Consider the following 137,508-nt stretch of genomic DNA (forward strand, 5'->3'; position numbering starts at 1 on the left):
GTTCCCATGTGCTCTCCATCCAGCTTCTCCTGTTGTCGACCTCTTGCATAACCGTAGTAGGATTGCCAGGTTTAATTACCCTCAGTACAGCAATACAAAGTCAACCCCTGACTTTATTTGGGGTTTACTTTGCCCACGAGTGATCTGGTCTGTTCCAGGGTCCACTCCAGAATATCACCTTGACCTAGTTGTCTGGTCTTCCGAGCCATGGCACTTTGGGGTGTACTGGTCATTGATTTGCTTACGGTGCTCTTAAAGTTTTTGGTTAGATCTTAAAATTTACTTATTTCCATTTTATTTGAAGGGCAGAGAGACAGAGATAGATAGAGATCTTCCTTTTACTGGTTTATTCCTTAATTGCCTGCACCAGGGGCTGGCACTGTGGCACAGCGGGTTAAAGCCCTGGCCTGAAGCACCAGCATCCCATATGGGTGCCGGTTCTAGTCCCGGCTGCTCCTCTTCTGATCCGCTCTCTGCTATGGCCTGGGAGAGCAGTGGAAGATGACCCAGGTCCTTGGGCCCCTGCACCCATGTGGGAGACCTGGAGGAAGCTCCTGACCCCCACCTTCAGATCGGTGCAGCTGTGGCTGTTGCGGCCACCTGGGGAGTGAACCAGAATAGAAGACCTCTCTCTCTGTAACTCTTTCAAATAAATAAATCTTTAAAAAAAAAAAATGCCAGCACCAGCCAGGGATGGGCCCCACTGAAGCCCAAAGCCTGGAATTCAATCCGGGTCTCACACATGGGTGGCAGGAACCAATGTGCTTGAGCCACCGCCACTGTCTCCTGGAGTGAGCATTAGTAGGAAGCTGGAATTGGGGACAGAGCTGGAATTTGAACCCAGGCACTCTTTTGGAAAAAAAATTGTTTATTTTATTTGAAAGGCAGAGTTACAGAGAGGCAGAGGCAGAGAGAGAGAAAGTCTTCCATCTGCTGGTTCACTCCCCAGATGGCCGCAATGGCCGGAGCTGCGCCGATCCGAAGCCAGCAGCCAAGAGCTTCTTCCAGGTCTCCCACGTGGGTGCAGGGGCCCAAGGACTTGGGCCATCTTCTACTGCTTTCCCAGGCCACAGCAGAGAGCTGGATCGGAAGTGGAGCAGACAGGATTCGAACCGGTGCCCATATGGGATGCCGGCACTGCAGGTGGCGACTTTACCTGCTACATTACATCGCCCACCCCCTCCCCCGGCACTCTTGAAACTGTGGAAATCCCAAACAGCTCAATCACTGCACCAAACGCCTGCCCAAATTTGGCCTTGTTTGATGTGTTCTTTAACCTTAGATGGAGGTTACGGGGGCCAGCACTGTGGCGTGGCAAGTTGAGCTGCTGCTTGCAACACTGGCATCCCATTTCGGGGGGCCAATTCAATTCCCAGCTGCTTTGCTTCTAATTCAGCTTCTTGCTTTGCTCCTGGAAAGGGAGCAAATGGTGACCCAAGTGCTTGGGCCCCTGCCGCCCAAGTGAGAGACTAGTTCCTGGCTCCTGGCTTCAGCCTGGGTCAGATCTGCCTGTTGTGGATATCTAGAGGGGCTGAACTAGCCTGGGTGCAAGGTCTCTCTCTCTCTCTTCTGTCCCTCTGTGTGTGTGTGTGTGTGTCCCCCTCTACCACTCTGCCTTTCAAATAAATGAATCAATAAAAAAACGTTTTCGAAGAGGGAGGGCATACATTTTCGACACACTTTGATGCCTTTAGCCAAGAAAGCACCTTCTCAGCACATTGTGTCAGGCGCACACATCAGCATCTGCCACTGGTAACATTGACCTTCAGGACTTGGCCAAAGGGATGTGCCGGTGGCTAAGCTTCCTTCTGTAAAGTCATGGTATTCAGCTCCGTAACCAACACACGGCTTGAGGGTGCCACTCTGAGTCTGTGCAGCCATCTCATTTCTCCTCCAACCTTTGCCATGTGATGTGGCCAGGCATTGCTGGGTCCTGCTGCACCAGCGACACAGCCGTGCCAACAGTGGTTTCTGATCCCTCACCCCGTAGTAGTTGCAGTTCTTCTGTAAGAAAGAGTCATTCTGGCCGGCGCCGTGGCTCACTTGGCTGGTCCTCCGCCTGTGGCGCCAGCACCCCAGGTTCTAGTCCAAGTCGGGCCACTGGATTCTGTCCCGGTTGCTCCTCTTCCAGTCCAGCTCTCTGCTGTGGCCTGGGAAGGCAGTGGAGGATGGCCCAGGTGCTTGGGCCCTGCACCCGCATGGGAGACCAGGAAGAAGCACTTGGCTCCTGGCTTTGGATCAGCACAGCGCGCCAGCCGTGGCGGCCATTTGGGGGGTGGACCAACGGAGGGAAGACCTTTCTCTCTGTCTGTCTCACTGTCTATAACTCTCTCTCTGTCTCTCTCTCTCTCTCGCTGTCTAACTCTGCCTACCTGTAAAAAAAAAAAAAAGAAAAGAAAGAAAAAGAAAAAGAAAAAAAAAGAAAGAGCCATTCTTCCTCCCCTGTTTGTATGCTTACTTTTATTCGCTTTATTATTTTTTAAAATATTTATTTGAAAAGGAGAGAGAGAGAGAGAGAGACCTTCCATCCGCTGGTTCACACCCCAAAAGGCTACAACAGCCATGCTCCAGAACTCCATCCGGGTCACCCACGTGGGTGCAGGGGCCCAAGCACTCGGGCCATCTTCCGCTGCTTTCCCAGGCCATAGCAGAGAGCTGGATCTCACGCAGAGCAGCTGGGACTGGAACTGGAACTGGCACCCATATGGAATTCTGGCACTGCAGGCTCAGCTTTAACCCGCTGCGTCACAGCACCAGCCCATCTAATAAATAAATCTTTAAAAGAAAAAAAGGCACAGGTGAAGGTGTGGGCACCCCACATTGGAGGGCCTGGGTTCGATGCTAGTCCCCTGGCTCCTGACTCCAGCCGCCTGCTAATGCAGACCCTGGGAGACAGTGATGGTGGCTGGCGTGATCAGGCTCCTCCCACCCACATGAGCGACCTGGACTGAACTCCTGGCTGTCAGCTTTGGTGCCCAGGGCCGTTGTGGGCATTTAAGGGGCGAATGCGGGGATGGTACCGCCCTCTGTCTCTCTGCCACTCAAATAAATTAACTGATTGCTTTAAAAAAAAAAAAAAAAGTGGGACCAATTTCGTGGTATGACTCACACTGCAGAGGTCCCAGGGGTGAGGCTGCCGAGGCTCTCACAGAGACCACGTGCCTGCTTAGCCGTCTTCCCCTGCCAGGGCTGCTTCCTTCACCCCTTGAGAGGTTCCCAAGAACCTCCCTGGAGCTCGGGCTCAGGGAAGCTGACCCAGCACAGTTACGGCCCTCTGAGACTCCTTCTGATTTATCAGTGTGTACGCGGGTGAGGACAGGCGTGGGCCGGCCACGGACGGCGGGGGCCATTTCTCCTTCTCTCAGCCTCAGGGAGGAAGAAATTTGGGGCTGGCCTTAAACTTGATTGCAAAGAGCAACCACAACCTTAAAAATCAGCTTCTAAATTTACTCTGGTCAAATGGTGTCACTTCCCTTCTTACTGTGTGCTGCAACTAGAAGTTCCCAAGCTTTGCTTTAGAACTTCAGAGTTTGGCCAGCACCACAGCTCACTAGGCTAATCCTCTGCCTACGGCACCGGCACTCTAGGTTCTAGTCCCGGTTGGGGGGCCGGGTACTTGTCCCAGTTGCTCTTCTTCCCATCCAGCTCTCTGCTGCGGCCTGGGAGTGCAGTGGAGGATGCCCCAAGTCCTTGGGCCCTGCACCCGCATGGGAGACCAGGAGGCTCCTGGCTCCTGGCTTTGGATCAGCGCAGTGCACCGGCCGTAGCGGCCATTTGGGGAGTGAACCAACGGAAGGAAGACCTTTCTCTCTGTCTCTCTCCCTCACTGTCTAACTCTGCCTGCCTGTAAAAAAAAAAAAAAAAAAAAAAAAACTTCAGAGTTTGAGGTTTGGAAACTCAAACTAAACTCGAGTTGAAAACCTACAAAATTAGACCTTGAAGCCTTCCTGGCAAGAGCCAGCCTTGTGGCATGGTGGATCAAGCCTCTGCCAGCAGCACAGGCATTGCATATGGTGTTAGCTTGAGTCCCGGCTGCTCCACTTCTAATTCAGGTCCCTGCTAATGCACCTAGGAAAGCAGCAGAGAATGGCCCAAGTAATTGGGCCCCTGACACCCACCTGCGATGGAGTTCCAGGCTCCTGGCTTCGTCTTGGCCCAGTCCTGGCCATTGCACCCATTTGGGGAGTGAACCAGCAGATGGAAGACCTCTCTCTTCTCTCTGTCTCTCCTTCTCTTTCTCTCTATAACTCTGCCTTTCAAATGAATAAATTATCTTAAAAAAAAAAAAAAAAAGAAGAAGAAGAGAGAGAGAGGGGCCAGCGCTGTGGCGTAGTGGGTAAAGCTGCTGCCTGCAGTGCCGGCATCCCATATGGGTGCCGGTTTGAGTCCCTGCTGCTCCACTTCCTATCCAGCTCTCTGCTATGGCCTGAGAAAGCAGTGGAAGATGGCCCAAGTCCTTGGGACCCTGCAGCCATGTGGGAGACCCGGAAGAAGCTCCTGGCTCCTGGCTTCAGATTGGTGTAACTCCGGCCATTGCAGCCAACTGGGGAGTGAACCAGCAGATGGAAGACCTCTCTCTCTCTCTGCCTCTCCTTCTCTCTCTCTCTGTGTAACTCTTTCAAGTAAAAATAAATAAATCTTAAGAGAGAGAGAGAGAGAGAGAGAAATTGGATTTCCACCACCCACGTGGACGGAGTTCCTAACTCCCAGCAGCAACTTGGCCCAGCCTTGGCTGTGGGGAATTCCCTGCCTGTTTCTGTCTGTGTGTCTTTCTGCCTCAAAATTAAATAAATACTTAAAATATCATAACTAATATATAAAAATACTCATTTTGGAAGGCAAATAATCACCCTCTCATGTACCTGGTTTAGAAGTCCTGCTTGTCTGTATTTACAGGTGATGCATGCTCATTATCTTCAAGGCAAGGAGGTTTCAGGAGTGAATATGTATATAACTATATGCCCAAATTTACCAAATTGTACATTTAAATAGGCATAGTTTAACGTGTGTCAGTTAGAGCTGCATAACAAAAAATACGGCTAGTATTTAAACCGTTCTCCGAACAAAGAAGTTCATATATCAAATGTGTTTAACAGTCTGGAAACATTGAAAGCATACCATGGAGGACTGATACAAATCAGGTAGCTAGCTAGCAGGCAGCCATGCGTGTGAATTCTTACGCTGACAAAGAGCTCAAACGCTAGGATCTCTCTTTTCTACTTATATGATCTTGTGAGAATTATTTGTAAAAAATTATTTATTCAAAGAGTAACACAAACACACAGAGACAGAGACAGAGAGAGGGAGGGGAAGAGAGGGAGAGAGATCTCCCATCCACCCTCCAAATACTTGCAACAGCCAGGGCTGGGCCAAACCGAAGCCAGGAGCTCCACCTGGGTCTCCTGGGAGAATGATTTAACTCGCCTTGCCTCAGCGTCCTCACCTGAAAAGCGGGAATGATAATGGTGCCTACCGTGTAGTCGTTAATGAAGTTTAAATGCGACACAAATTCCTACAAAATGTCATCCCGTAAGTACTCAGTAATGTACCCCGCTGCAGCCGTTTCCCGGGGGGTGAATGCGAGCCGGGTGCGGTACACCTGTGAGTTGGAAGGTTGCATAGACCGCGCGGAAGGTTACACAGGACATCTGGGGCGGGGCGGCCCAGGGACCCCACAGCAAGCCATGAGGGCTGCGGGGCGGGGTGCGGGTGGGGGGGCGCTCACGCTGCTGGGCTACCGCTCCTGGGGAAGCCTGCGCCATCTGTGAGGTTGCAAATGGAGGTCAAGGGCATGTCAAAATGGGTAGGGGAGGTTCTCTTCCTCTGAAGCCCCCCAAGCCTCTCTGGTCTCCTAAAGGAGAGAGGAAGGAAGCCAAGTAAGAGCAGAGCGGGTGGGGCCTCAGGAGTCACCTTGCCCCTGCTCCTGTGTGGCAAATCCCACTCCACCCGGAGGTCATTACAGACCCAGTCTAATTCCTCGTTATCACGAAGCTCTAGGATCACCTGGCACGGAGACGTGGCCCGTCCCTGCCTTCACTCACCCCACACTCACCAGGTCTCAGGTCTCGGTCCCCACGCCTCCCTGAAGTGGTTGTTGTGGCAACAGGAGGGTGGGGGTCCCAGGCACGTGGGTTCAGAGAGGGCTCTTCTGAAGGCACACACACACACACACCCTCCCACACACACACACACGTCACCCCTACATACACACACACATCATATACATACACACCCTCCCACACACACACATCACCCCATACATACACACCATACATAGGCATACACATACACGCCCTCACACACACACTCCCATACACACACATCACCCCATACATACACACACACGTCACCCCATACATACACACACACCTACACACACACGTCACCCCATACATACACACACACCCTCCCACACACACACACACGTCACCCCTACATACACACACACATCATATACATACACACCCTCCCACACACACGTCACCCCATACATACACGCCTTCACACACACACTCCCATACACACACATCACCCCATACATACACACCATACATAGGCACACACATACACGCCCTCACACACACACTCCCATACACACACATCACCCCATACATACACACACACCTACACACACATCACCCCATACGTACACATACCATACATACACACACACATACACACCCTCCCCCCCACACCACCCCATATACACACACGTCACCCCATACATACACACACACCCTCCCACACACACGTCACCCCATACACACCATACATAGGCATACACATACACGCCTTCACACACACACTCCCATACACACACATCACCCCATACATACACACACACCTACACACACATCACCCCATACGTACACACACCACACATACACACACATACACACCCTCCCCCCACCACCCCATACACACACACGTCACCCCATACATACACACACACCTACACACACACGTCACCCCATACATACACACCATACATAGGCATACACATACACGCCTTCACACACACACACACACACTCCCATACACACACATCACCCCATACATACACACACACCTACACACACATCACCCCATACGTACACACACATACACACCCTCCCACACACACGTCACCCCATACATACACACATACCTACCCCCACACACACCCACCCACACACACCATACATACACATACCCTCCCCCCCCCACAGTCACCCCATACATACACACACACCATACACACACATACACACACAAACATCACCCCATACACACACACACACACACACCCTCCCACACACTCGCCATTCCCTCTGCACACTTCAGCAAGAGGTGGCTGAACCTGCTCAACCCTCCCTTGGCCCCCACCAGAGGCAGCAGAAAGAAAAGGCTGCGGTTAAATTCTCAGAATGAGACAAAACCCCAGAGGGCAACACACTGGCAGGTGTAGGTCCCAGAATCCCAGGCAGGTGTGGCTCAGGGGGCGGAGCCGCTGCTTGCACTGCTGGCATCTAGTGTTAGGGGGTCAGTTCAAGCCCGGCTGCTCTGCTTCTCATCCATCATCCAGGCACATCATTCTAGTGTGCCTGGGAAGGCAATGGAAAATGGCCCACGTACTTGAGCCCCTGCCACCCATTCTCTCTCTTTCTCTCTCTCTTTCTCTTTGTCTGATGCTCTGCCGTTTTTTCTTTTCTTTTTTTTTTTTTAAGATTTTATTTATTTTATTTGAGAGGTAGAATTACAGACAGGGAGAGGTAGAGACAGAGAGAAAGGTCTTCCTTCCATTGGTTCACTCCCCAGATGGCTGCAACAGCCGGCGCTGCGCTGATCCGAAGCCAGGAGCCAGGAGCTCTTTCCCGGTCTCCCACGCAGGTGCAGGGCCCAAGCACTTGGGCCATCCTCCACTGCTTTCCCAGGCCACAGCAGAGAGCTGGATTGGAAGTGGAGCAACCTGGACCAGAACCAGTGCCCATATGGGATGCTGGTGCCACAGGCGCAGGATTAACCTACTGCGCCATGCCACCAGCCCCCTGCCTTTCAAATAAATAAATAAATCCCTTTAAAAAAAAAAAGTTCCAGAATTCACTTGAAATCCACACAAGCAGCAGAAAAACATCTGCCATCAACTTGAGGCGGGTCATCCTCTACTGCTTTCCCAGGCCATAGCAGAGAGCTGAATTGGAAGAGAAGCAGCCGGGACTCAAACCGGCGCCCATATGGGATGCCAGCACTGCAGGCAGCAGCTTTACCCACTGTGCCACAGCGCTGGCCTCTGAACACATTTCACTGAACAAATGCAATTCTCAATACATGATCCTTGATATGATCCTAGATTTTAAAAAATAAATCTTAAAGGGTATTTTTAGGGAAAACTCGATATGACTATATATTAAAAATAATACTGTCGGGGCTGGTGCCGTGGCTCACTTGGTTGGTCCTCCGCCTGCGGTGCTCTTCCAGTCCAGCTCTCTGCTGTGGCCTGGGAGGGCAGTGGAGGATGGCCCGGGTACTTGGGCCCCTGCACCCGCAGGGGAGACCGGGAGGGGGCTCCTGGCTCCTGGCTTCAGATCAGCGCAGCGCGCTGGCCATAGCAGCCATTTGGGGAGTGAACCAACAGAGGGAAGACCTTTCTCTCTGTCTTTCTCTCTCACTGTCTATAACTCTACCTGTCAATAAATTTTTAAAAAATTACTGTCAAAAAAAAGGAAAGAAAATAGTGTTATATCGAAGTGACACTTCCTGGGTGCAGTAACATCACTGCTGGAGTGTACAAGGGTGGAATATCAGGATGTACCACGGACTCTCAAACAGGTTCAAAACATAGCATCTAGGGGCAGGCATTGTGTAGCCAGCTAAGCCACCACCTGTGACACCAGCATACCATGCGGGCGCCAGTCGGAGTCCTGGCTGCTCCAGTTCCGATTCGGCTCCCTACTGGTGTGCCTGAGAAAGCAGTGGAAGATGGCCCAAGTCCTGCATCTATGTGGGAGCCCCAGAAGAAGCTCCTAGCTCCTGGCTTCTGTGTAGTCCAGCCCGAGCTGTTGTGGCCATTTGGGGAGTGAACCAGCAGATGGAAGGTCTCTCTCTTACTCTCTCTCTTTCTGTCTCTCTAACTCTGTCTTTTAAATAAAAAATAAATCTTTTAAAAAGTATATGAATGTGAGTTAATATACAGATATCAATTTATACAGAAAGACAGACAAGTAAATTAGTAAATCTGGGTGAGAGGCATACAGGCGTTCATTGAACCACCCTTTCAACTTTGGGCTTGAGGATTTTTCAAAATAAAAGCTTGTGTGGGGAGGAATTCACTGAGCATCTGCCAAGTCCCAGGTAACGTCCTTGGCTCCACTCTCTGGCAGTTTCCAGCCCTGCCGCCATTTCCGGCCGAAGCGCTTTTCTTGCCACACCGTGGAAGCCACTCGGCCACCCCGAGGTGTGTCCTTGTCCTCCACGTGCTCAGGGTCCGGCGAGGGGACGCGGTGCGGAGGGCGCGGGCGCAGCGTCAGCGGGGCTCACAGCAGGAGCTTGCCGGCGGCTGGGTACCCGCTCTGTCTGCAAGGCTGACTGCTGGGCACCTTCGTTATCTGAAAGACAGCAGCCCGGGCGGTAGCTGTCCCCAGACACCCACGGCCACCTGGCCTGGGGGAGGACGCGTGCGCATTCGCGGTCTCCCAAAGCCGCCTTCCACGGCCAGGCCAGAAGCCACTCTGCCTTCTCCTTACCCAGGGGTGTCAGCTGGACTGCAGTAGGGAAGCCGGGGAGCCCTGGAGAAGCCTGGCGCGGGCTGTGTCCGTGTCCGGGCCAGAGTGGCGCCAGGCTCTGAGGAGGCCAGGTCGGGAGCACCCCCTCCGTGTGGGCGGACAGGGTTGCCTCTCTGCGAGCTGCGCCAGACCCCGTCCTGCTGCCTCGCGGGGTGGAACTCCAGCGCTTCGCCCCAGCGGCCCCCACGTGCTCCACGTCATCAACTTCCGGGTTCTGAGGCCTTCAGAGTTGAACAGAGACACACTGGCGGCATCCTGGGGTCTCCCACCTGCAGATGACCTGACACGGGCGTCCCAGCCACGGTAATCCCGCGAGCCGATTCCCCTAATAAACCACCTCTTACACATCCACACCCGTAACCTATTGCTCTGTCTGGAGAACCCAAACACCTCGGCTTTCTCTCTCTCTCTCTCTCTCTCTCTCTCTCTCTCTCTCTTTAAGGTTTATTTATTTGTTTGAAAGGCAGAGAGAGAGAGAGCACGAAAGAGAGAGAGAATCTTCCATCCGCTCACTGGTTCCCTCTCCAAGTGGCTGCAACGGCCAGGGCTGTACCAGGCCAAAGCCAAGAGCCAGGAGCTTCATCTGGGCCTTCCATGAGGGTGCAGGGGCCCAAGCACTTGGGCCATCCTCTGCTGCTTTCCCAGGCACAATTAGCAGGGAGCTGGATCAGAAGTAAAACAGCCAGCACTCAAACCAGCACTCGTGGGATGTTGGTGTCCCACGCAGTGGTTTAACCCACTGCCCCACAACGCCACCCCTAAATCCCCTGCTTTCTGTCAGTCAGCTGGGGCCCCACCTCCTCCTGCACTGCCCCTCATGGTGAGGTGGTGGTGGGGGGGACCACTGGGGAGGAGTCACAGCAAATCAGTCAAGCTGTTCGTTCTTCAGAGCCTGATGCTGACAGACCAACAAGCCATGCTGTTGCCCACAGACACGGCCCCCCAGAGCTAGGGACCACGTACTCTTGTGCTACAGAGCACGTGGCTAACCTGACAAGGAAGTAGCGGGCACCAGGAACGGGAGTCTTGCTGCCGAACTTAGGCTGTGCCTGCCACCCATGTGTCTTTTCATGGTAGCCCCATCCATACTGTTACTCTCATAGATCCTACATCCCATTCCTTCCATCTCCTTGAGAACCAACACCACTTCTTGTCATTGTATCTCCCACAGTGACTCTCACAGCACTTCACACAAATACGTGCTCAAAAGTGATGCTAGCCGGCGCCACGGCTCACTAGGCTAATCCTCCGCCTTGCGGCACCGGCACCCCAGGTTCTAGTCCCGGCCGGGGTGCCGAATTCTGTCCCGGTTGCCCCGCTTCCAGGCCAGCTCTCTGCTGTGGCCAGGAAGTGCAGTGGAGGATGGCCCAAGTGCTTGGGCCCTGCACCCCATGGAAGACCAGGATAAGTACCTGGCTCCTGGCTTCGGATCAGTGCGGTGCACTGGCCGCAGCACGCCGGCCATGGCGGCCATTGGAGGGTGAACCAACGGCAAAGGAAGACCTTTCTCTCTGTCTCTCTCTCTCACTGTCCACTCTGCCTGTCAAAAAAAAAATCTTTTTTTAAAAATGAGGCTAAATATACCAATTAATGAACAAGTAACACAGTGGATGGGGTAGAGGCTAGAGGAGGGTCAGCATCTAAGTGGGCAGAGTGAGGCTGAAGACATTTCTCCTTTGAAGCCAAAAAGGCTGTCTTGGGGGTACCTGGACAGTGACTGCTGAAGATATATTCCTTGTGGAGGCAGCTGAGTCTGAGAAACAAGCACACCCACACTGGATATTGTTAGGAAACTGGGGCAGTTGTAGCCAGGTGGCCGCATGGCCCAGCTACCTGAGCCAGGCTCCACCCCCATCCTAATGGGATTCGCTGCTCCTGCTTCCCTGCCCGCCCTTGGGCAAAGTTTTAAAAGGGCCTGTTCCTGAACAGGTGCTCTCTTGGTTCTTCTCTCCTATGCTCTCTCCTCTCTCTTGTCCCTTCTCTCCTGCTCTCTCTCGGTTCCTCTCTCTAGCCTCCTCCTCTGGGCTCTTGGCCCTTCTCCCCTGCTCTCTCTCGGCCCTTCTCTCCTGCTCTCTCTCTCTCAGTTCCTCTCTCTAGCCTCCTCCTCTGGGCTCTTGGCCCTTCTCCCCTGCTCTCTCTCAGCCCTTCTCTCCTGCTCTCTCTCGGTTCCTCTCTCTAGCCTCCTCCTCTGGGCTCTTGGCTCTGCTCTCCTCTCTCTGCTCTCTCTTCTCTCCTTGCTAGCTCCTCTCTGTCTCTCTCTCTTATAGTCTCCCCCTTTTTCCTTCGCCGCCCCTTCACTCTGGTCTGTAGGGTGTTCCCCAATAAACCCTTTCCCTTACTCCGGTGTCTGGTGTGCTTTGCGACGGCTAACATTAAGATATAACAGATATCTTTCCAGTTCTGGAGAAACTGCTGTAGAAAGCAATGGAGGATGGGCCGGTGCTGTGGTGCAGTGGGTTAATGCCCTGGCCAGAAGCGCCGGCATACCATATGGGCGCTGGTTCGAGACCCAGCTGTTCCACTTCCAATCTGGCTCTCTGCTATGGCCTGGGATAGCAGTAGAAGATGGCCCAAGTTCTTGGGACCCTGCACTCACGTGGGAGACCCGGAGGAAGCTCCTGGCTCCTGGCTTTGGATCGGCGAAGCTCCGGCCATTGCGGCCAACTGGGGAGTGAACCATTGGATGGAAGATCTCTCTCTCTCTCTCTCTGCCTCTCCTCTCTGTGTAACTGACTTTCAAAAAAAATAAGTAAATCTTTAAAAAAAAAGCAAGCAAGCAAGCAATGGAGGAAGAGCAAGGAGGATCCCTCCGGTCTGCAGACATTTCCTCCACACCTGCTGGGTGCTCAGTCCTGCTGCAGGCCTCTGGAGGAACGCACACTGGAGAAGGAGGACCTGGTCATTAGGCGCATTTTGCATGCCTGAAACAATGAGAACAGGAAACTGTGGTGCTGCAAAAGGTGTACTAGGGGCTGACACTGTAGCACAGTGGGTTAACGCCCTGGCCTGAAGCGCCAGCATCCCATATGGGCGCCGGTTCAAGACCCGGCAGCTCCTCTTCCGATACAGCTCTCTGCTATGGCCTGGGAAAGCAGTAGAAGATGGCCCAAGTCCTTGGGCTCCAGCACCCGTATGGGAGACCCAGAAGAAGCTCCTGGCTCCTGGCTTCGGATCGGCGCAGCTCTGGCCACTGCGGCTATCTGGGGAGTGAACTAGCGGATGGAAGACCTTTCTCTCTTTTTGTCTACCTCTCTATCTAACTCTGTGTTTCAAATAAATAAAATAAATCTTTTTTTTTTAAAGGTGTATCAAAGGCAAGGAAAGTCTCTAGAGGGGACAGGGCTGGAACAGGGGTGAAATGGATGGGTTGGATTACGATGTGGAGAAAGAGGCAGTGGGCTTTTCACAGGCGCCACACGAGGAGGGCTGATGCAGCAGATAGGGGATGGGACATAGAGAAGTGGCTGTTTTTCACCCAGGGAGTCCTTCCTGTCCACTTAGCCATGACCTCAAGCAGTAGAAAACCAACACCCCGCCCTCCAGGGGCTGTAGCCGGGGAGATGGGGAGTGGGAGAACAGACACTAAAACAAATACAGGTGATGGGTATTACTCCACAAGAACAGAAAGCCCTGGGGCCGGCACTGTGGTGTAGCAGGGTAAAGCCGCCGCCCCCAGTGCCGCCGGCATCCCTTGTGGGCACCAGTTCAAGTCCTAGCTGCTCCAATTTCAATCAAGTTCTCTGCTATGGCCTGAGAAAGCAGTAGAAGATGGCCCAAGTTCTGGGGACCCTGCACCCACGTGGAAGACCTTGGAAGAAGCTCCTGGCTCCCGGCTTTGGATCGGCACAGCTCCAGCCATTGCAGCCAGCTGGGGAATGAACAATTGGATGGAAGACCTCTCTCTCTCTCTCTCTGCCTCTCTTTCTCTTTCTTTGTGTAACTCTTTCAAACAAACAAAGAAATCTTAAAAAAAAAAAAAAAAAAAAAAAAAAAAAAAAAAAGAACATAAAGCCCCAGAACGCAGACACTGTGTTTGTCTTGGTCATCACTGTATCCTCATTACCTAGAACAGTGTCAGGCACGAAGTTGCTGCTCAGTAGATGCATACTAAGTGCACGAACGCTACAGTGGAGGTACAGTATAAGAGTATTATTGACATCATCACTTATCGAGACATGCATATGCCAGGTACTGTACCAAGAATTTTACATATGTGATATCTGATCCTCCAGCTTTAAAAAAAGATTTATGTATTTGAAAGGCAGAGTGACAGAGAAGAAAGGAGAGAGGGAGAGAGGGAGAGAGGGAGGGAGAGAGAGAGAGACTGATTCCATCTGCTGGTTCACTCCCCAAATGGCTGCAACAGCCTGGTCTGGTCCAGGCCAAAACACCAGGAGCCAGAAACTCCATCGCTGTCTCCCACGTGGGTGACAGGAACCCAAGTACTTGAGCCAATGCCTGCTGCCGACCAGGATGCATTAGCAGGAAGCTAAATAGGAAGTTGAAGTTCAGAGATAATATGGGATGTGGGTGTCCCAAGCCTGGGCTTAACCTGCTGTGCCACAACGCCCATCCCAAGATGCTCCAACCTTCTGAGAGTTCTATACTTACCTTGTGGTACAGATCTGGGAACCAAGGCATTATGTAACAGTCGCTTGAGGGTTACCTAACCAGCAAGTGCATGGCTGTGCCCACCCAGGGTCTACTCTTCAAAATGCGGTTTGGGGAAGTGTGTCTGGTAGCTGGTTTAAAAATGCAGGTTAATGCCCTGGCCTGAAGCATTGGCATCCCATATGGGTGCCGGTTCGAGACCCGACTGCTCTACTTCCAATCCAGCTCTCTGCTATGGCCTGGGAAAGCAGTAAAAGATGCCCCAAGTGCTTGGGCCCCTGCACCCATGTGGGAGATGCGGAAGAATCTCCTGGCTCTAGATTGGCACAGCTCTGGCCGCTGTGGCCAACTGGGGAGTGAACCAGCGGATGGAAGACTTCTCTCTCTCTGCCTTTCCTTCTCTCTGTGTGTAACTCTTACAAACAAATAAATAAACCTTTAAAAAAAATGCAGGGAGACCTAAGATCGGAAGACTACTAGAGGGAAATCAATGTCGAGTTCATGAGTTGCAGCAGTTACGATGGCAATGGAGAAGGGGTCGCCTTTTTAGCTCTTCCAAGTCTTTCTAAAACGCAGGGCCTGCTTACTTGCTGATGTAGGGGCTAAGCTTCTCACTGGGGAACGGAAGGAATGCTGGTGGGAGCAGCCTTTCCCTAATCCCTAGTTCGACAGCACACCTGACATTCTGGATAGATGATCTCCATCTCTAGGGCTGCGAGCTTTCCAAAGCCCCTAATCCTGCGATGGCCACGTGCAGCTGTGACACGCCCGCCTGCAAAGCCACCGAAGAGGCCAGAGCAGGAAAAGCGTCGAGGGTGCACACACAGCCCGGCCTGGCGGGCCCCACAAAGAGGAAGGAGGGGCTTGTCCGAGAACTACAACTCCCACAAGGCACTGGGCGGAGTACCGGGGTTTCCGGCCAGAGCTTATATCCGGTCTTTCGGGTGCTGACGCTCTCTTCCGGTCTAGGTGGCCCCCCGACTGGCATTTGGGATGCGCATGGTGAGTCCCGAGACCTACGGGGTCGGGGCGGGAGAGACGAGTGTAGTGTCCGCAGCTCACGCGGTGGCTGCGGGTTAGCTCGGGGAGGGCCAGACGGTGCGCCGACGGAAGGACGTGTCACCTTGACAAGACGGGGGAGAGGACAGAGCGGAGTGGGACGCCGGGGGATGGGCTGGGGGCTGGGATGCAGGGGCGTGGGGAGGACCCGAGCGAGCGTTGGCATCCCCGTAGCGCTGGGCCGAGGAGACGAGCGGCAGTAGGGGGTTGCAGCCTGGGGACACCTGTGTGAGGGGACGCTAGAGGCTGCTGCCGGCCCGAGAGCAGCCGGGATCAGGCACACCTGGGAAGCCGTATCCTGGCCACGTACTGGCCTCTCAGAGACCCTGGGTCCCCTGACCGGAAGGGCGCAGTGGATAAGCAGGTGTTTGTATCGGTTTCCCCAGGGCCGCAGACAGAGATGCTAGGAGAGCCAGGAGAATGGGGCAGTGCCGGGGCTGCGGACTGCTGCTTTGACTCTGGGGCTTGCTACTTTGCTAGGCACCTGGGACCCTAGGCGTTTTGCTAGTCTTGCAGGGTGGAGGTAGGGGGCAGCCATCAGGATTTTGATGTCTTCTGTCTTTGAATGGACTGCTCACTCTGCTGTATTCTCCCAAGATGAGGCTGCTGGCGCTGGTGGTGTTGGCTCTCCTTGCTGTCACTCAAGCAGAGGAGGGAGCCAGGCTCCTGGCCTCCAAGTCGCTGCTGAACAGATACGCGGTGGAGGGACGAGACCTGACCTTACAGTACAACATCTACAACGTGGGCTCAAGGTGAGGCCGCCCTGGGGTTGCTGCCCTTTTCTAGGCTCTTTGTTCATGTGGGAACAGGGATCATCCTGGTGGGTAGCGGTTTCCTCTGGGAGACTGCCAGCCTTGGATTTCCTGAGTGAGTGAATTTACTGCGGGGCCCTACTTTTTGGTTCACTCCCCAAATGGCCGCCATGGCCGGCATGCGCCGATCTGAAGCAGGAGCCAGGTGCTTTTCCTGGTCTCCCACATGGGTGCAGGGCCCAAGCACCTGGGCCATCCTCCACTGCACTCCCGGGCCACAGCAGAGAGCTGGACTGGAAGAGGAGCAACCGGGACTAGAACCCGGTGCCCATATGGGATGCTGGCACCGCAGGCAGAGGATTAACCAAGTGAGCCACGGCGCCGGCCCCAGGAAGACATTCTTTTCTGAGCGTAGGAGGCTGCCCTCCACTTTGTAGGTTAGAAGACAGGGAGGTTGCAAGAATCGTGAAAGGAGGAGGGAAAGACCAAGATGCAGAAGACACCATCCTTTGCTACCTTGAGCTGCTTCTGGTCTAAGAGCCTTCCTTTCATTGTATTCTGTTTAATCTTCTCCTCGCCCTCCCAGTGCATACAGAGGTAAAGAGACTTTGAGGCCAGAATGGATGGGGCCCACTGCCTCTCGGGTACTGGAGCATGTTGGTGCATCTGAGCAATAGAATCCAGTCCTTGGCCTGGAGTCCTCGATGTGGTACACCCGCGTCACTGGGCAGCTCCTGTCTCTGTCTTGGGCACTTCTCACCTTGTAGATCAGGCAGGCCCGGGCGCTTGGCGATTGCTCTGATTGCCTCCCCGTGACTGCTAACCCCTTTGTTTGTTTCACCCTCTAGTGCTGCATTAGAGGTGGAATTATCCGATGACTCCTTCCCTCCAGAAGATTTCGGCATCGTCTCTGGGATGCTCAGTGTCAAATGGGACCGGATTGCCCCGTATCCTCTTGGCCCGGGGCGGTGGTGGGCGGAGCAGCAGGGATACTCGCAGTAGGCTGGGTGTGCGTGGCTGCTCGCCTGTCCTCTCTGGAGGAGATGCAGCAGGAGGTTAATGGTGTGAACATGATTTAGAGAGGACCTGATCCTCAGTAGCACCTAAAGTTCAGCTTATAAGGTCTTGAACCGTGGTGGCTGGAAGATGTAGGCACTTATAAAGATGTTTGTGACCAGGCAAGACTCTTTAAGGTGCTTTTTAAAGAATTCAAAGGGATGTTCGCATAGAGGGCCTGAGTAACCTTTTTTTTTTTTTTTTAAGATTTATTTGTTTGAAAGAATTAGAAAGGGAGAAGGAGAGACGGAGAGAAATCTTCCATCTGCTGGTTCACTGCTTAAACGGCCGCAATGGCCAGAACTGGGCCAGTCTGAAGCCAGAATCATCTTTGTGGGTGCAGAGGCCTGAGGACTTGGGCAATCTTCTGTTTCCCTAGGTGCGTTAGCAGGGACATAGTGGCTGGGACTCAAACCAGAGTTCATATGGGATGCCGGTGCTGCAAGTGGTGGCTTTACCCACTATGCCAGAGCGCCAACCACCCAAGTAAAGTCTCTTCTCCTTCTGTTGGTTCACCCCCCAAATGACCGCTACGGCTGGAGCTACGCCGATCTGAAGCCAGGAGCCAGGTGCCTCCTCCTGGTCTCCCATGCGGATGCAGGGGTCCAAGCACTTGGACCATCCTCCACTGCCTTCCCAGACCGCAGCAGAGAGCTGGACTGGAAGAGGAGCAGCCAGGACTAGAACCAGTGCCCACGTGGGATGCCGGCATCTCAGGTGGAGGATTAACCAAGTGAGCCACGGTGCCGGCCCCTCTTTTTTTTTTTTTTTTTTTTATTTGAAAGGCGGAGTTACAGTGAGAGATCTTTCATCTACTGGTTCATTCCCCAAATGGCTGCAGCAGCCAGGGCTGGGCTAGGCTGAAGCTAGGAGCTTCATTTGGGGCTCCCACATGGTTGCAGGAACCCAAAGACTTTCTGATGCTTTCTCAGGCACATTAGCAGGGAGCTGGATCAGAAGTGGAGCAGCCGAGACTTGAACTGGTGCCCTTGAACTGGGATGCTGGCATTGCAGGCAGCAGTGTAACCAATTATGCCACAGCGCCGGCCCCTTGAAGTCTCTTCTTAGACAATGAGTCTTACTGTGATCTACCAGTCATTTCCTGAGTAGTGAATTAGGTCCTTTCATTTCCCCTTGTGCATTAAAGTATATTTAGATTTTCTGGTGAGGGTAAATGTTCTCTTTGTATTTTTTGTTTTCTTTCCTTTTTTTTCTACCCCCCAAAAGCACTTCCTTCATTGACAGTCAATGAAAGGTTTTCTGTGAGCTTAAGTGACTATAGCATATGTGGCTTTGAAAGTATACTTCAAAAACCCTGAGTGCATCACGGACCGCTTAAAATTTAGCTAGAAAGACATCTCGCCCCACACACTTTAGACCTCAGAAAATCTATATTTTTCATGCCTGCAGAGTATTGCAGACACGAAATCACCACACGTGTTGGCAGATGTTTTGTGAATGATCCATTTAGTCCTCAAGTTGAAAGGTTTTGACAGCCTTAGCTGCTCTTTGCCTTCCTTAACCCTTGGGCCAGGGCTAGCAACGTCTCCCACACCGTGGTCCTGCGGCCTCTCAAGGCTGGGTATTTCAACTTCACCTCCGCGACCATCACCTACCTGGCCCAGGAGGATGGGCCTGTTGTGGTGAGTTGTCCAAACCGGCTTCTCAGCTGGATCGGGCTGGGATCTACCTTCTAATGCGCAGAAAGCTTGCACAGAAGCCACTGAATTCTGAGGGCGCTGTGGCTGACAGTAGCACTTGCTATTGTCCCAGAGAAGGAGTGGTGGGGAGGTCCCGGAACAGAGCGGCTGAAGTGCACGGGAGGGGAGTCCGCAGCGTTCCCTCCGTGCCTGTGCTCCCCTTCCAGTCTGCCCGGCGGTTGCTGGCCCTGCCTTTCCAGGCCGGCTCCTGCGCCACCGCCAGAGGCTCCTTTTCTGCTGGTTCTTTTCACCAAATCTTCCCTGAGCACATCCACACTTCGGTAGCGCTTACGCTCTGTGCCCCTTGATCATTTGGTTACTTACTGTCTGGTAGTTCTCTTGTGTGTAGGTTTTCCCTCCCTCCTCCCAATTTAATTAGAAATGAAGCCAAGGATTTTGGATTACGTTTCTCTCTGTTTCCCCTATATAACACACACTCAGAACTAAATAATTTTTGATTGATTGATAGAAAAACCAGCAGACCTTCATGGATCCCCTGAGATGTGCTAGATTCTGGAGAATACCAAGAAGATTAAGGTATTTTCCTTAAAAAGCTTAGGTCGTAAATGTGTGGAGCACAGATGTGTGGCCCTGTGACAGGACCATGCACATGGGCTGCAGGCTGCTCAGAACACGGGAAGGGACTTCGCAGTCACCCATGGCACCGAGAGGAACCTAAGGTTCCCTGACACTCGGGAGTGCACTTTTGGTAACTTGTTTTCTCATCAACCACAAGGAACCCTGCCCTTAGACTCCTAGCTGCCCTTTCACAGCGTCTGTCATTTCTGCTGTCAGAACCGACCTCATGACTGTTGGTTCCGCCTGGTGCGTGATGGGTTAATAGACGAGCTCAAAGGCCCTGCTGCCACCAGAGCACAAAACTGTTTGCAGTGTGCTCCAGGCTCTTGGCCTCCTCTCTTCAGACAAAGGAATGTGGGCCAGACTCAGCCGCTCCTCTTCTAGGGTACAGTTAGGATTCCTGGCTAGGTCACTTAGCCTGTGTCAACCGTGCGAGGCAGAGAAGAGCGTTTTCACTTGAGGAATAAGTAAATGATTGGCAAGGGCCAGTCATTCCCGTGCACTCCCAGCAGCCTCGAGGGGCCAGTGGTGGTGAGCAGCTTTCCCCTTCGCCAAGTCTGAAGTGAAGGTGGAAGGATTTGGCTTTAATCTCAGTTGCACACCCGACCTGCCCTGTTCAGTAAGTGCTCAGGACCAGGTGTTTCTGAGGCCTCCTGACTCCTAATTTAGCTGCCTTTGCATACAACACTCTTTTTTATCTTTTTTTTTTATTTATTTGAAATGCAGAGTTACAGAGGCAGAGCGAGAGAGAGCGAGCGAGCTCTTCCATCTGCTGGTTCACTCCCCAAATGGCCACAAGGGCTGGAGCTGAGCCTTTCTGAAGCCAGGAGCTTCATCAGGGTCTCCCATGCAGGCGCAGGGGCCCAAGCACTTGGGCCATCTTCTACTGCTTTCCCAGGCCACAGCAGAGAGCTGGATCAGAAGTGGAGCAGCTGGGACTCGAACCGGCCGCCATACGGGATGCTGGCACTGCAGGCGGTGGCTTTACCCGCTGCACTGCAGCGCTGGCTCCTGCGTACGACACTCGAGACTTATCCAACTGTCTGTAGTTAAAAGCTTTTCCTCATCTTGAAGCTCTTGGGGCTCTTTGAGAACTACGAAGCCGATCCTTAGGACTGGGTTGGTTGGGACTGCCCACTTTCAGGTGGGGTGTGTTAGAGACTTTCCTTAATTCCTACTTTTCTTCTTTTCAGATTGGTTCTACCAGTGCACCTGGACAGGGAGGCATCCTGGCTCAGCGGGAGTTTGATAGGAGATTCTCCCCCCATTTTGTAAGCTATTCCCTCGTCATTCCCCCAGTTTGGGAACACTGCTTTGGTTCTGGGACCTCTTAGGATCCTTAGGAGATTTTTAAAAAAATATTTTATTTATTTTTATTTATTTGAGAGGTAGAGTTACAGACAGTGACAAGGAGAGACAGAGAGACAGGTCTTCCTTCCGCTGGTTCACTTCCCAGATGGCCACAACGGCCGGAGCAGCACCTATCTGAAGCCCGGAGCCAGGAGCTTCCTCCAGGTCTCCCACGTGGGTGCAGGGGCCCAAGCACTTGGACCATCCTCCACTGCCCTCCCGGGCCACAGCAGAGAGCTGGACTGGAAGAGGAGCAGCTGGGACTAGAACCGGGACCCATATGGGATGCCGGCCCTACAGGTGGAGGATTAACCTACTGCACCACAGTGCCGGCCCCAGAAGATTTGTTTTATGAATTGATTCTTGCCCTACCTGAGTTTTATTTTTATATATATATTTTTTCCTTTTTGGTGTCGAATATCCCAATTTTACCACTCCCGGAAGTTTTTGACAATGAAAACACAATCGCCAGGACCGTAAAGCTGGCCTTTTCCTCTGTGAGCTTTGAGTAGAGCCCCATTTTACAGTCTTGGGTCTACTTTGAGGTTTAAAAGATTCCTGAAGGAAAGTCAGGTGGGAACTTGGAAGTGGTGTCGTCCAGGCGAGAGAAGGCTTTGAGGAGCTGCTGAAGACACTGACTGAGGGAATCCAGGCAGTAAGCGGTTACTGAGTCCTTAATGCTGTGCTCATCCGCACTTCACCTGGGGAAGCCGGTGATGAGCGAGACGCAGGCCCTTCCACTAGCGCCCCTGGGGCTCACAGAGTGAACGGGGGGGAGGGGCATGCAGTGGGGACCTCGAACCCGCTTCCCGGCCCAGAGAGGGTTTCTACAGTGGGTGGAGGTTAGTCAGGCGTTGAAGGAAAAGGGAGCAGCTCAGACACCAGAGAGAGCGGCTTGCACTGTATGGGGGCTGGGGCAGCGTGTGCAGGGGGGAGCGGGAGCGGGGTGTCCACGCTGGGAGTGGGATCGGGTCACAGGGAACTTGACTGAGCATCCCCGTCTCCACATTTGCCTGGCAGCCCATCTGGGCCGACTCCGGCAGGGCCTTTGACTTTGCACCTGGAAAACAGGGGTCCTCAGAGCTGCTGTGGGCCAAGCACGGCCAGAGTTTAAACAGCTGCGGGGCTCCTTCCTCCCTGGGCTGCTCCTTCTCTAACCTGCATTTCTAAGCGCGACCTTTGTTCTTCACAGCTGGACTGGGCAGCCTTCGGGGTCATGACCCTTCCCTCCATCGGCATCCCCCTGCTGCTCTGGTACTCCAGCAAGAGGAAATACGACACCCCCAAAACCAAGAAGAACTGATGGGGCTCCCACGGGCCTCTTCGAAGAAATCCAGGTGCTTTCCAGACTCCAAAGGGGATCTCAGACGCAGTCTCCTCTCCCTTAGCCACTGGCCACCTCCTCTTGGATCCCACCCTGCTCGCAGCCAGAGCGAAGGGCTGGGCCGAGGAGTCTGGGGGGGCATCCTTGGGTCCGTCGTGAAGCCATACAAACGGGAATGCCTTGGCAACAGCCTGGAGCCCAGCGGCGCTCTGGGACCCTCCCGAGGTGCTGTCGGTGTATTGCTGGCAATGCGAACTCTCGGGTCCAGCAGGGGCACCTCAGAGACCACCTGACACCACTCCCGTCACCTACTCTCCCCCCTCAGAAGAGGGTAGGAGAGGAAATGGAAGCTGTGGGACTCTGGGAGGCGACCCAGTGTCTGTCCTGGGTCAGGCAAGCGCTTACCAAGTGGGGTTTTCTAATAAAAGCAAGTGCCACACTGCCTTGTCTGTTGCCGTCACTCGGGTGAGTGAGCACAGGTGAGCTGCTGGTGCTCAGGATCCAGGCACCCAGCCTTGTGAGCAGTGAGTCAAGGCCCAGCCTCCCGGCCTTGGGGCGGTGGGTCCTGCTGCCACAGAGCTGTCTGCCCCCTTGGGAGTCCCTGCTTCCCAAGATCATCCTGTCTGCCACCACTTTTTTTTTTTTTTTTGACAGGCAGAGTGGACAGTGAGAGAGACAAAGAGAAAGGTCTTCCTTTGCCGTTGGTTCACCCTCTAATGGCTGCCACGGCCGGTGCTCTGCGGCCGGCGCACTGCGCTGATCCGAAGCCAGGAGCCAGGTGCTTCCTCCTGGTCTCCCATGTGGGTGCAGGGCCCAAGCACTTGGGCCATCCTCCACTGCACTCCTGGGCCACAGCGGAGAGCTGGCCTGGAAGAGGGGCAACCGGGACAGAATCCGGCACCCTGACTGGGACTAGAACCTGGTGTGCCGGCGCCGCAGGCAGAGGATTAGCCTAGTGAGCCGCGGCTCCGGCCTGCCACCACATATTCTACTACCCCGCCTTGTCCATCAGCTGCCCCGAACAGCTAGAAAAGATCGGGTGGAGCAGGGCGGCCCGCAGGGGAGCAGCTGCTCTCAGGCCCTGCGAGCCATTCTACTCTATTGATTGATTTTTTTTTTTTTTTTTTGAAAGGCAGACAGGGATCCTCCATCAGCTGGTTCACTTCCCAAATGCCCACAGGAACTCAATTTGGGTCTCCCACACCGCAGGGACCTAAGTACTTTGTCCATCACCACTGCTTTCCAGGGAAGCAGGAAGCCAGAATGGGAGGTGGAGCCGGGACCTGAACCAGGGACGCAAGCATCCCGTGCCAGCGGCCTGCTCGTACAGACTTCCCTTGACAAGCTAGCGCTCAGGCGTGACGCTGGCCCTGTCGCTGTTTGAGAACTCACTTTCCTCCTCTCAGGCTTGAGTTTATTCTCGGTCCCCGTGGCTCGAGCTCAGCCCAGGCAGAGGGGCCTGGGCGTCCAGGTTGGGCCCTAGAAAGACAGAGGCTTTTGCTGCAGCAGCAGTGGGGAGAAGCCGCTGTGAGCCGGCCCTGTCCGACCCAGGAATGCCGTGGTCCGGCCACAGCCTCCCGGCGGGAGGGAGACCCAACAAATGCCCGCTTTGTTCCTGCCACCGGGTTTCCCAGTTCAGACTCTGCTCCCCCAGCTCCCCTGCCCAACCGGTTTAACCTTTCCTTAGCCCAGCAGCGGGAGCCTCTGGGCCCCGAGACGATGAAAAGGACATGGAGACAACGGGAGGCTCCCGATGGAGTCGCCCTCCGCCAACTCACATCCCTCTTCCAGGGGCTGCAGCTTGGACGCCTCGGGACTGGCCAGGTCAGAGGGTGAGGAGGCGCATGTGCCCAGGAGAGTGGGGGCGGAAGGGTAGCGGGTGGAGAACAGGTGCAGGGAAGAGAAGAGAAGCCCGTAGGACCCGTTCACCTTGCCTCGGACTGTGGGATGTTAGTCTCGGGGCAGGAACACACCACGGTGCATCCGTGCAGGCTCCCCCGGAAATGTGACTCAGTGAACCCGAGGGAGTGGGGGTTCTGGCGTGGACAACAGGCTCCAAGTCCCAGTTCTGGAAGCTGACTGGTTTCTTCCTCCGTCTGAACCTGGGAGGGGCTCCTCCCCCGGAGGCCGGGGGGTCTTTACTGCACCCTTCTCTGCGGGACTCCGCTCCCTGCATCCTGGCCCCTGTTGAGGGGGAAGGATACCAGGAGGGGAGCCCAAGTGAGAAGAGCAGCATTGTGGAGGCAGTTCAAGAGAAAACCAGTTACTTCATCTCTCTGATCGGCATCCTTGGAGGCCGGGGTGGAATTCGAACCCCCCTTAAGTGCTGGTGGTGGAGAATATAAGAGCCTCTAAAATCTATAGACAGACAGGCTGCGCTGGAATCATTGGCTTCAGGATTGCACCCTGTTGACTTCTTGTAATTTAATAGGAGGAGTGGCACAGTCTCCCTGCGCATTTAAGTAGAAAGGCCCCTGGGGAGGCAGGGACCCTGGTCGCTGCTTGTGTGCAGATCTGTGAGGGGACAGGGAACGTCAGCCTGAGCCTGCTTCCTTTCCGGAGATTAAGGGCCCAAAGCCCAAACAGACTCCGCCCTGAAAGGCAACACAGATAGGAACCCAGCTGCCAGCAGGTGCCAGATGCCCTCCCACACCCTGGAGACCAGCCCTTGGGCCCTTCAGCTGGAATCGGCTCACACACGTGGGTGCACACGCACACACACACGCACACCCCATTACCACCACCACCACCACCACCCCCAGTACCAGGAGGAACCTGGTGCCTGGTTTCTGATCCCTTTACATACTAGGTTTTGGAACTCCACCTGAAGAAAGTAAACAGGACTCCACTAAAGGGAGCCGGGGGCAAGTCAGTGAAATTCAGCAAGGCTAAAACTCATGAGAGAGCAGCTCAGGGTGGCACTGGCCATGGGGGCCGGGGGGCCGGGTACAGCCCCAAGTCAACCAGTTGCACGGGCTGGGACCGCAGATAAATGACTCCCACTTGGAGAGCCTGGCCCGTGGTGAGCTTGTTTCACTGGAGGATTTCAGAGTCCCCGGCCCCCGGCCCCCGCCCCCGCCCTGCCCCACTTGCCCCGCCCCAGCAGGGTGGGCAGGCGTCTCCCTGTGTTCTTAGGAAGTGAGAAGCATGGGCCCGGCCAGCTAGGAAAGGCTACGCACGGTGGTCGCGCACCTGGCGGCAGCTGCCCTCTTCCTCTCACCTGGAATGCGAATTGGAGAGCAATGATCCACCGAGGATCACCTAGTTTAATCTCGTGTAACCGAGCCGAGGGACAGGGCAGAATGGTTTCTTCGAGCTAACCCCACAAGCTGCAGCCTGTGTATTCAATGCCGGCTACCATGGGCTGGCATTCCTGCGCCACCATCTACATGAGCTTACATGAGACCCGGGCTCTAACAGAGGTGGGAAGGAGACTAACTCTTCCAAGGCCCCGTAACCCGTGAGTCGGCAGAGCCAGCCAGGACCTGCCAGCTCCAGCGCGCACCTTCCACTACATCACTGGCCGGCAGAGGAGGGCTCCTGTTACCAGTTACCTCGCCCCGCTGGCTGTCCTCTGCCTGGGGGGAGCAGGGAGGGTGAGTCAGCGCCCCCACCCTGGGGAGCTGCTATCAGGGAAGTGGGGGGAGGCAGTTGGTCAAATACCCTGCAGGCCGACCGACCGTATCCACAACAAGCCGTGCGGAGTTGCTTGGTCACTCCAGTTCCTGTAGGCGAGGCCAGGCCTGGTCAGCTGTAGCTGCCCTCAGTGGCTCCTCCCTGAACTTTCATCACACGGAAAAAAAAAAAAAATCTTTCCTCCTGTCCTGCTGGAACCTGCCTCTTAAAGGGACCAACAAGCAGCTTTGAAGCTGAATTTGAGAGCGGGTAAAGGACTTTGCTGACCCCACGAGGACCTGGCCAGTTAGCCTTCCATCCCCGGACTCTCCCCAAGAGGCCTCCTCCCTGCCCCAGCTTCTCCCTGGTCCCTGCTGCAGGGAAGGGGCAAGTGCCCTGGGATGTCAGCTTCCCACATTCCCTGCCCTCAGGATGACCCCACTTTGGCTTCCTGCACCTGTTTCCCTGGGACGAGCCTCCCAGAGCCTGTGGCCATCCTTTGTTCGGGGCCTGCTGAGGCTGGAGCGCTGGCACTGAAGGGGTTAAAGGCCCGTGCACAGCACTGTCCAGGGTGTTTGAAGTAGGGCGGGGAAGGGAAGGGCTAGCGGAGCTGAAGAGGCCACTGGTCTGCGCTGGAATGAGTGCCCTGTCTCCCATGCAAACTCCTGGACCATGAGCAGCTCCCTTCACAGGACCAAGAAAGAGGCCCCCCCATCAAGGTGCTGGACTGGAATCTTAAAGGGACCACTGGAAACAGGACTTGTCCCTGTAGTGAGGTCCCCACCTGAGGGCAGGAACAGGTGCCCCATCTTCGGGACTTCTCCCGGGTCCGGTGAGTTGCCTTCCTCTCTGTGCCGGGTCTTCCCCGGGAGCAGGTGTCTTCAGGAGCCCCTCTTCTCCACTCAGCCTGCTGCTCCCAGCTGCCTTGTTTGCTTAGGGTGTGTGTGTGTGTGTGTACACACTGTGTAAATAGGGAACCACAGCCATGGCCAGTGGTTAATTAACACAGCTTGTTTGGCAAATGATGCTAAACCCTTTATACACATTCATTCTTTATCCTCATAATCCTATGGGGTTGACATACCAGAATCCTTATAGTAAATGTATGGCTTAGAGAAGTTAAATAACTAACTGTGTCAGTTAAAAGTTGTAGGCCTGGGGTTCAGATTCAAGTTCATGGCATAGCAAAGTCCATTATGTTCTTTTTGGTCTTGTTTTCCCACACAGGAGGTGTAGACACTAAGGATGTCTCTGGAATCTTGAAAGCCTGACATCCTAATTCTCCCAGGGCTTCCTTCCTCTTATCCTGTCGTGGGTTCCTTTGATCCCTGGGGGCTAACTGGGGAATATAAAGAGCCACCAGCTCACACCTGAGAGCTAGGGCCTTCCAGATTGTCATCCACCAGACTGGGGGTTCTCTGCTCCGCCCACTGCCTTGCTATTTTCTGGGAGCTAACAGGTTAATGCTTGGGCTAAGGTGGCCAAAGTCTTCTCAGGTGTGTCCCTTGAACCTCAGGCCCTCTTGCCCCACCCTCTGGCACAGCAGCCAGAACTCATGCCAAGAAACCGGCAGGAGGTTCGAGAGGAGTGGTTGGCCCGGCCCTCCTTCTTCCCTGTCCCCCATGTAGTACGGGCTGGGCTGGTCCCGAGCCCCGGTACAATCGGCAGACAGCTACAGGTCCTGCTGAAAGGAACAGGACAGAGTCCCTGGGTTTAGTTTAATAACCAAAACAAAGCAAAACAAAACAAAAAGCAGGTAATCAGACTTGGAAGCCCAAGGCAACAAAAATTCCTGGCTGACGTGTGAGGCCGGTTGATTTTATCATCGAGGTGGGGGTGATTTAGGGTGGATGTTTGAGATGCCTGATTGCTGACTTCCTAGACAGGGTGTGGTTGGGTTAGGGGGCTGGAGATGCTGACTGCCTGTCCCATGTGGAACACCCAGAATTGAGAACTGATAGTAAACTTGGTAGCTGCCCTGGGAGCAGGTGGATGGCTTTCAACCCAGAAGCTGATGTGGGAAGCGGCTTTCGCCTGCACTGGCCCCTGCCTGGATTTGCATGTAGAACCTCTGGTTCCTCTTTCTTCTGCCTCATACTTGGGAGATGCTGAAGTGATGTTTGCTGAATGAATGGGTCCCAGAGGGGAGCCTTTGCCTTCTTGTCATAGACCTGCATGTCAGAGAAGAGAATGGGTTCCAGGACCCCGGCGTTCCAGCTGGCGGGGGTGGGGGTGGGGGTGGCGGGAGGTGGCAGAAGCTCAGGCGCTGCTGCCGTGCACGGAGCTGTCCTGTGAGCAGGAGCGTGCAGGCACGGGGCCCCCAAGGGCCTTCTTTGCTGAGGCCAAGAGAAGCTCAGTGTTAGCTCTCTTCGGATTAATGGTTCACTTCCCAGGGGAGAAGCTACGGGAGGTTAAACGTTGAACCATCAAAGGCTTTCCTGTGACCCTGTGCTACCAGGGCCAGGAGCCCCGGAGGAGAAGCCAGCACACACGTCAGCTGGCCTCGGCCTTGCGGCCCGGGCTTATGGGTCTTCTCCATTGTTGCCCACCCTCAGGAGGTTTAGGATCCAGCACAGGACACGGGACACGGGGTGGACACGAGACACAGTTGCAGGAAGCCCCTCAGGCTGCTAAGGAGCCGGCAGTGTTGCCGCGGGGCCAGCCCGCTGTTTGGTTGCTATCTGCAGTTCCTAGCCTCAGTAGTTGCTGGCAGCAAACATAACCGAGGGCCCTGCCTGCCCCATACCTCCTTCAGATTTCTAAGACAACAGAGGGAGTAGAATGGACAAATTTAACTTCTTTGGAACCTCCATCTAATTTCTTTTGGAAGCTGCTTCCTTTTTTTTTTTTTTTTTTTTTTAAGATTTACTTATTTGAAAGAGTTACACAGAGAGAGATGGAGAGGAGAGACACACAGAGAGTTTCCATCTTCTGGTTTATTCACCAGATGTCCACTATGGCCAGGGCTAGGCCAGGGCAAAGCTGGGAGCCAGGAACTCAATCCAGGTCTCCTGCGGGTGGCAGGGACTCAATCACTTGAGCCATTGTGTGCCGCCTTCCAAGACGTGCAGAAGTGGGAGCCAGGGATCGGGAGCGGAGCTGGCACTCTGACAGGGGCTATGGACAGCCTGAGCACTAGGCCACATGCCCACTCCTGCTGGGGCTTCCATGTGCCCGCCTCCCCGACACTGGCTGCAGAATGCTGTTGGGAACGCAAGGCTTGATGTCTCTCTCCTCCCCACTGAGATTTGGAGACCCAGTGGCTCTAGACCAGGAGCCTGCCAACTTTTTTGGTAAAGACCCAGATAATAAATATCTTGGGCTTTGCAGGCCATACGGTCCCTGTCGCGACTACCAGCTTTGCTGCTAAGGCAAAAACAGCCCAAGACAATATGTAAATGAATGAGTAAGGCTTTGTTCCAAAAAAACCCTTTATTTATAGACACAAAGTTTTTTAATTTTTTAAAAAAGATTTTATTTATTTGAGAAACAGAGTTATAGACAGAGAGAGGGAGAGAGAGAGAGGTCTTCTATCTGCTGGCTCCCTCCCCAAAAGGCCACAATAGCCAGAGTTGCATCAATCCAAGGCCAGGAGCCTGGAGCTTCTTCTGGGTCTCCCACATTGGTCCAGAGGCTCGAGCACTTGGGCTATCTTCCACTGCTTTCCCAGGCACATTAGCAGAGAGCTGGATCAGAAGTGGAACAGCCGGGACTTGAACCAGCGCCCATATAGAATGCCGGCACTGCAGGCGGCGGCTTAACCCACCACGCTGCAGCGCTGGCCCTAGACACAAAGTTTGATCTCATCTAATTTTCTGTGTTGTAAAGTATGATTTTTTTTCCCCAACCAGTTAAAAGAGATGGCAGGAAAGATGTGCCCCGCGGGTCATAGCGTCTGTGAACCCTGCTCTAAGTTACCAGAGACTGTTCTGTCCCCTCCTTTCTCTCCGCAGAGGACAGCTGCTTCTTGCTCTGGGTACTCACTCATGATGACCGGTCTCCACCACAGTTGTGTCTGTCTTGGCCTGTGGGTTACTTATTCTCACTCTCAAAATAAGGAGCCGGTGCTGGGGCACAGCAGGTTAAGCTGCTGCCTGCAGTGCCGGCATCCCACATAGGTGCCCATTTGAGTCCCAGCTGCTCCACGTCCAATCCAGCTCCCTGCTAATGCGCCTGGGAAAGCAGTAGACGATGAGCCTAGTGCTTGGGCCCCTGAACCCACGTGGGAGACTCAAACGAGCCTCCTGGCTCCTGGCTTCAGCCTAGCTCAGCCCACGCTGTTGTGGCCATTTGGGGAGTGAACCAGCAGATGGAGGATCGATCTCTCTCTCTCTCTCTCTCTCTCTCTCTCTCTCTCTCCCTCCCCTCCTCTCTCTGTAACTCTGCCTTTCAAACAAACAAACAAATCAATCTTTAAAAACAACAACAACAAAGAGATGAGATTTAGCAAGGTGGCCTCAACCCCCTGCCAGAGATCTTCCCTCCTCCATCTCCTGACATCCCAGCTGGGGCCCCCACGGAGCGGTCTCCCCCTCCTTCCCTCCCACCAGTCTCTCCCTTGCCTTCCTCCCATCTTCCCCTGGCTCCCAAGCCGCAGGAAACCCTGGGAGGGTGCGGCCCGGGCTGGGTCTCACAAGCAGCTTTATTTAGCTCCTGAATGAGATCACATTTAATGTCACATCACTGCTTCCGCTGCTGAGAGATAGGAGGTTCCGAAATAGGTGTGGGACCAGATGCTCCCTGGAGATGGGGCTGGGGGTGGGGAAGGGGCTCTAGGAAGTCCCTTACTTGTCTTCCTGCTCTGTGTCCCATGGTTTCCCACCGTTACCGAGACCAGCAGTGTCTCGGGTCCCCTCCTCCAAGAGCTTAACCTTCGCCAAATGCACTGGTCAGCGGTACTTTCTTAGGCCTTCTACTGAGTCTTAGGAGAGCAACACAGGCTGGAGCAGCGGCTCACTAGGCTAATCCTCCGCCTTGCGGTGCCGGCACACCGGGTTCTAGCCCTGGTCGGGGTGCCGGATTCTGTCCCGGTCGCTCCTCTTCCAGGCCAGCTCTCTGCTATGGCCTGGGAGTGCAGTGGAGGATGGCCCAGGTGCTTGGGCCCTGCACCCCATGGGAGACCAGGAGAAGTACCTGGCTCCTGGCTTCGGATCAGCGCGGTGCGCCGGCTGCAGCAGCCACTGGGGGGGTGAACCAACGGAAAAGGAAGACCTTTTTCTCTCTCTGTCTCTCACTGTCCACTCTGCCTGTCAAAAAAAAAAAAAAAAAAAAAAAAAAGGCCAGCGCCGCGGCTCACTAGGCTAATCCTCCGCCTTGCGGCGCCGGCACACCAGGTTCTAGTCCCGGTCGGGGTGCCGGATTCTGTCCTGGTTGCCCCTCTTCCAGGCCAGCTCTCTGCTGTGGCCAGGGAGTGCAGTGGAGGATGGCCCAGGTGCTTGGGCCCTGCACCCCAGGGGAGACCAGGAAAAGTACCTGGCTCCTGGCTCCTGCCATCAGATCAGCGCGGTGCGCCAGCCGCGGCGGCCATTGGAGGGTGAACCAACGGCAAAGGAAGACCTTTCTCTCTGCCTCTCTCTCTCACTGTCCACTCTGCCTGTCAAAAAAAAAAAAAAAAAAAAGAGCAACACAGGATTTTAACACCGGGAGACACCCATTATTCAAAACTCGGAGACTGTAATTCCTTTAAGGTGGTGCAGGGCTTTGAAGCGCGTCGTATCTGCGAGCTCCGCCACCTTCAAAAGCCACATGACCTTGGGATGTTGCCCAACCTTCTTAAGCCTCAGCTTTGCCTGTGAAATCACAGGAATGATAACGCCTCCCTGGTGAGGATGTGGATGGACTTGCTGATAACTGATAACGTGTGCAATGCAAGTAGCCTTGCACTTGGCGCTCAGCAAACACTATTAGTATTGTTATTGTGGGCACATCGAGAGAGAGAAAAGGGCCCCAGATAGAAGCAGAAATAGGCATTACATGCAGGGCCTTCAAAAAATTCATGGAAAATTCATATTATTAAAAAAGTGCATGCGTTTCAAAATGCACCAACTTATTTTTAATTCCATTTCCATGAACTTTTTATTTTAAAGATTTTACTTACTTATTTGAGAGGTGGAGTTACAGACAGTGAGAGGGAGAGACAGAGAGAAAGGTCTTCCTTCCGTTGGTTCACTCCCCAAATGGCCACAACTGCTGGAGCTATGCCGATCTGAAGCCAGGAGCCAGGAGCCTCTTCCGGTCTCCCACATGGGTGCAGGGGCCCAAGGACCTGGGCCATCTTCTACTGCTATCCCAGACCACAGCAGAGAGCTGGATTGGAAGAGAAGCAGACAGGGCTAGAACCGGCGCCCATGTGGGATGCCAGCGCCACAGGCGGAGGATTGTGCCACAGCACCAGCACCTCCATGAACTTTTTAAAAACATTTTTATTGGCCAGCGCCGTGGCTCACTAGGCTAATCCTCCGCCTAGTGGCGCCGGCACACTGGGTTCTAGTCCCGGTTGGGGCGCCAGATTCTGTCCCGGTTGCCCCTCTTCCAGGCCAGCCCTCTGCTGTGGCCCGGGAGTGCAGTGGAGGATGGCCCAGGTGCTTGGGCCCTGCACCCCATGGGAGACCAGGAAAAGCACCTGGCTCCTGGCTCCTGGCTCCTGCCATTGGATCAGCGCGGTGCGCCGGCCGCAGCGCGCCGGCCGCGGTGGCCATTGGAGGGTGAACCAACGGCAAAGGAAGACCTTTCTCTCTGTCTCTCTCTCTCACTGTCCACTCTGCCTGTCAAAAAAATTTTTTTATTTATTTATTTTTTTAAAAAGATGTATTTATTTGAATGACAGAGTTACAGAGAGAAAACAACAAAAACAAAAAAAGAGGAAAAAATAAAAGAAATTAAAAAAAAAAAAAGAGTTACAGATAGAGAAGGAGAGACAGAGAGAGATCTTCCTTCTGCTGGTTCACTCCCCAAATGGCCACAATGGCCAGGGCTCGACCAGCCTGAAGCCAGGAGCCAGGAGTTTTTTTCAGGTCTCCCATGTGGGTAGCAGGGGCCCAGGTACTTGGGCCATCCTCTGCTGCTTTCCCAGGCGCATTAGCAGGGAGCTGGATCGGAAGCAGAGCAGCCGGGACTAGAACTGGTGTCCATTTGGGATGCTGCATCACAGGCAATGGCTTAACCCGTGCTGGACCACCGCACCAGCCCCATAAGCCTTATCTTTTGAAGGAAAGAGTGTGAAGTGTTGGCATTACTGCATGTGGAACAGAGGTCAGAAAACAGGACGACGCTGAGTCGTCTTTACAGCGGGTGGAGCCGGTGAGTGGGATGACAGTGACGCAGGGAAAAGGCTGACCTTAGAGAGGAGCCCAGACTCCAGCTGGTCCTGCTGGATGGCCGAAGAGGGGCAGGAGACAGCACGGTGTGCAGGTCAGCGGTGGCGCTCGCCCTTCTTCCTGAGGCAGGGGCAGGAGGCACCGAGAAGCACCCGGCGTGCCCGAGTCCATCCTGCAGCACCGCAGGGGCCTTTCTGCTTCTCGGTGCTCCCAGGACACCAGAGCACGCGACACCCTGCCAGTGCCCCTGGGTCGCTGTCGTGTCCAGTGAGCATCTGCAGGTCCTGCTCTTCCCCTCCCCTGCCCCTCCCAGAGGATCTCCCCTGGGGGCTGGCCAAGGGGTTCCCTCTGCACCGCTCCCAGGAAGATGGGCATGGGTGGGCACAGGGCCTGGGCCAGTTTCCCAGGCCTCTCCTTTTGTCACCTCCGGTCCACCCCGAGGGCAGCGGCATGTGCCATCCTCAGGGGCCTGAGCGCCTCTCTCCCTTCCTCCCCACAGTCGCCCGAGGATGCCCAAGTACTCTCTCCCAGCAGCTCCAGATGGGGTGGGGCCAGGGGCCAGCGTGCGCTGAGAGGGGAAAGTAGGTGGAAGGGACAAGTCTCTGACAACCTGCACTTCCCGGCCGACGTGGGGAAAGCCTGGGAGGAGCAGACTGATTCATAGCTTCCTGGTCCTCCTGGGCACTCCTTACACTTTAGTAGCTGGGAGTGGTAGGGGAGACAGGGAGCCTGGTACCCTCATCCCGGCAGCCCCGGGCTGGAGAGCCTCGGCCCCCGGGGGTGGATGGGGGCCAGTGCCCAGAGGCGCACAGCAAATGCCACTTCCCTTCCTGCCTTTGCACCATCCAGGTGCTCCTGGCTCTTGCTGCTGCTTGCTGGAGTGGGCTTATCATTTGCAACTTCAACAGCCCCTGAGAGTTCTTAACGCTGAGATACACCGAGGTGAGCCCCGATGCCAACCAAACCGGGAGTGGAGTGCTGGCGGCAGTGAGGGCTGGGCCCCCCGGGGAGGGGGTGGGGCGATGGGGCTGATGCTTGGAGTCCTGCTCTCTGTGACATGGACATATGTCACACAGCTTTCCTGACTTCCCACAGGACCAGAGCTTACAAGGAAGAAATCATAACACCCTCTCCCTTCCTCCTCCCGAATCAGCCTAGAATCTTCCCCTTGGCCAAATCCGCGCCCTCCAGGCTGCTCTCCAAGACTGCCTGCCTCTTTCCACTTCCTTTCACAGTCTCTGCTGGCTCCGTGGGCAGCCCAGAGCCCTCTGTGGAGACTTCCACAGCACTCGGCATGCTGCAGCCAGGTCATCACTTTTCCCTGTGTACACACATAAGGATGCATATGGGTGTGTGCATGTGTGTGTGTGTTCACACCCATGTGCTCATACCCTAGACTGAACTCACTAAGGCCTGGAACAACACCTGCTGCCCTTGGCTTGCCTTGTTGCCACCAAGGTGCTTGTTCTGTTTGATCTAGGAAGGAGCCTGGACTGGGAGCCAGAAGACCCAGGGTCTAGATCTTTCTGGCCCTGAGCCAGCCCTGCTCCAATTCCGTGTCTCAGTGAAGTGAGGGGTGACGCAGGCGCTCCAGGGCCTGCCTGCCTGTGACATCCTGCTGGTTCCGAGCGCCCAGCGTTCCAGAACTCTGCTCACCATCACCTTTGTTCTCGGCACAGGCCGGCCTGAGCGTGCCTCCCATGAACAGAGCCGTCCCAGAAGTGTTCCTCGCAGATGGAGACGTGGGGCCCCAGGGCCACACTCGCCGCTCTCTGTCCGCAGTGGAATCCAGAGAGCAGCTGGAGGAAGAGGAGGAGGAAGAGGAAGAGGGCAAGGGAGGAAAGGAGCCGGAGACGAGGAATGTCTTCCATGAAGTGCCCCTCCGGCGGTCGGGGGCTTTCCGGGCCGATAGCCGTGGCTACGACCCCTTCAAAAGGCACAGCTGGGGGCCTGGCCAGGACCCACTGAGCAGGTAAGCCGCAGGGTCCCCTCTGTCCCTCCTTCCCTCAAGCCTAGGAAGTAATATTCCGGTGTCCTTGGCACCCCAACTATCTCCCTAGAGAGACGACCATCTTTTTAAGATCTATTTTATGTGTTTGAAAGAGAGAGTTAGTGAGAGGGGGAAAAAGGGGGAGAGAGAGATCCTCTATGCACTGGTTAACTCCCCAAATGGCCACAATGGCCGGGGCAGGGCGGGGCTGAAGCCAGGAGCCTGGAACTCTGTCTGGGTCTCCCACATGGGTGCAGGGGCCCAAGCACTCGGGCCTCTTCCGCTGCTTTCCCAGGCACCTTAGCTGGGAGCTGGATCTGCACCTGCTGCGCCACAATGCTGGGCCCCCAGACAACCATCTCTGAAGCATGACACTAGTTGAGGAGACCTGGAGTCCGTGTCCTTCCAGGCCTCTTGTAGGCCCTTGGGGAGGCTGAGCCCCGCCTTCCAGACAGGTGTCTCCCCGGTGACCCTGGCCCCTCCCTTCGTTCCCGGTCAGATCCCTGCCAGTGTGCTGGGTCCCAGGCTGAGGCAGCCTCCAGTGCTGCAGCCGGGGGGTGGGGAGGACAGCTCTTCCGATACAGAGCTCTGCGCAGGCCAGCACACTTGGGGAGAGGGGCCCATCTCTCCCCCCGCCCCCTGGAAAGTCCCTGACCACTTCCCCAAAGACAGAGGAAGTCAGAAACAACATCCGGGGGTCGGTGTGAAGCGTTGGGTGTGAGTGGTCCCCACAGAGGCCTGCTAGCCATGGAAGAGCCCTGTCTGCCCACCTTGACCGGGGTCCCCTGGAACAAGTGCCTTTAGCTCTGGTGAGTGGCCCAGGCTTCTAGCTCCTGGGCAGGGCTGGAGGAGGATGGCGGGGAGAGGGTACTCAGTGCCTGCAGAGATGCCCTGGGTACCCCTTATGTGGTGCCAGCTGAGCCTTGGGTTTTTAAGGTGCTATCCATCTAGCCTTGGGAAGAGGGCGACAGGGGCTCTGAATGCACTGTTCAGCTGGGTAGGGCAAAGGTGAGCATCAGAAACCAGGCAAGGAATGAAAACACAGCTTGTCCCTCACCTCCCCATCCACACCGGCTTTCTTCTGGACTGCTGTACTGTCATTTGACCAGCAGGGGGCACCCTTGTCTGCAGCCAGCTCTGCAGCTCTTGCCAAGGCCTCAGGCGCCAGTTTGGGTCTGGGCTGTGCCTCGCCTGCCGACAGGAAGGGCTGGGCTGGGGGCAAGCGGCAGGGCTGGGCCGAGGCGGTGTTCCTCCCTGGTGCCCGTCACTGGCTGCTGGATACACAGGGCAGCGGTGGCAATGTGTGTTTCAGGAGGCGACTGCAGGCGTCGGGATGCCCAGGCCCCCAGGAGACCCCCTTACTGCAGAGCCAAGAGGATCTGGACGTCTTTCAGGGACTGCAGCACCAGGGTGGCCAGCCCTCCCGCCCGGTATGGACAGACAGATCCCCACGGAGGCCACCGCCTCACTCCCCTTCTCCTGCCCCGCGCCTGTCCCGCCGCTCTGTGCCTCTTCTGTTCTGCCAGCTGCGGGGTCTCTGTGTGCCCAGGCGTCACTCCGACCCCATCTGACCAGCTCTGAATCTGCCCTGTATGCCCCTCTGTCTGCCCACCCTCCCCACCCCGCGCCCCGGTCTGTAATGTAAGCTCCGTCCCTGTCTCTTGGTATCCAGCCTCTGTCCTTTCTCTAAGACATTCTGTGTCCATGTGGATGTGGGTACCTCTGTTCCTCTCATTAAAAGGCCCCTGTTCCCCTGGTTGGTATAACTGCTTCTTTCTGTGGGGCCCACGCTTCCCAGCTGAACTTAGCATTTGTGGGGTGACACTGGGCATCTGGCACCCTAAAAGACAGCAGTCCTTATCGCTTCTCGACCTTTTGGCTAAGATCAAGTGAAGACAGCAGTCCTCTAACAGTGACCACAGGAGGGCTGCGTGAGAAAGGAGAGAGACTTCCCAGCCTCTGGCTTCCCGGAACAGAACCGGGGAGTGAGGGTCTCAACCCGGATCCAAGGACACGGCGGGCACATGGTGACCCGAGACGCCCCACGGGATCTGCTAGCTGAGGGCCCCTGAGCTCAGGGAGATGCCTCAAGCCCAGGGGCTGGGGGCTGCCTCCCCTCTGCCCATGCTGTAGCTGGCCTGAGCGTCCAACCCCAGCCCCACTGGTGGGGCACCTGTGGCTTGGGAGAGAGAGGCTGAGGAGGGGGCAGAGAGCCTGGGAGGGAAGCGGCAAGAACCCATCTTACCACCACTCCCCCATCCCCCCACCCCCACCCTCACCCCCCCACCCCACCCCCACCGCCTGCCCTCTCCCTCCGCAAATCCGCAGTTTCCCCGGCCCCATTCCAGTGCAGTGTGGAAGAAAGAACAGGACTTTGGAGTCAGGCTGACCCCTAGATCCTTCTTTTACCAGCTGAGCGATTCATGTCATCTTTCTGAACATCAGAATGGTCAAACTAGCTTTCAAAAGTGTGATTGTTAGACGAGGAAAGGGTTGCAGTGCCTGGCGTGGAGGCTGGTGAATCCAGCGAATGGTCCCCCTTCTCCCGGCTTCGCTGTGCCTCACTGCACCTGCGGCTGCCTCCCCCCACCCCGCTGCGATGACACCTCTTCTTCCTTCCCTTTCTTCCCTCCAGCTTTCCCCCTCTTGTTAAGTCTCCCTGCTCTGATCACTCTCCTCACCTATTTTTTAAATTTTTATATATTTATTTATTTGAAACTCAGAGGAGAGAGAGAGAGAGAATTTCCCAACCAAGGGTTCACTCCCCAGATGGAGCCTGAAACTCAGTCTGGGTCTCCCAGAGACCTAAGCACCTGCTGCCTTGGAAGGTGCATGGTTAGCAGGAAGCTGGAGTCAGAAGCAGAGCAGAGCCTCCAACCCAGACATCCTGCAATGGGATGCGGGCATCTCAACCGCTGTGACGAACTCTCGCCCTATCTCCCCCTGATCTCTGAGCCCTCTGCTTGATCTCCTCGCCTGTTTTGTTTTCTCCTTCTTGCTTTCGTAGCAAGCGTGAGTAAGCACTCCAGCAAGGTCCACAGGCCAACAAAACTGAGACTCGTGACGCTGGACCAGGCCCCACAGAGTGACCTGTCCGGAGCCACGTCTGGCGCTAAACTTCATTTTGTTTGGCCGCTTGGGTGCTTCATTTTAAAAGTCTCTGTTGTTCTTCTACGGGACCTGTGCGCTCCCGTTTGCAAGAGTCGCTAATCATCGGCTGTGTTTGCCCCTTGTCTTTTTCATATAATATCTTAACACGAATGCCCAGGGCCTTGCAAACCAAAACCCTAAGGACCACAGAGGACACAGGAGGATCTTAGAGACCCCACGGGGCCTGCTAGCACAGAGGGCGGGCAGCTGGACACCACGGACAGATTTGCATTTATTTATCCACTCCTCCCTTGTCTTATTCCCACTCCTGCCCACCAGCATCCACCGTGGTCTTGAATTTTACCATGCAACCGTTTTAACACAAATATGTCTTCCCGAATAATCTCTCTCTCTTATATTTTTTGTTTTTGAATTTTAAAACGATGATGCCACACTCTACAAAATTTTCTCTAACTTGTATGTTCTTCTGCCATGATTTTTAATTTAATGCGACAAATGGCTATGTTCCATTCATTTGCATTCCATCCTGCTGGTGGGGGATACTTGGAAGGTCTTCACTCTGCTATTCTGAAAGGCGCCCCTGTGAATCACCTGCACACTATCTCTCAGGGCGCATCTGCCAGAATGACCCCGAGGGGAATCTGTGCACTGTGCAAATGTGCAAACATCATTCTAAGGTATCGGCCACTTGTTTCTCAGCGCAGGAGAGCGGGGTCCCCACCCGCTTCCTCCTCTTGAGCAGCTAGCATCCTGGGACTTCTGCAGTTTGCCAGGAGACTGGTTATAAAACTCATTGTGCCCTTAATTTGAATTATCCTCATTACAAGCACAATTGAGCATCTTTTCATAGGTGTATTGGCCATTTGTGCTTCCTGGGCTGTGAAATTTCTGTTCATGTCTTTTGCCCACTTTTCATCAGGTTTTTAGGGTCTTTGTTTTCTTCTCTTTTTTACTATTATTCGTATGTTCTTTTATTTCAGAACTCATGATGTGACTTATTAATTTAATTTTTAAAAGGTTTATTTATTTATTTATTTATTTGAAAGGCAGGACAACAGAAAGAAATGGAGAGAGGGGAGAGAGACAGAGAGAGAGTTCTTCCATCTGCTGGTTCCTTGCCCAGATGGCTGCAACAGCTAGGGATGGACCAGGCCAAAGACAGGAACCAGTAGCTCTGGGTCTCCCAAATGGGTGGCAGGGGCCCAAGTATTTGTACTATTTTCCCCTATCTTTCCAGATGCTTTAGTAGGGAGCCGATCAAAAGTAGAGGTGCCAGGACTGGAAGATAGCTCTCTGTCTCTGACTCTCCCTCCCTTTCTGTAATCCTGCCTTTTTAAAAAACTAATTAATTAATTAATTAATTTTTTTAAGATTTATTTTTGAAAGTCGGAGTTATACAGAGAGAGAGACAGAGAGAGAGAGAGAGAGAGAGAGAGGTCTTCTATCCGCTAGTTCACTCCCCAGTTGGCCGCAACGGCCGGAGCTGTGCTGATCCGAAGCCAGGAACCAGGAGCTTCCTTCAGGTCTTCCCACGGGGGTACAGGGGCCCAAAAACTTGGGCTGTCTTCTGTGGCTTTCCCAGGCCATAGCAGAAAGCTGGATCGGAAGTGGAGCAGCTGGGACTTGAACTGGCGCCCATATGGGATTCCAACACTACAGGCAGTGGCTTTACCTGCTACGCCACAGCACCGGCCCCTAATTTTTTTCTTACTATATATATATATATATATATATATATATACTTATTTATTTATTATTTGAACAGCAGAGCTATAAAGAGGCAGAGTCAGAGAGAGAGAGAGAGAGAGGTCTTACATCTGCTGGTTCATTCCCCAGTTGGCCACAACAGCTGGAGCTAAGCCAATCCGAAGCCAGGAGCCAGGAGCCAGGAGCTTCTGGGACTCCCATGCGGGTGCAGGGGCCCAAGCACTTGGGCCATCTTCTACTGCTTTCCCAGGCCATAGCAGAGAGCTGGACCAGAAGTAGAACAGCCAGGACTTGAACTGGCACCCATATGCCAGCACTGCAGGCGGCGGCTTTACCTGCTATGCCACAGCGCCAGTCCCTGTAACTCTGACTTTTAAGATAGTTTCAGAGAGAGGGAGAGAGAGAGAGAGAGATCTGTCTTCTTGTTCCCCTCCCAAATGGCCACAACGGCCAAAGCTGGACCAGGCCAGAGCCAGGAGCCAGGAGCTTCATTTAGGTCTCCTACATGGGTACAGGACCCAAGCACTTGGGCCATCTTCCACTGCCTTCCCAAGTGCGCCAGCAGGGAGCTAGATTGGAAGTGGAGTAGCCAGGACATGAACTGCCACCCATGTGATATGAGGCAGTGGCTTAACTAGCTAACACACCACAGCACCGCTGCTCCCCGCCCCCGCCCCATGTGACTTTTTTTTTTTTTTAAGATTTATTTTATTTATTTGAAACACAGAGTTACAGAGAGAGAGGTAGAGACAGAGAAAGGTCTTCTGTCTGCTAGTTCACTCCCCAGATGGCCGCAACGGCTGGAGCTGCGCCGATCCAAAGCCAGGAACCAGGAGCTTCTTCCGGGTCTCCCATGTGGGTGCAGGGGCCCAAGGACTTGGGCCGTCTTCTACTGCTTTCCCAGGCCATAGCAGAGAGTGGATTGGAAGAGGAGCAGCCGGGACTAGAACCGGCACCCATATCGGATGCCGGTGCTTCAGGCCAGGGCATTAACCCACTGAGCCACAGCATGGGCACCTCCGTGTGACTTTTTAAAAAGAAGGTTTATTTATTTATTTTCTTGAAAGGCAGAGTGATGGAGAGACAAAGAAAGATATCTTCCATTCCATTTAACTCCTGAATGGCTGCAGCAGCCGAGGCTGGACCAGGCTGAAGCCGGGAGTCAGGAACTCCAGCTGGCTCTTCTGCACAGGTGGCAGTGACCAAGCACTTGAGCCATCATCTGCTGCCTCGCGGGTGCTTTAGCAGGGAGCTGGACCTCAAGCAGGGGTGGACCTCAATTCCAGGCAGTCCAGTATGGGGTGTGGGGTCCCATGTGTCACGACAATTGCTCCCCCCAAAATGTTTTACTTCTCCATTGAATGCTTTCAATAAAGTTTTTTTAAGACTTATTTATTTTTTGTTTGAAAGGCAAAGTTACAGAGAGAGAGATTCCATCTGCTGGCTCACACCCCAAATGGCCACAGTGACAGGAGCCAGGAGCTTCTTCTAAGTCTCCCACGTGGGTGCAGGGACCCAAGCACTGAGGCCATCTTCCACTGCTTTCCCAGACACATTAGCAGGGAGTTGCATCGGAAGTGGAGCAGCCAGGACTCGAACCGCTGCCCGCATGGGATGCTGGTGCCACAGGCAGCGGCTTTACCTGCTATGCCACGAGGCAGGCCTGTTAAGTGTGTGACTCCTCTCAATTTCTGTGCATGTCAGCGCGGAGAGTTAGCTTCTCCCCCACATAGCTGGTTACCCCGTTGTCTCACTGTAGAAGCAGCGTCTTCTCCGCTGATTGCTGTGGAACCTTTGTTGAGAGTCAGTGACTGGGTTTGTGTGATGTCTTTCTGGACTCTTCCACCGCAGTGATCTCTTGACTTGCTTTGATGCCAACATCACAGCGTCTTCCTTCATGTAGCTGTACTGTAAGTCCTTAGACTCTAATCGTGTGGGTCCCCCAGCTTTGGTCTTCAGTGTAAGATGGTCTCGTGGGACAGGCGACAAGCGATGCGGTGCAGTAGGTTAAGCTGCCGCATGTGACACCCACATCCCACCCGGGAGCGCTGGTGCAAGCCAGGCTGGGCTCCCTGTGCGCCAGCTTCCTGCTACTACACCCCGGGAGGAAGTGGATGATGGCTCAAGGACTCGGGCCCCTGCCACTCATGCAGGAGAACCGAATGGAATTCTGAGCTCCTAGCTTTGGCTGGGCATTTGGGGAATGAAGCAGTGGATGCAGGATAACTTTCTCTCTCTCTGCTGCTCTGCCTTTTAAATAAATAAATCTTAAAAAAAAAAAAAAAAAAAAAAAAGGTGGGTGGGAGGTAGGCTTGTGGAGCAGCATGTTAAGCTGCTGCTTGGGGCGCTCACGTCTTCTATCCTGATTCCAGGAGTCCTGAATGCTCTTCTGAGCCGAGCCCTTCCTGCTATTGGCCCAGGTCCTCGGGGGACCCACGTGGCAGAGCCGGATGAGGCTCCTGGCTTCTGGCTTTGGCCTGAGACAGCCCTGGGTGTTTGTGCAGCCGGATTCCCCTGGCAGATGGAAGATTTCTCTCTTCCTGTCACTCTGCTTTTCAAATAAAAATAAATAAATGTTAAAAAAAAAAAGAGAGATAATCTTGACTGTTCTAGCTCTTTGGCATTTTTATGTGACTTTTACTTTTATTCATTTTTAATTTTTATTTATTTGAAAGAGAGAAAGAGGCAGAACCTTCATCTGTTGATTCTCCCCCCAAAATGGCCTCAACGGAGCCTGGAGGAGCCTGGAACTCCATCCTGGTCTTCCACATGTGTGCAGGGGCCTAAGTATTTGGGCCATTTTCCGCTGGCTCCCCAGGCGCGTTAGCTTGGAGCTGGATGGGAAGTGGAGCAGCCAGTGCCCACTCTCCACGCAGCTCCCTATTAACGGCCTGCTAATGGCGCTTGGCTTCAGCCTGGCTCAGCCCTGACCCTTACAGCCACCTGGGGAGTGAGCCAGCAGATGGAAAATCTTTCTCTCTCTCTCTCTCTCTCTCTCTCTCTCTCTCTGTCTCTCTCTCTGTCTCTTCCTCCCTCTCTGTAACTCGGACTTTCAAATAAATAAATCTTAAAAAAAAAAAAAAAAAAAAAAGTGGAGCAGCCAGGACACACACTGACCAATCTTTATTAGATTCACTTCTAGGTTACTTAGAGTTTTGATTGCTAGTATAACTTTCTTATTTTTTAAGATGTGTGGCCGGCGCCGTGGCTCACTAGGCTAATTCTCCACCTAGCGGCGCTGGCACACCGGGTTCTAGTCCCGGTCGGGGCGCCGGATTCTGTCCCGGTTGCTCCTCTTCCAGGCCAGCTCTCTGCTGTGGCCAGGGAGTGCAGTGGAGGATGGCCCGAGTGCTTGGGCCCTGCACCCCATGGGAGACCAGGAGAAGCACCTGGCTCCTGCCATCGGATCAGCGCGGTGCACTGGCTGCAGCACGCCAGCCGCGGCGGCCATTGGAGGGTGAACCAACGGGAAAGGAAGACCTTTCTCTCTGTCTTTCTCTCTCACTGTCCACTCTGCTGGTCAAAAAAAAAAATGTAATTTTTTGGTTTATAAAAGTAGAATTTAATTAATACTGCCGCCGTGATCTTAATGTCATTCATCTTGCTGACCCCTACTGAAGCATCACAATTTACCCGTAGATTTGTTTGTTTTTTCTAAGGAGACAATCATGCTACCACTAAACAAGCTCCTTTTTCTTTTCCAGTCCGCATTCCTGCTATTTCTTTCTCGTGCCTTATTGTGCTGCGTTCGTTCGTGTAACACTCAACAGAGGCCGTGATAGTGGGCAGCCTGGTCTTGCTTCTGATTTTAGAGGGAGCACATCTTGGGTTGATTTTGGACTGTGCTTTTTGAAAGATAATCCTTCTTTAAAAATTTATTTTATTTACTTGAAAGAGTTACAGAGAGAGGTAGAGACAGACAGAGAGGTCTTCCATCTGATGGTTTATTCCCTAGATGGCTGCAATAGGCAGAGCTGTGCCGATCCAAAGCCAGGAGCCAGGAGCTTTTTCAGGGTCTCCCATGTGGGTGCAGGGGTCCAAGGACTTGGGCCATCTTCTACTGCTTTCCCAGGCCACAACAGAGAGCTGGATAGGCAGAAGAGCAGCTGGGACTCGAACCGGTGCCCATAAGGGATGCCAGCACTGCAGGTGGCGGCTTTACCCGCTCTGCCACAGTGCTGGCCCCCTGAAAGACATTCTTCATCAGGTTAAGGAAGATTCCCTCTGTTCCTAATTGCCAAGGCTTTGGTTTTACAACAAGCAACTGCTGAATTTTGTCCTATGTGTCTCTGCATTTACCGAGACCATTCTATTTTTTCTCCTTTACTGTGTTCCTGAGGTCAACCAGTGAAGCACTCTGTGGTCTTAGTAGAACTGCAGTTTTGCCATGCTGGATTTTTTTTTTTTTTGTACACTACATTGTTTCATTTGTGATATTAACTACCCATGGCTATAGAGTACACCACCCTCGATTCAACGCCTTAAAACGTTTTCTTCTCACAATTCCGTGAGTGGCAAGTTGGGATGGGCTCGACGGAAAGTTGTGCTGTTCTGCCAGTCTCACCTGGACCGGTGCATGGGCTGCAGCCGTCCAGCGGCTTGCACAGAGCTCACTGTCGAGGACAGTCCCCTGGCTGGTCAGCTGGCAGGCTGCCAGTTGCAATACCTTGGTGCCATCCACGCGGTGGCCTCTGCAGAATGCCCGCGGAGGCTCGTTCAGATGGAAGTCGCATTCCAGTGAGTGACGGTGGAAGCTTTAAGGCTGCTCGAGGCTTAGGCCCCAAAACATCATCCAATGCCTCTTCTGCCACATTTGATTCATCACAGTAAGTCACGGGCCAGCGCAGATTCACAAGTGAGCAAAGAGACTCCTCCTTAAGGGGAGGAGCTGTGGTTTGTGGCCATTTAAAATCTACTCTAGTTAGCTGGTGTTTTGCTGGAGAGTTTTACACTTATGTTCATGAGAGGTTGGCCCATAATTAATTTTCCGTGTCATACTGCCTGTGCATAGCTTTAGAATCGAGATCACATTTGGTTTATAGAAAGAGCTGGAGAGTTTTTGTTTTCTATTCTTTGGAGAAATTTGTGTAAGATTTCAGCTGTCTGTCCAGGAAAGAGCTGTCCCTTGCCTATAAAAGCTGTTTGGCCTGGTGTTTTCATTTTGTTTTGTTTATAGGATGATTAACTGCTGATTCCATTTCTTTAATAGGACCTTTCAGACTTTCAATTTCTTCTTGATTCATTTTTGGTAAGTTATCTGTGTGTGGGTGTGTGTGTATTCTTGGGGGGAGGGTAAAAATGGGTCCATTTTGTTTGTGCTTTCAAAATTGCAAGAGGTTGTAGGTAACATTCTCTTCTGGTTTTAATCATTGGTATTTCTGTGGTTTTTTCATTGTCACTTTATTTGTGACTTGTCTTTCTTTATCACTCTTATCAGAGGATTTTATTTTCCTGTTCCTAAAAAACAAACTCCCATCTTTCTTGCTCCCTGTATTTTATCTTTGTTTACTGTGTCAGTGATTCCTCCTTTTATCTTTATCATACACTTCCTTCTGTTTTCTTTGGGTTTGTTCCATTCTTTTCTAACTTTTAAAGCTGGCATAACTCATTAATGTCCAGCTTTAAAACTTTTTTAATAGCAGCATTTTAAGGCTACAAATTGCCCTTGCCATACCACATTGGTCAAATCTCACATTTTTTTCCTCTAGTATTTTCTTGATTGTCCAGGTATAAAATATCTTTACATTTCCATTATGATTTCCTTTTTGACCAGTATCTTTATGTAGGAAGTTACTTTCAGATCTGTGAGTCGAGGGCAGGTGTTTGGGTTAGTGGTAGAGATGCCCACAACCCACATCAGCAGACCTGAGTTCAAATCCCAGCTCTGCTTTGGACTCCAGCTTCCTGCTAATGTGCACCTCAGGAGGCAGTAGGTGATGACTGGATTAGCTGGGTTCCTTCTATCCATGAGGGAGACCCAGACTGAGTTCCTAGATCCTGGCTTCTGTCTGCTGTTGTGAGCAGGTGGTAATTGAACCTACAGATGGGAGCGCGCCCTGCCACTCAAATAAAGAAAAATAATAAGTAAATTCTTTTAAACATAAACCTACAGACTTTTTGCTTTTATTCTTCTTCTTTTTTTTTCTTTTCTTCTTCTTTTTTAACTTATACATCGTTTGAGGGCAGCGTTTGGCACAACTGTGCAGCCCCTGGTTGGGATGCGTGTGCCCCGTATCAGAAGGCCGAGGTTCAGGTCCTGGATCTGCACGTCCAGCTTCCTGCTGACGCACACCCCAGGAGACAGCAGGTGATGGTTCAAATACCTGGGCCCCTGCCACTCATGTGGGAGACCTGGATGGAGCTCCCAGCCCCTGGCTTCTGCTTGGCCCAGCCCCTGCTATTGCAGGCTTTTTTTTTTTCTTTCTTTCTTTTTTTTTTTTTTTTTTTTTGGACAGGCAGAGTGGTGGACAGTGAGAGAGAGAAAGGTCTTCCTTTCCCGTTGGTTCACACTCCAATGGCTGCCGTGGCCGGCACACCGCGCTGATCCGATGGCAGGAGCCAGGAGCCAGGAGCCAGGTGCTTTTCCTGGTCTCCCATGGGGTGCAGGGCCCAAGCACCTGGGCCATCCTCCACTGCACTCCCTGGCCACAGCAGAGGGCTGGCCTGGAAGAGGGGCAACCGGGACAGAATCCGGTGCCCCGACCGGGACTAGAACCCGGTGTGCCGGCGCCGCAAGGCGGAGGATTAGCCTAGTGAGCCGCGGCACCGGCCTTATTGCAGGCTTTTGAGAAGTGAATCAACACCTGGAAGATCTGTCTGTCTGTCTGTCTCTCTGCCTTTCAAATAAAATGAAAATAAATAAATTTTTTAAGAGAACAGAAAGCTCATGGCTGGGGTTGTGTCATAATGGGTCGAGTTGCCACTTGTGACACTGACATCCCATATTAGAGTGCTGGTTCAAATCCTGGCAGCTTCCCGCTAATGACCCTGAGAGATGAATGGAAGATAAATGGCCCCAGAACTTGGGCCCCTGCCACCCATATGGGAGACCAGGTTGGAGTTCCTGGCCCCCAGCTTTGATCAGGCTGAGACCTGGCTTTTGCAGTCGTTTGGAGAGTGAACCAGCAGGTGGAAGATGTCTGTTTCTCTGCCTTTCAAATAAATACATTTAAAGAAATCTTTAAAAGAGGAAAACACAAGGGCCAGTGCTGTGGTAGAGCCACTTCCTGCAGTGCCGGCATCCCATATGGGCACTGGTTTGAGTCCTGGCTGCTCCACTTCTGATCCAGCTCTCTGATATAGGCTGTGAAAGCAGTGGAAGATGGCCCAAGTCCTTGGGCCCTTGCACCCACATGAGAAACCCAGGAGATACTGCTGGCTCCTGGCTTTGGATCAGCTCAGCTCTGGCTGTTGTAGCCATTTGGGGAGTGAACTAGCCGATGGAAGACTTTCTCTTTCTCTCTCTCTCTCTCTCTCTCTCTCTCTCCCTTTGCCTCTCTGTAACTCTTTCAAGTAAATAAATCTTTAAAAAGAAAGAAACAGGAAACATAACTGTACAGTGTAATGAATGATTACAAAGCAAACACGCCTGTAACTATCTCAGGTAAAAAAGACACAGATCACCAAACCCAGAAGCTGCCTGGGTCCCTCCCGATTCATTACCCTCTCTCTAGTACAGATGCCTACTCTCTGTCTGCCTGCCTGTCTTCTTAAAGATTTTTTTATTTATTTGAAAGACTGTTAGGGAGAGACCAAAAGAGGGATCTTCCATCTACTGGTTCATTCTCCAGATGGCTGTAACAGCCAGAGCTGTTAGGAAGGCAGGAGCCAGGAACTCCTCCTGGTCCTCCCACATGGGTGCAGGGAGCCAAGCACTTGTACCATCATCTGCTGCCTTCCCAGGAGCATTAGCTGGAAGCTGGATCGGAAGTGGAGCACCTGGGCCACACACTCACATTCTCATACGGGATAAAGGGGTCCCAAAGAGTGACTTGACCTGCTGTATGTGGCCAATTTTCTTTTTTTTTTTTTTCTGAAATATTTATTTATTTATTTGAAAATCAGAGTTACAAAGCCAGAGAGGGAGAGAGAGAGAGAGAGAGAGAGATCTTCCATCAGCTGGTTCACTCCCCAAATGCCCGCGATGGCCAGAGCTGGGTCAGGCCAAAGCCAAGAGCCTGGAACTGCATCTGGCCCTCCCACATGGGTGCAGGGGCCCAGGCACTTGGGTCATCTTCTGCTGCTTTCCCAGGTGTGTTAGCAAGGAGCTGGATCTGAAGTGGAGCAGCTGGAATTCAAGCAGGTGCCCATATGGGATGCTGGCACTGCAGGCATCGGCTTATCCCACCGTGCCACACCACTGGCCCCTGGCCAATTTTTCTAATGCTCTGTGTGGGCTTGAAAAAAGTCATTATTTTTTTATTTTATTTTATTTATTTGAAAGGCAGAGTTATAGAGAGGAGGGAGAGAGAGAGAGAGAGAGAGAGAGAGAGAGATCTTCCATCTGCTGGTTCCTCCCCGAATGGCCACAATGGATAGGATTGGGCCACGCCAAACCCAGGAGCCAAGAGCTTTATCTCAGCATGTGGGTGCAGGGGCCCAAGCACTTGCATAATTTTCTGCTGCTTTCCCAGGCACATTAGCAGGGAGCTGGATGGGAAGTGGAGCAGCTGGGACTTGAACCAGCACCCATTGCAGGTGGTGGCTTAACCCATCACACCACAATCCTGGCCCCAGAGAAAAAGTCATTTTATAAAGGTTGAGCACAGTCTATGAACATTTTTATTCCCTGTTTTCTTTCTTTTTCAAGATTTATTTATTTATTTGAAAGGCAGAATTACAGAGAGGCAGAGAAAGAGAGAGGTCTTTCATTCAGTGGTTCACTCCCCAATTGGCCATGATGGTCAGAGCTGGGCCAGACCAAAGCCAGGAGCCAGGAGCTTCTTCTGGGTCTCCCACGTGGGTGCAGGGACCCAAGGACTTGGGCCATCTTCCACTGCTTTCCCAGGCCACAGCAGAGAGCTGGATCAGAAGTGGACCAATGCCCATAGGGGATGCCGGCAATGCAGGAAGTGGCTTTACCCACTAGGCCACAGTGCCGGTCCTTCTCTGTTTTCTTTTATTTTTATTTTTATTTTATTTTTTTATTTTTGACAGGCAGAGTGGACAGTGAGAGAGAAAGACAGAGAGAAAGGTCTTCCTTTTTGCCGTTGGTTCATCCTCCAATGGCCGCCGCGGCCAGCGCGCTGCGGCCAGCGCACCGCGCTGATCTGATGGCAGGAGCCAGGTACTTCTCCTGGTCTCCCATGGGGTGCAGGGCCCAAGCACTTGGGCCATCCTCCACTGCACTCCCTGGCCACAGCAGAGAGCTGGCCTGGAAGAGGGGCAACCGGGACAGAATCCGGCATCCCGGCCGGGACTAGAACCCGGTGTGCCGGCGCCGCTAGGTGGAGGATTAGCCTAGTGAGCCTCAGCGCTGGCCTCTCTGTTTTCTTGAACACAGCCTGCTTCATTCTTTTTCATGACCTGCCTGACTGAGTTTGTCATCCCGTAGCCATTCAATGTAAAATCTTTTCTCTTAAGATAGCTTATTAAGAGGGGCTTGAAGGGCAGCACAGTAATGAATGCTAAATAGCCGAGATACTTTCCCAGCTATCTCAAGTGGAATATGCCACAGGAGACATGGAGGTGGCCAGGCAGGATGAAGGCCTGAGGGCAGGCGAGGCCTGGCCTTTAGGTGAAGACCCCTGACTTGATTCCAGGGCCAGGGCTCCTGTCATCCATCTGAGGGCTCTTTGGACCACACGACCAGCGGCATGCTTTCCAAGTCTGTATCCATGAGTGGCATCAATAGCCTCTTGGACTGCCCCAATGCAGCTAGTGAGTACATGGTGGGGTAAAGAGGTGGCCCCTTCCCCTGTCTGCTCCTTACCACCCCCGAGAGCCCGCTGCCTAGGGCTTAGACGCCCCAGAGCCCCTAGATCTGATTTGGGACCTGGGCCCTCTGAGACTCTCCGCCCCAGTGAAGGAGGACACGGGACGGAGCGGGGCTCTCCACAGGTTCCTGCCGTGGGATGCGGCACTGAGCACGGAGCGCCCGGGAGCTCAGTACAGAAGCCCTGCCCTTCCTGTTCCCCAGAAACAGAACTGAAACGTGGGGCCTGCAGCCCCCTTTCCCTAGACAACCCCGGAGCTCTGCTCCCGGCTTCCTAAGTTCTCCAGTTCTGCTCCACTCAGACCCCGCCCTCCCTCGGGGCTCCCCGTGCCCGCCCTCAGGAATGGCGTCACAGGCACCTGCAGCTTGGGAACCTGATCCAGGTGGAGGGGGTGGGGAGGCAGCCCTGGGCGCCTTTGTCTGGCTCTAGCTGGGCACTTCACGTCTCCTTTTGTGTTGGCAGGGAATTTATCTCGGTTCTCTGCCACTGACCTCAGCCAACGGTGAGTCTGGGGACTCAAGGCCTACTGGGGGAGGAGCGCTGAGTCTGGGCCCTGACGTTTGCAGTTCCAGGGGTCTCTCTGCCTCCTGAAACATTGGTCCCCTTTACACTTCTGATCAAAGGGCTCCAAAGACCCTTCCGCCTGAGCTGCCTAGAGTTCACCCCATTCTCTTTGCTTGAGGGAGAGCTCACCAGGTTCCTGGTAGCCCCATGGGATGGAGGAAAAAATGAGAGGAAGAAAAGGAGCAGCCGGATCCCAGAGTGTCAGTGCAGTCAAAGAGAGGGAGTTGCCTGCTGTTGTCAATGACATAAAAGTGGGCAGGCAGTGGGCTGCTGGACGATCTTCCAGGGCAGGGCTTGAGGGCGCCAGTCTGGTATCGGTCCATGTAAATAAGCATGGGAAATCAGCACCTGTTTATTTGGCTGCTGTGGCCGAAGCCCGATTAGGGTGGGTCAGCCTACTAAGACCGTGGCGGCCAGAGCAAGTCATGGGCCCTTTAAGATATGGGGCTCTGATTTGTGGTCCTGAAATTCTCTAGCTGACACATCCTCCTGGCTCTGGCTTTCGGATTAGCTCATGGGATGGGGCTGATGAAATCCCAGGAAATTCAGTCCTTATTGGCCCGAGGCCCAGAGGCCCTTTCCAAACAGCAGTGATGGTCGTACACAAGGCTGTTGTTCTGAGAGGGGAAAATGCCCCCCTGGAGAGCCCCTACTCCATCCCACTTCCGGTGGGGAGCAGCAAGAGAGAGGAGATTGGGCGCTCCCGTCTGGAGCCTGGATTAGGTAGGAAGGGGGAGCCTGCAGGCATCTGGGTGGAGCCTGGCGTTTGCCTTATAAATAGAGGGGCCTGGGAAACCCTAGAGCCCACCTCCAGGAAGGCCCAGGGCAGGAGGTCAGGGCAAGGGGCTGTGTGTCTCCCAGTCCTTCCTCCCCCCTCCAGCCTGCTCTCTGCTGGCCAGGGTCTCTCTGTCTCTCTGGGAGCACCTCTTCCTTCTTGTGCAGCCTCACCTCTTCTTTTCTCTCGGCAGCTGTAGCCAGCTGGAAGGGGGCTCGGGCACCTGGGCAGGCTCCTCCCTGCGTCGCACCTTCAGCTTCCTCCTGGGCATGACGGGAAAGACCAAGGTAAGAGTCTGCCGGGGCGGGGCTGGGGGGGAGACAGGAGGCCTGGGATTTGCTGCCCTCCCCATTTCCCTGCCTCCCCTGTTAGAGACTCAGGGCCATGGTGAGAGCCCACTCCCCCTCGCTATCCTAGCAAATCGCCTCTCCTCTGCTTTCCGCCTCACCTCCAGCTTAGTACAAGCTGTGGGCAGCTGCATGGGGAACAGGGCCAGCGGCCTTGGGAGCTGAGGCACCACCCAAGCCTCCATCTCTGGAGGCCGCACAGGGCTAAGAGGTGGGCCGAGGAGAGCTTAGCCATTGGCGAATGATGATCCTCATCACAGCCATCGTTTTTACCTCTTGGTAGAGTCATAGGGTCGGCAAAGCGCTTTGTACACTCATAATTTGATGGGTGGGAGCAGCAGCTGAAGGAGGTGAAATTAAACCTTGGGCAGAGTGGAAGGCAGGAGAGCCTGCGATTAGGGGAGCGCAGCCTCCGGGTGGCTGTGCCGCCTGCATCCCCGGAGGAGGCCAAGGTGTGTGGGCTCTGGTGAAGCCAGGAGCTGGCCAGGCGCTGGGAGAGGGCATCTCCACTTTGTTCAGTTACCGACAGCGGATCCCCCACACCACCACCACCCCTCCATTTCCTCCCGTGGCCTCCCCCAGGATCCGTGTACCTCCCTACCCTCGGGACACTGAGGGACCCCAGACAAGTGCCCCCGCCAGGCCAGCCTCTCAGGCAGGGCTGATTTCTTGGGGGGGCTGGGTGGTGGAGAGGAATGCCTGGGGCATGGGGCTCCCCCGCGGCAGGGCCCAGGAGTCTCCCTCCCACGGGGCAGCAGGAGTCTGCTTGGGGTGCAGTGGCATTTCCCCACATGTTCTCCTGGCTCAGGGTAGGGGGGTCTGGGGGTGAGATGACGCTACGAGGAAGCCAGTACCGCCCAGGGGCCATCCAGATCCCAGGGCCCACCCTCAGCCTGGGAGTCCCGGGGGAGTAGAGCAACCTGGCCAAGCAAGGAGAATGTGGGCAGGCACTTTGAAGCTGGGACCGGGACCCTCAGCCTGGCCTCCCCCACCCCGGGCCTCACTGCCTCCGATCGATCTCGATGGCCTGTGGTCTCCTGGTCATCTTCCTTCCTCCCTCTCCACTGAGTGCTGAGTGTGCCTGCCTGGAGGTAATCTCTCCCCTCCTCAGCTCTGCGCAGCAGGGGGGCCACCAGCAGGTAAACAGCAGGGGGTGGGGCCAGGGGAGGGGAGGGAGCCAGCTGGTGCTGCTGGGAGAGAAGGAAGTGAGTGGCTCATTCCTTTCTACTTGATTAGCATTGCACGCTGGACCAAACGTTCTCCCAGAGGTCACCTCAGTTAATTCTTATAACTACCCTGGCACAGAGGAGGGTTTTAATCTCCGTGTTACAGACTAGATAACCTAGCGGCCAAGTTTACTCGGCCAAGATCCCACAGCCGGTAAGAAGTGGATCTGTGGTGCACACCCTGGAGCTGCATTTGAGTTGCCTCTGCCTCTTTCAGCAGCCTCTCCCCTCCTTCCCCGCCCTTCTTCCCTGGGGCTTCTGCAGGCCGGCCTTTGGAGGCGGTGCTATTCACCACACCCTCCCAGAAGGAATACACAGGGTCCAGGAAAATAAGAAGGAAAACAAGCGGCCTCCTGGACAGTCGAGCACCTGGGCCCAGGGACCTGGCGGCTCTGCCTGAAGTGGGAGAGGCGCATTGCAGGAAGTCAGAGGGGCTGCACAAGGGGGCGGCTACTTTCAGATTCTGATAGAAATTATTTCTGTATATGGGGAAAAAAATACCCCAAAGCACCACAGTTTCTGAAAATCTGGAAGATATCACTGGATAGGAGTGAGAGTGAAGGGGTTTAGGGAAAATGGGGTCATGGATGTCAAGGAGAAAGGAAGGGGGTTCACAGCTGGATCCAGAAATGGAAACTGATCAAGCTGCAGGCCTGGCACAGTCAGTGCAAGTGTTCTTGAAGGTGGAACAGCCTCCCCTGCCTGGCTGCTCACCCCCAAGAGGAAGAAGAGGGCACAGGGTGAGGGGTGAGGTGACAAGTGGCAGGTGGCATAGGAGGCAGCCTGCAGCTAGAGGCGGGAGACAGAAAGAGCTTAGAGGTCAGGGCCTCTTCTTCTATAGAGACCTGCTAGGTTGAGATTGTGGGCTGAATTATCTCTCCCAAAACCCTGCGTTCCTCGTCCATCGGGTATCCAGGCTGAAGTTTGGCCCTTTAAGAGTCTATCCTTAGCTGGCCCTGGGCCTGGGATGGCAGCCGAGGTCCCAGCCCACCGGGAGGCTCTGGGCCCCTAGTGGGCGGAGCCCTGGGGACGGGGCAGGGCTTCTGGCCTCAGGCTGTCTGTTTTTAAATTTAGTGCATTCCTTCCTCAACCTCGGCCGCCCACTGCCGGGAGGTGCAGTCTAGAATTCTGGGGCCTCCGCACTGCTGGTGTTGGGGAGTTCCTGGGGCCTTCCATGAGTCTCCCCCGCAGGTGCAAGACTGCAGCAAGCAGCCTGGTTGCTGGGAAAGTCCGTCCTGCTTCTGTTTTTCATCCCACCTGGCCTGCGCGTGATTTAGTTCCTCTCCCTTTTTTCTGGTCTTGGCTATGTAAGGATCCTGAACGAGGGAAAAAGGGTGAAGGAGGAGCTGGAGAAAGAGTTGCTAGGCAGAAGGGGAAGCCAGAGCAGCAGTGTGGGGGGTGCAGAGCCCAACCCGCTCAGCCAGTGGTGAGGCAGTGCAGCCCAAAATAGTGGCAGAGGCTAAAATTGGCACCTTCAAGAGTGCTGAGTTGGGCTCGAAACCTGCAGCCGGGCGCTGCCAGCTGAACTGGGTCAGGGGGCTGCTGCCTGTGGCCGCTGCCCCGGCAGCCTCCCCTCCCCCACACCTTTGGGGAAGGAAGACCCCTGCCCACTTAGAAGGCTCTGTTCCAGGCTGTCTGTGCATCCGGCATACCCTGGGTCGCAGAAGGGCGTTGCAATGTGAGGGAGTGGGCAGACTGGAGGTCGGTTCAGGATGCCCGTGCTGCCCCCTGCCTGTGCGGAGACCGCCCGTGCCCTCACCGCCCCTGCCCTCTAGTCTGCTTCCTGCTCCACTTGCAACAGCGGGGACCGGGGTGCCTCAGCTTCCTAGCCTTCAATGAAGGTGGCGAGTGCCGCCAGCGGCCCGCAAAGCAGCAGGCAGACACAGAGCTAGGATGAGCAGTGTGGTCAGGGAGGCCCCAGCGGGCTTGGAGGAAGCCTGGCCTCGGCCTTCTTGGACCTCCTGGGCACTGCCGTTTTCCAGCCTGCCGGACACCCAGCCTCTCCTTCCCCTTTGATTTCCCCTCCCTGTCGCCGCCCCGGCCCCAAGTCGTAAAAGGGGTCTATCCGCTCTGGCTTGCTCCGACGGGCCCCATGGCCAGGAAGGAACTGGTCCCCTGGTTCCCTGGAGAGCTGGGGGCGGATGCACTCCTCCGGCCGCAGGGCTTTGAAGCCAGAGGTTCGGCGGTAGCTGGGAGGCCGCGGGGGAGAGCCAGACCTGGCTTCGGGGCTGGACACCGGTGGGTTTTAGGAAAAGCAGAGCTAACGGGCGGCGTCTGGGGCTGGAGGGCGCCCCCAGGCGCTGGCGCGGAAATAGGCAGAGGGGCCCCTCAAACCTGTCCAGGGACACCCCAGTACTTCAAGCTGCCCCAGCACGGCCCGGGCGCCCCGTCCCGCGCGCCGGCACCCGCCCTCCCTGCGCTCCGCCTCCCCCTTCCTGAGCTCGGGCGGGGGAGGAGACAAGGGTTTGAGGAACTGGCGCTGGGTGCCGGGCGAGGGGAGTCAGACTTCCTGTCCCCGAGACCGACGCGTGCGGGCCGGACCCCTCCCCCCGCCTCCCCCACAATAGCTGGACGCCTGGGTCCGCGCCGCGTCCTCCCCTCCGCCCCATCGGATTATGTCTCGGATCGAATCCCTTACGCGGGCGCGGATTGAGCGGAGCAAAGAGCTGGCGAGCAAGGTGGGCTCCGCAGACCCCTCTCCCTTCCTCCACGGCCCTCGGGGCGCCCCCTCTTCTTCCCTCCCCGACCCCCGGCGTCTGCGCGCACCCCAGTCTCCCCGCCCGCTTCCTGGGCGCCAAAACCGGGCGGAGCGGCGGACGGGGAGAGTAGCGGCGGGACGGGTGGGTGGGGCCGGAGGGAGTGGGGAGGGGGTTGGAGGAGCTGAGCCGGAGACGCGACCCGCGCCTCCGGCAGCGCGGCGATCCCGGCGAGGGCGGACTGGGGCTCGGGCGCCTCCGATCCGCCGGGACGGGAACGGGGCCTCGCGAAAGAAAGTTGCTCGGGTAAGGCACGGAGCGGGAAGAGGGAGGCGTGCGCGCCGGGGTGGGGGCTGGGAGGCTTTCCGCACCCCCTCTCGGCCCGAGTCCGCCGGGTCGCGCTCGGCGACGCGTCCCCCCACCCCACCCCGTCCCCTGCCGCTGGCTAGCCCGGTCCCCCTTTGTCCCCGCCATCCGGCGGCGGGGGTGCTTTCCCGGCTCCCTCCCACCTCCACCACCGCCACCGCCGCCGCCGCCACCGCTCGAGACAAAAGTCAGCTCCTCCTCTCCTCGCAAATGGACTTTCCAGCTGTGATTCAATTCTCCCCCTGGGTGGGCGGGTGGCCGGGGTCAGAACGGCCGAGCGGCGGCCGCCGTCCTCTCACCCTCAGGTGAAGGAGCAGAGGTCTTTGTGTCGCTGGAGCCTCTCCTCCATCCCGAGCGCCGCCGAGCCGGGAGCACGGGGTCCGCAGCCCCGTCTGCCGCGCCAGCTTTCCATGCGCCTTGTTCTAACCTGAAACAACCCGAAACCCTTGGGCGCGTCTCCCCCTCCGCCTCCCCAGCTCTCTTAACTCTCTTATCTCCTGGTGGGGTGGGGGCGGCCTGCGCCTGTCATCTCGTGAGTCTGGTGTGCAATTATCTGCGCACACCCTGTGGTGGCCTCTTGGTTATCCTTTCCAAGTAGCCCGGATCCCCGCGTTTGTACCCGGGCCCATTCCCCCAATGCCCTGACCTCTCTACCCCCCAGCTCCCAGGGAAATGATGAACGATGAGCTGGGAGGAAGATGGTGCGGCCACACAGCGCCTCCCGGCTCCCCGGAGCACCCACACTGTCCCCATTATCAGAGAGGCCAGGACCCAGCCCAGAGCTGGTTTAATCTCTGGCCTCCCACAGACCCGGCGCCCTGCCCTGGTGCTCAGCCTAGGCTGCTCACCAGCTCCAGACAGCCCAGCACCCTCCTGGGAGCCCTCCAGGGTGGTGGAGACTCCTGCCCCCACCTGCCTTGGCGCTCCTGGCCAGGCTACCTGTCTGGAGGTTACTAAGTTGGGAGAGGTTCCTGGCTGGGGAGGGCCAGGGGGTAGAGGGCCCTGGAGGCAGCCTGTAAGGCTTCCTTGGGGGAAGGGGGGTTGGGATTGCAAACTAGCGGCCGGAAAAGCAAGGAGGGATTGGTGTGGGCCTAAGACAAACAGGCCAGGGTGAGGTGGCTGAAGCGTGGTAGGGCAGTGGGGTGGCAGACAGGCCCTTGCTTCACAGCCTGGCCAGGCCAGGCCCCAGCTCCAAAAGTCTGTTTATTTTTTCAACCGTTTGTGCTGAGACCCTGGAGGAGAGCCAAGGGGGGCGGGAGAGGTTTTTTTGAAACTACGGAAATTTGGTTCCACCCTAAAAAGGAAAGCCGTGGGGAATTTGGGGGGGGGTAGGCAGACCTGGTGTAGACCTGGGAGTAGAGAGAGATTCTGGGAAGGTGGCTAATGGGGGTCCTCTTTTTCATTCTTGGGGGACCTGGGAGGCCAGATACCTGAGTCCTCTTGCCCTGTTTTTTTGGGGTTTGTTTTGGGTTTTGGTAGTGGGGGGGGCCGGAACCCAGAAGCCTGGCTCTCCTTTGTATTCTGGGGCCATCCGAAGGGGAGGAGGGAGTTGGGGGCTCTGGGCTGGGGAGTGGGGGGCTGAAGGGGCACAGAGGCCACAGGAGGCTGGCGGTTGTCGGTTTGGGCTGGTCGGAAGGGGAGGGCCACCTCCGGAAAGCTGTGGTTACAGAAGGGGGAGTTGGTTCCTAGCCAGCACACCCTGGGTCCCCGCTTCCCCCTCCCCCAGTGCACCAGCTGTCTCCTTTCTTTTTATACTGTGGTGGGAAGTGGAGGGCCGCTGGAAACGGGAGTGGGGGGGGAGGTGGTCTCCCCTGCTGCCTGGGGGGCCTCATCCCCTGCCCGGACTCCTTACCTGGCTTCCTGGGACCTCCTCACTGGGGGAGGAATCCACCGCACCCTGCCCCTGCCTCCTTGCCTCCCTCAGAGGCGCTTCCTGCAGAGCCCCCTCCAGGGCCGCCTTTGCTTTTCGCTCCAGTTCTATTCTTCAGCCCTCCACCCCCGCAATCCTCTCTGCTCTACTTCCTACCTCCACGGGCCCCAAACCCCGCAGGTCCCATTGCTCTCTTCAACCTCCCCCCCAACCTCTTTTCCTTTCCCAAACCCTAACCTTCCGTGCCCCTCAGAACAAAGAGGTCAGCGATCCGGGGCCGGCTGCAGAGGCTGGGGTCCTGGAATCCCCGGGATCCGGGCTGCAGAGTGCGTGGAGGGCAGGTGGACTGGGGAGCGCGGAAGGGCCCATTTCTTTGTTCTGAGTAACGGAGAGGTGGCTGGCTTTGTGTGCGGGACCAGCAGGGTGGCGGGAGGTAGGGCTGGGGGAGCCCACCGGGGAGCTGACCACTGGGGAGGAGAGTGGAAGAACTGCGGGTCTTTGGGAGGGGGGGCATCGGAAAAAAAATCTAGGGGTCGTGGAGGTTAGGGAAAGAGCTGGGGGGAGGGGAGAAGCACGTATGGAGGTGGGGGAAGGGAGCCGAAAGCTTGGGGAAGTCACCGAGTGCCTGCAGGGGTTGGATGGTGCTGGAGGGAGACCTGCCCCCAGGAGCAGACTGGGAGGAAGAGGGGTCTGGTCTCAGCCCCTGTGGCACTGGAACAGTGACCCTGGATTCTGGAGGGGGCAGATCTGCATGTGTGAATCTCGTGTGCGTGTTACCTGTGAGTTGGAGGGGGTGTGTGTGTGCGCCTGACCCTGCCCCCTCCCCCGCGGCTGTACCGTCCTGCTCTGGGGTATGGTTTTGTATGGTAGTCACCACCGAAGCAGGGGTCTCATGCTCTCTGGACACGGGGAGGTTGTTCTGTTCTCGGTTGCATTCTCTGGAAGAGAAGCAGCTTAGAGGAACCGGCTGGACCCTTCTGGGTTTGTTTATGTCTCCTTGGGGAGGGTGGGGGTGGGGCTGCAGGCAGCAGCTGCCCCCCTCCCAACTCAGCCGGCCTGCCCTGTGCCAGGAGGGCAGGGAGTCCTGGCACAGCCATTGTTCATTTGCACAAACGCCCGTCTGTTTGCATCGCTCCCCTCTGCCTCTCTCTGCGTGTCTCTCTCTCCTGGCCCGACAGGTGTGGCCGGGTGGGGGGCAGGCTAGGGTCCAGGATGCTTGTGTCTCAGGGTCTCTAGCCTGATTCTTTCCCTACAGCCCTTCGCACCCCTCTTCTGCCTCACTGCCATGCCCGCCGCCTCTGCCCAGTGTCTCATCTTCGTTCATTAAGCAGGCATGTATTAAGTGCCTTTGTGTGTTGACTGATGTCTTTCTGTGTTGTTTCTGGCTGGGGTGTTAGTGGTTCCATTTGGCCGCCTTCCCTGCGGCCTCTTGTCTTCATCCTGTCCCTGAAATTTCATAAAGGCACCCAGGCAGGCTGGGGTCATCCCAGTCACTATCTCGGTCCCATGGCCTGGAACCCTCTCCTTCCTCATTTCCCAGCTCTGCAGCTCAACCCCATGACTAAGTGCGCTTCACGGCCAGTGTCGCAAATGGCTCACCCCACAGTGCAACCCTGCAGACCTCAAACAGACAGGGGTCTGGACAGAGCGCCCCCCCCACTTGGGGTAGGGGCTGCTGCCCGTTGCAGCTGGTGCCGAGGCGGGTCTGAGTGCCACGTGGTTGGGGCAGGGGCAGCTGACAGCTCGGGCCTTGTTTGGAGACACTGTGGCTTGCCTCGGTAGGCTCTGCCAGGCCCTGTCGCCTGCTGGGGAGCACAGGAAGCCGAAGTGCAGGCTTTGGCATCGCCTTGGCCTTCATGTGTGTCACTGTGTTTGTCTTCCAGCCTGCGGTAGGAGATGGAGAGCAGAGGGGGACACTGCCTGCCTGTGAGCTTTGCAGCGGTCAGCCGCGGGGCCTCCTGCCATTGGTCCATCTTTCTCTCCCCAGTGTGGCTGAGATAGTGGGAGGAAGGTTTGTCTTTGGACCTTCCAAGGAAACCCTCATGGTCTAAGCTCAGCTCGGGGGGGGGGGGGGGGAGGAGGAAGGAGAGAGCAGCCTGCAGGACCTGTAACAGCAAGGAAGAGGTTGCAGAGCAGGGACGGGTGCTGCTCAGATCCTGTGACTTGGCGTTTATCCATCCATCCTTCCTTGCTTGCTTCCTTTCCTTCATTGACAAACACTTATTAAGTGCCTGTTGTATACCAGGTGCTGTGTTCACTGCTTTAATGTTCTTTATCTGAAGGCTATGAGCGAGAAAGTCATCCCAGGGGTCTGTGAAAAAAGGCAGAATGAGTTGATGCCAGACTGCAGAGGGCTGAACCCCGAAGGAAGGGTCTCTGGGTGCTGGGGGGTGGGGGGTGGGGGCTGTGGGTTGTGGAGTGACCAGCCATGCCCTGTGTCAGGTTGTTTTGGCTGACAGATTGGGGCCTGGAGGGGAAGGCTCTGCTGGGGACGGGGTCCACGAGAGACCTATGTGGTGACCTTCAGAACACCTAGAAAAGAGCGGGCCTGGCCCGCTCCCTCGTGGCTGGAGCAGGCACCCCTGGTGAGGCCTGGGGCAGACACAGGCCACCTCTGAGACAATAGTGCTAGGCTGTGCCAGGGCTGCCTGCTGCTGGCCGCGCCCCTGCTGGGATGTGCTGCCGCTGTGGCTGCTGCCCGCTGCTGGCCCACCTAGAGAAGGGGTCGCTTCCAGAGAGGGTGAGTGCCAGGAGGTCCCAGAAGGCAGTGCGCAGCACACCTGGGCCACCCAGAGGGCCTCGATGCCGGGGAGGGGCCAGGCCACTGAGGACCCCTTTCTCTGGCTGCTTCAGCCCTCTCCCCACTTTTGCCACTCCCGTCCAAGCTGGCCGGGCAGGTGAGTGCTCCCAGGGGGCGGAGGGCAGGTGTGGACAGTGCTGCAGGGATCCCGCGCCAGGCGCGGTGGCGTTTTTCAGACTGTTTTCAAGCGTGCTTGTCTGCCTGCTTTTACTTCAAGGTTAACAAGTGCTTCCACTTTGGAGTTGTGTCAGAAGGCCAGGAAGGGTGGGAGAGCAGGGAGAAAGGAGAGTGCATGGGAGCGGGAAGAAATCAGCGCACTTGCTGGTGGAGATGCTGTACCGTTGTGTTTTTGTGTGTGTGTGTGTGTGTGTGTGTGTGTGTTTTTTTTTTTTTTTTTTTTTTTAAGAGAGAGAGACAGAGAGAAAGGTCTTCCTTTGCCGTTGGTTCACCCTCCAATGGCCGCCACAGCTGGCGCGCTGCGGCCGGTGCACCGCGCTGATCCGAAGGCAGGAGCCAGGTGCTTCTCCTGGTTTCCCATGGGGTGCAGGGCCCAAGGACTTGGGCCATCCTCCACTGCACTCCCTGGCCACAGCAGAGAGCTGGCCTGGAAGAGGGGCAACCGGGACAGAATCCGGCACCCTGACCGGAACTAGAACCCGGTGTGCCGGCGCCACTAGGTGGAGGATTAGCCTAGTGAGCCGCAGGGCCGGCCACTGTTGTTATTTAGAGGTGAACGGGACCCTCTGAAGACATTCAGTCAACGAAAGAGCTGCCATTTAGAACCAGACAGATGGAGGTTCCACCAAAGAGAGGGCTTGGGGGTGATCCTGACCCAGAGGACCGGGTGCTAGGGGTGAGAGGCAGACAGGGGGTGCATGCCTGAGGTGCCGGTGCGGGGAGGGGGCAGGGAGCAGAGGTGGGGGCTTCCCCCAGATGAGAAGGGAGGACCTAGCCGGAGACCAGGCAGGAGGAAGAGGAGGAAGGAGGAGCGGGATGAGCAGAAGCAGAGGAAAGAATGGGGATGGGGGTGGGGGTGGGGAGGGTTCCTGGGTGGGGAGAGGTGAAGGCTGCAAACCTGGAACTTCTGAGCAGGGGCAGGAGAGAAGGCACCAGGGCCAGCAGGAAGCTCTGAGGCCCGAGGGCACCGCAGTGCCCTGTGGCCCCTGCACTGTTGACTCAGCCCCTCAGCACTTCCCTTTTCTGCACTAAGCACCAGGCCCTGGGTGGCCCTTCCCCTCCCCCACCTCCTCACTGCTAGTGGAGAGGCAGGTCGGGAAGCCTCAGAGCCAGTGGTCTTTCGGGGCCTCTGCTCCTGGCCTGCAGGAGTGGAGGGGAGGCCCAGAGACCTGGGCTGGCTTTGGGGAAGCTCGGGAGGTCAGGGACAAGGCCTTGGCCCGCGGGGCCCTTGGGTAGTGGGAGACTGGAGAGCTGAGATGGGGACAGCCCTTCACTAGGGCTGGGAGAGAGGTGGAGGGATGTGAGAAGGGACTTTCTGGGGTGACAGAGATTGGCTGTGAAGAAGCCAGCGGTCCCAGGTTCTGTCTCTGGAGGGAGGTAGGGGAGGAGTAAAAGTTAGACTGCAAGAGAGATTTTTCTGTCCGGTGTCCGGAGCAACTGGCCAAGCTTACTCCCTTAGGATGCCCAGGGGAGGGGTAACCCAGGGAAACCAGGCCTTGCTGCCTGCAGGTCATCGGGGGGCACGCAGCCTCCTCCTTGGCTGCGTGTTGAGGGAAGAGTTAGGGTCTGGGAGCCTGACCTCTGGGCTGGAGGTGGCAATGGGGGCATTGTACCCTCTTCAGCCAGTCTGCTAGGGGCCCTCCTGCCCGCCCATTCCTACCCCCCCCTCCCGTGACAGCCACAGAGACAGCGGCTCCAACACCGGTTGTCATGGTTATGAGAGGAGCTAACTCCCGTAGATTGGAAAGCGCTGGTGAGCTGGCACCCTCCGCTTCGCCTGCTCTCCCTTCCTCTCTGCGCATCTTCCCCCGGCACGGGAGGAGAGAGTACAGCAGCTCGGGGGCGAGCAGAGCTGGGGCTGGGAGGTGGAGTGAGGACGCCGAGACCTAAGCCAGGGAGATGAGCGGCAACAGGAGGCAGCCCAGCCGCAGGGGCCAGGTGGGTCCGGGGCCCAGGGGCAGGCCTCCCGGAGCCTGGCCTGGCCACTCCTGGACGGCTGCGTGTAGCCCTGCGGAGGGTTCTGCTTTAGGAACTGGTGCCGTCCGGGGCAGGCGTTTCTTCCTCGCCATTGCCTGTCTTTCTCGGCACCTTCCAGCCTTACATCCTACCTCTCTCTCTCTCTCTCTCTCTCTCTCTCTCTCAACCCTCCTGCAGACCCGGGAGAAGGAGAAGATGAAGGAAGCCAAGGATGCCCGCTACACCAATGGGCACCTCTTCACCACCATCTCCGTGTCGGGCATGACCATGTGCTATGCCTGTAACAAGAGCATCACAGCCAAGGAGGCCCTCATCTGCCCGAGTGAGTTGTTCGGACCCCGAGTATCGCTCAGACGCGGTGCCCTGTGACCCCGATCTTCCCGCCTGTCCTTTTTGCCTTGGTCCGCCAGGGCCGCTCTCCTCTTGGAGCCGCAGCCGCAGCCGGGCCCCCTTGCTCCCTTTGCTCCCACGGGGAGGGGGGTGGCTGGTGGGATGTGACATAAGCAGGACTAGCTGGGAATGTGGGAGGCGAGGCCCTGCCGCCCCCCCCCCCCCCGCAGCTGTCACCCACTGGGCATCCCCCTTGCTCCCTGAACAGCTGCTGAGGGTTAGGGGAACTGGTGGGGGAAGGAGCAGGAATGCCGTGTGTGTGTGTGTGTGTGTGTGTGTGTGTGTGCAGGGGGCGCAGCCTTCCAGCTGGTGCTGCCCGTCTTCTGGGCAAGACTTCAGGGTCGCCTTGCCCCTCGCTGCTCACGGAGCCTCAGTTCTCTGTGGTTTCCAGCACAGGACAGGATGAGGCCCCCTGGGGTCTCACGGTTCTAGGGGGAAGGGGGAATACGGCGGCCTGCAGGGGGCAGGAGTCGGAACTGCCTATCTCCAGACGTCCGGTCTGAGGGTAGCCCCCTATTGGGGAGTGTAAGCACGGAATCCCTGCCTTCCCCTGCCTTCCCTGGAGGCCCTGGCCTGCCCCGCCCCCAGCACCTCCTGGCTTTATGGCAGAGCTGCTGCAGGGATTGTGAGTGGCAGCCTGGGAGCAGGACAGAGGCTTCACCTGTAAACCCCCGTGGGGACGTGGGGACGTGGGGAAGGAACCCCGAGAGCCGACCCATGAGGCCTCCCTGCTTCCTCGCCGCTCAGTTTAGTTAAGAGGATGAAGAGGGAACCCCATCTCATCCCTCCAGAGACCTGACAGAGTCCCCAATCCGGAAGCTTGTTGCCAGGGGAACAGGGCGGGCGGCGCTATTTTGAGAGCAGGTGGAAAGTGGAGGTTCGATCCAGAGACACTAGGTGTTGGGGGTGGGAGCAGGGGCCGGGGAGGCAGGGAGCTGTAGCTCTCACCTCTGTCTGTGCCCTCCGCCCCACCCTGCTTGCCTTGTATTTGTGGAAGTGAGCGCGGTGCTGGGTATTGTCTGAAGGAGTTAGCAGAGCTTCCGGTGTTGCTGGGCAGGGGAGGGGAAACGGGAGGGCCAAGGGCTGAAGGCCCCTCTGGGAAGCGGGAAGCGGACAGCAAGGAAAGGGCCGGCCAAGGGTGCCCAGGCCCAGCCCCCTCCTCCTTTCCTCTCCTCTCCTTCCCTGGGGCTGGGGGCGGGGAGGATGGGGGAGAAGCAGATGGAATGTGGGAGCTGTGGGCTTGCCTTAGCTGGGGGGAACAGGACTCCCTGGGCCTGGAGAGAGAAGGCAGATGAGTTGGTGCAGAAGGCAGCGCAGGGCACAGGCTGCCCCCACTCTGCTGCTGGACCCCCAAGCCTTAGAAGTGCCTGGGCCCAGAGTCCAAGGCATGCTGGGAGTGGGGAGGCAGCAGGAGTGTGGCCTTGGGAGTCTGGTTCGAATCCAGTGCTGCTGCTGGCAGGTGACTGGAAGAGGAGCATAATTGAATTTCTCCCAAAGGATTAGGCACAGGTGGAACACTCAGTACTGGGAGAATGTGTGTTTCCCACTCTGGTCTCCTGGCCCCTGGCCCAGCTGCCCTGTCTTCTGTTCCTTGGGGGGCCTTTCTTCCCTCCACCAGTCCCAGCCACCTTTGCACCTCTTCTCTCTAGACCCCCCTCACACCACCCCTCCTGCTGGCTTAATTTCCCTAAACATCCATACCCCTTCTCACTTCATTTCCTGCTGGCAGGAAGAGGGAGGTGGGAGGAGAGGGGCTGGGGTGGGGGTGAGTCCCCTCCTGTACCACCCGACCCTCCCTTCACCCTCTCTACCCACCCTCCCAGCCTGCAATGTGACTATCCACAACCGCTGTAAAGACACCCTCGCCAACTGTACCAAGGTCAAGCAGAAGGTGAGAGGGTGGGGAGGGCAGCGGGCTGGGGGAGAGGGTAGTGAGCGTGCGGTACCCTCTTCCATTCATCCCTACCCTGTGTGCCTCAAGCCCTGTCCTCACCATGGGCAGCCCAGACCCTCAGCCCCAGGCCTCCTGCTGCACCTGCTGCAAATGCAGCCCCGCAGCCCTGGGCCACAGCGCCAGTGCCTCCCCGTGCCTGTGGGGGCGACCCGTGGGTGATGGCTGTTCTTGGTGTCTCTGTCTTGCAGCAACAGAAAGCTGCCCTGCTGAAGAACAACACTGCCTTGCAGTCTGTGTCTCTCCGCAGTAAGAGTGAGTAGTGGCCCCAGGAAGACCCCGGACCCCAGGCTGCTCGGCCCGTGGGCTCTGCTGCCCCCCTGAGGTCACTCACAGGCACAACACCGCTCTCCTCCTTGGGGAGCTGGGAGCAGGGACACGGGATAGTCCAGACCCTCTGGCTCAGAGCCTGGACAGGAGGACCCAAATGGGGTTGAGGCTTGGGATGGCCAGTCCCCTGAGCCCGGCCGCACCCCTGTGCTGTTGCTGATGTGCTCAGCATTGGCGACCTGTCATGGCTCGATTCAGACAGCATTGTTCCAGGGGAGCCAGGTGCTAGGGCAAAAAGAGCCGAGCCCCAGACCCTGCTCATCCACTGGCCGAATCCCCGCCCCTTGTTGAGCTTCACTTTGCTCATGGGCTTGCTCCCAGAAAGAGACAAGACAAGGTTCTTGGGGAGCATTGAAGTAAGGTGGCTTTGTCCTCACCGCTGCCACCACGTCCCCTGGACAAGAGCCGAGGAAGCTGGGAGGCCTGTGTCCTGCGAAGGCACCAGTGTTAACATTTGCCCTCTTGGTCTCTGCACCCCCAGCCACCATCCGAGAGCGGCCCAGCTCTGCCATCTACCCCTCGGACAGCTTCCGGCAGTCCCTCCTTGGCTCCCGCCGCGGCCGCACCTCCCTGTCCTTAGCCAAGAGCGTGTCCACCACCAATATTGCTGGGTGAGCCCCTGCTTGGGAACGGGGCAGCCAGGCGGGCCAAGAGCGCGGCAGTGGAGCCTGAGGTGGGGGGCGCGGAACGGTCCTTTGACATGGGGTGGGGGGAGGCTGCCTCTGGGATCCTGGCTGTGCTGGGGGATGCCAACAGCCCCAATTCCTTCAGCCATTTCAACGATGAGTCTCCCCTGGGGCTGCGCCGCATCCTCTCGCAGTCCACGGACTCCCTCAACGTGCGGAACCGGACGCTGTCGGTGGAATCCCTCATTGACGAAGGTGGGTGGGTTGGCGAGGAGCGGCAGCTGGGAAGCAGCCTGGCAGGGGGTCCCGGGAGGAGGACTCGGCTCTGAGTTGCTGCCCCGGCTCGTGCCCAGGTGCAGAGGTGATCTACAATGAGCTGATGAGTGACTTTGAGATGGACGAGAAGGACTTCGCAGCTGATTCCTGGAGCCTGGCCGTGGACGGCAGCTTCCTGCAGCAGCACAAAAAGGAGGTGATGAAGCAGCAGGATGTCATCTATGGTGAGCCAAGTCCGCCCTCGCATCCCTGCCTTCACCAGGTCCTGCCCGTCACATCCTCTCTGCCCACCACCACCTGTCGAGGCCCTTCCCCTCTTTCCCTGCGGGTCGCCGTGCTGCTGCCTGGCAGCCCAGTGCAACCACTGTTGCTGTCGGTCTCCGAGGCCCTGTCTTTGTCCTTTCTCCAATTCCTTCCTCAGTCTTTTAATATTTATTTTATTTATTTGAAAGGCAGAGTTACAAAGAGGAGAGATAGCAAGGGGGAAATCTTCTGCCTGCTGGTTCACTCCCCAAATGGCCACGATGGCCAGGGCTGGGCCAGGTCAAAGCCAGGAGCCAGCAGCTTCCTCTGGCTTTCTCAGTGTGGGTGCTGGGGCCCAAGCACTTGGGCCATCCTCTGCTGCTTTCCCAGGCACATTAGCAGGGACCTGGTTCAGAAGTGGAGCATCTGGGACTTAAACTGGCATCCATATGGGATGCCGGCATCGCAGATGGGAGCCTAACCCATTACCTGTTAACACCACAGTGCCAGCCCGCAGTCTTTGTTCTGTGCTTATCCCGGAGCTAGGGAAAGCCGGACGTGTGGAAGACAACGTGGTCCTTGCTCTGAAACAACTTACAGCTTGCAATGCCAAAGCATAACTACAGATAAAAGATTATTAGAGAATGACCTAAGATCCTAGTAATGCAGAATGTTAAGCTGGTCTGGGCCTTGAAGACCTGTGGGTGCCCTGAGGTCCCTATTAGCCTGCAGCACCCCACCCACAGTGGCCATGCCAGGCGGAGGAGGCCAGATGTCCCGTTGTGCCCACAGAGCTAATCCAGACAGAGCTGCACCACGTGAGGACGCTGAAGATCATGACCCGCCTCTTCCGCACGGGGATGCTGGAAGAGCTGCAGCTGGAGCCCGGAGTGGTCCAGGGCCTGTTCCCCTGCGTGGACGAGCTGAGCGACATCCACACGCGCTTCCTCAGCCAGCTGCTGGAGCGCCGCCGCCAGGCCCTGTGCCCTGGAAGCACCCGCAACTTCGTCATCCACCGCCTGGGTGACCTGCTCATCAACCAGGTGGGACGAGTTCCTGGAAGGACGGGTAGCCAGGGTGGACAAACTGGACGGGCTGGGGAAAGGGGTCGTGGTGTCCGGGGGCGAGCTGGCGAGGCGGGAAGCTGGCCCGTGTGGCAGGAGGCCGGAGGTGGGTCCAAGGGAGAGGGTGTGACATGGGGGAGTGGGGGGTGCTGACACAGTCTGTCCCCGATGTCCAGTTCTCCGGCCCCAGCGCGGAGCAGATGCGGAAGACCTACTCGGAGTTCTGCAGCCGCCACACCAAGGCCTTGAAGCTCTATAAGGAGCTGTATGCCCGGGACAAACGCTTCCAGCAGTTCATCCGGGTGAGCGAAGCCCTCCAGGTGTGGGGGGGCAGTCGGGGTCCGAGCCCGTGTGTGCCCGTCCACTCGCAGGCGCCGTCGGCTTCGGCATTGAGGCAGCCCTCTGTGACAGGGCAGGGCCCTGTGGGTGCCCAGGCACGGCGGACTCCTCTGGTTGGCCCCCATGGCCCTGAACCCCGCCTCTTCCTTGCAGAAAGTGACCCGCTCTGCGGTGCTAAAGCGGCATGGGGTGCAGGAGTGCATCCTACTGGTGACTCAGCGCATCACCAAGTACCCGGTGCTCATCAGCCGCATCCTGCAGCACGCCCACGGTGAGGGGGAGGGGCAGCGAGAGAGGGCTCCCTGGGATGACCCCAGGGAACTGGGGCTGGGGGCATGGGGTGAGCTCAAGACCCGCTGGGAATTGGGCTGGAATGAAGCCCGCTGTGCCGACCCCCGGTGCCAGGAGTGGAGGAGGAGCGCCAGGACCTGACGACCGCGCTGGGGCTGGTGAAGGAGCTGCTGTCCAACGTGGACCAGGATGTGCACGAGCTGGAGAAAGGGGCCCGGCTGCAGGAGATCTACAACCGCATGGACCCCCGCGCCCAGGCCCCGGTGCCTGGCAAGGGCCCCTTCGGCCGAGAGGAGCTTCTGCGGCGCAAGCTCATCCACGACGGCTGCCTGCTCTGGAAGACGGCAACGGGGCGTTTCAAAGGTCAGCGCCCGCCTGGCCGAGCGGCGCAAGTGCAGGGGCGGAGGGGTGGGAGCCGCGTCCCACCCAGCCCATAGGACCCCGCTCCATGTGGCCCACGCCAAGGAGCTGGCTCGCTGCGGGGAAAAACGTAGTGTCCGGTGCAGCAGAAGTGTGAATTCTGCGTTTAAGTTCAGGGACTGTACTAGGGCTTCTTAGCACTGTAGACGCCTTTCTCGGGTCCTGGCCTGCCCAGAGAACTACCAGTTTTAATGGAAAAGACAGATTCTCAGACCAGAGGGTGAGATCGGGCTGCAGGTTCCCCCGCGCTGGAGTCTCAGGGCTGAGGAGAGACCAGGCACTTTGGGAGCCTGGCCAGGGAAAGGCCCAGAAGAGGGAGGGGACCGAGCCTGGAGCAGGATGGGCAGGTGCAGAGGAAAGAACAGGGCAGAGGGAGCATGTTGAGGGCCCGGGCACACGTTCCCGGCTCTTTCCGGAATTTGCCTGCACTGGCAAGAAAGCAGCAGCTCCTTGGCTCTGTGAGGGACGGAAGTGAAGGGTGATGGGTGTGGCCAGTGGCCACCCGGGCCTTGGGGCCCATTTCGTGCAGTCCTGCTCCCTGGGCGTGGAGGGTACCCATCCTTACACCAGCCTCTCTCCTCCATCCCTTTCCCTCCTTCCCATCCCTCCCACGCAGCAGCTAAGAATATAAACCATGGGGGGTTAAAAATAGCAAGGCGGGAGGGCTGCATTTCTGAAGCACTTAGCAGAAGCCTTTCCCTGCTGTGTGCCCGCAGCTCAGTAAAACCCCCAAGGGCGAGGGGCGAGCCTGTGTTTCCCTGACTTTGACACCAAGTGTTGTAGAGCCGACCTTGGTTGCCTCCCTCAGTCTACAGAGTGTAGGACTCTGTGGGATCTGAGAGCCGGATAGGAGAGGAGCAGGCAGATGAGGGAAGGTGTCCTGCTTAGCGGTGGAGGGACTGTGGGGTCTGGCATTCTCCAGGTGTTAGGTCTGGGCTAAGGGACTGGAAACCTCGGGGCCCTGTTGCTCTGCGAATCCTGACCACTCTGGCCCAGTCTGGGGCCTTTTCAGGCAAAAGGATGCGTTCGTGTATCGCAGTAGTAGATACAGCCGTCCTCGCAGCCTTGGCGCTTGCAGGGCCCGGAAGCACCACAGTGGGTTTCCTGGGTGTCCCTGGCCCCTAAGGTAGGAAACCTGAAGCAGCTGCCTAGGAGGTTTCCTCCAAGGTCCTCGCTAGCCCAGGGGCCCGTTCTGTCTGATCCTGCATCTATCTTTCTTTTTAAAAAAAAAGATTTATTTTTTATTTGAAAGGCAGAGTTACAAAGAGAGATAGAGAGACAGAGAGAGAGAGAATCCGCTGATTCACTCCCCAAATGGCCACAATGGCCAGGAGGAAGTTAGGAGCCTGGAGCTTCTGGGTCTCCCACATGGGTACAGGGGTCCAAGCGCTTGGGCCATCTTCTGCTGATTTCCCCAGGGCTATTAGCAGAGAGCTGGATCGGAAGTGGAGCAGCCGGGTCTCAAACCGATGCCCATATGGGATGCCAACTTCCCAGGTGGAGGCTTAGCCTTCTATGCCCTGGCGCTGGCCTCGTGTGTTTTTACCCCTACCATGTTCCTGAGCTATAAGAACAGGAAGAGGTCGCAAAAATTAAAAAAAAAAAAAAATGGAATGAGGGGATGTCATTATGTTCTTAAAACTGTGTATATGAGGCCGGCGCCGCGGCTCACTAGGCTAATCCTCCACCTTGCGGCGCCGGCACACCGGGTTCTAGTCCCGGTCAGGGCGCCGGATTCTGTCCCGGTTGCCCCTCTTCCAGGCCAGCTCTCTGCTGTGGCCCCGGAGTGCAGTGGTGGATGGCCCAAGTCCTTGGGCCCTGCACCCCATGGGAGACCAGGAGAAGCACCTGGCTCCTGGCTTCGGATCAGCGTGGTGTGCCGGCCGCAGCACGCTGGCCGCGGCGGCCATTGGAGGGTGAACCAACGGCAAAGGAAGACCTTTCTCTCTCTGTCTCTCTCTCTCACTGTCCACTCTGCCCGTCAAAAAAAAAAAAAAAAAAAAAAAAATGTGTGTATATGAAATCTATTCCCAGTAAATAAATAAGAGGAGGGGCCGGCACCGTGGCTCACTTGGTTAATCCTCCGCCTGCAGTGCCAGCATCCCATATGGGTGCCGATTCTAGTCCTGGTTGCTCCTCTTCCAGTCCAGCTCTATGCTGTGGTCCGGGAAGGCAGTGGAGGATGGCCCAAGTGCTTGGGCCCCTGCACCCGCATGGGAGACCAGGAAGAAGCACCTGGCTCCTGGCTTCGGATCAGCGTAGCACCAGCCATAGCGGCCATTTGGGGAGTGAACCAATGGAAGGAAGACCTTTCTTTCTCTCTGTTTCTCACTGTCTGTAACTCTACCTGTCAAATAAAAATAAATAAATAAATAAATAAATAGAAAAAAACGGAGAGACGGAAGAGAGGCCACAGGACGGGGGAGCGGCGCCCTCAGCCCGTGGGGTAGGCCCGGGCCTTGGCAGAGCCTGAAGCAGCCGCGCAGGCCCCGTAGGGCTGACCTCTCCCGTGCTTATCCCTTTCCAGACGTGCTGCTGCTGCTCATGACCGACGTGCTGGTGTTCCTCCAGGAGAAGGACCAGAAGTACATCTTCCCCGCCCTGGTGAGTCCTCTGTGCTTTCTCAGCACAGTCAAGGGTTTCAGGGTCCCCCTGCCCATCCCCCACTTTCCTCTGCACGCCCTGCAGAGCCCTGGAGTGCCCCATAGCCCAGCAGCCATCTCTGCCGCGGATGCACAGACTGTCTCGCCATGAGTCCCTGAACGATGCCGCGTAGCGACTGTTCCTACACCACGTACAGGGTATTAGGCGTAGTGAGTGACCTGGACACGATTTCAAAGCAGACAGGAGCTGGGCTTAGGTTCATGTAAACACTGCCCCGTGTTGTATAAGGAACGTGAGCATCCTGGGCGTCTTGTGTTCACGGGGGTCCTGGATGAGTCCCCCACAGACCACTGCGGGTCGCCCACGTTGCACTATAGTAATCAAAGGCAAGGTGAGCTAACAGGAGTCGCACCTGCCATGGAGGCCTGTGATCATCCCCAAGTGGAGCGCAGAGCAAAGGGAGCTGCGTCTCAGTCCCGCCTGGCCCCCACCAAGCCTGGGTTCTTCCCTCGTACCGCAGAGCGGCTTCCGTCTGCCGAGACTGCAGTGTCCGAGGGCCGGGAATCCCCGGGCTCAACCCTTCCCCTCCTCTGCCTGGCAGGACAAGTCGTCAGTGGTGTCCCTGCAGAATCTGATTGTCCGGGACATCGCCAACCAGGAGAAAGGCATGTTTCTGATCAGCGCGGCCCCTCCTGAGATGTACGAGGTGCACACCGCGTCCCGGGACGACCGGAGCACCTGGATCCGCGTCATCCAGCAGAGCGTGCGCGTGTGAGTGTGCGCCCTGGGAGCAGAACAGCCGCGGGCCGGGCCGGGCGGCTGCTGTGCTGCACGTCCTAGCGTCGTCGTAGTTCCCAGGGTAGCGTGAGCGGACAAGAAACCAGGGACCGTGAGCTGTCCCCGGGGGCGTAGCTGCCGGCCGACAGGACAAGCTCAGCTGCGTTAGCGTCAGGGTCTGCAGGCAGGCGGCGCGTATGCCGGTTGCATCTCACTTTCCCTGTATTTCCTAAAGAGGATAACGAAGGTACGGACCCCAGCAAGTGTCCTGAGAGTCGCTGCGGCAGCAGGCGGGACCGGGCCAGCGCCCGCCCGGCCCATGCCCCACGCGTGGGTTCTCCAAGATTTGTGCCTGAAGAAGGAACTCTTAATTTGGATTAAAAAAAATTTTTTTTAGCTGTCAAGGATTGCCTTCTTCTAGTATGTAAACCTGTTTTGTTTTTGTTTTTGTTTTTGTTTTTGTTTTACTTAAATTTAGACTTTTTTTTCAGTTTAGACTTTTGAACATGTTTTTCAGAAACGCATACGAAAATATGAAATCGTCTGTTTTAGGAGAAAAACACCCGTCCCACCGACAATGGATTCTCTTAGTAGTATAGATATTTGTTATCAGGAAAATTATGATTAACATTAGTTACATTTGATTCATTGACCTTCTGTCTCGGTCAAAACACTACTGCATTTCATTTACTCATAACCAAAAACAAAAAACAAAAACAACAACGTGAGGGCGTCATTAGCCTCCTTTTTCAGACGAGCAAGTAGAGCAGCCGCCCCCTGGTAAATGGTGGAGCTGGGACTTGAACCTGGGTTTGCTTGGTGCCAGAGCCTGTACTTGGCCCTCCGCTCCGTGCTGCCTTTCCAGGTGACCTTTGGAGAGGTGCACAGCAGGAAATGCAGACAGTCGGTGCTAAGAACAGGGGAGAGTCGAGAGAGAGTGCGGCCAGGGCATGCGGCCGAGGGTGTTCGCAGAAGAGGGGAGACTAGGAGGCGTTTGGGAAGGCCCAGGGCCGATGTCTGGCCGGCGTCCTGACTGTGTTCCCTGCCTCTGCCCGGCCAGATGCCCCTCCAGGGAGGACTTCCCCCTGATTGAGACGGAAGACGAGGCTTACCTACGGCGAATCAAGAGTAAGTCCGCCCACTGGGAGCTCGCTAAACGGCATGTGATAGTTCATGTAGTAGAGTCTACAGTTAATGAAGAGGCGCACCGCCCTGGGCACCCGGCCTGGTCGGTAGACGCAGGTTGAGATGCCTGCATCCATGGTGGGGCCTGGGTCTGATGCCTGGCTCCCTCCAGACTCCGGCTTCCTGCTGGTGAAGGCCCTGGCTTGACAGCAGGGCCCCCTGCCACCCACGTGGGAGACCCGGATGGAGTTCCAGGCTCCTGGCTTCAGCCTGGCCCAGCCCCAGCTGTTGCGGGCATTTGAGAAATGAATCAATGGATGGAAAAATCTCTCTCTGTTACTCTGCCTTTCAAATCAATTCAATAAACAAGCTTAAGAAAAGACATCATTGAAGGAGCAGTCAGAATTAAAACAGAGGGAGAAGGTCTCTATGGAACCTTCTGAAGTAGGAAGCTCAGAGTAGCGGTGCAGCATTGCCGCCTCTGACGTGAAGCGTCCATCTCTGTCCACAGTGGCTGCCGCAGCTCCCACTGTCACATTTACATCGCAGCTTGCAGGGGTGAAGTAAATCCCCATTTCTAGAATTGAACATGGCAGCATCTAATCACAAGTCGGGCTGGGGAGCATGGTCATGAACTGGGCCACCGTGCACCCTGGTGAAGCCTGTGTGCAGCTCTCTACTGAAGGTCAGGAGGAACAAACCCTGGTGGACAGTCCAGCCCACAGTCGTCTCAGTTTTTTAAATGTTTATTTACCTTCATCTACTTGAAAGGCAGAGAGACACAGAGAGACCTTGCATCTGCTGGTTCACTCTTCAAATGCCCACAATAGGACTGGGCCAATCCAAAGCCAGGAGCCTGGAACTCCATCTGGGTCTCCCACGTGGGTGGCAGAGACCCAAGCATCTTATTTATTTTATTTTGAAAGACAGAGTTAGAGAGGTCTTCCATTCGCTGTTTTACTCCCCAAATGGCCACAATGGCTGGGGCTGGATGAGGCCGAAGCCAGGAGCCAGGAGCTGCTTCTGGGTCTCCCACATGGGTGGCAGGGGCCCAGGCACTTGCGCCATCCTCCACTGCCTTCCCAGGCACATGAACAGGGAGCTAGACCAGAAGCGGAGCAGCTGGGACTTGAATGAGCGCCCATATGGGATGCTGGTGCTGCAAGCAGTGGCTTAATGCACTACACACAGCGCCGGCCCCCAGAGACCCAAGCATTTGAACCATCATCCACTGCCTCCTCGGGTGCTTTAGTAGGAAGCTGGATCAGAAGCAGAGTAGCTAAGATTCAGATCGCACTCTGATATGGGATGTAAGTGTCCCAAGTGGTGGCTTAACCCACTGAGTGACAACACTCACCCCGTTTTTATTTTTTATTCATTTATTTTTAACTTTTTTGACAGAGTTAGACAGTGAGAGAGAGAGAGAAAGGTCTTCCTTCTGTTGGTTCACCCCCCCAAATGGCTGCTACGGCTGGTGCACTGCGCCGATCCAAAGCCAGGAGCCAGGTGCTTCCTCCTGGTCTCCCATGCGGGTGCAGGGCCCAAGGACTTGGGCCCTCCTCCACTGCCTTCCCAGGGCACAGCAGAGAGCTGGACTGGAAGAGGGGCAACCAGGACTAGAACCGGCGCCCATATGGGATGCCAGTGCTGCAGGCAGAGGATTAACCAAAAAGTGAGCCATGGCGTCGGCCCCCATTTTTATTTTTAAAGTACAGTCTGGGGAGGGGTTGGTCTGGTTGGTTGAGACATCAGTTCAGATGCCCACGTCTCACCAGGGTGCTTGGAGTCAAGTTCCTGGCTCTGCTCCCAATTCCAGCTCTCTGTGGGAGTGCACCCTGCAGGGCAGCAGGTGGTGGCTCACGGAGCCGGGTTCCTGCCACCCCCGTAGGGGACCTGGATGGAGTTCTCAGCTCCCAGCTTTTTGGTCTGACCCGTTCCCAGAGGATGCTGCAGGGGTGTGAACCAGCAGATGGAAGGGATCTCTCTCTCCGTCTCTCAAATGAGTTTAAAGACAAAACAGGACATGTGTTCCTTTTCCCTCAAAAACGTCTGTTCTTCATAAATGCCACAAAAGCCACACTTGAGTGCTGCCACCCTGCCCGTGGGGCCGCCCCTCTGTCCCCCCTACCCCCACTGCTGCCTCCCACGTGCTCACCTGTCCCCCCCCCCCCCCCAGTGGAGCTGCAACAGAAGGACCGGGCGCTGGTGGAGCTGCTACAGGAGAAGGTTGGACTGTTTGCCGAGATGACGCACTTCCAGGCCGAGGAGGATGGCGGGAGCGGGATGCCCCTGCCCACCCTGCCCAGGGGCCTCTTCCGCTCCGAGTCCCTCGAGTCCCCTCGAGGCGAGCGGCTGCTGCAGGATGCCATCCGAGAGGGTGAGTGCGCTCCCGGGGAGAAATCCAGGGGCACGTACCCACTGGCCCAGAATAAGGACATGTGGCCAGACCTGGACACACAGACAAGGCTTGTCAGCCCCCAGTGTCCCCGAGTACCAGTTCTGGGGCAGGAGGCTTGGTCCCTGCCACCGGGCAACAGCTCTAGGGCTGCCCCTTCACTCTCCTGGCCGCCCAAATGTGCCCCGTGTGCTGGGTGATTGGCGCCCTGTAGCGGGTTCCGTGTCACTGCGCGCTCACCAGGTCCTCTGTCCCCTCAGTGGAGGGCCTGAAGGACCTGCTCGTGGGGCCTGGAGTGGAGCAGCTCTGGACGCCTCGGGAACCCACCCTGCCCTTGGAACCAGACAGCGGTGGTAACACGAGCCCTGGGGTCACTGCCAGTGAGTGCCAGGGCAGGGGACCAAGGTAGTAGGTGGGAGGGGCTGAGGAGAAGGGGCAGTCCCGGGGACTGAGGGTTGCTGGGATCCTGCGAGGGTGAGCTGAGCCCTGCCCTGTCACGTCTGCAGACGGTGAGGCCAGGACCTTCAACGGCTCCATTGAGCTCTGCAGAGCCGACTCGGACTCCAGCCAGAAGGTGGGTCCCCGAGAGACTGCGGGGTGGGAAAGGGAGACGCCAGGGCGGGACTTGCACACCTGCTGACCCCTACCCTCCTTTCTGCAGGATCGAAATGGAAACCAGCTGAGAGCTCCCCAGGAGGTGAGTTGGGGATGGGACGGTACAGGTGACTGAAGGGCAGGTCTCGGGGAAACTGGGGTGCGGGGCAGAGTCTGGACTTCAGAGGTCTCCCTGGATACTGCTGCCCAGCTTCCGGGCAGTTCTCCATCCTGAAACTCAGGCCTTGTTCCCACCTCCCTTGTCTGTTCCCAGGAGGTGTTACAGCGACTGGTCAACCTCTACGGACTCCTGCATGGCCTCCAGGTCAGTGGGACAAGGGGAGGAGCCAGTCGAGTCCTGGCCCTCGGGTGCCGGTGCAGGCAGAGGGGCAGGATGAGGGGGAAGGAGAGCGAAAACAGGTTTCTGGTATACCCTCTGGTGCCCGTTCCTCCAACAGGCAGCTGTGGCTCAGCAAGACACCCTGATGGAAGCCCGGTTCCCCGAGGGCCCTGAGCGGCGGGAGAAGCTGTCCCGAGCCAACTCGCGGGATGGGGACGCCGGCAGGGCCGGGGCTGGCCCTGTGGCTCCTGAGAAGCAGGCCACGGAACTGGCGCTGCTGCAGCGGCAGCACGCATTGCTGCAGGAGGAGCTGCGGCGCTGCCGGCGCCTGGGGGAGGAGCGGGCGACCGAGGCTGGCAGCCTAGAAGCCCGGCTCCGCGAGAGCGAGCAGGCCCGGGCCCTGCTGGAGCGGGAGGCTGAGGAGGCCCGCAGGCAGCTGGCCGCCCTGGGCCACACAGAGCCGCTCCCGGTGGAGGCGCCCTGGGCCCGTAGGCCCCTGGATCCCCGGCGGCGCAGCCTCCCTGCGGGAGACGCCCTGTACTTGAGCTTCACCCCACCACAGGTGAGGCGCTGGGAGGGGGGGACGTACCTGAGACAGACAGGAGGGCCCGGAGAACCTAAGCAGCCAGGGTAGTGATGCTGATTGAGTGGTGGGGGGTTCAGTGGGCCCTGGCTTGGCAGAGCCTGCCCTCACCGCCCTGCTCAGCCCCTGGCCTGCTGTCCACAGCCCAACCGAGGCCACGACCGCCTGGACCTGCCCGTGACCATCCGCTCCGTACATCGACCCTTTGAGGACCGAGAGAGGCAGGAGCTAGGTAGCCCTGAGGAGCGGCTGCAGGACAGCAGTGACGCTGACACCGGCAGTGAGGAAGAAGGAAGCAGCCGGCTGTCTCCACCCCACAGTCCCCGAGGTGAGAGCCCTTGACCTGGGGCTTGTGCGTGGGCCCGCAGTCCCTCTCGGAAGGGCCGTGGAGTTCTGGGTCCCCAGGAGGCATAAGGGGGATACTCTGAAAATGCCTTGGATTTTCTGTATACCTCCAGGTATGCCAAGTGCATGCAGGAGGTTCCCCCTCCGCCCTGTGAGCAGAGAGGGAGGCGCCAAGGGAGGGGCGTGGCTCCTCCAGGGGAGACTGCTCACTCGCTGGCTTTGCCCTGTCCCCCTCAGACTTCACCCGAATGCAGGACATCCCGGAGGAGACGGAGAGCCGCGATGGGGAGCCTATAGCTTCTGAGAGCTAAGGACGCCCTCCCCGCTGCCCTGTGCCCCACTGGAGACTGCTGGGGGCCACACTCGGGAACTCCACTCTGCCAATGACGAGGGAACATTGCAAAGAACTGTTGACTGTCCTTGCCAGCTTCCGGGCTCCTTGGATACCTGGGGCCATTTAGGAAGCCGGGAGTCGGGGGGATATTAGGCCACGGTCCCCACGGGGGGCATCCGGAAGCTATACCACAGATGCCAACTTTTCATGCCTTCTTCCCTCTACTTTAGGAAAATTTATTTATTTATTGTTTATTAGTTATTGGGGGGGAGAGGGGAAATTTAAAGGACCAGGGACATGGGAACCAAGCCATAGGGGTCGGGGGCCTTGTCCTTTAACACTACCGGGGTGAAACCAGGCTTAACCACGCCGTACGCCCCACCCGCTCCCCCGTCTGAGGAGGGGCTGCAGCTGCAGGACCCTGCGGCCCCCTCAGGGGGCTCGGGGTGGGGCCGTGGCCTGCTCCCTCTCCCTCTCCCCACAACCTCATACTGCTGATCCCCCTCTCCCCGCCCCCCCGCGGAAGTCCCAGGGAGACCCTCCGGCTTACTGGGGCCCCTGGACTAGAGACTGGGTGGCCCTCGTGGTTTGTGGGGTGGGGGGAGGGAAACCCACAGGGACCAGAATGTTTGTTGTTCTGTTCTTTTCTTTTTTTTGTACCAAAGCCGGCTGCACGTGTTCTATATTTTTAAGAGAAGAATGTAGGCAATTAGGGACTGTAGCCTTCCAGCTGCACATCTGTGAACCTGGGGAGGGGGTACACAGTGACTGCTCCCCACGCCTGCAGCAATGGGCACCCATCTGACCTCTCCCCCAGCCTCCTGGGGAAAAGTTCAAGGTGGGGTCGGGGAATCGCCACGAACCCTTGGCCTCATCTCCCACCTCAGCAACCGTGCCCTGAAACCTCAGCGTGAATTTGGGGTTTTCTCATCAGACCCCAGTGCCCACCAGCTCCAGTCATTTTTCTGCCAATTTGATTGTTAAGGAAAAAAAAATCAGGGAAAATTAAAGACCTGGAACCCCATGAGGTGCTGTCTCTCCTGATGTCTGCCAGTTGTGAGGGCGACGGTGGTGGGTGGCCAGTGCCGGAACTACCTCATCTGGGCCATCTCTGCCTCACTGGCAAGAGGGCCACTGAGAGAAGAGCATGCTGGGATGCCTTTTTTTTTTTTTTTTAAGATTTATTTATTTATTTATTTGAAAGGCAGAGTTACAGAGAGGCAGAAACAGAAAGACGTCGATCTTCCACCTGCAGGTTCACTCTCCAGATGGCCACAATGGCCGGAGCTGTGCCGATCAGGAACCCTGGTTCTTTTGGGTCTCCTACTAGGGTGCAAGGGCTCAAGGCACTGGGCCGTCTTCTGCTGCTTTCCCAGGCCATAGCAGAGCAGAGCACTAGATTGGAAGTGGAGCAGCTGGGACTCGAACTGCTGCCCATACGGGATGCTGGCACTGCAGGTGGTGGCTTTACCTGCTGCACCACAGCGCTGACCTTTTTGGTTTTCTTTAAACTTCACAAATCTGAGGATAAAATGAAGAACACCTGGTCAGATTCCAGAGGCTGTTGGGGATTCTAAGACCAGAAAAAGTGTTTGCATCTTACCTTCGGATGTGGCGTCGGTGGGCACACTTGCTGCTACCTCCTCCCCCGCCCTGCCCTGGCTCATTTTATAGGGCCAGAGCCCGGGGTGACCCGTCCCAGGGGTGACCGGCTTCACTTCCTGGGTCTGGTTGAGGCCCTCCTCTTGGGCCAGGAGAGGAGGGAAGGCGTGTGCATCCCCCTCGGTGCCTGTTGGGTGGGAGGATGGAGCTCGGGACGTGCCCGGAGAGGGGAGTGGAAACTGCAGCATCTGGCCTTGATAAGCTGCTCTCATCCTCTGCCGCAGGGGTGGGGCTGGCTGGCCTCTGGGCAGTCACTGGGTCTGGCCCAGCCAAGGCAACCGCAGGCGGGACTTGAAATTCAATAAATCTGTAGCAAATTTATTTTTTTTTTAAATTCATTTATTTGAAAGAGTTATGAGGCTGGCGCCACGGCTCGCTAGGCTAATCTTTGGCCTGCAGCGCCGGCACCCCGGGTTCTAGTCCCATTTGGGGCGCCAGGTTGTGTCACGGTTGCTCCTCTTCCAGTCCAGCTCTCTGCTGTGGCCCGGGAGTGCAGTGGAGGATGGCCCAAGTGCTTGAGCCCTGCACCTGCATGGGAGACCAGGAGGAAGTACCTGGCTCCTGGCTTCAGATCAGTGTGGTGTGCCGGCCGCAGCGGCCATTGGAGGGTGAACCAATGGCAAAGGAAGACCTTCCTCTCTGTCTCTCTCACTGTCCACTCTGCCTGCCAAAAAAAAAAAAAAAAGCTACAGAGAGATCTCCATCCACTGGCTGGCTTCTCCCCAGATGGCTGCAGTGGCCGGGGCTGCACTGGGCAAGGCCAGAGCCAGGAGCCTGGAACTCCATCTGGGTCTGCCACGGAGGGTGCAGGTGCCCAGGCTCTTGGGCCATCCTCCACTGCTTCCCCAGATGCGTTAGCAGAAAGCTGGATTGGAACTGTTGCAGTTTGGCTCAAACTGGTGCTCGTGTGGGAAGCTGGTGTCACAGATGGCAGCTTAACCCACTGTGCCACAGCACCAACACTGCAGGCTAATTTTTAGGTTGATCCTTTTTTAAAAAAAATGTTATTTATTTGAGAGGCAGAGGTGGGGTTGGGGTGGTGGTCTTCCATCCTCTGGTTCACTCCCCAAATGGCTGCATTAGCAGGAGCTGGGCCGATCTGAAGCCAGGAGTTTCCTCCAGGTCTCCCACACAGGTGCAGGGGCCCAAGCACTTGGGCCATCTTCTACTGCTTTCCCAGGCCATAGCAGAGAGCTGGATCAGAAGTGGAGCAGCCGGGACTTGAACCGATGCCCATATGGGATGCTGGCACTGTAGGGGGTGGCTTTACCTGCTGTGCCACAGCGCTGACCCCGTAAGTTGATTTTTTTAATAACCCATGAATGGTATAAATAGCCAAATGGTCCTTAGCAGAAAAAAGGATTACCCCAGCTCTATGGGAATCCTGGGAGGCTACAATTGTTGTGACTACTCACAGGGTCACCTGGGTGCAGAAGGGCTGCCAGGCCCAGCTGGGTGGGTCAGGAAGGGGCCAGCCTGCCTCATTCCAGAACTCCACTCCTAACCCCCCCACCCCGCCCTGCCTCCCAGCTCTGCCTAAAAATACCAGCACTGTAGGTTCCCAGAACAACCGTGCCTCTGCAGCTGTTACGTCAGCTGGAAGCAGCTGGGACCCAAAACTGTGAGGGTGGAGTGGTGGGAGGGAGATGGGCAGTGGTGGCGTGGGAGGGAGATGGGCAGTGGTGGCGTGGGAGGGAGATGGGCAGTGGTGGCGTGGGAGGGGATAGTAGCGTCCAAAGACCACCAAGCCAGGGGAGGGGCCAAGTTTCCCCAACCTGCCCTGTGGACCCAGTGAGTTGTGCTGGGCAGGGAGGAAGCGGGGAACCCTGGAGACAGGTCCCAGAGTTCCTGGATTGCCGGGCCTGTGCTGCCCATTCACTGGACCCCCTTTCTCTGTGTCCCACCCCACATGGGGTCCAACAACCAGGCCCCTCCTGAACCCCACCTTGTGTGTGTGTGTGTGTGTGTTAAGATTTATTTTATTTGAAAGAACTGGAGAGAGAGATCTTCCATTCACTGGTTCACTCCCCAAATGGCTGCAATGGCCAGAGCTGGGCCAGGCCATGGCAAAGCCAGAAGCCAGGAGCTTCTGGGTCTCCCACATGGGTGCAAGAGCCCAGGCACTTGGGCCATGCTCCACTGCTTTCCCAGGCACAATAGCAGGGTGCTAGATTGGAAGTGGAGCAACAAGGACTCAAACTGACACCCATATCGGATATCAGTGCTGCAGACGGTGGCTTAACCTGCTACGCCATAGCGCCGACCCTCTGAATTCCACTTTGGAGCGGCCCCCCCATCGCAGTTGCAAAGCTTCGTCTTTCTGCTCTAGGGAGCCAGGGTCCAGCTTCTCCCCAAAATGCTGCCTCCTTCCCACTCAGAAATGAGCTGGGCCCACATTTACCAGCCCCTCCTCCTCATCCCTTCACCCTCCATGTCCCCCACCCACACCCGCCCAAGGACCATGGGTCCACGCACAGTCACTCATCTCTGACCTGGACCTGTGTGGATTCGGTCAATATTTACCTTGAGTCCCACACTCAGAGATGCCTCCCAGGGAGCCAATATCCGGAGTGCAGCCAGAAGCTGCTGGGGGCGGGAGGAGGGGGTGCTTCACTGGGGCAGAGAGGGTTTTCCATCCTGAACTGGCCAGGAGCAGCCCGGAAGTTTTGGAACCAGTTTAAACATTATCAAGGAGAGGAAATTAAACATCAAGAAGCCAATTAAATCTCTCTCCTGTTGCCTGAGCTGCTGCGAATCTGGCAGGTGGCAGAGACTTCTGCCCAGCCACGGACTGGACCTGGGGCAGGGCCCCCGCAGGTGCCACAGCCTCCTGATAGGCCAGGAGCAGGGGCCGTGGGAGGGGGGCCTCCACCCTGTCTTCCCTGCATCTCCTCTGATGCCCGCCCTTTATCACTCGGGTCTCAGGAATATGGAAGCCACCAGGGAACCCCTTGCCCTTGGAAACACATCTTCAAGTGGAGCTGGAAGGGGCAGCTCCTCCTTTTTTTTTTTTTTTTAAGGTCATTTGAAAGGCAGAGTGCGAGGTCTTCCATCCCGATTTACCCCCCAAATGGCCACAATTGCCAGAGCTGGGCCAGGCTGAAGCCAGGAGCCAGGAATTCCATCCAGTTCTCCCCTACATGGGTAGCAGGGGCTCAAGTAGCTGGGCCATCCTCCACTGGCTTCCCACAACACATTAGCAGGGAGCTGGATTGGGAAGCAGAGCAGCCAAGGCTCAAACCAGCGCTCGGATATGGGATAAAGGCATAGCAGGTGGCGGCGTACCCCGCGGTGCCACAGGCCGGCCCCTGTTCTCTGTCTGACTTTGCGGTTATTCACTTGAGACCCCCCCCTCCCCGTCTCCAATCTGCTCCCTCACTTCCTCACTGCGCTTCCATCTCCGTTTAATGTGTGATGGGAGAATAATTGCAGGCGCTGTATTTCATGCACTGTTGAATCCTCAACAGCCTGTTTCTGCAGATGAGAAAACTCAGACACAGGGAGGTAAAGAACTGGCAGAGGTACAGGTGTAAATGAGGGTGCTCGCACAGCCGAGCTGTTAACACTGTGCTCTGCACCCATGCACCCAGTGTGGGGAGGAGACCAGCACCTCCTCGTGTGCTTTCCACTCCCCCGGCCCTACCTTCAGCCTCCTCTCTGCCTCTTTCTGCGTCTCTCACTTCCCCTGCTCCACCCATGTCTGACTTGTTATGATCTTGTCATTAGTGCCCTTCATTACGATTTAAAGAGAAACGCGGGGACTCCCGGTCAGACCTGGGTTTCACACCTAGCATCCGGCAGGTGCCGAAGATTCCAGGGAGATCCCACACCTGGCACCCGTCTGTAGGGAACTGCAGCTGTTGCAGCTGAGACCTCTTGCTGGTACGGAGTCTCCGCGCGCACCACCGGCACGGTGAGAAGACGGGGGTGGCCGAGGAAGAGGGCGTTTGGCTTTGGTATCAGAAAGCAAGGGACACCTTGTTTTGAGGTGATGGTGGAAGGTGGAAGGGACCAACAGAGATGGGTACTGACCTGTGATCCTTAGCTTGGAGCCCAAGGGTAGGGGCTGGCGCTGTGGCATAGCAGGTAAAGCTACCACCTGTGACACCAGCATCCCCTAGGGGTGCCAGTTCAAGTCCCAGTTGCTGCACTTCCCATCCAGCTCCCTGCGAATGGCCTGGGAAAGGAGCGGAAGATGGCCCAAGTGCTTGGGCCCCTGCACCCGCCTGGGAGACGTGGTGGAAGAAGCTCCAGGCTTTGGCCCAGCCCAGCCCCTGATTTTGCGGCCATTTGGAGAGTGACCAGTGGATGAAAGATCCCGCTGTCACTGTCTCTCCCTCTCTCAGTACTCTGCCTTGCAAATAAATCTTGAGAGAGAGAGAGGAAGGGAGGGAGGGAGGGGGGAGGGAGAGAGAGAGGAAGGAAGGAAGGAAGGAAGGAAGGAAGGAAGGAAGGAAGGAAGGAAGGAAGGAAGGAAGGAGAAACCCAAGGGGAGACTTTCCCTGGGCCTTCTTAAAGAAGGCAGACATGGGGCAAAGAATCCTTTTGTCCATGCTGAATGAAGGTAGCGCTGGGACAAAGGGTCAAGACCATTCGTGGATAATCCAGAGGTTTATTTTCAGATCCTCCTCTTCCCTGCTCCATTCAGACAAATCTTCATCACAGCCAGCCCTGAACTGGGCCCGGGCCTCCCGTGTTCCACCAAGGCCAATGCTGGGGGTCCAAGACCAGACGTTCCCTGAGGGTGCTGTGGCCTGGCTGCCAGGGCCCCTGTTCTGAGACTGCGTGGATGCCGGCCCAGGCAGACCCCAGAAGGGGCAGAGTTCAGTGGGCGGTGCACTCACCCGGGCGTCCCTCTGTCCAGGGCAGTGAGCGTGGCCGAAGGACCGCTCTCGGGCGGGGTGCTCGACACCCACCGCCTGCCTACCTTCTTTAGGGCCACCTGCTCCACCCAGCCCCGGCCTCGGGGCCACAGCCTGGACCGCAGATCCCTGAAGGCGCCAGCCAGAGCCCGCCGGGGCTCCGGCCTCAGGAGGCAGTAGAGCACAGGGTTGAGGCAGCTGTTGCTGTGGGCCAGGCAGGAGGTGACAGGGAAGACGTAGGTGTGGATGGTGTGGAAGGTGCTGTCCCAGGGCACCAGGTCAAACTTCACCAGGACCCCCCAGAGAGTGACCACATGGTTGGGGAACCAGCAGAGGAAGAAGGAGGCCACCAGGATGCGGACAGAGCGGGCCACCCCTGTGCTGTCCTGCCGCCGTCGCCGCCGTAGGAAGGCCAGCAGCAGCAGGTAGCTGGTGGTGATGACGCCCAAGGGCACCATGAAGGCCAGCACCACCCTCTGCAGCTGGTAGGCTCCCAGCCAGTACCTGCTGGGGAAGCGTAGCAGGCAGAGGCGCACACCCCACACCTCGCCCTCGGCCCCGAAGACAGCCGTGGGCACCGTCACCAGGGCAGCCATCACCCACACTGCCGAGGTGGCCGTGCGGGCCCAGAAGAGCGAGAAGTGGGCGCCCGGCCCCGCGGCCATGGCTACCACCCAGTAGCGGGCCACACTGAGCGCCGTGATGAGGAAGATGCTGGCGTAGACATTGAGGACGGTGGCTGTCAGCACTATCTTGCAGAGGGCGCCTCCGAAGGGCCAGTGGAAGTCCAGTGCCGACTCGGCAGCCCAGAAGGGGAGGGTGAGTGCCAGCCCCAGGTCTGCCAGAGCCAAGTTGAAAACGAAGGTGTCGGAAGGCGGGCTGGGGGCTCGCTGAGCACGATTGCCCAGGACCCACAGTGCGGCCAGGTTTCCCAGCAAGCCAACTGCCCCCACAAGCCCATAGGCCAGAGCGACCACGACCCTCAGGACGAGGAATTCAACCGGCATCGCGGTGTCAGGAACACTCAGCACGCTGCCTCCGGAGGCGTTGGCCCAGAAGAACGTGGGCACAGGGCCAGAAGTGTTGGGCGTGGGCATCATGGGGCATCGGCAGCTGGTGGCCCCGAGCAGAGGGGCTTCGGTGGCTCAGCTCAGCAGGAGGACGTGGCTCTGAGCCCTGCCAGGGGCCTCCAGCAGCCAGGAGCCCAGCCCCCGCCCACACCTCTGAGGGAGGGGTGTGGACAGGAAAACCACCCCCTCCCTGTTGGTCAAGATTGGCAGTGGGTGGGGCAGGGCCAGGCAGGGGTGTGAGAGAGGGAATGGGGAGAGGAGACTGGGGACTCTAGAGCCCCACAGCCGCTGCTGTAAGTGAGTGCCTTTACTCCCCCACACCCGTGTCCTTGCTTAAGATTCTCACAGACAGTCGCTTCATGAAGCACTGCGTTGTCTTTGCATGGGTGACTTTATTTCAAAGGAGAATTTTGGGGTGTTTGTGGTGGAAGAGAGCAACTGTCATCACCATGCCCAGGAAACAGCGCCAGCCTAAACACAGGTTGGAATTCATTTCGGCAGCAAGTGACCTTGAGGCTAAGAGCAGGGAAGGAAAGGAGAGAGGAAGTCACAGCTTCCTGTTCCCTCCCCACTGGGAGCAGTGGGCCTGGGGGGCCTGAATGGACTGGGATGTGCCCTCGGCTCTGTTCCCTGCGTCTGCCAGCCACACTGTCCTTCCACTTTACCCTGCTGCAGCCCTGGGGCCAGAGCTCAGCGGTGCCCGGCTCTCCTCCCTTTTTGGAGCTGTGCATCCTGAGACACACCCTCGCCCCGCCTCATCCTGTCTCCCCATGACCTCAGGCCTAACTGGGAAAAGCTGCCTCCCTGGGTGCCCCCTTTCATTGCCCGCTTCTCTACCTGCTGCAGAAGGAACTGTGATGGGGAGAAAGAAGGCAGGAGGTGGGCAGGTACCAGATGGAGTAGCTTCCCAAGGTCACCAAAATGCTCAACATTGTTTTGCCCTTTGCTGATTAAAGTTCATTTCCCTTAGAGCGCTGGGGGAAGTAGGGGCTCCTTCAAGACCACCAACTGGGGCCGGCGCTGTGGCGCAGCAGGTAAAGCTGCCGCCTGCAGTGCTGGCATCCCATATGCCAGCACCATATGGGTGCCGGTTCGAGTCCCGGCTGCTCCACTTCCGATCCAGCTCTCTGCTATGGCCTGGGAAAGCAGTAGAAGATAACCCAAGTCCTTGGGCCCCTGCACCCACGTGGGAGACCTGGAAGAAGCTTCTGGCTCCTGGCTTCGGATCAGCACAGCTCCAGCCATTGTGGCCAATTGGGGAGTGAACTAGCGGATGGCAGACCTCTCTCTCTCTCTGCCTCTCTTTCTCTCTGTGTAACTCTGAATTTCAAATAAATAAATAAATCTTAAACAACAACAACAAAAACACACAACCTACCAATCAGGAGAAACAGGATGGAGAGAGCCATGCTGGGGCCCAGGAGGTCATGGATTAGAGCTGGGGCAGGTGCAGAGGCAGGGGTAGAAGGGCAGTCCGAGGGACACCTGAGGGTAGGTGAGCCCCATGGGCTGCCTCCCAGCCGTACCGGCTCTGCATGACTCCGCCAGCCACACCATCTCTTGGGGCTGTGCCAACTCTTTTGCAGTCAGACTCACCTTCACAGCCTGGCTGTTAGGAGAATCGTTTGACTTATTTTTCTCTTGGCTTAGAGAAAAGACACTGGGCTGACCGTGTAGAATAGCTGGCCTTCAGTCATTTCTCTTTTTTAACCTTTATTCACTCCTAGTCTGGAGCTTTTCCCTTGGCTGCCACCGCCACCACCTCCCTGTGGTTATGTAGAGAAGTGACGCCACCAGCTGGCCGTGTTTGGGAACCTCATCTATTTTGTTCACTCCCTCTCCGGTTCATTCGCCGATCTCCGCATTTTGCAAGCCTTTACTGTGTGCCAGCTACTCTGCACACAGTAGATAAAATCAAATAAAAGACGGCTGCTCTTATAGAAAATACTCATTCTTTTGAGATAAAAGAAATATTTAAGATTTTAAGATTTATTTAATTTATTTAAAGGCAAAGTTACAGTTAGAGGGAGAGACAGACAGAAAGGTCTTCCATCTGCTGGTTCACTCCCCAGATGGCTGCAATGGCCAGAGCTGGGCTGATCCAAAGCCAGGAGCCAGGAGTCAGGAGCTTCTTCTGGGTCTCCCATGTGGGTGCAGGAGCCCAAGGACTTGGGCCATCCTCTACTGCTTCCCAGGCCATAGCAGAGAGCTGGATTGGAAGAGGAGTAGCCTGCAGGACGACACTTAGCCTACTACATACACCACAGCGCCAGGTTCTTAAGATCATGTTAAAACTCAGTTTGTCATCTTATAGTGAAACTGACTTGCCCAAGAGTCAAGATTTAAGATAAAAGTCTTACAAATAAATAGACAAATAAACAAATAAAAAGGGACCGGTGCTGTGGCATAGCAGGTTAAACTGCTGCCTGCAGCACCAGCATCCCACGTGGGCGCCAGTTCAAGTCCCATCTGCTCCACTTCCAATCCAGCTCCCTGCTAATTTCCCTGGGAAAGCAGCAGCAGATGGCCCATGCACTTGGGCCCCTGCACCCATGTGGGCTCCTGGCTCCTGGCGCCTGACTCCAGCCTGGCCCAGTGCTGGCACTGTTACAGCCATCTGGAGAGTGAACCAGTGGATGGGAGACTTGTCTCTCTGTCTCTGCTTCTCCCTCTCTGTAACTCTGCCTTTCAAAAAAAAAAAAAAAAAAAAAAGATAAAAGTCTGTCTTGAAGCCAGCACTGTGGCATAGCGGGAAAAGCTACTGCCTGTGACGCCAACATCCTATATGGGCACTGGTTCATGTACCAGTTGCTCCACTTTCTACTCCAGCTCTCTGCTAATGGCCTGCAAAAGCAGCAAAGGATGGGCCAAGTGTTTGAGCCCCTGCCACCCACATGGGAGACTTGGAAGAAACTCCTGGTTCCTGGCTTTGGCCTGGCCCAGCTCTGGCCTTTGCTGCCATCTGGGAAGTGAATCAGTGGGTGGAAACTCTTTTTCTCTCTCTCTCTGTCGGTCTCTCTCTGTAACTCTTTCTTTTTTTTTTTTTTTTTTTAAGATTTATGTATGTATGTATGTATTTGAAAGAGTTACACAGAGAGAGGAGAGTCTCTATAACTCTTTCAAATAAATTAATTTAAAGAGAGAGAGAGAAAAAAAAGTCTCCTAACTCCTAGAATGTGCCTGTTTCCAGTTTTTTCCCTTCCTGTCCTCTGAGTGCCAGAAGGGCTGGTCCTTGGCCTTAGGAAGCTCCAAAAGCGCCCAGGAAGACAGCAGGCAGTGGACAGCAGGACAGCAAAATGCCCCCAAGACAGCTCTTCTCGCACAGCTGCTGAGAGACAGAGAGGAAGCAGGCGCACCCGAGACGCCTTTGCCATTCCTGACGGCCATGTCACCCCCCAGGGCCACACTTCACTGCCCCTTCTTCCATCTCCGAGCCCAAGGCCTGCCTGGTAGCTTATGGTGCCCCCCCCCAACATTCAAAGGACTTGTAGGGGTCACACCTTCCCCTCAGTCACCTGAACAGCTCTCCAGACCCACAAGCCTGCCCTGCTTGCCAAAACCTAGGCTGTGTCTGCAGACAGCAACCGGTGGAGGAGCAGGAGGGGCTGCACTGTCACTCCGCGGAGCGGGAGGAGAAGGGAGCTGCTTCCGTGGCAGAGTGGACCACAGCGGCAGGAGGTCCAAGCCCGTCACCCTGCAGCGACGCCGTCAGCCACCATCTCTGCTCCTCTGCACGTCTGCTGAGATTTCCTGGAGAGAATTTTCGGGTGCTGGAAGGGGTGTGGGCAGTTCCAATGCTCAAGCAAGTTCTGCCTCTCAACCTCTCTCTCTCAATTAACTGTATATTTGGGGATCGTTTTCGATTTACAGAAAAATTGTAAAGGCAGTAAGAATGACATGTCTTTTATTTTCCATCTTAAAACTGACAGAACATTAAAAAATAAAAGGCTTAAGGATAAATCTGAGAGAGGATCTGCAACCCCAATATGCTTCAAACAAGTATTGCTGAGAAAAAAAAGTCTAAATAAATGGAGAGGTGGCGCAGTCTTGTGGCGCAGTGGGTTAAGCCACCACATGAGATGCTTGCATCCCATGTCAGAGCACTTATTCAAGTCCTGGCTGCTCTGTTTCTGATCCAGCTCCCTGTTCATGTGCCGGGGAAAGCAGAAGACGGCCCACGTGCTGAGATCCCTGCCACCCATGTGGAGTTCCTGGCTCCTGGCTCCAGTCTGGACCAGCTCTGGCTGGGGACTGAATCTGTGGATGGAAGATCTCTCTCTCGCTCTCTTTCTCTGTCACAATGCCTTTCAACTAAATAAATAAATAAATGGAGAGGTAGATTGTGTTCATGTGTTGCAAGACTCAATAATAATCTTGAGATGTCAATTCTTATAATTGTAGATTCAATGCAATTCTAATCAAAATTCTAGCAGGCTCTTAAAGAAGCATAAAATTGACAAGCTGATTCTAGTATTCATGTGGAAATGCAAATATCCAAACAACTCTGTAAAAAAGATGGTAAGGTAGGCCGGCGCCGTGGCTCAATAGGCTAATCCTCCACCTTGCGGCGCCGGCACACCGGGTTCTAGTCCCGGTCGGGGCGCCGGATTCTGTCCCGGTTGCCCCTCTTCCAGGCCAGCTCTCTGCTATGGCCAGGGAGTGCAGTGGAGGATGGCCCAGGTGCTTGGGCCCTGCACCCCATGGGAGACCAGGAAAAGCACCTGGATCCTGGCTCCTGCCATCGGATCAGCGCGGTGCGCCGGCTGCAGCGGCGGCCATTGGAGGGTGAACGAACGGCAAAGGAAGACCTTTCTCTCTCTGTCTCTCTCTCTCACTGTCCACTCTGCCTGTCAAAAAAAAAAAAAAAAAAAAAAAAAAAAAGATAAGATGGTAAGGTAGGAGTATTCATGCTACAGATTTCAAAAGTTGCTACAATGCTGCAGCAGTTGAGATGGTACAGTGTTAGTGAAAGGATACATTTATGATCAATTGATTTTTGACAAAGGTGCAAAGATATTCACTAAAGTATGGATAGTCTTTGCAACAAACGGTTCTGTAACCACTGAATAGCTACTTTTTTTTTTTTTTTTTTGACAGGCAGAGTGGACAGTGACAGAGAGAGACAGAGAGAAACATCTTCCTTTGCCGTTGGTTCACCCTCCAATGGCCGCCGCGGCCGGCACACTGCACTGATCCGAAGGCAGGAACCAGGTACTTATCCTGGTCTCCCATGGGGTGCAGGGCCCAAGCACTTGGGCCATCCTCCACTGCACTCCCGGGCCATAGCAGAGAGCTGGCTTGGAAGAGGGGCAACCGGGACAGAATCCGGCGCCCCGACCGGGACTAGAACCCGGTGTGCCGGCGCCGCTAGGTGGAGTATTAGCCTATTGAGCCGCGGCGCCGGACAAATATCTACATTTTTAATAAAAGAGTGGTGGACATTTGGTTTAGCAGTTAAGATAGCTGAAACTCACATCAAAGGGCCTGGGTCTGATGCCCAGCTCTGGCTCCTGACTCAGCTTCCTGCTAATGCTGACCTTGGGAGGCAGTGGTAACGGCTCAAGTAATTGAGTTCCTGCCACTATGTGAGAGACCCAGATTGAGTTCCTGGCTATGGGCTTTGGCCCACTGGCCATTAAGGGCATTTGGGAGGCAAACCACTGGATGGAAACACTCCCTGTCTTCTCTCTCTCTCTCTCTCTCTCTCTCTGACTCTCAAATAAACACATAATATTTTTTAAAAAGAAGAAAAGTGCTTTACTAAAGATGTAATAGAGAGTAAGGCACATAAAGGATGAAACGCTTGATTTTACCAGGGATAGTCACAGAGATCATTTTTGAACTGATCCTGAGACATTTGTCCAGGCAAAGAGCTTAATGAGGGGACAGGCGCTATGGCACAAAGGGTTAAAGCCTTGGCCTGCAGTGCCAGCATCCTATATGGGCACTAGTTTGAGTCCTGGCTGCTCCATTTCCGATCCAGTTCCCTGCTAATGTGCCTGGGAAAGCAGTAGAAGATGGCCCAAGTCCTTGGGCCCCTGCACCCATGTGGGAGACCTAGAACAAGCTCCTGGCTCCTGGCATCAGACCTAGAAGAAGCTCAACTCTGGCCATTGTGACCATTTGGGGAGTGAACCAATGGTTGGAAGACCTCTCTTTCTCTATCTTTCTCTACCTCTCTCTGTGGTTCTATCTTTAAAATAAATAAAATAAAATAAAAAAAGAACCTAATGATACTTCCCATACTACCCTCTCTCTTTTGTACCTTATTTATTTATTTTTAAAGATTTTTTATTTATTTATTTGACAGGTAGAGTTACAGACAGTGAGAGAGAGACAGAGATAAAGTTCTTCCTTCCACTGGTTCACCCCTCAAATGGCCGCAACGGCCAGAGCTACGCTGATCCGAAGCCAGGAACCAGGTGCTTCCTCCGGGTCTCCCACACGGGTGCAGGGCTCAAACACTTGGGCCATCCTCCACTGCTTTTCCCAGCCACAGCAGAGAGCTGGACTGGAAGAGGAGCAACCGGGACTAGAACCTGGCGCCCATATAGGATGCCGGTGCCGCAGGCAGAGGATTAACCTAGTGCGCCACAGCGCCGGCCTGTACCTTATTTATTTAAATATTTATCTACTTGAAAGGCAGAGGGACAAGATGGTGTGTGTGTGTGTGTGTGTGTGTGTGAGAGAGAGAGAGAGAGAGAGAGAGAGGGAGAGAGAGGGAGAGAGAGAAATCTTCCATTCACTGGTTTGCTCCTCAGATGGCTGCAACAGCCAGGGCTGGACCAGGCCAAAGCCAGGAGCCAGGAGCCCCATCTGGGTCTCTCATGTGGGTGGCAGGGGCCCTGGTACTTAGCCATCAACTGCTGCCTCAGGTACTCATTAAGAGGAAGCTGAAATGCAAGCAGTGGCAGGGCTTGAATCCAGGAACCCCACGTGAGATATGGACACCCCAAGCAGCACCTTCACGGCCACACCCAACACCCTCAGCTTTAACCTAGAACAGCTCCCTGGGCTTCATCTTGCATATCATACATGTTTTATAATTAACAATTATTTATTTGAGATACAGAGACAGAAGGAGCATTCCCATCCTCTGGTTCACCCCTGAAAGACCCACAACAGCTGGAGTTAGGCTAGGAATTCAGTCCACGAGTGGCAGGAACTCAATTACTGGAACCATCACCACTGCCTCCCAGGGTTTGCATTAGCTGGAAGCTGGAATTTTGGACCCAGGAACTCTGATGTGGGATACAAGTGTCTTAACTGACACGTTAATTGCTAGGCCAAATGCCAGCCCTGCTCCTTGTCACAGATTTTTTTTTCATATATCTCTTTTTTTAAGAAAAAAAAAGATTTATTTATTTTTATTTGAAAGGCAGAGTTAGAGAGAGAGAGAGAGATCTTCCTTCTGCTGGCTCATGCCCCAAAGTCTGCAACGGCTGGAGCCGGGCCAGTCCAAAGCCGAGAGCCTAGAACTGCATCCAAGTCTCCCATTCAGTTGGTGATATTTTAGTAGCAGCATCACAAAAGTAACATGTCAGCTCTAGTGTCTCAGACCCAGAGTGGCGTGGCCTCTGCTCCTGGGGAGGTTAACTTGGGTCACCAGTTAAAATGGTTTGGGGAGGGGGCAGCACTGTGGCATAGTGGGTAAAGCACTGCCTGCAGTGCTGGCATCCCATATGGGCACTAGTTCAAATCCTGGCTGTTCCACTTCCGGTCCAGCTCTCTGCTATGGCCTGGGAAAGCAGTAGGAGATGGCCCAAGTCCTTGGGCCTCTGCACCTACGTGGGGGATCCAGAAGAAGCTCCTGGGTCCTGGGTCCTAGCTTCAGATCGGCTCAGCTCTGGCCGTTGTAGCCATCTGGGGAGTGAACCAGTGGACATAAGATTCTCTCTCTGCCTCTGCTTCTCTGTAACTCTGCCTTGCAAATAAAGAAATAAATCTTAAAAAAGAGAGAGAGAGAGAGAGTGATGGTATCTGAGGTTTCTCCACTTAGGGGTACTTTAATCCCTGTGTAATGAGTCGCAGAGGAAATAAACTCCTGTAACCTTGACCCGCCTGTGGTAGTGTCCACTCAGGATTCTTACCTGGATCGACTAGTACTGTAATAGTTGTCAAATGGTGATATTGATGCCGTGATTTTAAAGCCACGGCCTCCTTCTGACAGAAGTTATACCCCTGAGATGATCATCATTTTTTTTTTTTAAGATTTATTTATTTATTTGAAAGTCAGAGTTACACAGAGGGAGGAGAGGCAGAGAGAGAGAGGTCTTCCATTTGCTGGTTCACTCCCCAATTGGCTGCAATGGCTGGAACTGTGCCGATCTGAAGCCAGGAGCCAGGAGCTTCTTCCGGGTCTCCCACATGGGTGCTGGGGCCCAATGACTTGGGCCATCTTCTACTGCTTTCCCAGGCCTTAGCAGAGAGCTGGATCAGAAGTGGAGCAGCCAGGTCTCGAACTGGCACCCATATGGGATGTCGGCGCTACAGGCCAGGGTGTTAACCCACTGCACCACAGCGCCGACCCGAGAAGTGCTTTTGAGTGCCCAGCTGTCAGGCATTCCTCCCACCTCTTCTTGCGCTCTCAGAAATCTGCGTTCCAGTTGTGTATTAACCAAACAGTGTGTTAACGTGAGTCATGGGCCTGGCACTCTGGCACAGCAGGTTAAGCCTCTGCCTATGATGCTGGCATCCCATATAGGTACTGGTTTGACTCCTGGCTGCTCCATTTCCAATCCAGCTCTCTGCTCATGCGCCTGGGAAAACAGTGGAAGATGGTCCAAGTCCTTGCACCCACGTGGGAGACCCAGAAGAAGCTCCTGGCTCCTGACTTCAACATGGCCCAGCCCTGGCCACGTGGCCATATAGGGAGTGAGCCAGGAGATGGAAGATCTCTATCCCTCTCTCTATATAACTCTGCCTTTACATAAATAAATCTTTAAAAAAAAAAAAAACTTTACTCACAAAATCTGGCAAAGAATTTGGTATGTCCTCAAGCTGGACAAGCAGTGGGTTAATTTTCCTAGCTCCAGCCTTGAGTGGTTTCAGACTACAGAGAGGAATATTCTGTACAGGGTTAGACAGCTGCCCTGTTTTGTTCCCTAGCTCTTTTCTTCAGAGAATTTTGGGATAAAATGTTCTTCTGTTTGGGGGACTATGCTTCCGCTAAGGCTCTAAAGAAGGATCAACCCAGCGTCCAACCCTCCCATGTTCACCCTGTCCTGGTTTGACACTGTGCCCACTGACTGCTCAGAGTGGGCCAATCCACACTGGCCGGCCCCACAGTCTCACCCAGTGTCTGTGATTTGCAGACCCACTTTTAGAATCAATTTCTTTCTCAGTTATATGAACAATCAAGCTCACCAAGGGTAACTCAAGTAAGAGGGATGGGCAAGGGGGTTGTAGCTTAAAGACGCGTAGGGTGCACTGGGGCGCTTCCCTAAGCTCCAGTGTCACCTAAAGCAGCTTCAGTGCTTGAGAGGCTCCCCTGGGGGCTTACGAAGACCAAGATTCCTTGGCTGGACACCAGGCAAGTCTGGGACCTCAGACGCCACAGCCGCGTGTACTAGGCAGGCTAGGGTTGCAGGGCCAAAAGGGACCCCTGCCTGTGCCGTGAGGCTTGATGCAGGCCAGGAATCAGCATGTCTACACCACGAAGGTATTCCCCACACTGCCCTGGAAGCGGCCACGGCTTCCTAGTGAACTGACTTGCATTTCACATCACCTGGGCACCTGTGTTCCTGCACACCTGTGTGCGTGTTTAAGTGCGAACGCATTTCAGGGGCCCGCGCTCACCCTTCCTGCAATGTGATGACCTAGGGCAGCCTCGCTCTGGGGAAGTTCTTCTGGTCTTGTCAAAGTGGAAAAAAATCAGGGCCTGCATTGTAGCCTAGTAGATTAAGCCTCCACCTAAGGTCCTGGCATCCTGTATGGGCCCTGGTACGAGTCCTGGCTGCTCCTCTTCCCATCCAGCTCCCTGCTGATTTCCTGGGAAAGCAGCAGAAGACAGCCCAAGTGCTTGGCCCGCTGCACCCATGTGGGAGACCAGAAGAAAGCTCCTGGCTCCTGGTTTCAGATTCTCCCATTTCGGCCATTTGAGGCATGAACCAGTGGATGGAAAATGTCTGTCCCTCTCTCTGTCTGTAACTCTGCCTCTCAAATAAATAAATAAACCTTAAAAAGAAAGAAAGTGGAAAAACTCAACCAGTTCCTTCCATGTCTCTCCCTGAAGATCACGCTGCCCTCCGTTGATTTTTGCCCTAACTCCTTTGGGTTAAAATGGTTAAAATGCGAATACTGGAGACCTTGAGAAAGTCCACTTCCATGGTTTCTTTTCTCTCCATCACACCTCCCACTGTTGTGGAAAAAGGATATCAGGCCGAAGCTGGAGGACCCAATCCAGCACTTTCCAAAGTTCGGGCTGATTTAAATGGATTCCCGGGAGACAGGTGGAAGTGCCACTGAAACAAAGGGGAAGCAGTGACACCGACAGAATTACGAGGCCCAGCCCCATGAGTTTTGTGTCATCTCCAAGCTGTCACTGCCCAACAGTTGGTAGTAAACGGCTTTATAATCCCAAATGAACACTAGGATTTTGCAGAGTCATAAAGATTCATACGTCAGTTTTTCAACCATGCACCAGACCGGAATGAAAATGACCTCTTGACAGAGGTTTTTCCAAGCAGCAACAGAACAATGTGCTTTTGAATGGAGCTGAGAAAATCAACCTTGATCATATCAGCAGAAAAATGTTACTGGAGAAATTCAGAATTTTAAGAGACTTGAAAATAACTCAGCAGTTAACTTAACAAATAGGGAGGTGTAAGAAAAAAGAAACACAAACCAAAACACACAAATGCACACATACACACAAAAGAAACGGAGGGGCCAGTGCTGCGGCACATGGGATAAAGCCGTCACCCATGTACCATAGTCCCATATGGGCACCTTTCCAAGTCCCAGCTGCTCCATTTCCAATCCAGCTCCCTGCTAATGGCCTGGGAAAGCAGCAGAAGATGGCCCAAGTGTTTGGGGCCCTGCACTCATGTGGGAGACTTGGATGGAGTTCCTGGCTTCTGGCTTCAGCCTGGCCCAACCTGGCTGGTGTAGCCATTTGGGGAGTGAAGCAGCAGGTGAAAGATCTCTCTCCCTCTCTGTCTCTAACTCTTTTTTCAAAGAAACAGATTCTCCCATTGAAAAAAAAAAAATGAAAAAAAGAAACTTGGAGAGACCAAAAGAAATTCCCCAAAATAAAATTATAAAAATAGCTTTAAATTGATATGGAGTTGATGAGTAAATTGAAAAATAAAACCAAAAGCTGGGTTATTCGAAAAGGTGAACAGACAAGACCCTAGAAAGACTAAGGAATATAAAAAGGAAAAATGAGAGAGAGGCAGAGAGAGCGAAATGAGAAAGAATAGGGCCAGCGCCGCGGCTCACTAGGCTAATCCTCTGCCTTGCGGCGCTGGCACACCAGGTTCTAGTCCCGGTTGGGGCGCCGGATTCTGTCCCGGTTGCCCCCTTCCAGGCCAGCTCTCTGTTGTGGCCAGGGAGTGCAGTGGAGGATGGCCCAAGTACTTGGGCCCTGCACCCCATGGGAGACCAGGAAAAGCACCTGGCTCCTGCCTTCGAATAGGCGCAGTGCGCCTGCCACAGCGCATTGGCCGCGGCGGCCATTGGAGGGTGAACCAACAGCAAAGGAAGACCTTTCTCTCTGTCTCTCTCTCTCTCACTGTCCACTCTGCCTGTCAAAAAAAAAAAAAAAAGAGAATTCTGATGAGATTTTGTGATGCAGTTAGGAAAGACCCCTGTGGGAATAAGGAACCAGGTGTTTGTATGAAACCTGACAACTGTTGAGACAAAAGACATTGCCCAGGGCTGATGCTGTGGCATAGTAGGTTAAGCCTCTGCCTGCATCCCCTGTGGACACCAGTTCAAGTCCTGGCTGCTCCTCTTCCAGTCCAGCTCCCTGCTGATGACCTGGGAAAGCAGTAGAAGATGGCCCAAGTGCTTGGGACACTGCACCCATGTGAGAGGCTCAGCTCTGGCTGTTGCAGCCAATTGGGGAGTGAACCAGCTGATGGAAGACCTCTCTTCTCTCTCTCTTTCTATCTGTAGCTCTTCCTCTCAAATAAATAAGTCTTAAAAAAAAAAAAGACATTGCTCCAGGAAAATGAAAAGATTGATAGTTAGGGAACACAATGGGTCCATTACCCACCAGTAACCCTGAGAGAAACTAGTACCAGACCAGGGTACACCACAAAACACATGTGTCAGAGCTTAGCAATAGATCAGGTAGGCCCAACCTGCCTTAATTTGTCAGCTCAACAGTGCTTCTTAACTGTCACATCTCAGCTCCATTCAAAAGCACTTTTTTTTTTTTTAATTTGTTTATTTGAGAGGGGGAGAGAGAGAGAGAGAACACCTACCCACTGGCCCATTTCCCAATTGCCTGTGTTGCTCAGGACTGAATCCAGGAGCTAAGAACTCAAGCCAGGTCTCCCACATGGGTGACAGGGACCCAGTTTTTTGAACCATCATCAGCTGTCTCCAGGGTCTGCATTGGCAAGAAGCTGGAATTGGGAGTTGAACTAGGACTCAATGATTTTTTTTTTTTATTTGACAGAGTTAGACAGTGAGAGAGAGAGAGAGAAAGGTCTTCCTTCTGTTGGTTCACCCCCCGCAATGGCCACTTCTGCCAGAACTACGCCGAACTAAAGCCAGGATCCAGGTGCTTCCTCCTGGTCTCCCATGAGGGTGCAGGGCCCAAGCACTTGAACCATCTTCCACTGCCTTCCCAGGCCACAGCAGAGAGCTGGACTGGAAGAGGAGCAATCGGGACTAGTACCCGGCACCTATATGGGATGCTGGTGCCGCAGGCAGAGGATTAACCAAGTGAGCTACGGTGCCGGCCCCAGAAATAAAAATTTATTTATTTATTTGAAAGGCAGAGTTACAGAGAAACATGGGCAGAGAGAGAGATCTTCTATCCACTGGTTCATTCCCCAAATGGCCACAATGGCCAGAGCTGAGCTGATCTGGAGCCAGGAACCAAGAGCCAGGAGGTCCTCCAGGTCTCCCACGCAGGCACAGGGGCAGCTTTACCCACTATGCCACAGCGCCAGCCCCAAATCCAGGAAATTTAATATGGGACATGGGCAATTGTTAGGCCAAGTGCCTACCCTGATTTTTGAAACTTTTAAGGTGATTATTTGTCTTCTTTTCTCCTTTCTTAATTTTAGTCATTAAAAATTTCCTGGGGCCAGCACTGTGGCTCAGCGGGTTAAAGCCCTGGCCTAAGGGGCTGGCATCCCATATGGGCACCGGTTCTAGTCCCAGCTGCTCCTCTTCCAATCCAGCTCTCTGCTGGGAAAGCAGTAGAAGATGGCCCAAGGCCTTGGGCCCCTGCACCCACGTGGGAGACCCGAAAGAAACTCCTGGCTCCTGGCTTCGGATTGGCGCAGCTCCAGCCATTGCAGCCAATTGGGGAGTGAACCAACGGATGAAAGACCTCTCTTTCTGTCTCTACCTCTCTCTGTAACTCTGTCTTTCAAATAAATAAAATAAATCTTTAAAAAAAAAAATCTCCCCCTGGGGCCAACACTGTGGTGTAATGGGCTAGGCTTCCACCTGTGGTGCCAGCATCCAGTATGGGAGCCAGTTCATGTCCTGGCTGCTCCTCTTTTGATGCAGCTGTCTGCTATGACCTGGGAAAGCAGTACATGAAGATGGCCCAAGTGCTTGGCCCCTGCATGTAGGGAAATTAGGCACATGAGGCAATTCAAAAATGGCAGCTGAGCCGGCGCCGTGGCTCACTAGGCTAATCCTCCGCCTTGCAGCGCCGGCATACCGGGTTCTAGTCCTGGTCGGGGCGCCGGATTCTGTCCCGGTTGCCCCTCTTCCAGGCCAGCTCTCTGCTGTGGCCAGGGAGTGCAGTGGAGGATGGCCCAGGTGCTTGGGCCCTGCACCCCATGGGAGACCAGGATAAATACCTGGCTCCTACCATCGGATCAGTGCAGTGCACTGGCCACAGCGCGCTGGCCACGGCAGCCATTGGAGGGTGAACCAACGGAAAAGGAAGACCTTTCTCTCTGTCTCTCTCTCTCACTGTCCACTCTGCCTGTCCAAAAAAAAAAAAAAAAAAGGCAGCCAAAGGAAGGTGGGCGGAACACTAAGTTGTTTACCACCAAAGCTGATTGGCTGCGCAACATCAGGGGGCGTGATGACAACTGATGACGAGTGTATAGACATATGGCTAGTCCTATAAAAATCACCCCGTAAAATGACCATTTAAGTGATTGGTTGGTCCTTATGCCCTGTCCCAATGACTCTGCAGTTTTGTGCTTTAAAAGGCTTTATTACGCGTGCAATAAAGGAGTTCTTGCTTGACTTGACTCCCCACTGTGTCTGATTGTCTCCGGATCCCATGTTTACCTTTCCTCCGGCCCAGTCCATCCTCATTCGGGTGGACTAAGACCCTGCACCTCCTCACGTGTGGGAGACCCAGAGGAAGCTGCTTGGCTTCGGATCCGCCCAGCTCTGGCTGTTGGAGCCATCTGTGGGGTTAACCAGCAGATGAAAAACCTTTTTGTCTCCCTCTCTCTCTAACTCTGTCTCTCAAATAAAATAAACCTTATAAAAAAAAAGAAAAAATTTTTCCCAAAAAATTATCCATTTTATTGAGAATTTAAGATACTTTGCATGAAATTATTACAGGAATTTGGAGTTGGTTGTTTATCTCACAGCAATGAAAAATTATGATGCGCACAATAGAGGGGAAGTGGACAAAGCAAGTGAAAGTAGATTTTATTGAGAAACAGAGACTCCTGCTTGCCAGGAGAGGTCCTTCATGGTCTGGGTATAGGGAGCTTATATTGGGAGTACATATCAATTGATCAATTCTTCTATATAGTTGTGACATCAGGGATCTGTTTTCTGTTTTTTCCCTATGTCTCATGGTTCCTGAACAGATAACAGATGTTACCACGTCAACCAGATGAAAAATCTCTGGAAATAGATAATGGTGATGGTTGCACAACCACGTGAACACTAAAAACACTGAATTTTACACCTAAATTGAACTTTTTAAAAACATTTATTTGGGGGCCAGTGCTGTGGCACAGCGGGTTAAAGCCCGGCCTGAAGCCCCAGCATCCCATATGGATGCCGGTTCTAGTCTCAGCTGCTCCTCTTCCAATCCAGCTCTCTGCTATGTGCTGGGAAAGCAGTAGAAGATGGCCCAAGTCCTTGGGCCCCTGCACCCATGCGGGAGACCCCAAAGAAGCTCCTGGATATTGGCTTCAGATCAGCGCAGCTCTGGCTATATCGGCCATCTGGGGAGTGAACCAGCAGATGGAAGACCTCTCTCTGTCTCCACCTCTCTCTGTAACTCTCTTTCAAATAAATAAATCTTTTTTTTGAAAAAAAGAGAAACATTTATTTTATTTATTTGAAAGAGTTACAGAGAGAAGTAGAGACAGAGAGATCTTCCATCTGCTGGTTTTCTCCCCAAATGGCCACAATGGCCAGAGCTGATCTGATCTGAAGCCAGGAGCCAGGAGCTTCTTCTAGGTTCTCCATGTGTGCTGTCTTCTACTGCTTTCCCAAGACATAATAGAGAGCTGGATCAGAAATGGATCAGCTGGGACTTGAACCAGCGCCCATATGGGATGCCTGCAACGCAAGCTGGGGCTTTAACTGGCTGTGTCTCGGCACCAGCCCCCTAAATTACACTTTTAAGAGGGTAAATGTGGCCGGGGCCACGGCTCACTAGGCTAATCCTCCGCCTAGCGGCGCCAGCACACCGGGTTCTAGTCCCGGTCGGGGCGCCAGATTCTGTCCTGGTTGCCCCTCTTCCAGGCTAGCACTCTGCTGTGGCCAGGGAGTGCAGTGGAGGATGGCCCAAGTGCTTAGGCCCTGCACCCCATGGGAGACCAGGAAAAGCACCTGGCTCCTGGCTCCTGCCATCGGATCAGCGCGGTGTGCCAGCCACAGCGCGCCGGCCGCGGCGGCCATTGGAGGGTGAACCAACGGCAAAGGAAGACCTTTCTCTCTGTCTCTCTCTCTCTCTCACTGTCCACTCTGCCTGTCAAAAAAAAAAAAAAAAAAAAAGAGGGTAAATGTTATGGTACATGGATTATATCTCAAATTTTTAAGAAAAAAAATAAATACAATATAATTTCAATCAGAATCCCGACAGCATAGTGTTTGTTAGAAAGGAGGCAAAGGGAAAATAATGTTTAATTCGAAATCCATTTTGAAAAATCCACCTGTCAGATTAAGCAAAGACATGTACAGGAAAGAAAATTTGCTTGCCCTGACAGTTCTTCTGCAGAGTTACTGTAATAAAAACAGTAAAGCAAGGGAACGAATAGATCAATCTGGTAGGAAAGAACGCAGAAACATAACAGGGTGTGTACGCATCAAGCCAGCAGAGGGTGGCATTTGCAGGGGACATTTTCTTTATTAAAGGGTGAAAGGAAACACTGCAGATTTGTGAAAAAACACACCGCAGTTCACTCTTGCGATCTGGAGGACTCCTTGCCGCGCCAAGAATCAACTCAAGGTCCTCAGCTTGGCATTCAAGGGCTCCCAGGATCAGGCTCCCACGCTCCAGAGCCACGTGCCGGAACAGGAGGGTTACTAACCTAGCTTGATACCTCTCTAAGCCCCAGTTGAACTGTTCAGCTTCCGCTTCCTCAACGCCCCACCAAGCTGAGCAGTTTATCCTCTTCGACCTTTGCTTATTCTACAACTGTATCATACGTATATTCCAGGACCTGCGCCTTATTCTTAATTGTATCTTTACATCCCCTGCAAGGTTCACAGAACTGAAAACACAAAAACACTACAGAAGTTCTTCAGATGACCTTCGAAAAGAGCCCCTTCCCTCTGAAGCGTGCAAAAGCCGTGGGAAGACTCCCCGGCCTCTGGCCAGGACTCCACACAGACGAAGCTGAATCCGGGGAATCTAAGTTCACGCGTGTTGTTTCCTTGTCTTCCAACCTGCCCACAACAAAGATGGATTCTTCTAGCCCTCCCGTGAGTCTGCTTTCAAATGAGACAAAACAGCCATTTTTTTTATGGGCATAGCGCAAGCCGGAAAGTCACACCCTACCTTGTGTCTCAGGAACGCCAGGCGCCTTTAAATCACCGACAGTCCAATGGGAATCGACGCTTTTGCCGGAACCGCTCCGCCTCACGACCGGAAGAGGCTTTGCGTCAGGGCGTTGGGGGCGGAAGTGACGGGAAGGTGGTAGTGGGGTAGTTGGCGGGTGGTTGAGTAGAGCCGGTCGCCATGTCCGCGGGGAGCGCGACGCATCCTGGAGCCGGCGGGTAAAGCTTCGCGGGCAGGGGTTTCGGAGCAAGCGTGGGGGCGCGGGAGAGACCAGGGACCTGCGTACGGGTAGAGAGGCGCTTAAGTGGGAAATGTATGTAATGGGAGGTCGGACTTCGGGGAAGAGGATGTAGAGCAGGCCTGGGGCCCCGGAAGAGAGCCGGAGGGAATCCGAGGGAGGAGGGAAGCGGGGACTCTCGGAAGGTCGAGAGAGAAGGAAGGCATGGAAGACAGAGGGAACTTTCCGTAGATGACATGGTTGAAAGGACTTTGGGAATGCGTTGAAGAAAGTGGAAATTTGGGGAAGTACAGCAGTCATTGCCTCTTTAAGGAGGCCTGGGGACTTTAGTCCTGTTAGATTTGGAGGCGTTGGATAAAGACGCCAGAGGAGAACGAGGGGGCTAAGGCTTAATAAAGGAGCGTGAGTGCTTTGGGGCCCAATATTTTCCTTCTACCTGTAGGCGCCGCAGCAAATGGGACCAGCCAGCTCCATCCCCCCTGCTCTTCCTCCCCCCAGCTGCCCCAGGTGGAGAGGTCCCCAGCAGCGGGGGGAGCCCCGGGGGCGCCACAGCTGCTCCTTCAGGAGCCTTGGATGCCGCTGCCGCTGTGGCTGCCAAGATCAATGCCATGCTCATGGCCAAAGGGAAGCTGAAACCAACTCCGAATGCTGCCGAGAAGGTATTCTAAGTCGAGGGACTCCCTAGGGGCAGTCCTGTAAGATCATCGTGGTACTGATGAAAGAGAAGAGAAAACTGAGAGAGCAGCTTGAAGATGGTTTAGTTTGAGGACTTCGTGTGGCATTCTGTGAAGGACGTTTTTCCATCCAGTTTTGACTGGATGGGTGACATTTATGGACCACATTGTTTCGCCTGCATTCACTTAGGCGTATAATGATTTCATGGAATGTCTTTAGTGCATGTGCGTTCTTCCTGATGTCAACAGAGAACTTAAGGTGAATCAGGGAGCTTTTGAGTGTCATCTTTAATCAGAATACGGATAAGGTGCATACACATAAACTGAAATGGAGGAATAATTTTTTTTATTTTTTTTATTTTTTTTTATTTTTTGACAGGCAGAGTGGACAGTGAGAGAGAGAGACAGAGAGAAAGGTCTTCCTTTGCCGTTGGTTCACCCTCCAATGGCCGCCGCGTTCGGCGCGCTGCGGCCGGCGCACTGCGCCGATCCGATGGCAGGAGCCAGGAGCCAGGTGCTTCTCCTGGTCTCCCATGGGGTGCAGGGCCCAAGCACCTGGGCCATCCTCCACTGCACTCCCTGGCCACAGCAGAGGGCTGGCCTGGAAGAGGGGCAACCGGGACAGAATCCGGTGCCCTGACCGGGACTAGAACCCGGTGTGCCGGCGCCGCTAGGCGGAGGATTAGCCTAGTGAGCTGCGGCGCCGGCTGGAGGAATAATTTTTACATGTGCCGTTTTGCTTCCATACAAATTGAGGAAATTATTGGGTCATTTTGTAGAATCCGTAGTACGATTAGAATCTTATAACAAGAAGGGGTCTGATCAGAGCATTTACCTTCCCGTGTTTAGAGTCAAACTTATCTCAGATGATTAAGTTACCTGGCATTTGGCCCGAAACCCTCTAGAATTGCAGAATTCTTTGTGTTCTAGTGAGCCTGTTCCACTGTAACTATCAACTGAAAAAAGCTAGAGGTCTTGAATTAAAGTGTGCTACCCAGGGTACCTGTGAGGAGGTGAGTTCTGTTTGCAAATGCAGTCCTCAGTGAGCCTGCTGGCTAGTTCTGTGGAATATAGACCATGACCTGTGTGGATGCTTACATATTGAAGTTCTGCAGAGTAGGGGAAAACTTCTGGTGAGGTAAAAGTTTAATCTTGAGTGTATTTGTTAGGTTTCTGAAGAGAGTACAAGTCATTTGTTCATTTCTGAGGCCACACTGACCAAGAGGGAATGAATGTTCACTGCATGTTAAGAAACATAATACTGATGCCAATCACTTAAATTGATATTTTTTTCTTTAAAGAGTAATCTTTACATAGATAGTTGCAGCGGGAAGCAACACTATACATAAGTACTGGATTTAGAATCATAACACCTAGATTTAAAATCCTAAATCCCAGTTAACTGGTCATTTGGCTTTGACATCATAAACCTTATTTTTTCCTTGGCAATATTTACGCAATTTAAAATACAGTACTTCAGTCACATTTCAAGTACTCAGTTGCTAGTGGCAACCATAAAATTTTTTTAAGTAACACTCAAATCCAGTTATCTGAAGTTTGCTTGCAGTTTAGTTGAGAGAAACTAAATCAGAGTTTATGATCATGGTGACTTCCATTCTCTCTGTTGTTGTTGTTCTTTTTTTTTTTTTTTTAATTTTTGACAGGCAGAGTGAACAGTGAGAGAGACAGACAGAAAGGTCTTCCTTTGCCGTTGGTTCACCCTCCAATGGCCACCGTGGCTGGCGCACCGCGCTGATCTGATGGCAGGAGCCAGGTACTTATCCTGGTCTCCCATGGGGTGCAGGGCCCAAGCACTTGGGCCATCCTCCACTGCACTTCCCTGGCCACAGTAGAGAGCTGGCCTGGAAGAGGGGCAACCAGGACAGAATCCGGTGCCCAGACCGGGACTAGAACCCGGTGTGCTGGCGCCGTTGGCGGAGGATTAGCCTAGTGAGCCATGGCACCGGCCCTCTTTGTTCTTCTTTGATAAGAGAGTAATGGAATGATTTAAGGATTTAAATTATACTTCATGTTATTTTCATATTTTATTTGAAAGACAGAATCCATCTGCTTGGTTCGCTTTCCAGTGCCTACAACATTCAAGGCTGGGCCAGGCTGAAGCTTGGTGCTAGGAGTTCCCTCTGGGTCTCCCACTTAGGTGGCAGGGGCCCAAATATTTGAGCTATCATCTATTCCTCCCACGATGTGCGTTAGCAGAAAACTGGATCCAAAATGGAAGAACTGGGACTCACACCAGGCACTCCAATATAAATGCAGGCTCTGCAAGCTGTTTATTAACTGCTGCACCAGATTCCAGATTAACAATTTTGAGGCCGGTGCCATGGCTCAATAGGCTAATCCTCCACCTGCGGCACCGGCACGCCGGGTTCTTGTCCTGGTTGCTCCTCTTCCAGTCCAGCTCTCTGCTGTGGCCCGGGAGGGCAGTGGAGAATGGCCCAAGTACTTGGGCCCTGCACCCGCATGGGAGACCAGGAGGAGGCACCCGGCTCCTGGCTTCAGATCAGCGCGGTGCGCCGGCTGCAGCGCACCAGCCACAGCAGCCATTGGGGGGTGAACCAATGGCAAAGGAAGACCTCTCTCTCTCACTGTCCACTCTGCCTGTCAAAAAAAAAAAAAAAAAGAATTTTGAGAACATTGCGAGGACAAAATTTGATATGTTGTGATGATAGGGGTGGCTCAAAGACAACTTCCTTCTCATGAATGAGGTGTACAGGTTGTATGCATTGCTCTTTGTTTTATGACACAGCCAGCTGTTTGAGCTATAAAAGGATCATAATTGACTGTTTAATTTTCCTTTTGGAGGTTGCAGTTTCTAGTCCAGACTGTTTCTGTAATTATATGGTCATAAAATGGGCACAGGGGGCTGTTGTGGCACAGTGGTAAGCCATTGCCTACAACCCCAGCATCCCATATGACCACCAGTTTATGAGTCCCAGTTGCTTCCAACCCAGCTCCCTGCTAACAGGCCTGGGAAAGCAAGTGCCTGGGCCCCTGCTACCGACGTGGGAGATGTGAAAGGAGTTCCAGGCTCCTGCTTCCACCTAGCCCAGTCCCAACCTCTGTGGCCATTTGGGGGTGAACCAGCAGTGGAAAATCAATCAGTCTCTCTAAGTTTGCCTTTCAGATAAATAAAATAAATTTTTTTTCAAATGGGCACAGGGCTAAGTTTACAGAACAGTCTAGTGATGGCTTTCAGGTAAATCATTTATACTTTGGTATCATTTTGCTTGTTATTTTATTTGTGAAGAATGACCGAGTGTGCTTACAGACAGGTGGGGGGAGGGGTAAGGAGGTGATGGGACAATTAAAAAGATTCGTTTTATCATATAAACTTTTTAATCTCGGTAGCTTCAAGCCCCTGGCAAAGGCCTCACCAGCAATAAAAGCAAAGATGACCTGGTGGTGGCTGAAGTTGAGATCAATGATGTGCCTCTCACGTGCAGAAACCTGCTGACTCGAGGACAGACTCAAGATGAGGTACGGAGGGATTGGGACTCTGGGGAAGGTGGCAGGCAGGTCAGCTCAGAAAACAGGCCCAACACAGATGGGAACATGGGAGGCATTTATTAGTAGGTTTGGGTCATGGTCTCTGAAGTCAAGGTTGAGTTTAGTTTAACTTCAGAGGAAGATCATGAAACATAGGAGTAAATTCCCTAGGTTGGTTTCAGTAAGAAACCATGGTATCAAATTTCAGGTACAGAATAGAACTCATTTCTGCCTTACTTGTTGGAATGAATTGCAATCAACCAATGAACACATCATCTTTTTTAAAAAAAAAATTTAAATTCTGTGTAACTGTATGGGATGAGGTACAGTATTGGTATTTTTATACCTTCACTTTTTTTTAATAGAGCCGTTTCCTCTTGTAGATCAGCCGACTTAGTGGGGCTGCAGTATCAACTCGAGGGAGGTTCATGACGACGGAGGAGAAGGCCAAAGTAGGACCAGGGTATGTGTGCTTGTCCTCTGCTGTGGGGACACGCTGGGCGAGTGACTTGTGTTCGCTTCATGTTTTTCATTCTTAGGTGAATTCTTGTGTGGTTAGTAATTTGAGCGGGGTGTGGGTGTGCTTGCACATGCTTTATCCTGGGTGATAAGAAACGGTAGCAGCTGTGTTTTTCCCTGTCTCTTGAGTTTTTATTTCACGGTGTTTTTGTTAGAGGAAGCAAATTGAAGTTATATAAGAAGATGATTTTTAAGAATTTATTTTCATTTTATCTGAAAGATTTAAGCCAGGAGCCCAGAACTCAGTCCAGGCCTCCCATGTATTGGCAGGGACCCAGGTACTTGAACCCTCACCTCCTGCCTCTCAGGCTGTGCTTTAGCTGAGGCAGAAGCCAGGAACTGGGACTTGAACCAGGCACTCCAAGACGGGATGCAGGTGTCCTACACAGTAACTTTTCTTTAAGATTTCCTTATTTGGCCGGTACCGTGGCTCACTAGGCTAATCCTCCGCCCATGGCACCGGCATCCCCGGTTCTTGTCCTGGTTGAGGCACCGGATCCTGTCCCGGTTGCTCCTCTTCCAGTCCAGTTCTCTACTGTGGCCCAGGAGGGCAGTGGAGGATGGCGTAAGTGCTTGGGCCCAGCACCCGCATGGGAGACCAGGAGGAAGCACCTGGCTCCTGGCTTCGGATCAGCGCAGCATGCCAGCTGTAGCAGCCATTTGAGGGGTGAACCAACGGAAAAAGGAAGACCTTTCTCTCTGTCTCTCTCACTATCTAACTCTGCCTGTCCAAAAAAAAAAGATTTCCTTCCTTATTTGAAAAAGTTAGAAGGAGAGGTCTTTCATTCAGTGTTTCTCTCCCTAAATGCCTGCAGTGGCCAGGGAGGAGACAGACTGAAGCCAGGAGCTTCATCTGGGTCTCCTGCCTTGGGCCATCTTTTGCTGCCTTTCAGATGCCATTAGCAGGGAGCTGGATAGGAAGTGCAAAAATTGGGGCGTGAACCGGTCCCTATATGGGATGCTGGCATCACAGGCAGCAGCTTACCCTGCTATGCCACAACACGGGCCCCCATACAAAATGCCCATCACAAGAAGATAGTTGTTAAGATTTAACATACCTACATCTAAACTTATTTTCCTGTGAAAATTAACCCCCAACTGTGTGGTTACATTTAAGCTGTAAGTATGCGCATATTTTGTGTAAACTTAAAAAAAAAGTCTTGGGTACACATTTGACATGTCTGTCAAGATGCCTATTTCAGGGGGCTGCACTGTGGCATAGTAGGCTAAGCCTCCACATGGGGTGCCGCATCCCATATGGACATTGGTTCAAGTCCCAGATGCTCTACTTCCCTTCTAGCTCTCTGCCATGGCCTGGGAAAGCAGCAGAAGATGGGCCAAGTACTTAGGCCCCTATACCCGCAGGGGAGACCTGGAAGAAGCTCCTGGGTCCTGGCTTCCAGTTGGCTCAGCTCTGGTCATTGTCTCCTTTTGGGACAATGGATGAAAGATCTTTCTCTCTAATTCTACCCTTCAAATAATAAATAATAAAAAACAAGACACAAATTTGTAAAAAGATACTTATTTCACACAGTGGAGTGTCTGGTTTCAGTACCAGCTTCCAAAACCTGATCCAGCTTCCTGCTAATGCACGTCTTAGAAGGAACGTAAGTTCATGTGTCCTGGCTTTGGCCTGGCCCAACCTTGGCTGTTGCACGCATTTGGGGAATGAACCAGCAGACTGGAGTTCTGTGTGTGTGTGTGTGTGTGTGTGTGTGTGTATCTGTCTGTCTGTTTGTCTCTCTCTAGGCTTTTCTGCCATTCAATTTTCTTTAAAAATCCTGCACTGCCTCCATGATGATTATAAATATAGATTTTCCTATGTAAATATTTAATCTCAAATTCTTTCCTCCCGTTATTCAGTGTTTGAGCTTCTCTTCTCTGGCAGCAGGCAAGCACTCAGAAATGTTATGTTTTGAATATCTGCTTAAACTGGATATAACTAGGAGGCAAAATTTGTGTCCTACCCAAAACCAAGAGTATATTTTGGCTTTGTGTGTAAGCTGGTTGCTGTTTTCAACTTTATCTTAAACACAGGTTTTTTTTACTTACCAGTTTTCATTAACTGTATATGGTTAATGACTGCTTTCTTCATTATTATAGTTATACCTAAACCATCATTCGTTTAGAATCTGGAGAGTCCCCCTGGGGATGGGTGTTTGGCACAGGGTGCTGACCTCCACATCCTGTATCACAGTGCCTGGGTTTGAGTACCAGCTTGCCTGCTGATGCATACTCTGGGAGGCAGCAGTTGATAGCTCAAGTAGTTAGGTCCCTGACTCCCCCTTGGGAGACCAGATTTTAGTTCTTGGCTGCTTCTTCTTCTTTTTTTTTTTTTTTCTTTTTGACAGGCAGAGTGGACAGTGTGAGAGAGAGACAGGGAGAAAGATCTTCCTTTGCCGTTGGTTCACCCTCCAATGGCCGCCGCGGCTGGCGTACCACGCTGATCCAAAGGCAGGAGCCAGGTGCTTCTCCTGGTCTCCCGTGGGGTGTAGGGCCCAAGGACTTGGGCCATCCTCCACTGCACTCCTTGGCCACAGCAGAGAGCTGGACTGGAAGAGGGGCAACCAGGACAGAATCCGGCGCCCCGACCAGGACTAGAACCTGGGGTGCCGGCGCCGCAGGCAGGGATTAGCCTATTGAGCTGTGGCGCCGGCCGAGTTCTTGGCATTTGACACCACCCTGGCCCCCCCACTCCAGCCATTGGAGGCGTGGGTGAAGCAGTAAATGGGAGCGCTGGCTGCGTTTTATTTCTGCCTCTCAAATCATAAGTAAACAAATATATTTTTTTTTGAAAGTTTGTGTTTCACTATTACTCTTACCCCATTAATTTATATAGCCAAGGCAAGTAGCCTATAATGTATTAGAGAATCCAGTAAACAAGGAATGTTTTTAAAAAGATTTATTTATTTGAAAAGCAGAGTTACAGAGAAAGAGAGAGAGTTCTTTGATTTACTGGTTCATTCCCTAAATGACCACAGTGGCCAGGGCTGGGCCAGGCCGAAGCCAGGAGCCCCTTCTGGGTCTCCTATGTGGATGCAGCGCTCAAGGACTTGGGCCATTCTCCACTGCTTTCCCAGGCACATTAGCAGGGAGCTGGATTGGAAGCACAGCAGCCAGGACTGAAACAATTGCCCATGTGGGATGCCGGCATTACAGGCTGTGCTTAACCCACTATGCCACAATGCTGGCCCCATAAAAGAGATTTTTATAAAAGTGTAATGGGGGGCCAGAGCTGTGGCGTAGCGGGTGGAGCCACTGCCTACAGTGCTGGCGTCCTATGTGGGCGCTGGTTGAAGTCCCAGCTGTTCCACTTCCAATCTAGCTCTCTGCTGTGACCTGAGGAAGCAGTGGAGGAAGGCCCTGGTCCTTGGGCCCCTGAACCCTCGTGGGAGACTCAGAGGAGGCTTGAGGCTCCTGGCCCCTGGCTTTGGTTCGGCAGAGCCCTGGCCGTTGCTGCTAATTGGGGAGTGGGCTAGCAGATGGAAGACCTCTCTCTCTGCCTCTCCTTCTCTCTCTCTGTGTAGCTCTGACTTTCAAGTAAATAAGTAAATTTTTAGAAAAAAGAAATGTTATGGGGCCGGCACTGTGGCCTAGTGGGTAAAGCCGCTGCTTGCAGTGCTGGCATCCTGTGTTGACACCAGTTCAAGACCCAGCTGCTCCAGTTCTAATCCAGCTCTCTGCTATGGCCTAGGAAAGCAGTGGAAGATTGCCCAATTGTTAGGGCCCCTGCACCTGTGTGGGAGACCTAGAAGAAGCTCCTGGCTTCAGATAGGCACAGCTCTGGGCTTTGCAGCGAATTGGGGAGTGAGCAATAGATGTAAGACCTCTCTCTCTTTCTCTGCCTCTATTTCTCTCTCTGTAACTCTGATTTTCAAGTAAATAAATAAATCTTTTTTTTTAAAAAGTTACGTTTGGGGCTAGAGCTGCATCCACGTGGGAGCCCAGGAAGAAGCTCCTGGTTCCTGGCATTGGCATAGCACAGCCCTGGCTGTTGCAGCCATTTGGGGAGTGAACCAGTGGATGGAAGATCTCTCTCTGCTTCTCTCTCTCTCTGTAACTCTACCCTTCAAATAAATTAATCTTTTTTTTTTTTTTGGACAGGCAGAGTGGACAGTGAGAGAGAGAGAGAAAGGTCTTCCTTTTCCGTTGGTTCACCCCCCAATGGCTGCTGTGGCCGGTGCACTGTGCTGATCCAAAGCCAGGAGCCAGGTGCTTCTCCTGGTCTCCCATGCTGGTGCAGGGCCCAAGGACTTGGGCCATCTTCCACTGCACTCTCGGGCCATAGCAGAGGGCTGGACAGGAAGAGGAGCGACTGGGACTAGAACCCGGTGTGCCGGCGCCGCAGGCGGAGGATTGGCCTATTGAGCCGCGGTGCCGGCCCAAATAAATTAATTTTGAAGAACAAAAAAGGTTCATCTCCTGGAAAGGCAGAGAGGGAGAGAGCATGAGCATGAGCATGAGTGAGCTTTTCCATCAGCTGTCTCACTCCCCAAATGCCCACAACAGTGCAGGCTAAAGCTAAGAGTCCAGAACTCCATCAGGATTTCCCACATTGGTGGCAGGCGCCCAAGTACTTGGATCATCATCCACTTCCTCTGGATGCACTAGCAGGAAACTGGATTGGAAATGGAGTGGTGGAGACAAAATTCTGGCTCTGTTATGGGGTGTGAATGTCCCATGCTGTGCAATAGGGCCTGCCCCGGGAATTCTGTTCTTGAATGTTGAATTGTTTTAGTTGATTGGATAACATTGTTGATGAGCCCTAAAAACAGAATTGATTTTTGTATTACAAATGAAATATTTCAATCCTTTGATTTTGGCTAATTTGAGATTATTCTTTTGTATTTTTCTTTATAGGGATCGTCCATTATATCTTCATGTTCAGGGGCAGACACGGGAATTAGTGGACAGTAAGTAATGTTTTGTGAAGAGCCAAGTACAGCTGTGTGGGCTGTTTTACCTCTTACTTCTGAGCTATAGATCAGCGTGTGTGGTTTAGAGTTGACAAGCCACATAATTTGGGTATCCTGTGGAGTAGTGCTCAAGTAATTGAACCTGTGGCCCGTTTTTATCATTAGACACTAGGCAGCTCATTCAGTTGTTTGGCGTAGTGTCTTACTCTTTGTTTTTTTTTTTTTCCCAGGAGCTGTAAACCGAATCAAAGAAATTATCACCAATGGAGTGGTAAAAGCTGCTACGGGGACAAGCCCAACTTTCAATGGTGCAACAGTCACTGTCTATCACCAGCCAGCTCCCATTGCACAGCTGTCTCCAGCTGTTAGCCAGAAGCCTCCTTTCCAGTCAGGGGTACGTTCTGAGGGAGGGATCATCATTTTATTTCTGTAAAAATGATACATGCCACATAATCATGCGAGGAAAAAAACATCAGATCCCGAGATTCCAGTCAGAGTTACCCACTGTTCATATTCTGTTGGCGGACTAGCTAGGTTTCCCAAATACTCGGAACATCTGAGCACCCTTATCAACATCCTGGTGAATTCTAGAAAGGGGCCTGACAGCACGGGTATGTACATGGCACAGTGTGCAGGTGGTGGTTTTACTTAATTTGTGAGCTTGATGGCAGCTGGAGGACTAAGAAGGCTGAGTCTGATGAAGCAAGACTCGGCTGATACACTCCTCCTAGAAAAAAGGGTTGGAGAGAGCAGCTCTCCTTGGAGAAGATCACGGGGGCTGACTGTACTACCCGACATTCTGTTCCGGTTTCCTAAGAGCCTGGCTTTGCTGCAACATCTTTTTGTCTTAACCTCAGTTGGAGGGAAGTAGATATGTTTACTCAGTATCATCTCTGGGATGTTTGACTCGGGTATTTGTAGCTGAATAGAATCTTCAGCTGAGCAGAATTAGGTGTTTCTTTTGTAGGTAGGTGTGGGGAAAATGAAGTTCTGAAGTGAGGGTCCTTGGCCGAGTTTATTTTTGTGGTCCAGATCATAGGAGATCCTAATTGTGGATGTGATTGAGAGTATCTTGGGATTTAAAGTATTTTACATAACAATTTTCTAAAAGATTAGCATTTGTTTAATCTGAGATATTTCCTTCTTCCACAGATGCATTATGTTCAAGATAAATTATTTGTGGGTCTAGAACATGCTGTGCCCACTTTTAATGTCAAAGAGAAGGTGGAAGGTCCAGGCTGCTCTTATTTGCAGCATATTCAGATTGAAACGGGTGCCAAGGTCTTTCTACGGGGCAAAGGTTCGGGCTGCATTGAGCCAGCATCTGGTCGGGAAGCTTTTGAACCTATGTATATTTATATCAGGTATGCACCGCTGGGGCCGAGGACGTTTGCACCCTTGACAGCGTCTCAGGGCAGGCTAGAATGATTCAGAAGGAGAAGAAAATGAGCTTAGTAGAAACACATGGGATTTAGATAAATATTAGGAATAGTAGCTTTATAATTAATAGACATTGAGTTAGGAGGTAATTAACTCTTTGTTATTCAGGTCCTTGGATTTTATCCTAGTTTATTATCCTAAAATGAGCTGGGACAAACCTAAAATAACTTTCATTTAAATCTATGATAATATTAATATGTCTTACGAGTGATTTAATGACCTGTAAATGTTTATATCAAGAATTATCACTACCCAGAGAAAGACCACTGACATTTACATCCATCTCTCTGTGTTTTCATTAATTTATTTGAGAGAAAGACAAAGAGAACTCCCATTCTTTGGTTCACTCTGCAAATGTGCCTGCTGGCCAGGGATATAGTAAAACTAGACCCAGGAACTGGGAACTCAATCCAGGTCTCGCATGGGATGGTAGGAACTTAATTACTTGAGCCATTTACTATTGCCTCCCACAGTCATTTTGGTGGGAAGCTGGAGCTAGGCATGGGAACCAAATACTCTGATGTAGGTTGTTTGAGCATATTTTTTTAATGTTTTAACATTTTTTTAAAAAAGTTGTATTTAATTAACTGGCAGAGTTACAGAGAGGGAGGGAGAGACAGAGATCTTCCATGCACTGGTTTACTCACCAAGTGGTTGTATCCGCCTAAGCTGGGCCAGGCTGAAGCCAGGAGCTTGGAACTTCATCCTAGTCTCCCACATGGGTGGGCAGGGAGCTGGATTGGGAGTTTAGCAGCTGGGACTTGAACTGGTGCTCATGGGATGTTAGTGTCATAGGTGGTGGCTTAACCCGCTGCCTGGACATGGGTATCTTAACTGCTAAACACTTAACTCCTTGTATCTCAAAAGGTTTATATGACATTATTTTTGTGTTCCTATTTATAATTTTTCAGAGGGTTAGGTCTGAGCTACAATAAATATACTAAAGGAAATTGATAGAATGAAAACAGAAAGAATTCTGTATTGTTGGTTTTTTCCTTCCATTGAATGCTGCCTCTCATTTCTTTGCAGTCATCCCAAACCAGAAGGCCTGGCTGCTGCTAAGAAGCTCTGTGAGAATCTCTTACAAACAGTGAGTTGCTTTTGTCTGCTATTCAGAATATTTGCCATTTTAGAATGTGTCTGCTCCTGCTGTGTCAGATTACTGCAGATGTGGTGATGGCTTATTCTATCACAGTTCAGGACGCCTGAAGTGTGAAATCAGCGTGCTGGCAGGCTGATTGCTTCTATAGTCTTTGAGAGAGCAAGTATCACCTGCTGTCTCTCTGCTGCTGGTTGAGTTGATACTCTTTGGCTTATGTTAGCATAATTTCAATCTGAAACAGGAGTAAAGGTGAGCATTTGGCTTGGCACTTGAGATACTACTTAAGGGGCTGGCACTGTGGTTTAGTGGGGAAAAGCCATTGCTTGCAGTGCTGGCATACTATATGGTTGCCAGTTTGAGTCCCAGCTGCACCACTTCTGTTCCAGCTCTTTGCTGTGGCCTGGGAAAGCAGTGGAGAATGGCCCTAGTCCTTGGGCCCGTACACCCATGTGGGAGTCCTGGAGTAACCTCCAGGCTCCCGGCAGCAGATTGGCCCAGCTCCAGCTGTTGCAGCCATTTGGGGAGTGAGCCAGCGGATGGAAGACCTCTCTCTTTCTGTGTCTGCCTCTGTGTAACTACCTTTCAATAAAGAGATTTTTTTTTTTTTTTTTTTTTTTTTTGACAGGCAGAGTGGACAGTGAGAGAGAGAGACAGAGAGAAAGGTCTTCCTTTTGCCGTTGGTTCACCCTCCAATGGCCGCCGCGGCCGACGCGCTGCGGCCGGCGCACCGCGCTGATCCGATGGCAGGAGCCAGGAGCCAGGTGCTTTTCCTGGTCTCCCATGGGGTGCAGGGCCCAAGGACTTGGGCCATCCTCCACTGCACTCCCTGGCCACAGCAGAGGGCTGGCCTGGAAGAGGGGCAACCGGGACAGAATCCGGCGCCCCGACCGGGACTAGAACCCGGTGTGCCGGCGCCGCTAGGCGGAGGATTAGCCTAGTGAGCCGCGGCGCCGGCCCAATAAAGAGATTTTTAAAAGATACCATTTGAGTCTCCTGCTATGATAGTTTTTTTTTGTTGTTGTTGTTGTTGTTGTTTTTTGACAGGCAGAGTGGACAGTGAGAGAGAGAGGCAGAGAGAAAGGTCTTCCTTTGCTGTTGGTTCACCCTCTAATGGCCGCTGCGGCCGGCGCGCTGCGGCCGGTGCACCGCGCTGATCCGATGGCAGGAGCCAGGTACTTATCCTGGTCTCCCATGGGGTGCAGGGCCCAAGCACTTGGGCCATCCTCCACTGTACTCCCGGGCCACAACAGAGAGCTGGCCTGGAAGAGGGGCAACCGGGACAGAATCCGGCGCCCCGACCGGGACTAGAACCTGGTGTGCCGGCGCCACAAGGCGGAGGATTAGCCTAGTGAGCCATGGCGCCGGCCTGCTATGATAGTTTAAAGCATGTTAGCTATGTGTTTGAGATAATTGCTCATTTGATTATCCATTCTTTATTTTCTACAAATAGTTAACTAAAAATTAAGCCATGTGATTATTTTTATGACACTTGAAAAGGAAGTCAGGTGGGTTGAGTATGTTCTATCTGTACTATGTTTCTTTGGCATTTAAGGATGCCTTATTGGGAAGTGTTGTTTTTTGTTTTTTTGTTTTTTTTTGACAGGCAGAGTTAGACACTGAGAGAGAGAGAGAGACAGAAACAAAGAGAAAGGTCTTCCTTCGGTTGGTTCACCCCCCAAATGGCTGCTATGGCCGGCGCGCTGCACCAATCTGAAGCCAGGAGCCAAGTGCTTCCTCCTGGTCTCCCATGAGGGTGCAGGGGCCAAGCACTTGGGCCATCCTCCACTGCACTCCCAGGCCACAGCAGAGAGCTGGACTGCAAGAGGAGCAATTGGGACAGAATCCAGCACCCCAGCTGGGACTAGAACCCAGGTGCTGGTGCTGCAGGCAGAGGATTAGCCAAGTGAGCTGTGGTGCTGGTCCCCCTCCCCCCCAAGGTGTATTTATTTATTTGAAACTTAGCTATATAGAAAAAGAGGGAGCAAGATCTTCTGGTTCAAGATCTGCTGGTTCACTCCCCGGATGGCTGTTAGAAGGCCACAACACTGAGGCTGAGCCAGGCCAGAGCCAGGAGCTTCATCTGGGTGAATGCAGGGGCCCAAACACTTGAGCAGTCTTCACTGGTCTCGCAGGTGCATCAGCAGGGAGCTGGATCTGAAGTGGAGCAGCTGGGACACAAAGTAGTACCCATATGGGATGCTGGTGGAGGCTTTCCCTACTATGCCACAACACCGGCCCTACTGTATTTCCTTTGTGTATAACTTGATTTACCAATTCTTGTATCACATAACTTCTTTGGCCATTTTCTGTCTTTTTGTTGGTACTGGAAGTTATAGGTTCAGTATTTAAGATTTACTTATTTATTTGAAAGAGTTACACAGAGGGGAGAGAGAGAGAGAGGTCTTCCATCTGCTGGTTCACTTCCCAATTGGCCTCAATGGCTGGAGCTATGTTGATCCAAAGCCAGGAGCCAGGAACTTCTTCCGGTCTCCCACATGGATGCAAGGGCCCAAGCACATGGGCCATCTTCCACTGCTTTCACAGGCCATAGCAGAGAGCTGGATCAGAAGTGGAGCAGCCAGGACTCGGTACTGCAGGCAGCGGCTTTACCTGCTACACCACAGCGCTGACCCCATATTAAGTCTTTATTAAACTGAGCTCTTTAGGACAAGGCACCTAGTAATTGAAAATAAATTCTCACTGGTACACTAACAACTTAGGAATTTCCTAACTACTTAATTTTTTGAACTTTCTAGGGATTTTGTACCTTGAAATTGAGTCTAGTCTGGGGGATTTAGGATTCCACTTGCTTCTGATTCTCAAAACCTGGCTTACTCATTTATAGTCTACCTTGGCCAGCACCGCAGCTCAGTAGGATAATCCTCCTCCTGCAGCGCCAGCACCCTGGGTTCTAGTCCTAGTTGGGACGCTGGATTCTGTCCCAGTTGCTCTTCTTGCAGTCCAGCTCTCTGTTGTGGCCTGGGAGTGCAGTGGAGGATGGCCCAAGTGCTTGACCCCTGCACCCTCATGGGAGACCAGGAGGAAGCACCTGGCTCTTGGCTTCGGATTGGCGCACCACGCTGGCTGTAGCGGCTGTTTGGGGGGTGAACCAATGGAAGGAAGACCTTTCTCTCTGTCTCTCTCTCTCTCACTGTCTAACTGCCTGTCAAAAAGAAAATTATAGTCTATCTTATTAAAAATTACTAAATTAAAAAAGTTAAATGTAATTAGAACATCAGTGGAAGTATTTTAATTTCTAACTGCTTTAGTCCTAGAAGTATATGATCAGACTTTTATAAATAATACAGTTAGGATTGTCTCCCATATTAATGTGTTTTTGCCTCTTTTTCAGGTTCATGCTGAATACTCTAGATTTGTGAATCAGATTAATACTGCCGTACCTTTACCAGGTGTGTATGTCTTGCAGTGTTGAAAGTGTTTTGTTAGTGGTAGTTATGTGTAACTATGGTACTTGAGGCTGGTCTTAACTGTGCCAGGGCACTAATAATATTCCCTTCAACTTAGGGTAATTTGGAAAGCCATTCATGCCTCAGTATTTTTCTCCCCTAGATATTAAGTTTAATATTCAGCTAAAATGTCTCATTCTGCTGCAGCTGATTAAACACTTTTTTTCTTCCCCCTCAGGCTATACACAACCCTCTGCTATAAGTAGTGTCCCTCCTCAACCACCATATTATCCATCCAATGGCTATCAGTCTGGTTACCCTGTTGTTCCCCCTCCTCAGCAGCCAGTTCAACCTCCCTACGGAGTACCAAGCATAGTGCCACCAGCTGTTTCATTGGCACCTGGAGTCTTGCCAGCGTTACCTACTGGAGTCCCACCTGTGCCAACACAATACCCGATTACACAAGTGCAGCCTCCTGCTAGCACTGGACAGGTAGGATGCAGGATGCGAAGTCTAACATTGAATTTAGGAGACACTGGGGAGGGGGATGTGGGAGGAGATGGAGATGTATAATATGGAGATAACTATAATGTGGGTGGCTCTTTGACCATTGTCTTTATTTTCACCATCAGCATATCTGAAAACTGTGTGTGTGTCATTACGTGTACTTGTTTTTACAAGTCTTGACACTAAATAGTGGTTTACGATGCAGCCAATTAGCAGACTTTTTTCCCCTGTTGATTTGTGTATTTTTACTTTGCTTCAAAGGCAGAGAGATCTTCTGTTGTGCAACAACTGGTGTTGGGTCAAGCTGAAGCCAAGAGCCCCAGACTGGGTCTGGGGCTCCTGTGTGGGTAGAATCCAAGTACTTAAGCAATTACCTGCAGTCTCCCAACGTGTGTGTTAATAGGAAGCTGGTAGGTTGGTGGCTGAGCTGAGATTTGAACTATGCAGGCTGACATGAGATGGCAGGCATCCCAAGTGACATCTTAACCACTGAGCCAAGTGTTCCCCCACAAGCGTTTTATTGAGTTCCAGGGTGTAAAGATTTTAGGCTTTCTGAGGCACACAGTCTTTATCACAACTGCTTTACACTGTTGTGGCATAAAAGCAGCCATAGAACATAGCTAAATGGATGAGAATGGCTATGCTATAATACGAATTTATTTACAAAAATGGGTGGCCAACCAACATTGTGGTTTTCTGTCCTTAGCTTTGCATTGTTAACAGAATCAGGGATAAGGAGGCTGGCCTATTACCTCTTTGCCCCAATAGCTAAAATTTAGCAGGTCTAATTTCAGTTTACTTATTTGCGTTATATTTTAAAGGCACAGAGCTCTTCCAGTGGTTCATTCTCCCCAAATGCCTGCAACATGCAACAGCCAGGGCTGGGCCCCACCAACATCAAGAACCTGGAACTCAGTCTGAGTCTCCCACATGGGTGACAGTGACTCAAGCACTTGAGCCATCACCTGCTACCTGTCAGGGTGTGCATTAGCGGGAAACTGGATTGGAAGGGGAGGAACCGATCTCAAACCAGGCTTAACAATGTGGGATGCAGGCATCCCAAACAGCTGCCTCAGCAGTTTTAATCTTAGAGAAGGAAACACTATATCATATGCAGTTGTTGATAGGCTAAGAGATACATTGCAACCTGAAGGATTACAAGTACTGATATGTTTCTTTCTTTTTTTTTTTTTTTTTAATTTTTTTAATTTTTTGACAGGCAGATAGGAGAGTGAGAGAGAGAGTGAGAGAGAAAGGTCTTCCTTTGCCGTTGGTTCACCCTCCAATGGCCGCCGCGGCCGGTGCACTGCGGCTAGCGCACCGCGCCGATCCGATGGCAGGAGCCAGGTACTTCTCCTGGTCTCCCATGGGGTGCAGGGCCCAAACACTTGGGCCATCCTCCACTGCACTCCTGGGCCACAGCAGAGAGCTGGCCTGGAAGAGGGGCAACCGGGACAGAACCCGGCGCCCCGACCGGGACTAGAACCCAGTGTGCCAGCGCCGCAAGGCGGAGGATTAGCCTAGTGAGCCGCGGCGCCAGCAGTACTGATATGTTTCTTTACTGATTTCTTAAATTATGTAAGAAAATAAAATTTTAGGAAAGAATGTATGTCTAGGTCATTTGGATGAATTGATACTTGGAGGCGGGGAGCAACTGCTGAGAGCATGGTAATGGATTTATGGTAGGCCCTTCTCTGTGGGCCTCTCATAGTGTACCCATGCCAGAGTAAACGGCAGCCTCGAACCATTGCCCAGCTTCCCTGTGTGTGGACTGTGAGCACTGATGCAGGTTGCACAATGTGTAACAAAGCCTTAGGAACTAAATTCTGCTTATGATCGCTGGTCACAGTTACTTTGCTTTATTTATTTTTTTTTTTAAGGGAAAGGGTTTATTGGGGAAAACCCAGCAGACTGGAGGGGAGGGACGGAGAAGGATAAGAGAGAAATGAGAGGAGAGAAGAGCCAAGAGTTGCTTTATGTATTTCAACAGATGTGTGGTTCCCCATCTTTGAGCTGCAGCTCTTTGTAATCAAGAAGCCCTAGGTCAGAATGGTTAAAAGCTAGGCATTAGATTGCAGGGGTTGATCAAGTTTTCCCATTTTTTAGCTGTATTTTTTTTTTTTAAGATTTATTTATTTATTTTGAAAGAGTTACACGGAGAAAGAGAGAGAGGTCTTCCATCCTCTGGTTCACTCCCCAGTAGGCCGCCAACGGCCGGATCTGTGCCGATACGGAGCCAGGAGCTTTTTCTGGGTCTCCCATGTGGGTGCAGGGGCCCAAGGACTTGGGCCATCTTCTATTGTTTTTCCAGGCCATAGCAGAGAGCTAGATTGGAAGAGGAGCAGCCAGGACTAGAACCTGTGCCCATATTGGATACCAGCGCTTTAGGCCAGGGCATTAACCCGCTGCGCCACAGCGCGAGCCCCCAGCTGTATGTTCTTTGGATGTGACTTAATCTATCCTTAAAATGGGCCTAATGATAAAATATCATAAGGCTTACAATGATTGAGATGACCAAGCAGTCAATAAGTTACCTGTTATAGTTAAAGAAATAGAGTTTTCCTTTTAAGAGTGCTGATTTTTATGTGATACATACTATCTTTTTGGTTACTACTTCTTCCTATTTGAATCAGACCTCTAAACCATTAGTACAGGTGTTGACATGGTGACTTATTAATAACCAGGGGATGGGTAAATGAAGTTGCCTCTGCCACAGGCATTATTGGCATTTATGATACAGAAAGAGCAGTTCACATTAATTGAAAGTGCTTTCGATAAGAAAGTCCTTGTTTGATGACTTCTGAACTAAGTAAGGGATTTGACTTTTTATTGTTTGTTAATGGTCATATTTGCTCCCAATATCCCAAAAGGACAACAGGTTTTTCCTGAGAACTCAACAGCACTGTATGCGGATTGTCAGCTTTATATTTCCCTAGGATAAAGGTGGCAAGGCTTGGTGATAGTCTTACCAAATTAAACATGAAGGAGGGGCTGGCGCCATGTCTCACTTGGTTAATCCTCTGCCTGCAGCACCAGCTTCCCATATGGGTGCCGGGTCTAGTCCCAGTTGCTCCTCTTCCAGTCTAGCTCTCTGCTGTGGCCCGGGAGGGCAGTGGAGAATGGGAGGCCAGGAGGAAGCACCTGGCTCCTGGCTTCGGATCAGCGCAGCTCCGGCTGTAGCAGCCATTTTGGGAGTGAACCAATGGAAGGAAGACTTTTCTCTCTGTCTTTCTCTCTCACTGTCTAACTCTATCTGTAAAAAAAAAAAAAAAAAAAAAACACACACACAAAAAACCAAGGACTTGAAGATGAAAAGACACATCTGTGTGTTATATTGTGATCATTGCTTGCCATTTTAGTTGCACAGTCTCACACATTTTTCCTCCTTGGTTTGTTTTGGCCCCAGAGTCCAATGAGTGGTCCTTTCATTCCTGCTGCTCCTGTCAAAACTGCCTTGCCTGCTGGCCCCCAGCCCCAGCCCCAGCCCCCACTCCCAGCTCAGCCCCAGGCACAAAAGAGACGATTCACAGAGGAGCTACCAGATGAACGCGAATCTGGACTTCTTGGATACCAGGTTAAATACAATACCTTGTCTTTTCTTTGTCCTATCCTCCTACTGTATTCTCCCTTTAAAGAAAGAAATTCACATCTGTATCAGGTGTCCTCCCAGTGCTGGGATTTCTGCTTTCTAGGATCAATTTAGGTTAGAGTTTTATTACTGAGGATTAACTTCAAGGAAGCGTGACTCCTTTTGGGTGGGTTTTGTTTTTGCATCAGTTTGAAAAGAAAATACAAATCTCTCAATCTAGAAAGAAATACCCCTTCCTTTTATAGTACAGCCGACTCATGAGACTCTGATAGTTTTCACTGCCCTTTGCCCCTCTCCAAAAGCCTTCAGTCTGCCAGTATGTGGTTTGTATTTAAAGCTTTGGCTTTCAGTTTGTTACTTTCTCTTTCTGCACTAAAAGGGTGATTTCTCTCTCCAGCCACCACCCCCCAGAGACTGCCAGAGATGGAGTAATTCTGTGCATACACATAATTGTAAAAATAACCATTCACTGAAGTTAAAAAATTATTAAAATATGTAGTTTTGGTGCAATTTTATCAGGAGAAGCACCTTTACATTTCGCCAGAATTGTTGAGGTATTCTTGAAGCAAAAGCATTTTTACAGTTTATAACTAGGTTAATACAAGCCAGTTGAATTATGGGCAGTCAGCTGAAAGCATAGCATAATGAGTTAGAGGATCCCTGACTAGGTCCTAGGAGGGAACAGAATTCCCTACTTTGACAACAGTTGTATTCCAAAGACCTATGTAGTACAGTTTAACTTACTGCAATTTATCAGAAAGATGAGGCACTTGACAGTTACATTAAGGAGCTAAAGTCAATACAGCAGTTGTAGATTTGCTAATGCCACTGTATTTTTCTGCTCATAGCATGGACCCATTCATATGACTAATTTAGGTACAGGCTTCTCCAGTCAGAATGAGATTGAAGGTGCAGGATCGAAGCCGGCAAGTTCCTCAGGCAAAGAGAGAGAGAGGGACAGGTAAGTGAATTAGAACAATTACCCAAATATGTTGGAGTGTCATTTGCTTGCCCCACTGCCATGAATAATGGACATTGCTATCAGCATTAGTCATTTGAATCAAGCTCATGTTTGATAGAGTAATGAAAGATAGAATCATTTGCCTTTCAGAGTCCTAGAAGCAGTTGCACTCAGCTTTGAAGAATTTGGCACTTCCACATCTTCCTTTACTTTAACTTTCTGCATCTTAGCCATTTTCCTAAGGGTGGACAGTGACACAAGTGTTTAAAAAAAAAAAAGGCTATTTTAACTCTTTGAATGGGGAGTCTCGCCTGCCTGCCATCCAGTGTTTCATTTTGCTTTTTCTATAAGGAGCAGAGAGAGCTTTGTGCAACAGTTTATTCTTTAGCATGGCCCAGTTATGTAGACAGGCCTTGTAATTTTTGTACTTGATAACGGCTCAAGAGAGGGATGGAGGTAGGGAGGAAAGGTTAAAATTAATGGTTGGAATGAACATGAAGGATTATCTGCATGTTTAATTGTTCTACTTTTTGTGCTGGATTAGTTTAAGTTTGCCTGAAAGAAAGTTTCATTGTGTCTTTCTAACAGGCAGTTGATGCCTCCACCAGCCTTTCCAGTGACTGGAATAAAAACAGAATCTGATGAAAGGAATGGATCTGGGACCTTAACAGGGAGCCACGGTGAGTGAGGTGTAGCTGGGGGAACAGGGAATTGACCAAGTAGGACTGGTCTGCAGCTGTCAGTTTTCTAACCTGATGTCATTCAGGTGTTTAATCCAACCTCTGTAATCTACTGGCTAATGAGAGTTTTTTTGTTTTTGTTTTTATTTATATGGACAGCATATATTTACACAGCTTTTTATTTTCAACCGACGTGTGTCTAGAAAAGAGGCACTCAACTTATTTTGTACGTAGCATCAGTGACATTAAAACTCTTAAGAAATACTAATAATTGGTAGGTCATTTCAAAATTCTGTTGCCTGTGTTGTCTGGAGGTAATGTGATCCAGAACTAATAAAAACTGAGCCACATATCCCCTCGTAGCTCTTTTGGTCAGTAACGGTCAGCTTGTGGCTGTTAGGGAAAGGTTGTCTTTTAGCAGCTCAGAACTCTTAAATCGTATAGTGGTGCATGGAGTCATTTTTGTTCCTTGTCCATAATCATGATAAAAATGAACAGAAGAAAGTACATTTTTCTTTTCTTAACTTCTTTTCTTTTAACTCTTTAAAAGGTGAAATACCAGCCCCAAGAGACTCACTTGCTAACTTTCCTTTTTTTCTTTTTTTTTCTTTTTTTTTGTGTTTCTTTTTTCTTTCTCTGTTTTCTTACATGGTTCTGGTGGATTCACATTTGCTGATGCTGGTGCTGTTTTTCGTGTGATCTTCAACGTTTTTGGGTGACCATTGACCCTGTGACCTCAAAATGGTGTCCAACTAACCAATTACAATTAACATCTTTTTTTTTTAATTAACGAATTTGTGGTATTATCTTTTTTTTTTTTTTTTTTTTTTGTCTTGGTGGGGAATGGGGTTGGGGTTATTTTCCTCTATTCTAGATTATCCAGCCAAGAAGATGAAAACTACAGAGAAGGGATTTGGCTTGGTGGCTTATGCTGCAGATTCATCTGATGAAGAGGAGGAGCATGGAGGTCATAAAAATGCAAGTAATTTTCCGCAGGGCTGGAGTTTGGGATATCAGTACCCTTCGTCACAACCACGCGCTAAACAACAGATGCCATTCTGGATGGCGCCATAGGAAGCAGTGGAATGGAGTTTTGACCCTCGGTGACTCTTCTTAGCAATAATGCATGCATTTGATTTAACAAGACTCTGGGGCCTCTACTGGGAACCATCTTGGACCTTTGCAGAAGTTAGAGATGCAGTGCCCCCTCTGTTGAGAGAATTCCGTTTTTTAAAGAAAATTCGGCAGTGGCATAACATGTGTTAAAATCTACCTAGAATCACAAATTTGTCTCAGAAGCTTTCTAACAGTTGTTGAAATGTGCTTGTCCAACAAAGCATCAGGGTCATTCCCAAATACATGTGCCCTGGTCCAGCATTTTCCAAATGAATAAGCCCAATTCTGATGTAAAGAAAGTTTTATTTGTATTTTACTACTGTTTGGTCGATTTTGATAATAACTGGTTACAAACAAAGCCTTACTATTTATTAGTGGGGAAATGATTTTAAGACCATCTTTTCCTTTCATTACTTAATTCCAGAAGATCCTCCTTTCATTTTGTTTTTCTGTTTTGGGAAATGCTAGCTGGATCCTGAATAGGGAAATGAAGTTATTTTTTCATTGTGACTTTTTAATCGGGGTGATCCAGAGTTGGCCCCTTCAGGCACATGTGTCAGAGAGCCATTGTATTTTTATTGCCCTTCTAAGCTCCTGTTTTCAGCTGAGTCAGAAAACTACTTGACTAAGAGCTGGTCAGAACTCACCACAAATACGAAACACAGTGGTCTGTGTCTCTGGGAACTGGTTGCGGCTGAGGAGAGAGTGGCTGCTCAGTAGGATGGTGGACTCAGTGACTGGAGTTGCTACATGTCCTTTTTCTTGGCATTACAGGTTTTGCCAAAAGAACTTTTTTGTATCAAATATTGATGTGTGAAAGTGAAGGAGCTAGTCTGCCGAACCAGGAGTAGTTTGAGATACTGAACTGTCATTTTTGCACATTTGAATACTTTACAGGCTGGCTTTGTATAAACTTATCCTCTGGTTTCCTATATGTTGTAAATATTTAGACCACAATTTCATTATAAATAAATGTATAAATATTCTGCTTGTGTTTCTGTCTTTTTCTTCCACGCCCATCCATACGCTGAAACTTTAGCATAATGTGATTGGATCCTCACCAGAAAGATACATACAGATAATTCTTAGAGTTTTGTAACTGCAAAAAAGTCCACGTTAAAATTTTTCAGGGTTACCATGTTGGTGTTTTGCATTTTGTTTTAGCTTTCCTTTATCAGTGGGTTAAAGACAAAATTTAATTCACTAAATAATTTTAAGATAATTTATTTAATTTAAGGCCACTCATTTTAGTATCTTCATGTATTTAAAATACATGCTTAAGGCCGGCGCCGCGGCTCACTAGGCTAATCCTCCGCCTTGTGGCGCCGGCACACTGGGTTCTAGTCCCGGTCGCCCCTCTTCCAGGCCAGCTCTCTGCTGTGGCCAAGGAGTGCAGTGGAGGATGGCCCAAGTGCTTGGGCCCTGCACCCCATGGGAGACCAGGAGAAGCACCTGGCTCCTGCCTTCGGATTAGCGCAGCGCGCCGGCCGCAGCAGCCATTGGAGGGTGAACCAACAGCAAAGGAAACCCTTTCTGTCTCTCTCACTGTCCACTCTGCCTGTCCAAAAAAAAAAAAAATACATGCTTAAACTTGGTCTCGGGAGCACAAGTCCTTGTAGCAGCCCCTCTGGGAAAGGGCTTTTCCTGCTTAGGATCTCAGGGTCAGCGGACGGGCCTTCCCCTTTCCCTCCGTTAGCCTTGCATTGGGCCAAACATGAGTTGTTCACTAGCAGCCAACAGCCCAGTACGTGCGCGCTGGCCTGGGCGATGGGACGTGACAGGGTAGCCCACTGAACCAGGTCACGGACCAGGAAGACAGATGGCCCGTCCCGGCGGGGGCGGGGCCTGCGTGCGTCGCCGGCGCCCCGCCCCTCCCGTCAGACACTGCGCCATTATACCCGGCTGTGGGAGGGGACAGTGCCGGTGCCCCGGCGCGAGGGAAGAGGGCGAGGTGGGTTCCCCGGTTCGGCGGGCGGGAGTCTTGCCGGCGCCAGGCGGGGCTTCGAGGGGTGCGGAGGCGCAGCGGGGGGCGGGAGGTGCCTCCGGGAGGGGGTGGAGCCTCGGGACTGCTGACGGGAGCGGATGCCGTGCCCTCAAACCTCAACCCTTCTCCCGGGTGTGTTGGTGTGTTGCTGCCCCATTCGGAAAAGAGACTCCAAATTTCTGTTGGTTTTTATCGAAAACGTAGTAAGTGGAAACCCGCCATGGTGTCACAGGACCGCACAGTCTAGAGCGAGCGAGCGAGGCAGTGGGATTTCTTAGTGCCGCCAGAAAGGGTTCCGAGTGCACGGGTGGGACAGGCTGTGTGGTGAGGGACGGTGCTGGCTCCGGGTCTGCAACCTGGACCGGATATTTTTTACTCTCTTCCTAGGTGGCTTTTCTTTGGGACAGCCCAGGACTCCCCCAAGAGAACAATGGACTCTGGATCTCGCCCAGCTGTTGGCTGCTGCAGCAATCCTACAGGACTTTCACGCGAGTACAAATTAGTGATGCTTGGCGCGGGTGGCGTGGGGAAAAGTGGTAAGGGCACATTTTCCTTTTTTTTTTTTTTTTTAAGATTTTATTTATTTATTTCAAAGTCAGAGTTAGAGAAGGAGAGGCAGAGAGAGAAAGTGAGAGGTCTTCCGTCCGCCGGTTCACTCCCCAATTGGCTGCAACGCTGGAGCTGTGCCGATCCAAAGCCAGGAGCTGCAAGCTTCTTCCGGGTCTCCCATGCACGTGCAGGGGCCCAAGGATTTGGGGGCGTCTTCCACTGCTTTCACAGGCCACAGCAGAGAGCTGGATCGGATGTGGAGCAGCTGGGACTTAAACGGGTGCCCATATGGGATGCTGGCACTGCAGGCAGCGGCTTTACCCGTTGCGCTTCAGCGCTGGCCCCACATTTTCAGTTTGACAAGATGTAAGAAAGAATTGACCTCTGCCAAACCTAATGGGCTCCTGGCTGTTGTGCAGTTGATATTTGGAATTTTCATCTATGGATCACCTTCATGAGGTTAACTTTGATTTCTTGTTTTGAAGCCATGACTATGCAGTTTATCAGCCACCGATTTCCAGAAGACCATGACCCCACCATCGGTAAGCCCACTGTACTTTGGGTTTCCCTGTAAAAGTATTTTGAGGGATGTCGGTTTTAAAAAGATTTTTTTTTTGTTGTTTTTTTGTTTGTTCTCAATATTTTTTATAGTTTATGAGGTTTTTTTTTTTTTTTTTTTTTTTCAAACTAAAGCTTTTCTTAAAAAAGATCTATTTGAGAGGCAGAGACAGAGAGAGAGAGGGCTTCCATCGAATGGATCACTCCCCAGATGGCTGCAAGAGCCGGAGCTGGGTCGATCTGAAGCCAGTAGCCTGGAGCTTCCTCCAGGTCTCCCACATGGATGCAGGAGCCCAAGGACTTGGGCCATCTTCTTCTGCTTTCCCAGGCCATAGCAGAGGGCTAGAGCAGAAGTGGAGCAGCCAGGATTTGAGCTGGTGCCCATATAGGATGCCAGCACTGCAGGCAGCAGCTTTACACACTGTGCCACAGCACCAGCCCTAAAAAATTATTTCTAACTATATTTTGAGCCATTTTTGGTGTCATATTTGTTTAGAGACAAGCGTGGCATAGCAGTATGTAATTAGCTGAATGTGTCTGCTTTTATACTTTTCTCTGTGTACATAAGCTGTCCTTAGTTTCTATCTTATTAAATATTTGTGGGCCAACTTTCTTTGTCTTCTTAATGGTTGGTATATTATCAGATTAAAGGAAGAGCTTAACGGCCACTTAAGGGAGCCTTTTCTTGCTGTCAGTTCTCTAAGGGTCTCACTGGAGACTGACTCTAACTATGAGTCAGCTGCTTGCTGGTTTGAACTTCCACAGAAGGAAGCAGAAAAACAAGTAGAGCCAGCCTACTGAACTCTCACAACCCAGACATGCAGAGCCTGGACTACTTCTGCTGGAAGCCCTCATTTTACTTCCTTATGTCTCAAGTTCACTGTGCAGTCATGTCTTCTCATGTCTTTTGTTTCATTTTATGTTTTATAAAGATTTACTTATTTGAAAGGCAGAGTTACAGAGACACACATACACAAAAAGAGATCTTCCATCAACTGGTTGACTCCCCAAATGGCTGCAGAGGGACTGGGTCAGGCTGAAGCTGGGAGCCAGGAACCCCATCCAGATTTCCCACATGGTGACAGGGGCCCAAATATCTGGGCCAACTTCTACGTTCATGGGTGCATTGGCAGGGAGCTGTATTAGAAACAGAGCAGCTGGGACTCAGACCAGCACTGTGTTACGGAATGCAAGCACTGGCATTGTGCACAGCAGTTTAACTCACTGGGCCACAGTGCAACCCCTCCCATGTCCCTTTTTTTTTTTTTTTTTTTTTTAGATTTTATTTATTTATTTTTTATTTTTTTGACAGGCAGAGTGGACAGTGAGAGAGAGAGAGAAAGGTCTTCCTTTTGCCGTTGGTTCACCCTCTAACGGCCGGCGCGCTGCAGCCGGCGCACCGCTCTGATCCGATGCCAGGAGCCAGGAGCCAGGAGCCAGGTGCTTTTTCCTGGTCTCCCATGGGGTGCAGGGCCCAAGCACCTGGGCCATCCTCCACTGCACTCCCTGGCCACAGCAGAGGGCTGGCCTGGAAGAGGGGCAACCGGGACAGAATCCGGCGCCCCGACCGGGACTAGAACCCGGTGTGCCGGCACCGCTAGGCGGAGGATTAGCCTAGTGAGCTGCGGCGCCGGCCGATTTTATTTATTTCTTTATTTGAGAGGTAGAGTTAGAGAGAGGGAGAGACAGAGACAGGTCTTCCATCCACTGGTTTACTTTCCAAATGGCCACAATGGCTGGAGCTGGGCCAATCCAGGAGCCAGGAGGTTCTTCCACCTGGGTAGAGGGGCCCAAACACTTAGGCCACCTTCCACTGCTCTTCCCATGCCATAAGCAGAGAGCTGGATCAGAAGAGGAGCCAGGACACAAACCGGTGTCCATATGGGATACTGCTGCTGCAGGCAGAGGCTTAGCCTACTATACCACAGCACCAGCCCCCACATGTCTTTTATAGACCTTAACTCTGTTGTTGGCTAATAGAATAAAAACTCATTTTGTTTGTTTTGCCTTTTAATTTTTTTTAATTGCTATTCTCTACAAAAATACATTACTGCCATTCCTAAACCATAAAAAAAGCCAATTTGATGCTAAGGAATTGTATCCTAGTGTAAAAGGAAAATGAGAATGGAGCTGGGCATAAAAAGTCTGCCATGCTCTTGTTCATTTTCTCTTGTGACACTCTGTCCTGATCCTGAGTTGTCAGGAGGAAGTTCTATGGGATCAGATCTCTGTGTCCCACAGTGCCAGTGAGTGTTTTGTGATAGCCCATCTTTGGACTTGGGCATTTTACATTGTAGATGTTCCCATGGGTTGGGCAAAATAGAAACAGTTCTTGCTTTGTATACTATCTATCAAATTTGTCCAGAGATTCAAGCCATGGTGGGAATTATAAGAATAAATTCAGTTTATGGGTTAGGATAATGTACTTGAGAACTCCAGAAACATCTTTTCCCTTCTTTAGAGTAAAAGACACACTTGTATCCTTTAAGAAATAATTTTTAAAAATCAGGCCCTAGAAATACAATGGTAAGCAAGGTACATTTTGAACTGTGGCTATTTAAAAAAAAAAAAAAAAAACTTTAACATTGTAACCAATACAAATATAAATATGAAAGTGTATGTATGTGATATATATCTGTGTATATATATCATACATAAGACAAAGATATATGTAATTAAAATATCAGGAAGGGGGCCGGCGCCGCGGCTCACTAGGCTAATCCTCCGCCTAGCGGCGCCGGCACACCGGGTTCTAGTCCCGGTTGGGGCGCTGGATTCTGTCCCAGTTGCCCCTCTTCCAGGCCAGCTCTCTGCTGTGGCCAGGGAGTGCAGTGGAGGATGGCCCAAGTGCTTGGGCCCTGCACCCCATGGGAGACCAGGAAAAGCACCTGGCTCCTGGCTCCTGCCATCGGATCAGTGCAGTGCGCCGGCCGTGGCGGCCATTGGAGGGTGAACCATCGGCAAAGGAAGACCTTTCTCTCTGTCTCTCTCTCTCACTGTCCACTCTGCCTGTCAAAAAAAAAAAAAAAAAAAAAAATCAGGAAGGGGTCTGTGTTGTGGCACAGCAGGTTAAGCTGCAGCTTGTGATGCCAGTATCCCATACTGGAATCCTGGTTTGAGTCCTGCTTCTCTGCCCCTGATCCAGCTTCTAACATGCCTAAGAAAGCAGTGGGAGATGGCCCTGACACCCATGTGGGAAACCTAGGTGGAATTCCTGGCTTTGGCCTGGCCTAGACCTGGCTTTGGGACCATTTAGGAAGTGAACCAGTTGATGAGAGTTGTGTGTGTATATGTGTGTGTGTGTGTTTCTGTCACTTTGCCTTTCAAATAAATAAATCTTTTAAAAATATTGGGAAACTAGCTTTATACATGTGTTTCACTCTAGTATTTACTGTTGTTAACTTTGGCTTGTTTATTTTAATGTTGTTTCCAATATGTTAAATTGATTTCAGAACTCACTAATCTTAGTGGAGCATAGACTGTAGTTTGAGAGACATTGATTTGGTGGACTCTTCATTGTTTTTTTCTTTTAAAGATTTATTTTATTTATTTGAAAGGCAGAGTGGCTGAGAGGGAGAGACAGAGAAAGAGATCTTCCGTATATTGGTTCACTCCCCAAATGGCCAAAGAGTCCCACATGGATGGCAGGTGCCCAAACACTTGGGCCATCTTCTGCTTTCCCAGGTGCATTAGCAGGGAACTGGAAAGGAAGTGGAGCAGCTGAATTTCCAACTGGCACCCATATGGGATGCCGCTGTTGTAGGTGGCAGCTTAACCCACTACACCACAGCAACAGCCCGATATGTAGGCTTTTGAATCAGACAGCACTGGATTTTAGTGCTGACTGTATCACTAATTAGCTTTGTAATTTGGGAAAGATATTTGATATTTTAGCAGGAATGGGTAGCATCCAGCTCACAGGCTGTGTAAGGCCCACAAAATTGTTTGGTCTGGCGCTGCCAAGGCAACCACAGGTGAAACTTCAAATTCAACAAATCTATAGCAGGCTAATTTTTTACAAAAAGATGTATTTATTTGAAAGAGTTACACAGAGGCAGATAGAGAGAGGTCTTCCATTTGCTGGTTTGCTTCCCAAATGGCCGCAGTGGCCAGAGCTCGCTGAGCCAAAGCCTGGAGCCAGGAGCTTCTTCTGGGTCTCCCACGAGAGTGCAGGGGCCTAAGGACTTGGATCATCTTCCACTAATTTCCCAGGCCATAGCAGAGAGCTGGATCGGAAGTGGAGCAGCCAGGACTGGAACCAGGACTGCAGGTGACGGCTTCATCTGTGTCACCATAGCCCCAGCCCCAGGCTAATTTTTTTAAGTTGTTAATTTTGTATGGCTTGCAAATGATGTTACAAACATCCAAATGACCCTTGGCAGGAAAAGTTTTCCACCCCTGTTTTAGAGCTAATTTTCTTTATGAAAGAAAGATAATAATTCTTCGCTTCATTGGATTTTTGTGCCTATTGAATGAGTTAATGTATATAAATTGGCTAGTATAATGCATGGCATGTTATAATTTTAATAAATGGTAATGTTACTTTTTTGGCCCAATATTTTTTTTAAAAAACCATTGTCTCAGAATCCTCTTTTAGAGTTGTAAGCGAAGCCTGATTAATTTAATCTGTGAATAAGATGCACCACTCATCTACATGAACCAAAAAAACCCTTAGGAATGGGCATTGTGGTTTAGCCACCTGGCATCCTATATCAGAGCACTGGAGTCCCAGCTGTTCCGCTTCCAATTTAGCTCCCTGCTAAAGCACCTGGGAAGATAGCAGATGTGGGCCCAAGTACTTGGGCCCCTGCCACCCATATGGGAGACCAGGATGGAATTCCAGGCTCCTGGCTTCAGCCTGGTCCATCCCAGTCATTGTGGCTGCTTGAGTAGTGAACCAGTGGATGGAAGATGGCCATCCCTCTCTCTCAGTAACTGTCTTTCAAATAAAATGTTAAAAATAAATATCCTAATTGAAGACATGGCTTACATATCTCAATTGGTAAAGCATGCCCTCTGGGGAAATTTGGGCACTTAAGAGGATTTGAATGGAGTCTACTCTGTAAGATGAGTTTTAAAATAGAGTATTTCTGGAGCTGGTACTGTGGCGCAGCAAGTTGAACAGCAGCCTGCAGCACTGGCATCCCATTTGAGTGCTGGTTTGAGTCCCACTTTCAGTCCAGCACCCTGCTAATGTTTATGGCAGAACAGCAGGATATGGCCCAAGTCCCTGTGCCCCTGCACCCATGTGGGAGAGCTGGAAAAAGCTCCTGGCTTTGTCCTGGCCTGGCCCCAGCTGTTGCGCCCATTTGGGGAGTGAACCAGTGGATGGAAAATCTATTTCTCCTCCTCTCTCTGTAACTCAAATAAATGAATAAATCTTTAAAAAATATATTTCTTTCTGTATTTATGGGTCTATACTACACCTTTCTTCCCTCTTGTAGAAGATGCTTATAAAATCCGGATCCGCATTGATGATGAGCCTGCCAATCTGGACATTTTGGATACTGCTGGACAGGTATTAAATCCTAGACTGCTATAAATAAAGACTTTTTTCACTCTAGTGAAGGGGAGGGGAAGGCTTACGCAGAAAAGATCACTAGTTTATCTCTTAATTTTTCATGCACTCTGACTCAGGACAGCAGGTAATCAACATCTCTCTTCTTTAACTTGAAATAAATGGCTGATGTGTGTGTAGTTTTGTGTTGTATTGATCAGTCATTGTCCCTCATTTCCCTCCAGGCAGAGTTTACAGCCATGCGGGATCAGTACATGAGAGCAGGAGAAGGGTTTATCATCTGCTATTCTATCACGGATCGTCGAAGCTTCCATGAAGTTCGGGAGTTTAAGCAGCTTATTTATAGAGTTCGACGTACTGATGATACACCTGTGGTTCTTGTGGGAAACAAATCTGATCTAAAACAACTAAGACAGGTGAGGATGGAGGTGAAAATACTGTGTATTATCTTAAAGAATTAATCACTTTTCTTTCTTGGTTTACAGATTCCTTTGCCTTAAAATAAAAAATCATTTCTCAGCCTTTTGGCTTGCTGTGTGATATCTAGTTTATCAATTTATGTCTCACCCTGAAGACAATGTATTACATGGAATTTTGGGAATAGATGAAATAGAAGCTTGCTGTATCCATTCCATGCATATACGTGGTATTGCAGTGCCTCCAAGAATGATGCACCCCCCCCAAAAAAATTTTTTTAAATACAATAGAGGCCAGCGTCGTGGCTCAATAGGCTAATCCTCCGCCTTGCGGCGCTGGCACACCGGGTTCTAGTCCCGGTCAGGGCACTGGATTCTGTCCTGGTTGCCCCTCTTCCAGGCCAGCTCTCTGCTGTGGCCTGGGAGTGCAGTGGAGGATGGCCCAGGTGCTTGGGCCCTGCACCCCATGAAAAAAAACAATAGAAACCCAAAATTAGCTTTTCCCTAACCTTGACAGTTTACCCCATATCTACTAATGTACTATTATTTTGGATAAAATATGGATTTTAGGAATTAATGTACAGGGCAGAATCCATAGTATTGTAATTAGATGAGAACTAGAATACCTATTAAGTGTGGGAACATGGATTGTTTATTTTCTGAAACCTCAGACATAATCTCTTGTAGCATTAGGTCAGACTTGAAAGTATGCTTATTCATGGTAAGGATTATGAGCTGAGGTGGGGAGAATGAAATTGTAGAATCTTAGAGTAGGTGATACCTGTCAGGTTAGCAGTGATGTCTAAAATGTGGCTGTTTTGTGTAGATGTGAGGATGTGATGAAATGGATACATGACAGCCAGTAGAAGCTATTAATGGTACATGTCTTGTGGAGACAGTATGTCTTTATTGAATTCTTAATAATTCTCAGTACCTATGGGAAAATTTCCTAAGGGCTTCATTTATTTTTTGAAGATTGATTTATTTACTTGAAAGGCAGTTACAGAGAGGCAGAGGCAGAGAGAGAAGTCCTCCGTCCGCTGGTTCACTCCCCAAACAGCTGCTACAGCCAGGAGCCAGGAGTCCTCCTCTGGGACTCCTACATGGATGCAGGGGCCCAAGCACCCACCACCCATCCCCCACCACTTTCCTAGGCTATACCAGAGAGCTGGATCAAAAGAGGAGCAGCCAGGACTCAAACCAGCGCCCATATGAGATGCTGGCACTGCAGCCGGTGGCCCCACCCACTATACCACAAGCCCGGCCCCTCTTAGGGATTTAGATATAAAATGTTCATTGCCGGGGCTGGTGCTGTGGTGCAGCAGGTTGAGGCCCTGGCCTGAAGCGCCAGCATCCCATATGGGCGCCGGTTCTAGTCCCAGCTGCTCCTCTTCTGATCCAGCTCTCTGCTATGGCCTGGGAGGGCAATAGAGGATGGCCCGGGTGCTTGGGCCCCTGCACCCAGGTGGGAGACCCAGAAGTTCCTGGCTTTGGATCGGTGCAGCTCTGGCTGTTGCAGCCGTCTGGGGAGTGAACTAGCGGATGGAAGACTTCTCTCTCTCTGTCTCTTATCTCTCTCTCTGACTCTTTCAAATCAAATAAATCTTAAAAGAAAAAAAAAATGTTTATTGCCAGACTACTTATGGTAGCAGAAGGTAAGAAACACTCTATCCAAAAGTAGAGAAAGTATGGAACATAATATTGGTGTGGGGTTCTTGGTAGTTTTCAGGATTAATTTAAGTATATATATCTCTGTTCCTCATGTTTTTCTTTCTTAAAAGGAAGGATATAAAGGAAATTAAGATTGCATATTTGATACCTGTTCCAAAAATGTCTCTCAAAAATAGATTATAAGTAGAATCATATAATTTGAAGATAGAACAAACATAGAAATCCTGTGGTTCAGCCTCTCAGAATTACAGGTTACTGCCTGTACTTGAACACCTCCATAGTTGTAGCCCATTCACTTTTGGGAGTGATGTTTTCCACTGTTGCCACTGCAAATTTTCTCATGTTTGTATTTCCAAAGGTCACCAAGGAAGAAGGATTATCTCTGGCTCGGGAATTCAGCTGTCCTTTTTTTGAAACATCTGCTGCGTATCGCTACTACATCGATGATGTTTTCCATGCTCTGGTGCGGGAGATCCGTCGGAAAGAAAAGGAGGCAGTGTTGGCCATGGAGAAAAAATCTAAACCCAAAAACAGCGTGTGGAAGAGGCTGAAGTCGCCATTCCGGAAGAAGAAAGACTCAGTAACTTGAAGGAAAGAAGGGAAGCGTTCTCTGCGAACTGCAGTGCTTAATGGAAGCGGTCCAGTAACCTGCAGTAGTGAGCGTGGCACTTGCTCTTTCTCCTGTCATGACAGTTATTTTAAAAGTAACCGATGAGGGGAACATGCCTGCTAGGAGTTTGCAATGATGTGGTATTTCAAGTACTATCTCTTAGTTAATTCTGATTTATTAATCCAGGGGAGCACTGTCTGCTTTTCAATTGTCACATTAGAATTTGATCTACCAATGTTTTGGGTTCTGTTGCTGATATTAATTAATTAATGTAAAATTGTCTATACCCAGAAGACTATATGTACTATATTTGTTCATCTACGTTCACAAAAGGAATTTTCTGCCATGCAGTCCACGTTATCCTTCAACTTAGGTTTCCTGGGACGATCCCAGAGAAGGGGCTCAGGCTCCTCTTCAAATAGTGCTTCCTGGAGATAGAACAGAAGTCGTGTAAGGAATTCAGTGCTGAGAGAGGTCAGCAGACAGCTGTGGCGCTGACTGCTCTTGCCGGGTACGGAATGATGAGATGTGGGGAAACTGGGCATGCTTTGTGGGGACACGGTTAGCAAGAGGTAGGAGCAGATTCCTGGTTCTGAGTCGGACTTTGCTGAGAGCCGCGTGTTTGACCCCAAGGCACTGAGATGGTAAGAACAGATGGAAGCTATGAACTGTAATGACGCTTTCTCCGGGAGGTTACTGTGCTTCGCCTTTCTTTACCTGCAAAGGTAAACACTGTAGGAGCCATGGCTGTATAACTGAACAACTCGTGCAGGCTTTTTCTTGCCCACGGACGGCACACAGCGACTCGTTTCCATTCACTGCTTCCTCGTGCTGCCCCTTCCTGGCCCCTTCCCTGTGCTCTGGAGCAGGGCCAGGCCAGCAGGATCTTTCAGAGCTTCCTCGGACTGACTGCATTCCTCAGGGAAGTGCCCTCAGGAGTTGCAGTAAGATTGTGTGTGCCCCGTGACGCCACGGTCACTGCGCCTCACGCGTCAGTGTCGAAGCTTTAAGGTTCACGTGTGTTGGGCTTCTCACCTGAAGATGTCTTTGGAAGGACCTCGTGAAGTTTATTTACCTCAGGGGTTTCTGAGCCTTGCCGAAGTTTAGCCTAAGGAACGCCACTGTGCGCCCTGTGTGTGGCT

At 52.9% G+C, this 137,508-nt stretch overlaps 5 protein-coding genes, 1 long non-coding RNA gene, 2 other non-coding genes and 1 pseudogene across 47 annotated transcripts in view; 7 read left to right on the forward strand and 2 right to left on the reverse strand.

Moving 5' to 3' along the window:
- The first annotated feature begins 15,309 nt into the window (after window positions 1-15,309).
- Window positions 15,310-22,631, forward strand: SSR2 (signal sequence receptor subunit 2). 2 transcript variants are annotated; one of them, XM_051858573.3, is made up of 6 exons: window positions 15,310-15,374; window positions 16,029-16,183; window positions 17,032-17,130; window positions 18,774-18,882; window positions 20,712-20,789; window positions 22,061-22,631. In XM_051858573.3, the coding sequence occupies exons 1-6, from the start codon at window positions 15,366-15,368 to the stop codon at window positions 22,169-22,171; spliced, it is 561 nt and encodes a 186-aa protein (XP_051714533.1). In that variant the 5' UTR covers window positions 15,310-15,365; the 3' UTR covers window positions 22,172-22,631. The 2 variants fall into 2 exon arrangements, with proteins under 2 accessions (XP_051714533.1, XP_051714532.1); XM_051858572.3 differs by having other exon boundaries at window positions 15,310-15,371; window positions 15,997-16,183.
- Window positions 22,632-26,500: 3,869 nt separating this feature from the next.
- Window positions 26,501-78,715, forward strand: ARHGEF2 (Rho/Rac guanine nucleotide exchange factor 2). 20 transcript variants are annotated; one of them, XM_017345801.4, is made up of 28 exons: window positions 26,501-26,639; window positions 34,803-35,095; window positions 36,426-36,543; window positions 45,141-45,179; window positions 49,693-49,810; window positions 50,329-50,368; window positions 51,399-51,492; window positions 62,842-62,986; window positions 64,878-64,945; window positions 65,197-65,260; window positions 65,817-65,946; window positions 66,107-66,216; window positions 66,315-66,461; window positions 67,273-67,523; window positions 67,721-67,846; window positions 68,037-68,154; window positions 68,289-68,537; window positions 71,122-71,198; window positions 71,800-71,969; window positions 73,036-73,103; window positions 75,277-75,477; window positions 75,756-75,875; window positions 76,002-76,069; window positions 76,157-76,192; window positions 76,364-76,414; window positions 76,548-76,991; window positions 77,157-77,340; window positions 77,595-78,715. In XM_017345801.4, exons 2-28 carry the CDS (start codon window positions 34,824-34,826, stop codon window positions 77,666-77,668), a joined length of 3,582 nt encoding a protein of 1,193 aa, XP_017201290.1. In that variant the 5' UTR covers window positions 26,501-26,639; window positions 34,803-34,823; the 3' UTR covers window positions 77,669-78,715. The 20 variants fall into 20 exon arrangements, 19 of the variants coding, with proteins under 19 accessions (XP_017201290.1, XP_017201292.1, XP_002715442.3 ...); XM_017345803.4 differs by having other exon boundaries at window positions 75,756-75,848; XM_002715396.6 differs by having other exon boundaries at window positions 66,321-66,461.
- LOC138850534 (uncharacterized) lies at window positions 47,945-56,269 on the reverse strand. Of its 5 annotated transcripts, XR_016210583.1 has the most exons (4): window positions 52,473-52,602; window positions 51,826-51,914; window positions 51,379-51,468; window positions 47,945-48,218 (listed from the first exon to the last, which is right to left on the reverse strand). It is a non-coding gene; the product is annotated as an uncharacterized LOC138850534 (long non-coding RNA). The 5 variants fall into 5 exon arrangements; XR_016210586.1 differs by lacking the exons at window positions 51,826-51,914; window positions 52,473-52,602 and adding an exon at window positions 56,140-56,269; XR_016210584.1 differs by lacking the exon at window positions 51,826-51,914 and having other exon boundaries at window positions 52,473-52,697.
- Window positions 78,716-83,856: 5,141 nt separating the features above from the next.
- Window positions 83,857-85,428, reverse strand: RXFP4 (relaxin family peptide/INSL5 receptor 4). The gene has a single exon (XM_017345601.4). The coding sequence runs from the start codon at window positions 85,313-85,315 to the stop codon at window positions 84,194-84,196; it is 1,122 nt and encodes a 373-aa protein (XP_017201090.1). The 5' UTR covers window positions 85,316-85,428; the 3' UTR covers window positions 83,857-84,193.
- Window positions 85,429-102,476: 17,048 nt separating this feature from the next.
- On the forward strand, window positions 102,477-126,046 carry KHDC4 (KH domain containing 4, pre-mRNA splicing factor). 12 transcript variants are annotated; one of them, XR_007924253.3, is made up of 14 exons: window positions 102,477-102,622; window positions 103,085-103,301; window positions 106,686-106,814; window positions 107,207-107,286; window positions 112,203-112,255; window positions 112,489-112,652; window positions 113,411-113,622; window positions 114,728-114,788; window positions 118,153-118,210; window positions 118,446-118,699; window positions 122,121-122,288; window positions 123,180-123,264; window positions 123,853-123,944; window positions 124,819-126,046. XR_007924253.3 is itself a non-coding variant. In XM_002715407.6 (14 exons), the coding sequence occupies exons 1-14, from the start codon at window positions 102,585-102,587 to the stop codon at window positions 125,016-125,018; spliced, it is 1,839 nt and encodes a 612-aa protein (XP_002715453.1). In that variant the 5' UTR covers window positions 102,477-102,584; the 3' UTR covers window positions 125,019-126,046. The 12 variants fall into 12 exon arrangements, 3 of the variants coding, with proteins under 3 accessions (XP_002715453.1, XP_089155983.1, XP_017201303.1); XR_016210574.1 differs by having other exon boundaries at window positions 118,547-118,699; window positions 123,152-123,264; XR_016210575.1 differs by having other exon boundaries at window positions 118,547-118,699.
- On the forward strand, window positions 112,929-113,058 carry LOC127493853 (small Cajal body-specific RNA 4). The gene has a single exon (XR_007924391.1).
- LOC127493845 (small nucleolar RNA SNORA42/SNORA80 family) lies at window positions 120,378-120,514 on the forward strand. Its single transcript, XR_007924383.1, has one exon. It is a non-coding gene; the product is annotated as a small nucleolar RNA SNORA42/SNORA80 family (small nucleolar RNA).
- An 873-nt stretch (window positions 126,047-126,919) lies between the features above and the next one.
- Window positions 126,920-137,508, forward strand: part of RIT1 (Ras like without CAAX 1) — an 11,710-nt gene continuing 1,121 nt past the window's right edge. Inside the window, exons 1-7 of one of the 5 annotated variants that reach the window (XM_089299864.1) lie at window positions 126,970-127,011; window positions 127,184-127,247; window positions 127,432-127,580; window positions 128,079-128,135; window positions 133,596-133,669; window positions 133,894-134,085; window positions 136,115-137,508. The exon at window positions 136,115-137,508 is cut by the window's right edge and continues 1,121 nt beyond it. In XM_089299864.1, the coding sequence (XP_089155990.1) occupies window positions 127,475-127,580; window positions 128,079-128,135; window positions 133,596-133,669; window positions 133,894-134,085; window positions 136,115-136,345 (660 nt within the window). In that variant the 5' untranslated portion in view covers window positions 126,970-127,011; window positions 127,184-127,247; window positions 127,432-127,474 and the 3' untranslated portion in view covers window positions 136,346-137,508. The other 4 variants (XM_008264332.5, XM_089299866.1, XM_051858574.3 and 1 more) reach the window with 4 other exon arrangements.
- LOC149125495 (U2 spliceosomal RNA) lies at window positions 134,178-134,349 on the forward strand (annotated as a pseudogene).

Source organism: Oryctolagus cuniculus, chromosome 7 (assembly GCF_051225735.1).
Source record: "Oryctolagus cuniculus isolate XC-2025 breed Fujian yellow rabbit chromosome 7, ASM5122573v1, whole genome shotgun sequence".
NCBI lineage: Eukaryota > Metazoa > Chordata > Mammalia > Lagomorpha > Leporidae > Oryctolagus > Oryctolagus cuniculus.

Bases quoted from the DNA above. Each gene is read 5' to 3' on its own strand.
- KHDC4 (XM_002715407.6), top strand. From the start codon at position 102,585: ATGTCCGCGGGGAGCGCGACGCATCCTGGAGCCGGCGG. The intron at 112,256-112,488 runs GTAAGTAATGTT...TTTTTTTCCCAG, and splicing joins GACACGGGAATTAGTGGACA to GAGCTGTAAACCGAATCAAA. The intron at 118,700-122,120 runs GTAGGATGCAGG...TTTTGGCCCCAG, and splicing joins CTCCTGCTAGCACTGGACAG to AGTCCAATGAGTGGTCCTTT.
- RXFP4 (XM_017345601.4), bottom strand. From the start codon at position 85,315: ATGATGCCCACGCCCAACACTTCTGGCCCTGTGCCCACGTTCTTCTGG.
- ARHGEF2 (XM_017345801.4), top strand. From the start codon at position 34,824: ATGAACAGAGCCGTCCCAGAAGTGTTCCTCGCAGATGGAGACGTGGGG. The intron at 35,096-36,425 runs GTAAGCCGCAGG...TGTGTGTTTCAG, and splicing joins GGCCAGGACCCACTGAGCAG to GAGGCGACTGCAGGCGTCGG. The intron at 71,970-73,035 runs GTGAGTGTGCGC...CTGCCCGGCCAG, and splicing joins ATCCAGCAGAGCGTGCGCGT to ATGCCCCTCCAGGGAGGACT.
- SSR2 (XM_051858573.3), top strand. The intron at 17,131-18,773 runs GTATCCTCTTGG...CCCTTGGGCCAG, and splicing joins AAATGGGACCGGATTGCCCC to GGCTAGCAACGTCTCCCACA. The intron at 20,790-22,060 runs GTAAGCTATTCC...TGTTCTTCACAG, and splicing joins GGAGATTCTCCCCCCATTTT to CTGGACTGGGCAGCCTTCGG.